Source organism: Lygodium microphyllum, chromosome 14 (genome assembly GCF_053477565.2).
Source record: "Lygodium microphyllum isolate KBCC chromosome 14, Lygodium_microphyllum_v1.1.10, whole genome shotgun sequence".
In the NCBI taxonomy this organism is placed as follows: domain Eukaryota; kingdom Viridiplantae; phylum Streptophyta; class Polypodiopsida; order Schizaeales; family Lygodiaceae; genus Lygodium; species Lygodium microphyllum.
This window is the reverse complement of record NC_141148.1, coordinates 107898742-108042920: the sequence shown is the minus strand read 5'-3', so window position 1 is coordinate 108042920 and position 144179 is coordinate 107898742.

The following is a 144179-nucleotide window of genomic DNA, read 5'->3' as shown; positions in this document are numbered from 1 at the left end:
ACGTATTCAACTTATGTTTAAGTGTGAATCTATTGCGAGACTCATGTCATGGCATGCTAGTCACCATTCAAGTGATGGAAAGTGGAGAATTCCTTCAGACACACCAGCTTGGCAACACGTAGACAATTTGTGGCCTACTTTCAAAGAATAGCCCAGAAATTTGAGATTTGTTCTAGGATTAGATGGAATAAATCCATTTGGCATCAAAAGCACCTCATATAGTGTATGGCTAGTGGTATTGGTAAACTATAATATCCCTTCGTCCATGGCAATAAAAAAAAGGACATGTAATGTTGTCCCTTTTGATTCCTGAAAAACACAAAGTAAAAAACATAGATGTTTACTTAGAGCCTTTGATCGAGAAGCTAGAAATGCTAGGGAGAGGTATTGACGTACAAGATGTGAGTGCATCATTGTCCTCTAGAGATTTCACTTTAAAGGGCATGTTGTTGTGGACCATGCATGACCTTCCAGGCTATGGAGAGTGTTCACGTAGTTGCATACTCTATTTTATTCATTCTTACCCTTAATCAAATATATGTCATCATTAACCCACTTATTTTTGCAGGTTTAACTACATCAGGATATCATGCATATCCAATTTGCGGTCCCTCTCTGGTTTCTTCTAGACCAATACACTTAAAGAAAGTTATCTATGACAATCATCATCATTTTCTTCCTATTGACCACCCCAAATATGCACCCCCCACTAATGGAAGAACTCACAATCTCTGACCATTCAAGATTGGAAGGACACTTGGACACACGCCAATGATCATCCTCCACTCACCACTCGACATGATTTGGTAACTAGTTTACTTCTTTTGTTTGTCTTTAAGGTACACTCCATTATGAGAACAAGAAATAATATATTGTTTGTGCCTTAGATTCTCTATATTTTTTCGTCTCCCATATTGGACTGAACTCAAGATCAATCATCTATTGGACCCCATGCATATATTCAAGAATGCTGCCTCTACATTATGGGATCACTTAATCAGGGCTCGTGATTCTGTCAATGTAAGGGAGGATTTACATAGCATTGGACGTATGAGAAGAGCTTGGCCACACATCCGACCCAAAGGAATGATCGAGTTACCGCGTGCACCTTGGATGTTGTTGAAGACCGAAGAAAAGATCGTGAAGCAGCAGATATGTAGCTTTCGAACTCCCATAGGATATATGAGATGCCTCAAGGCTGCCTTCATAAAGAAAAAGAAAAGAAGTGTGGAGCAACTATCTGGTTTAAAGTCTCACGATTGGCACAAAATGATTTAGGTAAGGATTTTCATAGCCATAAATATATTAATTAGTGAAGTAACTATGTAGACTAATTAACAATGTATAAATATTTACATACAGTTCATCCTTCCTACTAGCATATCCCATTGTGTTTCAAAATATGTGCGTGATATCATTTACAAGATGGGTGAGCTCACGAGGTATGTATACTTTATACTTATTTTTTAGTTTACATATTACGTACATCACATAGTAAACTCGCTTGAATTTATGGACAAAACTAATCATCGTTCTCAATTGCATGTTGGTAGATTTGTGAGTTTGAAGGAAATCGATCCAAATATGTTGCAAGAGGCTCAAGTATTGTCCATTGAGGTGGTTTGTTTGGTGGAGGAAACTTTTCCTCGCTCCATTTTGACTACTCAAGTACACTTACTCGTACATCTGATTGATGAGATCGCAATTTGTGGGGTAGTTCATGCAAGGTGGATGTTTTTTCTAGAGCGCTTTATGAAAACCCTAAAAATTTTTGTAAGGCAAAATGCACGGCACGAGGGAAGCATGGCTGAGGGTTGGCTAGTACAATCATCCCTTGTACAAATCTCTGAATATCTTACTAAAGTGGACCCCTCTTTACCACGACTATGGAAAGATGATGAAGATTTGAGGATGACCTCTATAATACCTCAAGGAAAAGGAAGGAGCAAAGTGTTAATGAAAGAGGAACTTCATAAGTTAAATGTATTTTCTGTGATTAACATCGAAGTAATGAGCAAATGGGTGACACTATCTAAAGAAGCAAGGGTAAGAAGAGTAAGCGAAAGGCAAGCATTTCATACTAGACATGGACGTAACATCCCATATCCAGAATATTTAACTGCGTTTCCACGTCATATTGATATAGATTGGCTACATGAAGAAATGGAGAAGATGGAAAAGGAGGAGGCGATGGATATATCGCAAGAGGAGTGGGAATACACACGAGGTTACTTATCAAAGGTGAGACATACTTATAATTAAATTATCTTTAGTTATATATGATATAATAATTTCACATGTTTCATCTTTAACTAAATCATTAATACGATCTCAACAATGTACTACTAGTGCACATTATTCAATGCTATTTGGTGTGAAGGCAAACATTTTCGAACTCAACATATAGATGATAAGAGAAATACCTAGGATTGTGATTCTTGCAAACTTCCAAGATACCAATGGCACCATGGAAGGTTATTGTGGCTTGATCCAAGATATTTTGAAGCTTGACTTTAGGCAATTTTTATATGTGTAGTAGATGTGAAGTGGTTTAAAGAAGTAGTAACAACGGGTGAGCATTGCACAATTAGACGTCATCCAAGTGGTTTTGTAGTGATTGACTCTACAAAATTTCACCAAGGAAAGAATGACACATTCGTACTACCTCAATAATGAGAGCATGTATATTAGAAGCTATTTATTTATGTATATATTACTTCTTGATACATTCTCAAAATACAATAAATATCTAAGTTGCTTACTTTTTGTTTTTCAAATGTAGGTTGTATATCACCCAATGGTAAATAATAACCAATGGTGGCACGTCATCCCCATATCTAATCATTCAAAACCAATATATGGCAATGCTACCAACATAGAGATAGTTGATGACAATCCAACAATCAATGACGATACAATCAATGATGATGCACATGATGATGCCATGATCGATGATATACATGATGCAGTGCAAGATGATCCCCACGAGGATGTTCAAGGAAGCGCAGAAGAGGATAACAATATGGTTGCAGATGATGATGAAGAAATTGAGCATAGCAATACATCTGACAGTGGGATAGACTTATTTGTTTCATTGCCTATTGGTAACATAGACCTAGAGGTAGATAGTCTAGCAAGGGCCGATCTCATTGAAGATGAGATTGATCATTCATTGTAGCATATATAATTAACTTAGAATGATTAGATTGATCAATCTCATTGAAGATGAGATTGATCATTCATTGTAGCATATATAATTAGCTTTGAATGATTGGATGTATATTTGTAATACTAAGAAAGAAGTAAAGTTGGTAATGTATTTAAAAAAATACTAGCTGTTAAGATGTTTGGTCATATTTAGGGACTTTATAAGAAATGAAAAATATATGCGTTTATTTTTGCATCTATAGGCGTGTTTAAAAACGCAGGTATATAGACGCATTCTATATACTAGCGTGAATAGACACGCTGATACACGCGCCCGCTATTTCGCGTGTATAGTGCGCGTCTATAGCGCCTTTCTTTTGTAGTGAGAGCTCTACGTACTAAGAGAACAAATGTTGTGTGTACTTTTCTCTTACAAGATATCTTTTTATTAGTATGGTTGTATGAGAAAAATTACAGCAGATAGGGGTGAACTGGATGTAGATGACACTCATTATTTCTTTGCACAATTGGGGATAAAGCTTTCTTTAACTTCAGCCTACAACCCTGAAGGAAATGGAAAAAGTAAAAGAGGTCATCCACCTATTGTGAAGGCACTGGCAAAATCATGTGGAGAGAAGGTAAAAGAGTGGCCACGATTGCTCCCTTATGCTTTGTGGGCTAAGAGAACAACTCATAGTGCTCTTACAAGATATATGCCTGTAGAATTTATGTATGGTCAAAAACCTATCATGCCAATAGAAGACATGAAACTCACATGGAGTTTGCTACCTTGGGAAGAGGAGTTGAATCAAGAGGACTTATTGGCCTTACGCATTAGATAGTTGGAAAGAAAGTCAGAAGACATAGAGGCCACAGTTGCAAATTTAATGGCAACAAGAATACAAAACAAGAAACGGTTTGACAAAAGACATATATTGAGGCCAAGAAACATACAAGATGAGGATTGGGTATTGGTTTATGATAGCAATTTAGACAATCAGCATAGTGCCATGCGTAAAGTTTCCAAAAGATGGTTTGGACCCTATGTGGTAATATAGGTGTTTCATAATGCTACTTATGCATTAAATGAGCTAGATGGGACAACCATAAAACTTTTGGTAGCAGAGAAAAGAATCAAATTATTCAAGAGGTGAAAATTTGATACCTATGAGTTGCTAGAATTAAAAGCACATAGTGGTCATGATACAAGGAATAGTTAGGAAGATATAGAAGATGAAGAAGCACAGGATATGGTTGCAAAGGATGAGGAGGACTCAAATAATTAGGATTTTGGCACATATTAGAGGATGTGAAGGTTTGAAGGGGGTGGATGTCGTGCCACTACGCGGATACAGTGTGAAAAACTCTGGAATGCATCGTCATCCAACATCTTTATTGATGTAGAGAGTCAATGTGATCTGAGTCATTAGTGTGTATCCATGGCATAGATGGTCCAAAATTACTAGATTTTTGGAAAATTTTAGCCTATTATTATTGTAAATATTTAAAAAAACTAGAAAAGCTTCGAGATTAGGATGGTATGAAAAAAGCAAGTTGCTTTTTCAGCCAGTTATGGGATTTTTATAAAAAAGGCAGATTGACAAAATCGTGCACGTTGTGATCGCTATTAACAAGCTTAAAACTGCAGTTTGAACTGAAAGAGAAAGAAGGAGTGATCTGGGAGATCTGTGAGTAGGTGTCCTGGAGTTTTACCCCCCTTTCGGAGCTAAGGGCACTACAACATATAGATCCAATAGCGACGTTTAAAGCAACGAAATTATTCATGGAAAAAATTACCCCCGTCATCGCTATTCACGTCGCTATTAGCGACGCGATCGATTTGTCGCTATTAGCGTTGCTATATGCGTCGCTATTAGCGTCGCTATTCGCATCGCTAACCCAATTAGCGAAGCTAATAGCGATGCAAATAGCGACACTAATAGCAATGGTTTTGCAGAGTAAATTTGCGATGCAAATAGTGACGATTACAGAGGGGAAAAAAATAGGTGGCAGGGCATGCAGCCCTGCCACCCTTCTAGCTATATGCACTAAATATTCTTGCATAATTCATTTGCCAATGTCAGCTACATCTAATGTCTAAAAATTGTGTATCAGATTATTTTAAAAAAACTGAATCCTTTGATTGCAAAAGCAAGATATAATTAATTCGAAAAGGTATTTCGCAAGGAGCTTTTTCATCACTTACTTAGGCCCGAGAAGAAAAAGAGATTGTGATTACAAAAGCTAGATATAATCAATTCAAAAAAGTATTACTCAAGGAGCTTTTTTATCACTTGTTAGGCCCAAGAAGAAGAGCTTCACTTCAAGCTTTCATTATAGTTAGGACCCTGAGGTATGAATAAGTCCCATTGATCTTCTGCTCACTCCAGCTTATTCCAAAATTGTTGAAGTCTTTTTGGGGGAGCATTTGGACATCTGTAAGAGTTATACCATGGTGTTGGATCCAGAAACCCTTATATAGGGAGTGGTAGTGTCTCTAAGCTCTACTTCTTTCTTTTTGTTTTTACCTACGTCTAATTCATCTTCTATGTCTTCTTTCTTGTCTTCACCCTCAATCTTAATGGATGGAGGTGTTTTAAGATCAAAAGAATCAAGCTCATCCTCCACCTTCTCAATCTTAATGGAAGAGGTATATATAGAGTTACTGTACTCCAAGTAGATCCATGAAACAAACAAATTTCTCTTTACCAAAAGATTTGGTAAAGATATCGGCTACCTAGTCTTGTGTCTTCACATGAAGTAGATCAATCTGTCCTGCAAGTACCATTTCTCTAATGAAATTGTAATGAATCTCTATGTGTTTGGATCTAGCATGATAGACGGGGTTGCTAGCTAGCATCCATATACACCTCAGGTTGTATACATAACCCTCACGCTACTCCATATATACCTCTTCAAGAAAGTCACCATTCATGAATGCATTTTTGACATCCACTTTTCATAATTTTCAGCCCTTAGAAGCCACTAATGCAATGACTATTCTCACCATTTCCATCTTGGCAACTGAGCTGAAAGTCTCCTCATAATCTAGGCCGTATTGCTGTGCACATCCCTTTGCAAAGAGCCGGGCTTTATACCTTTCCAAAGAACCATCTGACTTGCATTTCTCTTTATAAACCCATTTTCTTAAAGACATCGAGTACCTCATCCTTGTACTTTCGAATGTACAGCCATGTGTATAAGTTGAAATCATCTATCCAACTGACACTAGATTCTTGCAAATTTCGTTCTGCCATCTGTCCAATCGACAATAGATTCTTGGTAATAGAAGGTACATGTAGTACATCATGTAGGCTCTTTTTTCTATCGTCATAGCTGCAGTAGTCTACCTTCCTACTGGTGGGTTGTCTTGCACTCATGCCCAAAATCTTTCCATCCCTTTTAGCTCCAAGTCTTGCATGACTTCCCGAACAACATCCTTATTAAAAGATCTTTTCGGGATGAGAAGCTCGTATCTGCACTGCATTCTCCTTATCTCCCCAAGGGCGATAGTGCCCGGTTTCCATCTCCTCTTCTTTTCTAGTGGTCATTGTGCTCTATGAGGAGCACCTATTGCTGCACTAGAGGAGGCTTCACCTTGTACTCTAGGTGGCGGGCTTTGGCATGAGGCCTCTCCATGGCCAAGAAACAGGGACATGCTTGCTTGGTGCCTGCCATGCAAGCTCGAGGAGGGCAAGATGGAGAAGAGACAGAGGTTGGGGGTTCCCTCCTTCTCCTTTGTAGTTGTTCCCTCTCTTTTAGTGGATGTGGTGGCAATGGTAGTGGCAATGACAGCTTCTCTCTCTCTCTCTCCCTCTCTCTCAATCTCCCTTGTGTTGATTTGTCTCCCTTCTCTCTATACATCTCTTCATCAACAAAAAGATAAAGAGAAGTAAATAAAAGAGAAAAACAAAGAGAGAAGATATAATATATTTACCTCAAAGCTTGAAGAAGAATCCTTTCGCGCTTCTCTCCTTCTTCTTCTTCTCCTTCACGGGTTCCCTCATTCTTCTTTGCAGTTGTCCCCTCTATTTTTGTGGTGGATTGGCGGTGGTAGTGACCTCTCTCTCGCTCTCTCTCTCTCTCTCTCTCTCTCTCTCTCAATCTCCCTTGCGCACGTTGATCTCTCTCACTTATTCTCTCTATACACTCTTCATCAACAAAAAGTAAGAGAGAAGTAAAGAAAAGAGAAAAACAAAGAGAGAAGAGATAATGCACTTACCTCAAAGCTTGAAGAAGAATCCCTTCGCACTTCTCTCTTTCTTCTTCTTCTCCTTCACGGGTTCCCTCCTTCTTCTTTATAGTTGTCCCCTCTCTTTTTGTGGTGGATTGGCGGTGGCAGCAACCTCTCTCCTCTCTCTCTCTCAATCTCCCTTGCACACGTTGATCTCTCTCACTTCTTCTCTCTATACACTCTTCATCAACAAAAAGAAAGAGAGAAGTAAAGAAAAGAGAAAAACAAAGAAAGAAGAGATAATGCACTTACCTCAAAGCTTGAAGAAGAATCCCTTCGCGCTTCTCTCCTTCTTCTTCTCTCCTTCACGGGTTCCCTCCTTCTTCTTTGCAGTTGTCCCCTCTCTTTTTGTGGTAGATTGGCAGTGGCACCTCTCTCTCTCTCTCTCTCTCTCTCTCTCTCTCTCTCTCTCCCTTGCACATGTTGATCTCTCTCACTTCTTCTCTCAATACACTCTTCATCAACAAAAAGAAAGACAGAAGTAAAGAAAAGAGAAAAACAAAGAGAGAAGAGACAATGCACTTACCTCAAAGCTTGAAGAAGAATCCCTTCGTACTTCTCTCTTTTTTTTCTCCTTTGGGAGTTCCTTCCTTCTCCTTTACACTTGTCTCCTCCCTCTTCATGGATGGCGGTAGTGGTGACGGCCTCTCTCTCTCTTGCTTGTTTACAAACCTATAAAATGCCATGCTCGGGTTTTGACAAATTTTTATGAAGCCCCTCTCTCTCTTGTTTTTTATTTCTCTCAATCTCTCTCTTCCTTCCCCTCCCTTATTCTCTCTATTTCTCTCCCTCCTTCCCTTCCCACTCTCACTCAACTCATCTCATTGCAAAGAGAATCAAAGATAGAAAATGAAAAGCTTAAGAAACAAAGATATTGAAAGAAATGTCACCCCATCTCTCTTTATCTCTCTCTCCCCCCTCTCCCTTTACTTTTCTTTATTAACCTTCTCTCTCATTCTCTCATTGTTTTCCTATTTCTCTCTCCCTCTCTCTTGCTCTCTATTTTTTCTCTCTATCTCTCTTTCTCCCTCTCTCTCTCTCTCTCTCTCTCTCTCTCTCTCTCTCTCTCTTCTTTTCACTCTCCTTCCTCTCTTTACCTCACCCTTCTTTTCTACGTCCTCCCCCTCTCTTCCTTCCCTCTCCCTCTCTTTATTTCTCTCCCCCTCCCCTCTCCCTCCCTCTATTTCTCTCCCCCTCTCTTTATCTCTCTATTTCCCTTTCTTTGTTTCCTCTCTCTTTGTTTTTCCCCCCTCTCTCTCTCTCTCTCGTTGTTTCTCTCACTCATCCTCTCTCCCTCCCTTCATCTCTCATTTCTCTCTTCCTCTTTCTCTCTATTTCCTTTCTCTCCCTTTTTCTCTCTTTCTCTCCCTTCATTCTTCTCCCTTCTTTACTCCCTCCCTCTCTTTCCATGTATCTCTTTGCAAAGAAAAACAAAAAAAGAAAACAAGAGAACATAAAAATAAAGCAAGAAGAGGCAATGTGCCTACCTCAAACGCCTAGAGATGAAACCCTTTGTACCTTCTCTTTGCACCTTCCCTCCCTTCTCCGTTACACACTTCTCTTTCTTCTTCATGTATAGCGGCGGCGGTGATGACAGTGGTGATGAGCTCCCTCTTTCTCTCTCTCTCTCTCTCTCTCTCTCTCTCTCTCTCTCTCTCTCTCTCTCTCTCTCTCTCTCTCTCTCTCTCTCTCTCTCTCTCTCTCTCTCTCTCTCTCTCAAAGCTTTAAGCTCTCTCGCTCTCTCTTTCATTCTTTCTCGCAAATGTTTTCTCGGCAAATGTTACGCTCGGGTTTTCAAAACGTTTTCCCCAGACCGGCGTCGCTATATGCATTGCTATTTGTGTCGCTAATTTTTTATTAGCGACGCATATAGCGATGCTTTTAGCGACACTGCTTTTTTGCATCGCAAATGGCCGTCGCTATTGCCCCATTCCCTTGTAGTGGGGAGCCATCAAATCTGGGTTCCTGAGCAGCAGAGAAGGAGCTATTATTTCTGATCCACGTTTTTGTTCTACAAGGAAGCTCTAGGAGATCTAATGCCTGGAGAGTGCTTCTAAGTAGTGCCAAAAAAAGGATTTTAGGTTCTATCAATACATATTGATTTGATTCATTGTGCTTTGTCATTATTGTGTTTACCTCGTGTATTCTTTATCTTCTCTTCCATCTCCTATCTCTAGTTTCTTCTACCTCTGATCCCCGGTGGATTCGACCTTTTGAAAAAAACCCCTCCGACAACGCAACATCATAATTTAAAGCCAAAACAATTGACATAGTAATAGACAGTAAACATTCAATAAATACAAAGATTTTCTAGCTCACCAATTAGTTATACGTTATTATTGGATGATGATCACATGTGCAACTCCCTTTCAATGGAATTATTAGAGCCTTACATAGAGAACCAATGACCTTGTTGCCAATTTTGTTGATGTTTATGAGTATGATCTAGTTTGTTTGATGAAGGCCATAGGAAACTCGATCATGAAGATAGTGATGCAACATTAGATGTGTTACCCAAAACAAGTTAAGTAAACCAACTAACAATTTATTCGGTCCTTGCAATTCGTTTAGTCTCACCTCTCATACGTCTAATGATGAAATGAGAAACAAAGTTTAAGTTCACATAGTCTCACTAAATCTTGCTAGTATAATCCCCTTTTGACTCAACTAAGTGTTAATGAGTATGGTTTTTGTTTGATAGAGCTCAAGAAAAACTTGATCGTCATGATATTAATTCAACATTAAACATGGCATTTGAAAAGAGTTGAGGAAAACAATCAACCAGTTTGGGATGCCTTGTAATTCGTTTATAATCATGCATTTTCTATAAATAACAGTGAAATGGGAAAACACTAAAAACTTCTAATGACACATGCTCTAAGTATATCTTGATAGCCTAATCCTCTTTTTGTTCAATAGGACAACCTTGGGTGGTGACCTTGAGAGTCTCAATGCTCCTAAAAAGTAGGTGCTAGGATTAGAATGGTCTCATTTTGAGAACATAGGGTGTTGTGTGGCATGGTGTCATCTTGAGTGAGGCCATCCCAGGGTGCACTTCATGTAATGATTTGATTGCTTCTAAAAGTCTTACTAGACTAATGAAAGGAGGTAGCTAAAACTAAATATTAGAAGCCCACAACTAATATTTATCACACCTTGATGGATATACCTTGATTTGTCGTGAAGGCTATTTCTTTGCATGGCCACATTATGGATTCCTAAAGATTATCCTCTTTTGAATCCTCAATGGTCACCTTGCACACCAACCTGTAGCTAGGTCAACTACAAATGCACCCATAATGAACCATCATTGCGCACAACATGCAAGATGACGATCCAAATCTGCAAAAAGGTTTGTATGTGATCAAATAAGAGAATCGATGTCTACATAATTTGCGATAAGAAACTTTGACTTTGAAGATGCTATAATTCTTGTCCATCAAAATGTGTGATTATTTTTTACATTGAGATTTCATCTAGTGATCCAAATCTATCCTTAGAATATGGTCAAGATGTACATGGTTTTTTAGCAACTTATGGGCAACCAACATATTAACATGAGAAACAAAATACCTTATCTATGACTAGGACTCGTTAAATGTGCCAAAATTGGTCCTCTATTCCTCGTCTCGTTTTCTATATGGCAATGCTACCAACCCTAATTTGAAGTTAAACTCTATCCTTATCTTGGGAGGCCTTTGTGATTACGTGGCATTGTTCTTGTTATTTGTCTTTCAGCTGACCGGCCAACTAAAAAATCAGCTAATAGGTGAGAAGTAAGTCACAAGAAAGTATTGAAATAGCCTATCATGCAACTTTATGGAAAGAGTACGTGCAAAGACAAGTGTGAACTAGAGACCTACAAGTTACCACTTGTGCATCACATGCAGAAGGAAGTAAATCGTCCATCCGAGTGAAGGGCAGGAATTTATACATGAGGCTTGGTCTCTAGTTATCGTCAACTCATCCACCCCAGTGAAATTAGAGATCAGTGAAGGGGGTATGCATGGGCATGATGTAAACAATTATGATCATCAACGCATCCCGCCGAGTGAGAGAAGGATAGCATGAGTCGGGACTGACGTGCAGAAAGAGAGAGAGGTGTATCCGGCATGATTTATGGTTATCAACTAAGTACCTGGCGAGAGAGAGAGAGAGAGAGAGAGAGAGAGAAGAAGGCATGATTGATGGTTCTCAATAAATCTTGCCAAGTCAGAGTAGGCATATATATAAACTAGAATTAGGCAAGTTCTCATATCGAACGACGGAAAACACAGACGAAAGGTTCACTCACTCAGCTAATTCGATGGTAACATACTGATCACTCAGCAAATTCGATGCTAACATGCTGATCAGATAAACTGGGTGCCCCCTACCCCCAACCGTATCTAGCAGCTAGATGTGGGGTCCCTCCTTCGGAGAAACTTAGAATGTTGTCATAAATAAATTCATAATGTGGGAATTATAGCGGCATTTCTATGAAAGAAATTCATAATAGTAATAGTTGTACTATAAATTGAAATTGCCTTGCATGATCCAACACATGTGGCAATGGGAAATCTCAACCTTAGGTAAGAGAACTTCAAGAGACGAGTTTATTTTTTTAAAACATAGACAATCAAAGGAAGGTAGCACTCACTTGATGATGAAAAGGAATTTACACTCACCTCAATCCTCTTACAAACTCTGACACACATAAAGATTGTTTGATTGGAACCCCTTGTTCTAGTGCCACCATTCAACATACCTAAATTATGACCCTTGTGCAATATCTGCATAATACAAGATATATTTTGCTTGATGTAAAACATGCTTTTGAATATGGATGCATCAATGTCAATGCTTGTAGCACAATATGCATAGGTGGTATGCCTTGCTTTGACTAGCAATGAAAGTGCTCAATGCACATGCAAATATATGTGATCATAAATTAGGTTAGGTCCCATTATCCACACCTCATCTCTCTTGATGAAAGGAGCTTCTCTCTAACCATCCCACTTACATATACTGGGTTGTTTGGGGAAACTCTTGGCTTGTGCAATTACTGGAGGCCTTAACACAATCCTCATATCATGAATGACCTCTCACACTCTTCCCCTTAGTTCCTAGTTTTGTAGCAAAATTCCTTATTGAGTGATCAAATATATTTTCTCATGAAGGGCACTCTCTCTTTCTTTGCACACATGCTTTTATATATGTAGCCACTTGGGTCTCATGTTGTGTAGTGCATTTCAATGGCTCATTAGTGCATGAAGCCTCTCGTCACATGGATGTGATGATAAGGTAGGGGATAAGGCCCTAGTATAGTGTAAGAACAAGACTACAAGTGTGTGTGTGCATAGTGCAATCAAATCCTTATTTATCCAAGGCATAAAGATAAGGAAAACTATCATTTCAATCCCCTCCAACTTGATTTGTTCATGATTAAAAAGGATCCTTAGCTACTCTAAGAGAACTAGCAAGAAAATTTATTCTACATAACCTCTTGACTCTCTCCTAATATCTAGTGTTAGGACACATTGAGTCTGATTGCATACATTCAGGTGCATTGAATAGTTTGGCAAAAAATCCCATCACAGTGAATCAAAGTTCATAATTTGACAAGATCTTTTCCCTCTTTAATCAAATTAGGAGCCCCGTTGTCGTCACTTTCCCAACTTGATAATTAATTGAGTAAGATAGCTTTTAACCTCCCAACTGATGGCATTGTGACATGAGCCTTTCATATGCTACTCTTTTATACAACATTTGTATCTAGGATTATGTTGTAGCCTTATATCATTTTTTATTTGTTTATGGGCTTTATGGTCATTTGCATAGAAGTTCTAAAACTAAAACTATGAGGTAAGTGAACTTAGTTGTCACAAGAAATATTGGATAAGGTTCAAAATTATAAGGTTGGATTACTCTAAACCTAGGTTTTTCTCAACACTAAGGTCCCTCGTACATGGGGTATTAGAAGAGAGTGTAAGCCTAATATGCTTATTGTATATTAAATTTTTATTTGTGGAAACACTAATATGATGTCTTTAAAAAAATAAAGAAGTATTTACAATATAGCATTCCAAAGAATCGAAGGGAACTATTATGAGGGGGAAGCTTTGGAGTAATGAGAAATTATTTAACAATGGCAATGGATGCCTTATTATATGTTAGAAACATCCTACACATAAGTAGTGTATATTTAATGTGACCACTAAGTTTTTTGAAATACATTTGATTTATCTAGATTAAGCCTCAAACTATCTAGAAAACTACATATGGTATAAATAATATCAACTCGGGAAAATGATAAAAAATGCTTCCAACAATATGTCATTGTCCTTGAGAACTTTCAAAAGAGTTACTTGTTTTGATGTGCCAAATCACCAAAAAATAAAAGCATGACAAATATTCTTTCACGTTTAGGCTTTGTTTGGGAAGAAAGTATTTCTTAAGCTAGTCTTGCTCTAATGCAAATTCAGTGTTTCCTCGTAGCTCTAGGCATATAACAATAAAACTCTCTTAAGACTTTGACTTTTCTTTCATGCACATTTATGGCATTTTTCTCTTTGCCATTCATTTGTTTTAATAAGAAATACAAAAAATCTTAAACCTAAAATTTTGGAATGATTCTTGAATCAATTTCGTATATTTGTTATCTTTATAAACAAGTTCATCTTGTAATTAATATGGTCATATAGTTGTATTCATCAAGTTATACAAGTTTTAATTAAGTACATACATTAGATTGTACATGTTATAACACCATTGCATAATTCAATTTTTAGAACTATAAATTTTGGATAGTTGTAACCATTCATAATGGTTAAATATTAAGTTGGTGAATATTCAATATATTACAAAATTACAAAAAATTAAAACTAGCTTATGTTTATTCTACTCATGTAGCATTATTGAAAAACATGAACTTTCTTTATATTGGTTAATAATTATTTTCAAATTCTATTAAAATATATATTGTCAAGAAGATCCATTTCTTTGCATGCTGGCATGGGGTGACCGCTAAAATTGCCTCCATATGTAGTAGTTTTGTAACTAGCTAATATTATAGAAAGTCACCAAACATATCAATCATGAGATCATCACCCTTGCTAGTGTCATAAGTGTTATATTATCAACTTGATGGGTCATTAATATTAATTGAATGCACTTTCAATAATGAGCACATGTTTTTGTAGTTCATATCATTTTATACAGTTTTAATTGCTAAAGCACAATTATATGAGTACATCAAGAAGTTAAAAGTGTGCCTTTAAAAATGTCTAGCTATATTTCGGATAAAATTATATATGAATAATATGTGTAGTCACATACTCAACTTCCTTTGAACTAGTAAATTTATTAGGTGAATATGGTTGGAGACTCACAATAGCCACTCTAAAACTTGAAAAGGAAAGAAAAAGAAACTACAAAGTTGATCACTATTAGAGGGGGAAAAGCAAGGGAGAGAAGGAAGGAAATGGCAGAGAAAGAAAGAAAATGGGTTATAAACATTCACAAATCAATTCAAAAACTGCCTTTTTAGATTTTCAACTTCAATTTTGATTGACTTTTGTTCCCAAATTTTTGAGCAGTGCATTTGGAAACTTTGGTCCTTCTCTAGAGAACAAACATTGAGCTTGACTTTTTGTTCACAAAATTTGATCAATGCACCTGAAAACTTTGGCCCTTCTCTAGAGGATCGATAAAATATTTATAAACTTCAAAGTTTTAAACTGTATTCTTTAAATAATGAAGTGTTTTGGAAAATATTACAATTAATCTATATTATTAGTTAAGGAGAGGTGGGGGGCGGGTGCCATGTGGCAGCCCCCCACCTCCCCCACAAAAAAAAAGAGAACGCGGGGGCGAGTGCTACGCGTCCAACACGTGCCCTCCCCCCCAAAACATCGCACCCGCCCCGCCGGGGCGAGCGTAGGCGCAGAGCGCCTAGTTTTAGGTTAAGACCAAGTTTTCCATGAACACTGCCCTTTTGATAGAGTGTTTGACGCTGTCAACTCAGCATACCATGGTCCATTAAGACCAAGTACCTTTTCCATGAACACTGCCCTTTGATAGAATCATTGACCCTGTCAACTCAACATACGATTGATTTTGATGATTGGCCCGTGACATTAATACCCATGACAATGCATTATCACGTGAGACGTGCCATGAGTTTACAGAGACGGGGGGGGGCGGCGGGGCGGCACCCAGAGGGACACAGCGCGCGCGAAAGAGAGAGAGAGAGAGAGAGCGCGCGCTCTGACTAGTAGGTATATTGCAGTGCCCCTCAAGCATAAGCTCACATAAAAACAAAAGAAAAGAGCCCCTTTTGCCAGCATAGGTAGGATAATTAGGATTACCGAGTGCAGCAGCCTTTATGTGAAGGTAGCTAGGGAGCCATTGCTAGATCTGAGTATCGAGAGAGAAAGGGGTGAAGCTAGTGATGACGTTGTATTGGCACCGGAGGTGGGAGACGTTCACAGCAGTGCAGCCAGCCACTGTAAAGTTAACAAATTTGCTTGATGACGGATGAGGATAAAAACCTTGCGCTCCAATTGGTCTTATTGACACGGTTTCGATTTGGAACCGGCGAGAGCCCGTGGAGGGACATCTACGTGAATTTATTTCTTTAAATAAGCTATTTTTGTTTGTCTTGTCGTATCATATTTGTATGCTATTTGATGTATATATAACAGGTCGAGGGTTCAAAATCAAGGATCAGGAAGGAGATCACACATTCTATTTTTGGTTTTAGTTTGTTTTTGCTCACCCCAAAATTTTAGAAGGGGTACCGATGATATTCACCGACACTAGCCAGTCACCTTCCGAAAGCGACAAACGTGAGCCCAAGAAATTTATCCTGATCCTACTTCCACCACCCCACCGGCCGATTCTCTGATGGCCGCCTCGTCATTGACCTCTTAGGTCAGTCTTACATCGAGCTTACATCCTTCTCTATCATATTCATCATCAATTCTATGGTAGCGATACTAACATTGCGATAACTGTAATCACTAGCTGCACCATCGCGCGCAGCTCTATACGGTAAGTTTGAATGGCTGTCTCTATCTCATCATTATTATGATTGCGATTACCGCAATTGCATCTGCATCAGTAGCTGCATCATCGAAGCTTTTATTAATAAGATTGTTATTGCTTACATGTTGAATGGCGTTAAATGCAGCTCAACGCTTGGCGTTGCCATTGACGGTGCCGTTTCTATCGATAGCGAACACAAGCGGGGCTCCTCGAATCAACTCATCATACTGGAAATCATCAAGCAAATTTGTTAACTTTGTGAGTGGAAGTATGTCTCGCCATAGGGCAAGTTCCCTGAGAGGAAGTTCGTGCCGTTGCAGGTGATGAGGGCGTTGCTCGCGTCTCTGAGAGAATCCCCGAAAGCAAGAATCTCACGGAAAGCCGTAGCTGCGACCGGCGATGATACATATTGATCCGGGTTTTTTACAACCTGGATTATTACCACGAAATTTGGCCAAAACTCCTATCAAGAGTTTACCGTATCACTTTGGGTTTACTCTTTAAGCACTAGGTATGCTACATTGCTTCTCGGTTATGATAACTCTAGCAAATGGGGGGAACAAGTTCTTAGGAGACATGTCAATGTAAAGGGTAAAAGGGATGGTTATCTTAGTGAAGATGAAAATAGATTACACCTAGGAGTTGAGTAAATGCATAGATTTTTCAAAGGACTAGCCTCCAACTACACATGGGCTGCGCTTGCATCACTAAGATTTGGAATCTATCACCATCATTAGAAAACACATCACCCTAGCACACAAGTCAATATCCACATCATGGTGTCATTTGGATCTTACACAAAAGCTTACAAGCATGGACCCCTTCTGTCATATGCTTATATGTATTTATATATATATGGGGGGATTAAAGTCAAAGCAGCTTTTGGAAGTCGTTTTTTATCATCTCAATAACTCCTAAGAAAAAGTGAATTTCAAGAAAATTCCAGCTTTGCCCAATCAGTTTCGACCTGATCTACAAAGTTGCAGAAGAAACTTTTTTTCAAATTCCTCACGGATTTGAAGTTACGAAGGCGCAAGCTGCTGGCTATATACAATTTGCTTCTCTCTTTCACCACACCAACTTTCTATTCTATCCTTCTTGTAAATATATTATAATAATATGATTTGGGCACCCACCTCTTGTAATCTAGCTCCATTTCTCTATTTTATCTACCACCACCCTTGGCTTCTTGCATAATGACCAAGGTGGGAACTTGTCCCATCCACTATTCTCCATATTTTCAAAGATGCCATACATCATCTAAGATTATGTTAATCAAGAAGATTAGCTTAATCTAATCCCTCATGGAGGCTATATAAAGAGCCCATGGAGAATGAAGAGGGGGAGAGAGAGACAATGACAAGCCCATGAGAGCACTCTAGAATATCCTCATCTCTTTGAGGTAAGCTATGAGTAAGTTCTCTTATTATGTAGTATAATGACAAGCTTCCTCTACCTCTTCTCCTCTTATCTCCCTCTCTTCTCATCTTCTCATTCCATGAATACATAATGGAAAGCTTCCTCTACCTCTTCTCCTATTATCTCCCTCTCTTCTCATCTTCTCATTCCATATAGCATAATGACAAGCTTCCTCTACCTCTTCTCCTCTTGTCTTCCTCTCCTCTCATCTCTCTCACTCATATTTTAATATGGTGTCTAGTACATATATTCTCTCTTGTAAATTTGTGTCTTGGTTCTCTTGATTCTCTTTGAGAAAAGGGATGTCCTAGCCCATCCTCCCTTTGGCTAGGTGGTGCCCCTCTTTAGTTCTCTTAGTGAGGATTGGAGGTTAGATGGGTAAGAGGCAACCCATTCATTATTTCAGCCCTCATTTTTTGTGCCCCCACTGAGAACATTCTCAACCACAATTCTCTACCTCCTTATGTGGGACGATACAACACATAGTGGTACATCCTCTACAACCAGTGCTCCAAGTGGCTCTTCTCCAACGCCTTTACCAACTCTTTTTGAAGCTAGTTGAAGTCCACGACTCCCACAATGGTCTCCTAAGGAAGCCCAAGAAAGAAAGTATGCCTATCGGATGACGGTATGTATGCGGGTAAAAGGTGTTCACTTTAGAAATTCCATTCTCTCACAACGGAAAAAATCATGTTGCCATCAATTGCTAGGTTCTCATAATTGTGGTGAGTGTTTTGAAAACAAAGTGAAGGCCCGTTCAAGAGGTCATTGTCTCCAAATCATCAAATTTCTCTCTCTCTCTGGCCTAATTCACATCAAAGGAGGACAACTATGCATGAACGGTGTGGAGTTTTGTAGAAGTGCAAAGTATGGAGACTACCTTCAACTGTTGTTAGCTCGAAGGTTGGGTGTGGTTGAAAAGGTGGCCATCACACCTTATGAAATATATGTCGCCGAGGATGGACACACTAAGGTAAGAACAATCACTGGTGAGAAAATTCTCCGTATAGCAAAGTTGGTGGGTTCTAAAAAGAAACACTCTGGGAAAAATCCTTCATAATTCAAGAAAGTGCATTCCCTCTACTCCCTTAAGTAGTCTCCACTCATGAATAATAATAATGGCCCGAATTTCTACACCTTCCACTCTGTACAAAACATCCGAGTTAATGTATACATCAGTAGGAAGATTTTCTTCCAGCAGCGTCTTGTCATGTACTTTGGGGCTGAAAGATTAAGGGAGATTCTTGTATCACCAGAATCTATAATCTTCCCAATGCTAGACTATAATGCATCCTTCAATGTACACGTCTTTATCTTATTATAATAGTTTTTCATGAATCACCACGAGTTGTATGGACCTATCCATCCACTTGCTATGCAAACTGTGCATATTGTAGCTAGCACGAAGCTTAGATTCCAAGGCATTATTAGAAGCATAATGGGGCCTAGACGTCTTGCTGAAATCAATGCATCTGTGGATCCATTCATCCTTCCCCTCATAAAATACAACTTAAGTCTAGATATGTTCATCTTTGTACTCTACTAAGACAACATGGTATTTCCAAGTTTTTTTGGGCACAAAGGGGAGAAAGCTCTAGACTTTTTGGATGACTTAGAAATGGCCTTCCTAGTCACAGGCCGAGATGATGAAGCAACCAAAGTACGGGCCTTCTCTTTAGTTCTAAAGGGTGATGCTCGAGTGTGGTATCAAGCTCTGTCAGAGGCTGCAAGGGGTAATTGGGAGGATCTCAAGACCGCATTCATGCACAAGTACCAAGATATAGAGCCACCTCAAGATATTTGGAGATAACTCTTAGATCTTCGCCAAACCGTACCAGGGGAGTACCAAGCCTAGGAAGGCATGTTTATAAAATTGTGGGATAAATGGACAACCTCCTTAGTCGAGGGAGAAAGAGTACCTGATTGCCTTAAGAAAGATTGTTTTCTAGCCGGACTTCATCCTCTACTAAGGAAGAAGGTCAAAGAAAGTTTTCCACATCCTATGAAGAATCTGTCACTTATGCCAGGGAGAAAGATAGAAAATTGAAGTATCAAGCCCAATTGAAGGGGGGAGTTGAGCCCATGCAGGTTTTACCAACCATGCCAAGGCCTAGAGAAATGCAGAGGTCCCACCTAAACCAGAGATGCCACAACAAGAGCTCCTACAACACATTACTAATCAACTTGAAAGCCTTTCGTTAAATTTAGTGCAAGGAGTACGGCCCCCTCCCCTCATAAATGAAGGCAATCGAGGTCCAAGAAGACAAAAAAGAGAGTATGTTTGCTATAATTGTGGGGAGACTGGCCATGGTATGTACTTTTGCCCTCATCCTATGCGTTTTCCAAGAAATGGATTCCAACCAAGAAGGAGGGGACAACAAGTGAAACCACCTAGGGAAATGTTTATTCCACCGAATCCAAGGCCTCCACCACTGGTTCAAGTTCTCCAGCATCCTCAACCACTTGTAGAGGTGCCGCCCTTGCCTGTCCAGCCCTGCCAGAGAATCATGATGTCAGGATAATTAGTTTAGATGAGAGTGATGTCAAAGGGAAGACCAAAGTAGTAGAGGTTGAAGCAATGCTGGTGAAGAAAGCTCGTAGAATTGAGACAATGGAGCCTACACCACCAAAGGAGGTTGAAAATATGGAAGAGGAGGCAGAGTCATCAATGGCTGCAAAGACACGCAATAGTAAAAAGGAGAGGGGTCGCTCATGCCGACACATACTAGAGCTTACGATTTACTTGCTGATGTGAGGGATCAAGGGCCAAAAATTTCATGGCCACAATTACTACATCTATCTCCAACAGTGTGACGACAATGGTCAAAGATGGTAAGTATTAGATCCATGAAGAATAGACATGTGAATGCAATCTAGACTAGAAAGATAAAAGATATTGTGCCTCTAGTGGAAGCCGAAATCAATGGGCTGAGAGTGTCAAAGACATATGTGGATGGAGGTGGAGAGATTTGTGTCATGACGGAAAAGTTGATGCATCGTTTGGGATTATAGGTAAATGAAACTACTAAATTTGGGGTCAAAATGGCTAACAATGTAGTAATAAATTGTTTGGGAGTTATAAAAAAAGTCAAGGTAAAGGTGTATGGAGTGCAATTGGAGCTTGACATGTATGTTATGCCAGTGAAGAGGGACAGCTATCCGCTCATTCTTGGGCGACCATGGCTAATAGGAATGAAAGCCAGACAAGATTGGGAGACAGGGGCTTTAGAGCTAAGGCCACAAAAGGGGTTGCAGAAAAAATGGAAGAGCACTATCTACAACATGAAGGAAGGCCAACAGGAGGATCTTGTGTTAGAGACCACCGCTGATGAATGGAGTTCCAACGAGGGTTGGTTATCTATGACAGAGGGAGAGTCTTCTAATGAGGAGAAAGAAAGCTCTCTAGAAGTGATAGGGATTACATTAAAAGGGCCTTCTAGTAGTGAAATTCTGTAGCAACTTCCAAAGATTGAGAAGGAGGGGTTATAAAAAATGTTGGCTAAGGATCTATCAGCTGAGAAGAAGGCAGCCTACATGGAAGTGGTGATAAAATACTCTGCACTTTTTATTTCTAATTATGAACACATCATAGGTGTAATAATAGTACAACATCACATTAATCTAAAAGAGATAGCACAACCCCATTGGTGTAGCGACTACGACGATTGAGAGTAGTTCAAAAAAACGCTCTACTCACTGAGGTGCAATGACTTTTGAAAGCAGGCTTTATCTATCCAATAGGGAACTCAGAGTGGGTTTCACATGTGGTGGTGATACCCAAGAAGAATGGAAAATGGAGGATTTGTATGGATTACAAGCCGCTAAATGCTGGAACAAAGAGAGATCCCTTTCCTCTTTCCTTTCAAGATAAAATACTCAACGAGGTGGCCGGGCATGAGAGATACATTGTTTGTGATGGGTATTCAGGTTATTTCCAGATCCGAATAGCTGAGGAGGATCAACAGAAGACCACCTTCATTATACCTTGGGGTTGTTTTGCTTACAAAATAATGCCATTTGGATTAACAAATGCCCCAGCTACCTTCCAGCGATTCATGAATTATATCTTCCAGCCATATTTTGGGAAATCCATTAGGGTCTTTATTGATGATTTTTGTATTTATAGTTCTAAGGCTCTACATCTAGGGAAGGTGGATGAAGCTTTCAACTGCCTCGCACAAATGGGGGGGCAGTTAAACCATGAGAAGTGTCGCATTGGCGAAAGCAGTGTAGCTTTGTTAGGGAATGTCGTAAGTGAGAGGGGCATTGAAGTAGATCCAAACAAAGTTAAGGCCCTATTGGCAGTGCCATCACCATCTTCTGTGAAGCAACTAACCTCTTTCATTCAGAAGGTGCGATATATGGGGCGGTTCATTCATCTCCTCTCCCAATTAATATTTCCACTGCAACAGTTAACCCACTCTGAGGAGCTCCTGTGGAGTGACGAAAGTGAAAGGTGCTTTCACAAGGTGAAGAAGGCTCTTTGCACCCTTCCTATAATTTTACAACCTTGTTGGGATCAAGAGTTTTTTGTAAACCCGAGTTTTGGGGACGATGCTCTAGGGGCAGCACTAATACAAAAGGATGCTAAAACTGGCCTAATGAGACCAGTTTACTTATCTAGCAAAGTAATGACATCATCTGAACGAGGGTACAAAATGGTCGAGGTGATGGTTGTCTCTAATGTTTGCTGTAAGAAAGTTTCGTCCTTATCTTCTCCCTAGGCCGTTCACAGTGATCACGACAGAAGAGCATTTTCCCTATGCCTTACAACACTTGGATGTTTAAGCCAGAATCGCTAAGTGGGTGATACAACTCCAAGAGTTTGACTGCACCTTCAAGATGGAGGTTCTACTCGAGCTTGCATAGCTGATTTGTTGACCTATAGATGCCATCAAAAGAAGGAAAAGGAGAAGGGAAAGGTAAAAGAGGAGACATCTCCTCTTGAGGAGCCGCTACGGGTGGAGAATGCCCATGCCCTCTACTTTGATGGGACCTACAAGCGTATTAAAGACAGAGCGGCAGCAGGAATAGTGGTGTTCAGTCCTGAAGGTGACAAACTTTATGGAGAAGGTATTAGCTTGGAGGATGTCCATTCTAATAATGAGGCAGAATATCAAGCCTTGCTTTTAGATTTGAGGTGGTGTCTTTCACATGGTGTCACTCAACTTAATGTTTTTGGGGATTCTATGCTAATTGTTAAGCAAATGAAAGGAATCTGGGCTTCTAAAAATGATAACTTAGCAGTGAAAATGAGAGAAGCTAGTACTCTCATGAGAAAGCTACAGAAAGTCCAAATCTATTTTGTGCCAAGGCACACAAATGGCAACGCAGATGCTCTAGCAGCTGAAAATTTGAAAGAGGTAATGGTGGGCATCATTGCAATAAAGCTTCCCTTGCTTCAGGGTAAGTTTCAACTACAAGATGTGCTTTATTTTCTTGAGCATGGTGAGGCACCTACACATATGAGTAAGAGTGAGAAAAGGTGGCTGGCTACTAAGGCCACTAAATACCGCTTGATAAATGATGTGTTGTATTGCAAAGGAAAGGATGCAGTGCTTAGAAGGGTGCCAACAGCAAAGGAGATTATGGATGTGATTAAGAGCTACCATGAGGGGGTTTGTAGTGGATATTTTGCTCAAGAAATAACCAGCAGGAAGATTCTCCAAGCCAGTTTTGTGTGGCCTAGTCTACATCGAGATGTGCAATATTGGTGCCGCACTTGTGATGATTGCCAAAAGGCCAGACCAAGGAAGCTAGTGCATGAGAAACAAAATCCCATAACTACATATGGCCCATTTGAGAAATGGGGGATTGATGCAATAGGGCCACTCCCATGAACTCAATTTGGCAAGGAATACATCATAATGGGTGTGGACTACATGACGAGGTGGGTAGAGGCTTCAGCAACTAGTAGGATCACAGCCCAAGAAGTGGGAAATTTTGTGTTTGAAAATATTTGTTGCAGGTTTGGAACACCTTTGGAAATTATCTCTAACCGAGGTCCTGGTTTTAGGGCAAATCTAGTGGGGGAGCTAATGGAAAGGCTAAAAATCAAGCAGAGGCACTCTACTCCCTACTACCCACAGTGTAATGGTTTAGTTGAAAAAGTGAATGGGCTGATTTGTAATATAATTACCAAGCAAGTGCACATGCACCCCAAGCACTGGGATAAAAATTGTGTGCAGCTCTTTGGGCCTACAGGACTTCATTCAGAACCTCACTTGGCTATACTCCATTTCAACTCATCTATGGCCAAGAGGCTTTGCTTCCTATAGAGGTGGAACTGGCCAGTTTGCCTGTTTTAGTAGCCAGTCAAGAGAAGAATCAAGATAAGAAGTTAGAGAAAAGGATCTTGGATCTAGAGAGGCTGGAGTTAGATGGAGAAGCAGCAGTCCAACACTATTCCATGCAGGCTAAAGAGAGGAGGAAGACATTTAATAAGAAGTTGGTTAGCAAAGACATAAGGGAAGGATCACTTGTGCTACACTATCATAACCGCTTTGACAACAGAAAGGATGCTAAACTTTTGTTCAAGTGGGAAGGGCCATTCATGGTCATAAGGAGATATCCAAATGGCAGCTATAAGCTAGGTGACATAGATGGGAAGGTTCACAAGACAAGGGTAAATGGATGGCACGACTGAAGCCTTATTTTCAAAGAAATATGAACACTTCAGAGCAATCATTCAATGAAGAGCCACAAATGAGGGGGTGCAGTCCACCTTGCTCTATTGGACCATCATTAGTAAGCTAGAGGCATGGATGCCTCTAGCCTAAGGGGAGGGCTAATGATCAGGGTTTTTTACAACCCGGATTACTACCACAAAATTTGGCCAAAACCCCTATCAAGAGCTTACCATATCACTTTGGGTTTACTCTTCAAGCACTAGGTATGCTACATTGCTTCTCGATTATGATAACTCTAGCAAATGGGGGGAACAAGTTCTTAGGATGCATGTCAATGCAAAGGGTTAAAGGGATGGTTATCTTAGTGAAGATGAAAATGGATTACACCTAGGAGTTGAGTGAGTGCATAGATTTTTCAAAGGACTAGCCTCCAACTACACATGGGCTCCGCTTGCATCACTAAGATTTGGAATCTATCACCATCATTAGAGGACACCTCACCCTAGCACACAAGTCAATATCCACATCATGGTGTCATTTGGATCTTACACAAAAGCTTACAAGCATGGACCCCTTCTGTCACATGCTTATATATATTTATATATATATGGGAGACTAAAGTCAAAGCAGCTTTTGGAAGTCATTTTTTATCATCTCAATAACTCCCAAGAAAAAGCAAATTTCAAGAAAATTACCGCATTGCCCGATCGGTTTCGATCTGGTCTACAAAGTTGCAGAAGAAACTTTTTTCAAATTCCTCATGGATTTGAAGTTACAAAGGCGCAGACTGATGGCTACATGCAATTTGCTTCTCTCTTTCACCACACCAACTTTCCATTCTATCCTTCTTGTAAATATATTATAATATTGTGCTTTGGGCACCCACCTCTTGTAATCTAGCTCCATTTCTCTATTTTGTCTACCACCACCCTTGGCTTCTTGCATGATGACCAAGGTGGAGACTTGTCCCATTCACTATTCTTCATATTTTCAAAGATGCCATACATCATCTAGGATTATGTTAATCAAGAAGATTAGCTTAATCTAATCCCTCATGGAGGCTATATAAAGAGCCCATGGAGAATGAAGAGGGGGAGAGAGGGACAATGGCAAACCCATGAGAGCACTCTAGAATATCCTCATCTCTTTGAGGTAAGCTATGAGTAAGTTCTCTTATTATGTAGTATAATGGCAAGCTTCCTCTATCTCTTCTCCTCTTGTCTCCCTCTCTTCTCATCTTCTCATTCCATGAATACATAATGGAAAGCTTCCTCTATCTCTTCTCCTATTATCTCCCTCTCTTCTCATCTTCTCATTCCATATATCATAATGGCAAGCTTCCTCTACCTCTTCTCCTCTTGTCTTCCTCTCCTCTCATCTCTCTCTCTCATATTTTAATATGGTGTCTAGTACATATATTCTCTCTTGTAAATTTGTGTCTTGGTTCTCTTGATTTTCTTTGAGAAAAGGGATGTCCTAGCCCATACTCCCTTTGGCTAGGTGGTGCCCCTCTTTAGTTCTCTTAGTGAGGATTGGAGGTTGGATGGGTAAGAGGCAACCCATTCATCATTTCAGCCCTGAATATCATTATCGGCATGAGCAATTAGAATCATTGTCAGAAGCTGCATGGTCGCCCGCTGGTGCGTGCATGACCGACCACGCCATCAAACCTGGTCTCAATGATATCACGCCTACTGTCCGAGACGGCAGTCTCTGATCTCTTCAGCACGGGCAATAATATATTTGTGTAACTATTAATAAAACATGAAAAGAAACCATCCAAAACACGAATCTTTCTATCGAAGACAAAACAATTTTAGGCCAAGAGGGCCGTTTGTCTCTTTGGTGCGGGTACTTTTAATAGTTTTTTGTTTTAGTGTTGTACCAAATAGGTTTGATGAAGTGCCTGGAGGGAGCCTTTGTTGTGGTTGAGCTTCTTATGGCCATTCCAGGTGGTTTCACCCCCTTTTCTAAGTCTTTTTCCTTAAGCAAATAATGATATATGTGTATATACAGGGTTACTTTCTTTTTGTTTACCGACAATCAAGGTATGAAGTCCCTGATTTAGGTTAGGTATGTCTATGGGAGGTCTGAGCAGTTGTTTCCTCTTGCAAAGGCATTGTCAGGCACACTAAAAGACCTATTTTAGTAGGAAGTTCTAGTGACCCTATTCTACTAACCTACTAGGTGATCGTTCTGGGAGTTCTTGTTAGTCTAAGGGAGTTAGAGAAGCCTGCTCTTAAATATCAAGAGAAGAAAAAGTTCTGAAGCTATCTAAAAATACATATATAGAGGTATGTAAAAAGAGGTTCTAACCCCTATAAAAATAGAAAGAAAGAGAAAGAAAAATCCTTGAGCAGTTGTTTATCGCCTTGCGGAGGCCTGGTAGGTTCTTGGGGATGAGTCAAACCCGGGGCCGATGCCTTGTCTTTCTAGGAGTGCAAAATAGCTAAAAAGCCAATAAAACTAAGAGAATGTTGGAGCAAAAATAAAAGTGAACATCAGAAAAGGATTAAGTGTCGCCTCATGAGGGCTTGGTAGGTTCTTGGGTACCAAGACAGGACCTAAGGCCGATGCCTTGTTCTCCTTGGGTCACTACGCTCAGCTCCCTCCTTTTTACATGCCCGAGTATGGAAAATAAAAGCCTAAAAAAGAAAAAGTACTGAATGATAATCTTTCTTGCTTTGGCTATCTGAGTCCTCACCTAGTAGGAGCTCCTGGTTAAGTTGTCCTCAATTAGGTTGGTAGTTCATATCATTACTTAGGACAACCTCTTTGACAGTTCTTTTTATTTTGGATGTGTTGGAATAATCGGTTAGTGACTAGCTTTGAGCTATCTGTCAAATTATGCTAGGCCTACTCCTCGTGGATTTCATGCCTTGGTTTTGATAGGGGGTAGGGTGAGAGAGTTGTGATGTGTTTTATTGTATATCCATTTAGAATCAGCTTGATGCTCTTTGTGGTTGCATGCATATACAAATCTGTTTATGGAATTGGAGGGGATAATTTGACCTATCCCATGGTCACCAATGAGAGCTGATTTTTGTGCCTGATGTCGAGAATCACGTGATAGGGGGATGTGCTTGAGCTGCTGCGCCAAACACACACTGTATACACAATAGGAAGCTTACTCAAGAACACAATAAAAAATATGGAGGCTAAAACATTTTCTTGTTGGTTTTTTCTTCTTCTTCCACACACTATACAATGTACACAAATTATAGATAAGATATAACATAAAGGAAAGTCGGCTTCTAAGTGAAACAGTGCATAACCGACTACACTAATCTACTGGCGTTATATCTTTTCCAGTTGTAGGTAGGTGTAACAAACTAAATATAATAAGTGATAAGTTAGTGGCCATTTGAGTATCATAATGACCACTAACATGCTAAGTGTAGACGTGTGGACTCATCTAGCCAGGAGGTCCATCATCAATGTCTGCACGTGTTGAGCTTGCCATCTCAACACTCCTCCTCAAGCTCAAGTCTATATCTGCAACTTCAAGTAAGCTTCGGAAATCTCGAAGCTTCTCCGCACCCAATGCCTTTGTGAAAATGTCAGCTATCTAATCCTATGTGCTGACATATACCAAGTCAATCTCTCCTGCAAGTACCTTCTCTCTCACAAAGTGGTAGTGCACCTCAATGTCTTTTGTCCTAGCATGGAACACTGGATTCCTAGCTAGCTGTATTCTGCTCATGTTGTCACAATGAATGACAATTGGACCATCTCCCTACACGTGCAAATCACCTAATAATTTTTGTGGCCATACCACCTCACATGCTGCCATAGCAGCACCTCTGTACTCAGCCTCTGTACTAGATAAAGCAACTGCAGGTTGCTTTTTGCTACTCCATGTAATTGTTGCACTACCAAGGGAAAACATGAATCCACTTGTAGATCTTATGTTTGACATGCTACCAGCCCAATCTGCATCTGTGTATCCAAAGACCTGTACGTCCTTACCTGCCTCATAAAAAAGTACATAATGTAAAGTGGACTTCACATACCTCAATATACATCTAACTGCATCCAAATGAGGCTTTCTAGGCATCTATATAAACTAACTGACAAGGCTAATAGCATAGCTCAAGTCTAGCCTTGTGATAGTCATGCAAATCAAACTCTCTACTATCATCCTGAACATAGTAGGGTCTTCTATCTCATCCCCAACGTCAGCACGCAACTTTACATTTTTCTCCAATGGTACTGAAAGAGGCTTACATGCTGTCATACCATACTTGGATAACATATCCAAGCCATAGTGCCTTTGGGACATCCATATATCATCATCACATCTGATCACCTCAATACCAAGAAAGTAGTTCAACTCACCCAAATCTTTCATCTCAAAATTTTTCTTCAAGAAGTCCTTAACTTCAGCAATCCCATTGTCACTGTCACCTATAATGATCAAGTCATCCACATAGATAACTATGATGACCAAACCTGCATCTCCCTTTCTCACATAAAGTGAGTGATTAGCATCAAAAATACAAAATCCAATATTGACAAGATAGTTTCCAATCTTGTCAGGCCATGCTCTAGGTGCTTGCTTCAGTCCATAGAGCGCCTTCTTTAACCTGCACATGTATGTGGGATGCTCTAAATCCTTATAACCTGCTGGCCGCTCCATATACACTTCTTCTTGCAATTCACCATGCAAGAAGGCATTCTTAACATCCATTTTCTGCAAACTCCAACCTTTGGCTGCTACCAAGGCAATCACACACCTAACAATTGCCATCCTAGAAACTAGACTAAATATCTCGTCATAGTCTATGCCATATGTTTGAGCATAGCCTTTTGCAACTAGCCTAGTCTTATGCCTGCTAACTAAACCGTGTGCATTATGCTTGACTTTGTAAACCCACTTACAGCCAATAGCTTTCTTACCCTTAGGTAAGGGTACCAAATCCCAAGTCTTATTGGCTTCTAATGTAGCCATCTCCTCATCCATTGCTATATCCCAATGAACATGACTAATAGCATCCTCAAAATAAATGGGCTCAACATCCTCAACTAGTTTCACCATATAAGCATAATGGTGAGCTTCATAACCTTCAAAACCAAATCTTTTAACAGGGTATCTGACCCTGCTAGATCTGCGTACCATCGGATCACTTAATGGAGCCTTTATATTACTATGAGCTCTCTGTACACTTGGTATACTGAAGGAATGCCAAGCTCATCATCCAAACTCTTTAAACCACTAGAATCTCCATCAAATTCCAAATTACTGGTAGATGCATCATTACCATCCAACAATTTCTTCTTTCCTTTGTCCTTCCCTGCAACACTTATAGATCCACGTGAAGATGTGGGGCTACTCCTTAGTCTCGCAGACCAAGGGCTCATTGTAGGTGTAGTACCAGATGATGTTTCTGGTCCACTAAGACTCTGTGATTCTTGCTTATCTTTCTAGACATAGCTGTCCTAATCATTATCATCATCCAAAACATCACTAGCAGGTGTATACCAACTTCCCATCTCATCAAAGATAACATCCCTACTCACTCTGAACTCACTTGTGACAGGGTTATAATAGTGATACCCTTTCTGCTCTAAAGAGTATCCAATAAAAACACATTTTTATGTCTTTGGATCAAGCTTCTTCTGTAGCTCGTTTGGCACATGAATGTATACAACACATCCAAATACCTTCAAGTGTGATACATCAGGCTTGTTGCTAGTAAAGCATTCTTCAGGAGTCATCCCATGAATTGCATCTGTGGGAGTTATGTTCATAATATAAACAACAGTATGGATAGCCTCAGACCAAAAATGTTTGGGCATATTCTTTTTAGCCATGAATGCCCATGCAACTTTTACAATATGCGTGTTTTTTCTTTCTGCAACACCATTTTGTTGTGGGATATATCTTCAAGTAAATTGCCTCTTTATCCCATGAGTCCTCAAGAATCCACTAATGTGGGAGCTTTCGCTCAACCGCCAAGACCCACGAACCGCTTATTGTTCAAGCGTTCCAAGCGAGCTCTAATGGCTATCTCTCACCTAGCCGACGCATCGTCGATCCTACGAATGCAGTGAGCTTACCTTGATGCTCGATCGAGTACCCTCCTCTCTCTTGCACTTCGGTAGCTCCACGATCTTAGATGCTAGCTCAAGCATCCTCAAGCCTCCTCCATCTCCAAGCTCCATCCTCCATAGCCGCGCACGCAAGAGAAGAGAAGAGAAGAGAAGAAGAGGAGAGGAGATGGTGAAGAGCTTCACCCTCTTGATTCCTCACTCTCACACACACCCACTCCCTCACACTCTTACACTCCTGCTCTCAAGAGCACACACAAGCAAGAAGGAGAGAAGAAGAGAAGAAGAAGAAGACTCCTTTTGCCACACACCAAAAGAATGAGCTCCTCATTCACTTTTCAACTTTATATACAAAACTCTAAATCCCTTTTGGGCGGTCATCCCCTTTTCTCCTTTTTACATGGTCGGCTATAGCCTAGGCCCTTTTTTCCATTGTCCTTCTATCTTCCTAGCTTCCTTTTCACCGCCCCTCTACATTTACAAATTGCATGGGTGAGAGCCCGGCGCTCTTTTACAAGATTTTAGGGTGCGCCTTTTTATTTAAAAATGCACATTTCCCCTTTTGTATTTGCCTTGGACTTTTAGGGTTGCCCTTGCGCTTTTGGCATTTTCTCATTTTCTTTCTTCAGTCGGGCTACCTTTTTTCCGCCTTTGCCCTCCATCTTTTCCACTTTTGCTTTCTTCGTGTTGGGGTTAACATTATCCCCCTCCTAGACGAGTGCCAGTCCCATGGCACTCATTGTCGTAGGTAACAGGTGGTAGCATGCACCGAAGACGTGGGTGACAAGAACGCATGTGGTTTTCGTGGGGTTTGCATTGGTGGCCGGCACACGTGTTGGTTTGTTGGGGATTCTGCACAGGACTATTCTTTCCGGGCTTGTCGGATGGTGAGGGGTGAGCAGTCAGAGTTGGGTGTTGATGAAAATGAATGACACGTCTGTTGTGGTCTTCAACACCTGCAATTGAAAACCTCTCAAGTAGTCTCTCCCTAAGGGTAGTGCTAGTCTTTCCTATTGTGCACAATACATATTTGATTAGTTTGGGAGACAGGTCAAACTCTAAGCAAGCTAAGAGTATTATCATGCACTTGAGGACCCAAACTGTGAATATACTTCAGTGTAGGCATTACGTGAGTGCTTGTGCATACTTAGATATTACTTAGTCAGAAGACTGTTGGCCTGATTTCTTGTATAGCAAGGGGCTAAGTTGATAGAAAAATGTGTCAATGAAGACGTGGAGTACACTTGAAGATTGTTGGAGACGTCATTATGGGCTTTCCATTGTCTTTCAAGCCTTGCTTACCTCGGTGGATTATAAGGGCGTTGAGATGAGTGCGAAGGAATATCGTGGGCGAGGCGATCTTCATAGGTATGTCCCGCCCTTAATGTGCCCTCAACAATTGTGGGGGATGTATGAAAGGGCTAGGGGATTAGGGACGGAGCCAGCTGACCAAGGTCGCTAGTCATACCTAGTTTGAGGACCCCTAGGTGCGGTGCTGTGATCTGTGTGCTTTTCTTTCTTTCTTTTTTGTTTTTTGAATATAATAGCATGAGGAGGCGCATACATGGAGGCAACGGTACAAGGGCATGATAGGAGTTTTACTCTTCGTCATCTGAATAGTGGGTAAGGATTGGTGGAGGGCGGGGGGCCTTGTTAAGGAATTTTCGACTCAACAAGTAGTCTTTGATGTGGAGGCGGATTTTGAGGGTGGTGGTAGAAAGAAAGGGGTGGTTGCACTGGGTGAATTTGCTGTCGTTCATGTCTTCAAGTAGTGCACCACAGAAAGATGGCAACAAGGAAGCACGCATCATGAGACGAGTCATGGTGTTGCTGTCTATGGCGTTGGGGTCAAAATAGAGGGGTGGGAGGTGGCATTCTTGGGGTGCGGGTTCTTGGTGGACTAGGATCCTAATTAACCTAAGATAATTACAAGTGGACTAGGATCCTAATTAACCTAAGATAATTACAAGTGGTGAATTCTCTAAGAAATTTATCTATAGAGCTATACAAGTCGGGGAGGGTGAAAAGGAGGGCGTTTCTATGGGAGGTGCTATTGGTATTATAGATGATGGGAAAATCGAACTTACCGTGGATGGATGGGTTGAAGTCCACTCCTACCCTTCGAGGATACGGCATAAAAGTGAGTTCGTTTCTCTCTGAAGGGAGGGTTTTTGCAAAATGCCATCCACACTTCCAGGTTGACGTAAAAAATGCATCTCCTCCAGGTGGATTGGCAATTATAGCCTTCCACTGATCAAGGCACCTGGAGGACTTTATCTTGCCAAAACTCGCGGTCCTCGGCTCCCCAAGCAGTTGGGTGAGCCTCACGCTCCGCTAACCATTTGGCTTTGAGCCTGGCCCCCATGGCAATGACATCCTCCACCAGCTGAATGGGCAGTATCCTATTCAAGGCAGTGGAAAACTCAAAGCGCAGGTCAAAGGAGTGACGGTTATACTCCTGCTGTTCCCAGATAATCATTTCGGCACGGAATTCAGCAGGGGAATCTTGGGTGCGCAGTAGGAGAGGGGCAGGCTGTCTCTGGACAGCTCTGGCATTCAGCTTTCTTCTTGCCTTCAAAACCATCTCTTTCCTACGGTTGGTTTGGGCCGCTCTTCACTCGGCAGATGTATCAGGGGACTATACTTCGGCTTGTTGTGATTGAGGGGGTGGTGGGACATATTCCTCCTCCTGAGGTCCCAGATCGAGCTCCAGTTCACCCCCTTCTGCTTGCTCATCTTCTTGTGTTTTCTCCTCTGTGAAACCAAGGTCATCTATCTCCTGTGCCGTCAGGCCTACCTGTGCAAGATATCTTCTCTGCTCTTCTAGGCTCTGCGGCGGGCCTCCTAGCTGCAGCGGCACGTGTAGGGCTACTGTGAGAGCTCTGCCGCAATCGTTAGTTTCCTTTGCAGCTGATCATTGGCTTCATCTCCTTCTAGTCTAGTGGCGTGGAGCAGTGTTTTGAGAAAGGTGTGCTGTTGAGCTATCATGGAGAGCTGGGCTGCTTCTGCCTGATTCTTAGCCAGCACCCTGTCTCCTTCGGCCTTGGCTAGCCAGCGTGCTAAGTCCCGTACTCTATGCTCGTTATGATCGGACCATTCTTTTTCCCTTCTCTCCATATCTTCCAGGCTCTCCCCCTGATGGAGGGTCATTGCCATGAGTTGTTGCTGCTGGGCCTCGAGCTCACGGTGCAGGCGAGACTGCTCCTGGTATTCCTCTGCGATTTGCGCATTGAGCTGGTCCAGCTTCACTTGCATCCTTCGCACCTGTTCTGCCCTTAATTGATCCAGCTCTGCAGCCTCCTGTCTGCAGATAAGACTGATCATTCTTGCGCCGAAGTGGGCATTCGTTTCCCTCTCCCCATTGAGATGCTCCATCAGGATTTTCCTTCTTCTCTCCGAGGCAGCGTCGTGTTCCTTCAGGGCTCTTAGTTCTTCTGCCTCCTTAGTACCGGCCTCCTCCCTGAGCACAGTGATTTTCCTTTGATATTCTATTATCTGCTTCACTCTGTCCAGCTGGAGGGCGGCTTATGATTCGCGTTCCGCTGCTAGCTCCTCCACGGCTATCCTTCTTTCCTGCCTGGCTCTTTGCAACTGTGCGAGCAGCTCCTTCACGTACTCATCGTAGTGGCCTGCTAGAGGTGGGGGGTGGGGCATGGTTGTAGTGGTGGCAACCTCTTCTAATTTTTATCTTTTCACTTCTGACCTTGGCTCCAGTTTGGCCGTGGCTGCCCTTTTGGCACCTAAAGCTGGGGTGGCCACGGCCGCTTCCCTTGCCAGCTCCCTCTCCACCAGAAACTGCAGCCAGGTGACCACTTTGCTCTGATCGATTTTTGGGGTGTGCCCCTGGGTGGCGGTGGCAGGGGGTGTCACCATGATAGGGGTGGCTTGCATAGGTGGCATGAGGAGAGGGGAGGCTGGCCTGATTGGGTTCTTTCCTTTTCCTTCTGCAAGAGGCAGGTGCACAATTTCCGACACACCAGTGCTGGGACCGGGTGCCTCAGGTTGGTACAGACCCCCTACTCCTTCCACGTCTCTTCTTCGCTGTTCCTCGATGGAGTGACGGGTCGCCAGCTCCAAATCTTATTCTTCCCTCCTTCTCAGCTCCTCCTCGGCCCTCTTTTTTCTTTCCTCCTCTTCCCTTATCGACTCCCTTTGAGCCCATTCGAGCTCTTCCTTCTCTTTCCTCCTTCGCTCTTCCTCTCTTTTTCCGTGTAGGGCCTTAGTCCATTGTTCCGCCTTTCTTTTTGGTGTAGCCTGGGGTTCTGCCTCCTCGTCGGTGTCTATTTCCATTTCATCAGACTGCTCTTCCGCATGAGGCTGGGACTGCGACGGCAATTCGCCACTTTTCTCGTCACCTCCCTGTTTGTCTTCTCTTGCTTGTCCCTACCCTATCGCTTCGTGGATGATTGCGGTAAGGGCACCTCCAAACCCGATGGTGGAGGCCTTGGAGGATGAGGCTTTGCAGTTCGATCAGAATGAAGGGGATTCTCCTGCCACGACCCTTCCTCCTGTCGCCAGGGCCTTTGCTGAAGCCTCAATTGTCTTCCTTACGAACCCATTGAGGTTCACCTCGTCCAGCGATTGCGCAACGATGCTTTCGAGCAAAGGTACATTGATTCTGGACATAATGCTATTGTACCGCTGGCTCGAGAACAGGGCATGCATCATCTTCGCCTGCAGCTGAATCTCTTGATTGGGAATGTCTGCCAGGCTAATTCTGTCGTTGGTGTGGACCTTCACTTTGTCCATCCCCAACATGGCATAGACGTCTCTTTTTGGTTTCCTCTCCACATTTTTTGGAAGTCCTAGTGCAATTTCTATTAGTTCGGGGGTCAGTTCCGACCTGCACTTGTCTAGTAGCTTCCCTGTCCCGCACCATGACGGTGCCCCTGTTTCTGTTGAAGGTGCGCAAGAACTCGGCGCACAGGGTGTAGTTTATCCTCTGGCCCACTGCGTCCAGGTACCTCTGTAGGTGGCATTGCTCTATAATTTGTCGTATCACCGGTTCCTCGATGACCACGTCTTCCAGGTTGAATATGTGGCAGAACTTCAGCTGGTTGAACACTCTTGTTTCCACCGTGAGGCCGTACTTCACTTGTTCTTCTTCCGAGAAGGGGAGCTTGCCTGCTTTGTCTTGGCTTGCCATGGTCGCCACCTGCACATTTAGCCAGTTCCCTTTTTAGTATTTTTTGGCAACCAATTTGCTGAACGACCACAAACATAGCAGATTTTATTGTCCATAGCCCTAACTTTTCCTTTCAGACTTCTATCACCCCCTTTTATATGGCATTTCAATTTTGAGCTTTTCACACGTGGTTTACTTTTTAGATTTAACTCCGTTTATCCCCTTACTGCCCCTTCCCCCTTTTGGAAAAGAAGAATTCGTCCCAGGATTGGAGGTTGTGGGGCCAAGGCGTTCATGTTTATTTGTGTAGGAGCCAAATGTAGAAGTTGGGGTTATATTCCAGGTGTGCAGCGTAGTCCAGGTCACAGGGTCGAATGCCTACATGTGTGATGTACGTGAGGACATTTGTGAGCAAATCACCGGAGTCGACCCGACTTGCGATGTGGAGCTCTTCCTCTATTAAGAGGCGGTCGAGATAGGGGTGCCCTGAGATATGATCGCGACCCGAAGAGTGGTTAACACTCTATACGAGGTAGGCGCGACGTAGGTGGAATCATACTCGGCCATTTTGATGGCTCGATGTTGTTTGGTGTTGGTCATTATGCAGCATCCGTCAACTTCCCATTTCAACCTAAGAGCGTACCACTACTTCAAGAAGGGTGATCCCGTATCCGCCAGGTGGGACAACCTTGCGCTCTCTTGGTCAGTGATGGCAGGCGTTGTCCGTGGGTCAAATGATGTGATGAGGCGTTGCTTAATGGCTTGCTCTTTGGAGACCTCGCTAGCGAGTAACTCGACGGCACAGCGAGAAGCCTGTGCAAAGGCGAATTCAAAAGTCTCCCAAGAGCAAGGCATATTACGCACGTCTGTTGCAAAGGGTTCTGCTAATAGTCCCAAGTCCAGGCGATCATAGCTGAGGGCCAGTGCAACAAAGGTGGAATCGAGCTGTTTCATATAGTCCACCACATCATCTCCAATGTCCTCTGCGAGGTCAGCGGCCAGCGTTAGAAATGACTTTCGTTCATAGGAGGGCTTAAGGCCGGTGGGTGGTTGGGGTTTGCTAGAGCTGGAGGTTCTGACAGTACAGAGTTGCGGGGCTGGGGGTCCGTTTGAGTCGGTAACCTGGGCGTTGGCCAGATGGATGGGTCGGGTTTGATCTTAGGGGCTATGTTGCTGCAGTCAGCTAGGCTGCTGAGCGGCGGGTTGGGTTGGTTGGATGATGCCACTTGTGGTGATGGCCATTGTTTGGGCGGATAGGCGTGTGCGACACTCTTGGGTTGACACATAGAGGAGTCGAATGAGTGGGGTGAGCCCTGCGATTCATGGTCTTGAGGCATCGGGGGACAAGGACTGATTAGACTTGAGATCCACGTAAAACTAGTACGTTTGACAATTGGGATTTTAGGGATCCACAGCGAGGCATTCCCCTCATAGTAGCCTTGTGCACGCAAGAGGACATTAGGGACCCATATTTGTTTAATCACACGGCACTTGCGATGATGGCGTCTTGGTTTCCTAGGTTTAGATTTGTAGGTCTTCTGTAGACATGCGCGTCTAGTTCTAGGCGGTTCTCGAGGCTGCTTAGGTACCCATTGCAAGTGAGTCTATTGGGGTTTTGCTTTGGGTGTTGTGGGCCGCGGTTTATGGGGATCTGGGTGATAGGGTTACGAGGCCCTTGCTGAAAGTCGTGACAATAGACGCGTTCCCGATCGTTAAGTGGATGTGTTGCGATTCATAATCAACATTGCAGCGGGTCTGCTTTTTAAAGGTTCGCCCGAGCAATGACTCTGAGCTTGCATCCATGGTACTTGGCAACACGTAAAACAGTACGGGGATAGTTTCAGACTCGATAAAAATGGCGATGAGGATCGGGTAGGATTAAGCCCCGTATGGACTTAATTTGGCTGTTGTGGAATGAAGTATTGGCGTGCCAAGCTGGGTCCAATGCTCATGCGTTAAAACGTTAAAATCCGCCCCCTCATCAATCAGGGCGTCGAAGGAGCACGTCTGCTTAGCAGTGACCGTGACCGTGACACGGAGGTAGGCGGGTTCTACAGGCTTCTTCTCATTCTCCAGATTTCCGTAATTGTGGCTACTCGTATTTTGACAGGTGGTTCTACCATTGGTGGCTCATGTAACAGATGAGTGGGTGGGTAGTACTTCTTGACTCGACTGCCATTGAAGAAGCCCATTCCTTCACCATCCAGTGTTTCCAACTCGACATTACCAGTTCGGCTGATTGCCCAGACCTTAAGGGTCCGAGACCTCTGAATTTCATCTTTTGCTTATGTCCTTTAACTGAGTAGAGGAGCACTAGGTTACCCTGCTCAAACTCCCGTTGCTTGACATGTTTGTCAAACTAGCTTTCGTGTCAGGCTTTCTCGTAGATAAGTGCGTGGATGGTAGGAGACGAACTTCTGACAAAGGCATTCCAGCTCAACTAGGCTTTGCGTCCATGCTTCCTTCCCTTCCCATCGTTCTTGGAGTGCTATCCTTAGGCTAGGGATGAAGAATTCTAATGGGAGAATGGCTTCAGTCCCATAGGTTAGCCTAAAAGGTGTTTGACCGACATCCATTTTATAAGCTGTTCGGTAGGCCCACAAGGCTGCCATCAACTTGTTATCCCAGTCACTTCGTGAGGCTGAGACTACTTTAGTCAGGACATTGATGTGAATTTTGTTGGTTGATTCAGCCTAGTCATTAGCCTGAGGGTAGTATGGTGAGGATTTGCGATGGATGATGAGAAAGGTGGATAGGAGATGGGCTATCACTTCGTTGATGAAGTGCATTCCCTGGTCGCTAACCAGTTCGATGGGGCAACCAAAACGCGAGATTACTTGCTCCCATAAGAACTTGGCAGTCGTCCTAGCATCGTTTCTCCGCGTGGCTCTCGCCTTCGCCCATTTGGTGAGGTAATCCGTGGACACCACGATGTACCTGGCTTGTGAGTATTGTGCCACAGGGCTGATGGGTCCTATGAAGTAATCCCCCATTTTTCAAAGGGTTGGCGAGCAATAACAAGGGTTAACTCCATCTGATCTTTACGAACCGGGACTTTTGTCCGTTGGCACTCGTCACAATGCTTGATGAATTGTGTAGCATCGCGGAAAAGTGTGGGCCACCATAGCTGGGACTACAGCACCTTCCGTGCTGTCGTGTCTCCGCTAAAGTGTCCTCTTGCAATATCGTTGTGCACCTCTGAGAGCACATCGTGCATCTCATGCTCACATACACACCTACGTATCAATCCATCTTGCCCCAGCCTATAGAGCTGGCCTGCAATCAACTGGTAGGGCTGGATCTTCAGGATTAAGCGCCTAAGCCGTGCCCGTTCTATTGGTCATTCGGGCAGCCCATGCTTGAGCACTTGGACTATGTCGTCTGCCTAGTATGGTGTCAGATCGGTTCTGAATAGGTCTCCCTCGCTGGACTGATGGAATAAGTGGTTGTCCGGTAACTCATCCATGATGCCTTGTCCAGCGGCTTCTCCTGTGGGTATACGGGACAAATGATCAGCCATATAATGTTGTTTTCCCTTCCGCACCACCACGGAGAAGTCGAACTCTAGGAGCAGGAGAAGCCATCAAGCTATACGTCCTGTAGCACAAGGTTTGTTCACTAAATAGAGCAGGGCTTGATGGTCTACGAAGAAGGTGAAGGGGGTGGCCAGTAGGTAATGCCAGAACTTCTTCACGGTGAATACCATGGCTAATCCCTCCCTTTCCATTGTCGAATAATTCATCTCTGTCTTAGTGAGTTGCTTGCTAGCAAAACTCGCTGGGTAATCTAGGTTATGCTCACCAGGTTGGCACAACACTGCCCCTACGACAAACTTAGAGGCGTCAATGTGCACGTGGAAAGTAATGGTCCAGTCTGGGGCTCGTAGAATAGGTGCCGTTGTTAGGGCCTTTTTCAATTCTTCGTATGCCCATTGGCATGCTTTAGTCCACTCGAAGACAATTAGTAGTTTGTACAATGGCCTAGCGATCAGCGCGTAGTTCAGTACAAACTGCCGATAGTATCCTGTGTGACCTAAGAAGCATTGCACTCCCCTATAATTACCTGGGGATGGAAAGTCCACGATAACTTTGACCTTCAAGAAGTCCGTGGAAATGCCATTCTTGGACACCACGTGTCCTAAGATACATCTGTGCTTCACCCAAAACTGACATTTCAGGGGGTTCAGGGAGAGACGGTATAAGCGACACCGTTCAAAGACCGCGTGGAGTTTTTCTAGATGTTTGATCCAGGTCGAATGGACACACAGGTCATCGACAAAGACCTCTAACTCCTTGCGAAGCATGTCCTTGAATATGGTGTACATGAGGCGTTGAAAGGTGGCGGGGGCATTGGTTAGCCCGAAGGGCATGACTACGTACGCAAAGATGCCCCACTCAGTGGCGAAGGCAGTCTTGTGGCTATTTGCAGGATGCACTTGCACCTGATTGTACCCCGAGAAGCCATCCATGAAAATGTAGGCTTCCTTACCTGCCACTCTCTCAAGCATGTGCTCAGTGTACGGTAATGGGTAGTTGTTTCTCTTTGTAGCGGCGTTCACCTTCTTGTAATTGACGCACACTCGAATCTTGTCGTTTTTCTTCATCACAATGACTATGGGTGACACCCAGTCTGTGTGCTCAATTTTGTAAATGAATCTAGCTCTCATCAGCTTGTCGATTTCCTCTTTGACATCATGAGCGTGCTTTGGATTCATGGGGTATGGTCGCTGCTTGACCGGCGTTGCATCCGTTGTCATGGGTATGTTGTGAGTCACAACACTCGGATCTACCCCTCGTAGCTCATCTAAGGGCCAAGCAAATACGTCCAGGTACTCCCGCAAAAGAGTGACAAGAGTGGACTCTTCTTCCATGGTCAAGTCCTCGGCAATGAACACTGGTCGGGGTACTTCCCCTTCCAGGGCTAGGTTTACTTCCTTGACCTTGGCTGTTTCGATTGGTTCACTGGTTTGCCCTTGGCGCTTGGCACTTAGCACAACCACTACCCTGTCCCCTCTTTTGAATTTAGAGAAACGTTTAGGGAGGTCTTGCGGCTTCCTTTGTTCCTCTGATCGCGCATCCTTGGGACGCTCTGCTTCATCCTGCCGTAATCTTCTGTGCCTCAGGTGGACAGGTAAGTCCCCCTTGGTGCGTCTGGTCATGGGTGGCCTAGGGATTTCTGGGTCACTATTCGAAGTAACTTTCGATTTAGAGTTAAACCCCCCATTTTCACTAGAGGAGGTGGTCTCCCCCGGTGGCCACAGTTCAAATGGCGATTCGGTTGTAAGCAGTGCTGCCGTTCCTGGTTGGGTTAGGCCGGCTTGCTCAAGGTCCACTGCTCCCATCCGTTCCAACCAAGCACGATCACATTTCGTACACATAACTCCTTGGTCCACTCTAAGGGCCTGTCTCTTCTGCGGCTTAGCATCTGCCCGAATTTGCTCAATTTCTCGCCCTTCGGTGTTATATTCTATGGTATCTACCTCACCCTCACTTTCATCATCGAAGGATTGGCAATCTTCGTATTCATCACACGAATCTTTATCGCTCGATTGTTCATCATCTCCCAAGGCTTGTTTTGCCTCATCTTGTTGGTCGGGAACCAAAGCCCAGTTATACCTGAGGTTCAGTTCATGTACGCTAGTCCACTTCCACTCGGACTCTTCCAAGAGGTCTTGGAGAGGCTTGAGATTGGTGGTTGCGTTGCCTGCCAGTTGGTCCGTTAAGTGCTCCAGTATTCCCTGGAGTTCCCTCTTGTTGGTAGGCACTTGGAAGATGATAGGCTTAGGCCCTTCATGGATGCTTGCTGCCATCATGTAGACAGGTGTAGGGGGTGTTTCTTTTGGCTTGCCAATTGTTTTGACAGCCTCCTCGTACGCCTCATGGTTTGAGAACGGCAGGTCAAGTGTAGCGAGAACGTGCATCCAATCCCGCTCGTCCTCTAGGCATGGGATATACTTAGTTAAGGACCCATAGGGTTCCTTGTCCTGAGTGTTTCCCTTGAGCATAGTAGAGATGGCGTCTAGGTCGACTGGCAAGGTCTTCCAAGTGTCCATCTCTATTCTCACGGCGTCAGTTTTGTTGCCAAGGAAGATCAGGTTGCTACCCCAGTCTTTGATAACTCTAGCATTGCGCATCCAGGGTCGACCCAATAAGATATCATAGTCCACTCCCTTCATGACTATAAAGTCGACAGAGAACTGGACTCTTGCAATCTTCACTAGCCAATTCTTCAAGACCCCGAATGGCTTCACTCGCATACCGTTTGCTAGCGTGACATTAAACCGAGCAGCCTTGACAAGCGGGTTTCCCCACGTCTGTAGCACTGCATGGCTAAGCACACTAACCCCAGCTCCTGTGTCTACAATCCCCTTCCTCATTGCGTCTCCCAGAGCTAGGACCAGACCGGTAGGACTGCGTGCATCTCCGAGCCTCCCAAAAAGCATTGACGTGCAAGGATTTAGGCCCGGAGTGTAGCGTCAAACTTGGCAATTGTGTTTTCGCCTCCTGGTCTTGAGGATCTGCCGGGGCCTGATCTTGCGGTCTCTCGACCCACTTCTTGAGGTCCTGCCATAAGGCAGGGTGCTACTTAAGCAGATCTCCTAGGCCAAACGTTACAGGGGTGGTTACTAGTGTGGACAGGAGATTGCTAAACACTCGTCCTTTCTTTAGCCTAGACTGTCCGGGCCAATGGCCGCGACTGATCTGCGGCTCTGTTGTGTCTAGGCTCGGCCTTGATGGCACTGCTTGTGGCATAGTAGCCTCGGTAGACTTAGGTTGGGGCGGTGATATTGGCATGCTTATGCTGGAGAGATCATCGATCTCGTCCTCTGTAATGGGTTCAACATCCTTGAGGTGCTATTGAGCCTCCCTCACCCATTCCTTCACCTTTTCTATGGCTTCTAATTGCCGCTTGGGGTGTGGGTATTCCCCTACCTTAGCACTTCCCTTTTGGGCTGTTTTAGGGGCTGAAGTCTCTGCCTCCGCGTCTGAGACTTTCTTCCCTTGAGGTAAGGTCGTAACACTGTCGGTTTTTAGTGCGACCTTAGCCTCCGATCTCTTCTTTTTCCGCCTACGGCTTTTCTTTCCTACTGAGGTTGCGTCAAGATTGCTAGGTCCTGGCAGAGAGATGCTGGCCTGCCTCGTTTGCGCTCGGGTCATAACTCGCAAGGGAATAGGTGTGGCCTCCCCATCGGGGTTTTCAACACCAAACAGCCCCAGCAGGACGGACGGAAAATTAGCTGAACCGGAAGGCGACTTCTCTTTTGGGCAGTCTATGAAAAGATGGGTGATTCCACACTCTACACACCTTTGGTCAGTTTTGTCCCTGTTTTGTTGCTCTCTTTCGGGGCAGTGCGATGAGACGTGACCGGGATGTCCACAAGTCCAACAAGTGACCAGATCCTGTGACTGCCCTCCTAGGCCTCTACCCCATCCTCGTCCTAATGCCATCACCGGCACAGGTCGGTAATCCACGAGGACCGCATTCCCCTTGTCGTCATGCGAGACGTAAGGGTATATGTAGGTCTCTTCGTCACTGGGCTCCTCTACATAGTGTACGGGAGCATCGCTCGGTGGGTGGGTCACATAGGGACTAGGCGGTCTAGGAATGCCAATAGGATTTATGTCTAGCCTAGGGACCGCTGGTTTCATATCATTAGGCATAGGTAGGGCTAGCGGGGCTCCCCTTCCGAAGAATGGCTGTGGCCTGTTAGCCGGATAAAGTTGGCCGTAGGGTTGCGCGTATGGTAATCTTCATGGTAGTCTACAATGTGCGGCATCGTGGCCGAACCTATCGCAGTTAGCGCAGGGTCTTGACCTAGGGTCTTGACACTCTGCTGGCAGGTGGTTTCCTCCACAGTACACGCACTGGACGTGCAGACGCGTCGGTCGTCTCAACATGTCTTGTATTTTGGCCAATTCCGTCTTAACCTCGGCCAAGCCATGGTCAAGACGGAATTGACCTCGGCCAATTCCGTCTTGACCTCGGCCAAACCGTCTCAGTGGTCTTTCCCTTATCTTGGGATGATGGGTTTGATCGCTCGCTAGAGGTTGATGTTTGCTTTAAACTCCGTGGGTTGGTTTCTTCTAGGTTTGAGCTCCTGGAGCTCCGCTCTTTCAACTGGTCATCGACCCTGATGGCTTCCTCAAAAACCTTAGCCACCATGTCTCGTTGCAAGTTTGAGTTGCCTGCAAGTGCCTTATACAATTCCTCACCTCGAATTCCGCTGATGAATACAGTCGATACTTCCCTGTCAGTCAGTCTCTTGCCTAAGAGGATTCTTTTAAGGAGGCTTCTCATGTGGGTCACATAGTCGTGGATGCCCTCCTTCTCCTTCTGCTTGACGTTCATCAGGCGTACTAGTAGGTTGTCAGAGTATCCGGGTTCGGCAAACCTCTTGACAAAAAGGTCCTTGAGATTATTGAAGTTGGCTCATTCTATGGCGTCCAGGCTTGTATACCATGTCCTATCCTTATCGCTTAAGCAAAGTCCGAATGCTTGTGAACGTTGAGCCTGGTCGTTGAGGCCATTGGCCTCGCAGACTTGCTCAAACTGCTCAACAAAGCTGTAAGGGTCATCAGGTGGCTGGTACTTATCGAGTTGCTTGGCGACAATAGGTATTTTGGCTTGGCTCTTTGAGCCTTGGTTTGCCCCAGCCCTGCAAGTAGCGATGTTGCTAGTGCAGTGGCACTCTGTTCTACCACGGTGTTATCGAGCAGCCGTTTCATGAGAAGCTCGCCCAGCGTCACGTCTTCCTCTAGTGCTCTTTCCTGGTGTGTCTGGTTCCGGCCAGCCAAGTTCAGCACTCGCTGCACCTCATGCAGCTCCATGCTTTGCCTTAGGCTCCTAGCTTATTGGTCCCTATTATACTCAGCTATGCCCTGCAATGCCTTGCGGGCTAGCCTTCTCTCTTCCTCTAGGTCCGCAATGATTGCATCTGCCGTCCTGCCACGGTGCTCGTACCGGGCATGCGCATCGTAACTACTCACCATTTGCTATATAGCGTCTGGGAATGCGCTCACATCGAGCTCCCCTGTAAACCGATGGTCTGAGCCTCCCTCTGTCATGGTTGAATTCTTGCGCCCGGTCGTAAGTCAGATCCTTGTCGTTGACGCTCCTTGCTTGATCCTACCCTACGCTTCTCGTGTTTGCCTATACCTTGGGTCTTCTCCTAGTGGTGGGTTTTTTTGGGTGATTTATCTGAGTGAGTTCCTTTAATTTTTGAATGCAGTGCTCAACTTAAGGTCACTCGTGAGTGCATGTTGTTCCTCGTGCACTTGTGCTCAATCAGGCTTTCAGCTTTCCTAAGTGTACTTCAAGTGCGGAAATTCAACATGAGTGCTGCGAGTGATTCCCCGATGTCTCACTCACTCTCGCTCGTTTCGGGCTTGATAGGCTTGCTACTCCAGTCCTGGCCGTTCTAACGGGTTCTAGGGTCTTGTACTGCTTCCTGTTCTTCACGCGGGGGTGGGTTGCTGGGGAGTGTCCCAGTGTGTCCGTGGATGGGTCGGGTTTTGTTTTGGTTTGACCCTGGGAATTGAACGTCCAATTTACCAGTGGTTCGATTTTGGGAATCGGACCAGGTGTATCAGGGCTGAGTGGCAGTCTTGAGGTTCGAGTGTCCGATTCTCAAAAATCGAAATGAATCGGACAAGGGGGGGTCCGATTGGGTCCGATTTTGGGTGGTCCGATTCGTCCGAATGGTCCGATCGGACAAGGTGGTCTGATTTCTAGAATCGGGCAGACTGGTTCGAGTGTCCGATCCTAGTGGTCCGGTTGTGGGCGGGTCCGATTCTGGGAATCGGACCAGACAGGTGGTCCGATTGGTGACGTGTATTAATTCGTCTGATCGGATAGGGTGGGTCCGAGTCAAAGCATCCGAGTCGAACGGGTTGGTACAAGTCTGAGTGTCCGAGTGGTCCGAGTGGTCTGAGCGTCCGATTCTCAAAATCGAACGGGTTGGTCCGATCCTAGTAGTCGGACAGGTTGTTCTGATCGGAGGGTTGTCCGAGTGTCCGATTCTTGGAATCGGACACTGGGTCGGACGTCCGAGTCTGCTAGTCTGATGAGCTTGCGCACGCGGATTTGCCTAACTATCTCAAGATGTCTATTACCATTGACCACGAGATTCACCAGCGATGGAGTTGGAGTGGTGAGGGGGAGATCGGTTACCTGGGGATCGTCGAACGCAATGTCCTCCATGCCTTGGTCAATCGGACGGTTGCCAAGCTCACTCTCTCTCTCTCTCTCTCCGTTGGTTGGAAATGGGGGTTCTCTTGCCCTCCCAGAGTTTATACCCTGTTGGTTCTTCCCTGAACACTACAGATCCCTTTCCTCATGTTTCCTATGCAGTTACCTTCACATTTACTCCATTTTTCCCCCTGTTTTTTGCGATTTTCCCCCTGTTTCACAGCAACAACCCTCTGCCTTTTTGTGTGTGATTTCCTACTGTTAATCTATCCTAAACACAACATAAATCGAAAGCAAAACACTGAACTGGTTTCTCCATGTTTTCCAATCATCAACAACCAAAATATCCCAAATCTTCAAGGACTATAATATTCAAAACCTTGGCTTTTACATTTTCGTATATGCACTTTGTTGCATGATCAGTTGTATAATTTTCTCCACATTTGAAGCATAAGCCTTTTTCCTTGTTTTCTTTGTAGAGGTCCATAGGATTAGACTTTGGATTCATATTGGCTGAAGTATATTTAAACTTGATGTTCCTTGTTCAAGATCAACTCTTGGAGTATTTTCTGTCTTGAAATTGCTTTGAGGTTTTGAGGCATTGAACAATAGAAAAGGTGGCACTCTTAGGCTCCTACTTGCTACATGATTGCTGCCATAAACATTGCCATTACCTGTTCTAAAGATCGAAAACACCCAACTTCCTACCTATCTCAAGCTCCGTTTCGGGGATGAATACCCTACTTCGATGCTCGATATGAGGTGCGCAAGTGCTCAAGCTTGAATTCGTTGGTCCCGGCAACGGAACCAAAATGTGGGAGCTTTCGCTCAACCGCCAAGACCCACGGACCGCTTATTGTTCAAGCGTTCCAAGCAAGCTCTAATGGCTATCTCTCACCTAGCCGACACGCCATCGATCCTACGAATGCAATGAGCTTACCTTGATGCTCGATCGAGTACCCTCCTCTCTCTTGCACTCCGGTAGCTCCACAATCCTAGATGCTAGCTCAAGCCTCCTCCATCTCCAAGCTCCATCCTCCATAGCCGCGCGCGCAAGAGAAGAGAAGAGAAGAGAAGAAGAGGAGAGGAGATGGTGAAGAGCTTCACCCTCTTGATCCCTCACTCTCACACACACCCACTCCCTCACACTCTCACACTCCCTCTCTCAAGAGCACACACAAGCAAGAAGGAGAGAAGAAGAGAGGAAGAAGAAGACTCCTTTTGCCACACACCAAAAGAATGAGCTCCTCATTCACTTTTCAACTTTATATACAAAACCCTAAATCCCTTTTGGACGGTCATCCCCTTTTTACATGGCCGGCCATAGCCTAGGCCCTTTTTTCCATTGTCCTTCTATCTTCCTAGCTTCCTTTTCACCGTCCCTCTACATTTACAAATTGCACGAGTGAGAGTCCGCTAGCGCTCTTTTACAAGATTTAAGGGTGCGCCTTTTTATTTAAAAATGCGCCTTTCCCCTTTTGTATTTGCCTTGGACTTTTAGGGTTGCCCTTGCGCTTTTGGCCTTTTCTCCTTTTCTTTCTTCAGTTGGGCTACCTTTTTTCCGCCTTTGCCCTACGTCTTTTCCACTTTCTTTTGCTTTCTTCGTGTTGGGGTTAACAACTGAACTCATTACAGAGGTACTCTCCCCCTCCATCTAATCTCAAGCACTTCACTTTTAAGCCTGTTTTTGTTTCAATAGTTGCCTTAAAAGATTTGAAGTGCTCAAATACATTACTCTTTTTCTTCATGAAGTATACCTATAGCTTCCTTGAATAGTCATCAATAAATGTGACAAAGTATTTGCTGCCATCAAGAGATACATTCTGTGTAGACCCCCAAACATCTGTATGCACTACATTAAGTATTTTTCTACTCACTTGTCTATCATGCGAGAAGGATTGTCTTGCCTGCTTACCAAACTGGCATGCTTCACAGACTTTATGCAATTATGAAACTCTAAATGAAGGCAACCCTGTAACCAATCCTCTGGACTGCATTAATTTCAGCCTTTGCACATTTGCATATCCAATACGTTTATGCCATATTTCAATATTTGCAACTACTCCTTTTCCTTTAGCATACATAGCACCATCCATTGCAGGAATTCTAGCATCTAAAGTGAATATTCGACCAACTCTACTTCCTTTTGTGACCAACCTGCACTTATCATTAAAGTCTTCTACAAAACAACCTTTTGCATTGAATCGGACATGCAACCCTTGCTCTACCATTTGGCCAATAGACACTACATTCTTTGTAATTGATGGCACATGTAATACATCTGTCAGACTCTTTGTTTGGCCATCATAAAAAGACAAGGGAACCTTTTCAATGTGTGAAATTGGGTGGCATGAATCATCACCCGTCTGCACATAAGCTGAGTTTTGTAAGTCCTGCATCTCTCCAAACCATTCAACATGACTGGTCATATGATTAGATGCACCTGAATCGACATACTATACATCATCATGTGTCCCCTTTCCTGTAACTTCATTCATCATATGTTGCATAACAAACAAACACTCATTTTTGTCTTCATTCTGTTGTGAAGACGATGCATAGTTTCCTTGCTACAATTTACCACTGCGAAAATCATCCTTCTTTGCATAGTAATGGGCTGCAATATGGCCTATTTTACCACAATAATGGCAAACAATAGCAATATTTCCAGAACCTCTATTCTGTCATCCACCTCTTCCTCTAGAGCTCCCCCTGGCTCTAAAGTTTCCTCTGCCTCCAGAAACCTGCATTTGCAAATATGAAGTGAGGAGGTATTGTTCTTGAGGTCGCTTGTGCCGAATTTCATGCCGTATCTTAGATCTACAAATACGAAGTGATGAGGCATTGTTCATGAGGTCCGATGCACACTTTTGCACCGTATTGTGCTTTCACTCATGTCTAAATCTAAGGATGTTGTAGGCTTCCAAGAGCACGTAACCCCTAATAAGAAAAAAAGAAAATTGTCATTAGGGTCAACAAGGGCTTTTGGTTGTGCTTCATTCTCTCCTGAAATTCCCATAGCTTCTTCCCCTTATTCAATAGCAAGTTTGGGAATGCCTAGGAAGTCTTCAGTCAAAGGCAAGTCACCATTGAGGGTTTTGGGATTGTCTCAGATCATAGAGGTTTCTCCATCAGAAAGGCTCCTAGACTTTCTTCTAGAGAATGGCATGGAGTTATCTTATTACAGAAGATGCAAAGGATATTTTCAACCCTGACTGGGATTTAGACCATGTATTGAACTCATGCAAGAATTTTTTCCTGGAGGAGTTTGCTGAGTTTGAAAGTATTGCATTTCCAGTAGTTGAAAAGGATGCAAAGGAATATGTTCACATACCTATTGGGAGCTCACCTTCAAAGAAGGCTTTATTTTTAAGAAAGTGTACATCTCATTTGGTTTTTTACCTCAAATTTGTTTTGTTCTGCTCATTCTAAGAAATGCAAGCTAATGTTCAAAATAGCTTCATTCATTGTGTATACTCTTGTTAAATATCATCTTAAATTTTATGAACAAAAATTAGAGGGTCCAAAATGTTCTATCTTTTGCCTTTTGGACAAGGTAGCAAATGGCAAGGATGCAAAGGAATGTTTGGACCCTGAGCAAGAAGCATATATTGTTGGCAAACTAGATGTTGCCCAACTCAAAGCTGAGACCATTATTGAAGAAAACCATGCAAATGCAAATCTTCTATGTGACTCTTCTTTTTATATAGTTGCTTCACTTCCAACTTTCCCTATTAAGGACAAGAAATACATACTACTAACATACATAAAAAGGCTCTTTAATCTTAGGAAGGATTATTGTCTAGCCATCATTGCAGAGGCTTCTGATGCTACAAATGGCATTTTTGACATCGAAAATGAATCAAAAGAAGAGTTACTTAAACCTGACAACAAAATTACGGACGACAAGTTTATTGAAGCGGGGGATGCCCTTTCTCTTTGTTTTTGTAAGGCAAAGAATGATGATAAAGAGTATGGAATTACTGAAGAGGAGTTCCACGGCCTTCAAGACCGACTTGGAATTTCCCATTTTGGAAGAGAAGAGTCCTAGTATGTTAAAGAATTGGAAGATACCAATGAGGCACAATCATCAATTAACATATGGAATCCAACTAAACTAGAGAATGATGAGAATCAATTGGTACTATTATCTTGATTTTTGTAAGATATACATTAATATGTTTGATTTCAACATTCATTTGACATTTATCTTTTTTTACAGTTGGAGATTGAAGATTTCGATAACTTCTTGGGACGGGGTAAAGGGACAAGAGTTGGTATTAGTTCACTGAAAGATGTTTCTCTTGGCCATTGCTTAGTGGCAACATGGCCTATACTATCTATCAAGGCACTTACAAGGATACTTGGTTTTTATGGGTTACAGTACAATCCACATAAGGTGATGTTTTTGGAGAAGACAGCAACAATTAGGATTTTTGGTTATGGCCCTGGTTTCTCTACTTCTAGAGCAAGCTACTTTCTGGCCCTCTCATCTTATGCTTTGGTAGGAAATCGAACAGATATAAAATCGATATTTGGCTACAAGAGAAGAAAATTTTTGCATTATAGAGGAAATATGTCAGAGGGGGAGGATGATGTAAAGGCTCCTTAGAGCTAGCTTTGTACTTTTATTTCTTGAAAAATACTATGAATTCTCAAGTTAAAGTATTCATTCTTTGAAGCTGTCATCGAAAAAACCAATTGAATAGATCCAACACTTTCCATGCAATAAATACAATGATATTTTGCATTTGCCCCATTACATATTTCAAGCATACATTTGATTGTTTTCAAGTCGGCGCTCATGTGCTATTCCACATTAAAATTACCAACCCCATCAGCAACCAACATTTCTCCTTCACTTTGAGGCTTAATAATGTTTGGAATACCTGTATGAGTAAACAATCATTTTAGTGTTTGATGACTCTCAATTGGTACCTGAGTTGCACCAACCCACCAAATCTCCATATCAGACTAGAACTTATGCACTAGTGCTTGAACCCCACTATTGATGTATTCCAATACTCTGTTCATGATGCAAATGCTGAATCTTTCCATCTTTTGTCCTTTTTGAATCTGTGCTTTATCTAACTTCAAGGAAAACTTCAAAACATCGTGACATTCCTCTAACGTGAGTTTATACATTTGAACCATTGTAATCTACACTCTTCTTAGATCAACCCATATATTTTTAAATACATTGTATTTAAAAATAGATTTTATTTTTGACTTTTCATATGGCATAGATGCTTCAATATGAATGTATTCCTCGAAACCTTGTGGAATCTTACAATTCATGGCAGTCCTTGCAACCGATACTCTTAGGGCTCTAGGTAACCCAAATGTAGTAATTCTATTATATTTTAGATTTTTAAACCATAATCTTGAGATAGCCCGATAGCTTTTTCAACTAATGCCCACAATATCACATGTCTCTACAATTTTGTTTGGTTTTACTATGTCCTTTAAGTCCTTGACCAATTCTTTGAGAGTTGGGCTCTCAAATCCATATTTTGAGGTGACCTAAGAATCCTCAAAATATCATTATTATTCATGGTCTCTTTTAAAAATTTGATTCTCTCCTCACTCTCTCGAATATTAATACCTGACATGTTAGAGACATATTTCTTTGCAAGATTCAATCTTCTTTTTTTTGCTCTCTCACATAAGCTAGTGACATTTTTTAATGGTACATTCTCTCTTTGAAACCTATAGGAGTTATATTTTTTAATGGTCTTTTCTCTCTCTAAATCCTATAGGAGTTTTTTCCAAGTGTGCTAGCTTTTCTTGTAATGACTTATTAGCATTTTCCAAAACGCCAATCTTATTTGTTAGCTTGAAAATGATTGTGTGTGCAATAAATAATGCTTTTCTCATTTCATTCATCTAAGACATGTATGTGAAAGATGTAGAGTATAACCTTTTACAATAGCCAATCATCCCATTATAACCTTCCCTAAGATATCTCATGTAGTCATGAATATTAAAAATTTAGGAGGTTTACCCTGCTGAAGGATCCATCTAATAAATATTTCCATCCACCCACAAATCTATATGTTTCTTTCCTTGAGTTCACAATCTCTTGGCCTCCATCTCATCTGTTAGTACTCCACGACGTATACCTTTGCAAGATGAATAAATTGGATCTAGTTGAATGGTAATTTTGTACTTGCATGTGCTCGCATCTATATTACTTGCAAAGGTATTGCGAGACATTCTAGCAGATCAACGATCACAGTGATAAGAAAGTGAGCACAAAGAAGAGAATGTTGAAAGAGCATGGAGAAAAAGCATGTGAAAAGAAGAAGCAGGAGTAGACAAATTGCGATATAGGTGGACATTTCTCAAAAATACAAACTATCCCAAGTTCCAAGACAAAAAATGATCGAAAAGGTGACCCTGACATAAATTAAAGATGAGGGACAATTAATGGTTGAGCTTCTTAATAAATTCAATATTCTCTCATTAATTACATCTGAGCAACCAAATTTGGCATTTTCATTCTTCCAAAATCTCAACTAATTAGCAACTTAATCATTTTCTTACACGTGCCTTTTTTGAAGTGTTTTTGGCCCTAATGATCTACTTAGAAGATGCATTATATTTTATGTATAGCATGTTGTACTACATGAAGCTCATGTGGAACTATCAAAGGGACACTTCTTTATTGAAATTACAGGTAAATAGATCCTCTAGGTAGGTTTATGATTTGGCCTACAATTCTTAAAGATGACCATAAATATGCAAAGGAACATATTGGTTGTATGCAAGAAAGTTAACTATAGCCTAGAATGAAGGTGCAAGATCATCTGATTCTATTCCTAGAGCCCTTTAAAAAATGGGTCATATAGCCAACATATTGAGGTACATTACTAGTTTGTGAGAGAGAAGGTATTTATAGATGAGCTTGACTTGGTGTATGTCAATACACATGATCATATAGCTAAAATTTTCACAAAGGCACTCGATGTGCCAAGACACTTCAAATATTTTAAAGCTTACTTGGAGTTGCAAAGAAATAGTTGAGCTTGAGGGGAAGTATTGAGATGGAAATGTTAACACATACATACATTAATGATAGACTACCTTGTTAAATGGGCCCACATGTCTATACTTAGCATGTTAGTGGTCATTATGATCCTCACATGGCCACTAAGTTATTACTTATTATATTTAGTTTGTTATACTGACCTACAATCAGCAAGGTTTTAGAGCTAATTGATTAGCATAGTTGTTATACATTGTTTGACTTGGTGAGCCACTTTCATTTGTGTTGTATCTTATCTATACTTTATGTGCATTGTATTGTGTGAAAAGAAGAAGAAGAAACCAGCAAAAAAATATATTGGCCCTCCATGTCTCTTCTTGTGTTCTTGACTGAGCTTTCTCTTGTGTGTATGGTGTTTGTTTGGTGCAATAACTCAAGCAAGTCCCCCCACCACATGATTTGTGACAAAAGAGCCACTTCAACATTACCTACTATAATTGGAATCTCTAGATAAAACATGATGAATGATGTTATAGTATATGGAAGCCACATAGGCTTGACAAAAATCTTACCATAATGGCTTCATCATGTATAAAAAGCTTAAGAAGGTGATTTAGTTTTGGTATATGATTTTCACTTTGAAAAGTTTTCTAGTAAGCTCTAACAATGTTATATGGGTCAATGCACTTTTAGTGAATCCTAACAGTTCTATCCAAGTCCAAGTTGTATGGATGTCTGTTACAATCCTTTCCTAATTAATGGATAATGACTAAAGAATATATTTCCTCCTCGGGCATCCTAACAATCAAAGAGATCTATAACTTTGCTCTCTTGTCACCCGTCACTAATTCTTTAAATATTTCTACTAATGACAGTTCTTCTCACTGTGATAAAGAGATATAGTTATTCTTTCCCCTCATCTCCAATACTCACTACACTGTTCCACTATCTTGTCCTTTAGTCTGATCCATGTGCCATGGTTGGATTTGATAAATGGTTCTTTTATCTTTTTTAAAAATAAAGATTATGGAAGAAAACGACTTTGATCTCGTTCATACCAACCTATTCTTTGAGAAAAAGTGAAAATACCCTCATAAATAAATATAATAATTAATTAATATTACTTTAAAATTATTGTTAAAAAAAACTCTTATGGGACAAAAGGAATAATTGTTTTATCATAATAGGCCTTTCTATAAGAAAAGATGGCAACACCCTTGGGATGGGAAGCTAGTTAAGGGAAAGGTAGTGACACCTCTCAATCTAGATCCTCTAATTCCTCAACTAATAATCCATATTTACTATCCACCCCCTTGGGTGGAGTGATTCTTTATCAAGAACCTTGGAAGAAATTTCTATGGCACCTACCTTCATGTGCTATATCTTACTCTCCATTATATATGTTGGATTCTACTATGCCTCCATGTGTACACTGATAGATTGAATCCTATTGTACTTTTGAACACTACAGTGTATAGAACTTCTAGTAATAACATGATTTCTTCATATGTCAAGTACCTCCCTAGATATGCCCCTTAATCAAAATGAGTTTCTGAAATCATTGACGACAATTAGATCTTCATTGAAACAACTCAATTTTTAGCCATGGCTTGATACATGACATTTACACTTATATATGGTCTATACCTTAGTTTGAGTTGTCTCTTCATATGAATAGACTTGATATGTAACATAAAATGTAATTATCATGGTTTTTATAGGTATTCCATGAAGAGATGCATCCTCTGCATGGTTCTAATCATTACGAGACTAATTGTGTGATGGGATTTTTCATAAAATAGAGATGCTCTAACAGTTGGCACTATTGTTATGAAGTCTATTTGTACCATATTTCACTCGTATTCTCTATTCTTATTATGATCAAAAGCTAAATGTTTTTTTTGATGGGGTAATGCTAGTAGCCTTGTCTAGAGACCTATGGAGAAGGTTGGCATTATAGAGTAGACATGTTCATGTGATAATGGGACTATTGTATAGGTGGGGAACTGATAATCTACTTAGAAGATGTATTATAGTTGATGCATAGCATGTTGTACTACATGAAGTTCATGTGGAATTATCAAGGGGACACTTCTTTAGTGAAATTACAGGTAAATAGATCCTCTAGGTAGGTTTATGCTTTGGCCTACAGTTCTTAAAGATGACCATCAATATGCAAAGGAACATGTTGGTTGTATGCAAGAAAGTTAACCATAGCCTAGGATCAAGATGCAAGATCATGTGATTCTATCCCTAGAGCCCTTTTAAAAATGGGGCATATACTTTGTGGGACCCATCAAACTAGTAGCCTATTAGAGGAAGAATCAATGTATCTTGGTGTGATAGATTATTTCACTAAATGGGTTGAAGAAAAGGCATTATGTGATAACAAGTAGAAACCATGGCTCAGATTCTTTGTTCTAATAAGGGATGTTATGTTGTTGGATATGTTGGAAATGAGGGAGTTGCATGACAGTGAATTTGAGGGATTGAAGAGGTGTTAAAAGTGGCAACAATTAGTGCGCTTTAAAGCTAGGGACTGCCAATGGTGCATTAACAAGTTTATACATGCAGGAGTAGTGAAGACCATCTGGGATGGCACATGGGTGGAGATAATGTCACAGTAAGAAATAGGCTATATAAAAAAGGGAGCAAGAAGATCAAGGGTTGCATAGTCTAGGAAATTTAGGGATCAAATAGCCAAGGGAAGTTATGATTCAAAGGCAAAGGGCTCCCATTCTCAACAGTTAGATCTTTTATGTGTCCCTTTGACCAATCCTTTGACTAGCATCGTGAGTGCTATCTAGTAGCACAACTATCACTTGTATTGTCTTTAGTGACAACATCTGGCAATAGTACAACCCTTGTCTTGTATTCACCTGTTGTCTTGAGTTTATGAAGGTTCTATGCTCCCTCACTAATTGTCCCATCTCTACTAAGGCAGTTATATTGTTTTCATATAGCAATATATATTTAGGATTGTTCTATTCATTACATTTTACTATCTAATTTCATTGGTAGAGTATGTCGAACTCCGTACACTAGATGCTGACTATAGAGTAGGATATTGGAGTCCACCTATGTTGGCTCTACGTCATTAGGGCCAAAAATGCTTCAAAAAAGGCACTTGTAAGAAAATGATTAAGTTGCTAATTAGTTGAGATTTGGAAGAATGAAACTACCAAATTTGGTTACTTAGATGTGATTAATGAGAGAATATTGAGTTCATTGAAGAGGTCAGCCATTAATTGTCCCTTATCTTTAATTTATGTCAGGGTCACCTTTTTGGCCATTTTTGTCTTGGAAGTTGGGAGAATTTGTATTTTCGAGAAATGTCCACCTATATCGCATTTGCCTACTCCCATGTCTTCTTTTCACACGCTCTTTCTCTATTCTCTTTTGCCATTTTCTTCTTTGTTCTCACTTTCTTATCACTATGAGATTCATTTGTTGTTGATCTGCTAAAATGTTTAGCAATGCCTCTACAAGTAATACAGATGCAAGCACATGCAAGTACAAACTTACCATCCAACTAGATTCAATTTATTCATCTTGGAGAAGTATACATCATTGAGTACTAACAGATGAGATAGAGACCAACAGATTGCGAACTCAAGGAAAGAAACATATAGATTTGTGGGTGGATGGAAATATTTATCCCAAGGATCCTTCAATAGGTAAGCATACTAATTCTTTTAATATTCATAACTACGTGAGATATGTTGGGGAAGGTCATAATGGGATGCTTGGCTATTGTAGAAGGTTATACTCTACATCTTACACATACATGCCTCAAATGAATGAAATGAAAAAAGCATTATTTATTGCACATACAAGCATTTATGAGCTTACAAATAGGATTAATGTTCTAGAAAATGCTAATAAGTCATTGCAAGACAAGCTAGCACAGTTAAAGAAAACTCCAATAGGATTCAAAGAGAGAAAGAAACCATTAAAAAATATAACTAGCTTGTGTGAGAGAGTAAAGAAAAGAAGATTCACTACAAGGGACTGGGGCAATAGCGACGCCGATTAGCGACGGCGTTTATCGGCGTCGCTATTGGCGTCGCTATATGCGTCGCTATTTGCGTCGCTATTTGCGTCGCATTTGCGACGCAAATAGCGACGCATATAGCGACGCCGCAGGGAAAAAAAGCGCGGCCGAAACCAGAGCGCCGTTTTCATTTTGTTTTCTTCGCCTTTTGAGAGCGAGAGCGAGGGAGAGAGCCAAGGCTTTGTGAAAGAAGAGGAGGAAGAGACTTGTTGCCGCCGCCGCCGCCACCGCCACCGTCGTTGTTCGCGAAGGAGAGGAGGAGCCCTCATTGCAAAGAGAAGCCGCCCACGCTCGCCATATCTCATTGGTGAGTCTCCCTCTCTCTTTATTTTACTTGTTGAAGGTTTAAATCGTTCTCTTTTGTTTATTTAGGATAGGAAAAGAAAGAGAAGGAGAGGGAGAGGGAGAGAGAGGGAGAGAAAGAGAGGGAGAGGGAGAGAAAGAGAGTGAGAGTGCATTCTCTCTCTCTCTCTCTCCCTTTTGCTTGTTTAATGTTTAAATTACTTTCTTCTTTGCTTGTTTAGGAGAGGAAACGAGAGAGTAAGAGAGAAAGAGAGGGAGAGGGAGAGGGAAAGGGAAAGAAAGAGAAAGAGAAATAGAGGGAGAGGGAGAGGGAGGGGGAGGAAATAGGAGAGGGAGAGAAAGAAAAAGAGAGGGAGAAGGAGGGAGAGTGCATTCTCTCTCTCCCTCCCTCTCCCTTTTGCTTGTTTAATGTTTGAATCACTTTATTTTTTTCTTGTTTAGGAGAGGAAATGAGAGAGAAAGAGAGTGAGAGGGATAGGAAGGGGAAGGAAATGAGAGAGGGATAGAAAGAGAAAGAGAGGGAGAGTGCATTGTATCTCTCCCTCTCCCTTTTGCTTGGAGGATGTTTAAATCACTTTATTTTTTGCTTGTTTAGGAAATGAGAGAGAAAGAGAGATAGAGAGGGAGAGGGAGAAAAAGAGAGGGAGAGGGAGAGGGAGAGGGAGGGGGAGGGGAAGGAAATGAGAGAGGGAGAGAAAGAGGGAGGGGGAGGGAGAGGGAGAGGGAGAAAGAGGGAGAAAGAGGGAGAGGGAGGAGGAGGGAGGAAATGAGAGAGGGAGAGAAAGAGAACGAGAGGGTGAGGGAGAGGGTGAGAGAAAGAGAGGGAGAGGGTGAGGGAGAGGGAGAGGGAGAGGGAAGGGAATGAAATTTAAGATAATATACGTATCGATAATGGTATGCAATGTGCTTTGCATACGGCCACGTACTTCATCAAAATTAACCCAAAATTATTGTTATAGAAGTGGAGATCCCTTAAATTGAGTATAGGATAATTTCTCTCAGGTCTTATGACTATGAGTAGAATTGATTGAAATAAATTTTATTACTATAGTTGTAAAATTTCATAGATGGCGCGCATTAATTTTAAAATGGATTACTTATACTCAAAGCCGAGATATAACAAAAAATTATCTACCGGGACAAACAAATCTTTGAGCATGATACAAGGCCGAGATATAACATCGGAAAATCTCTCGACTACTATATACAATGCAAGGTTTATGGTCAACTTGCAAGTTGACGTACATCTCCAAAAAGCTATCCATTTAAGCCTCGTTTGCTGTAATGTAGATAAGATGGCAAACGAAGAAGGTCCTATTGTTCAAGACCGCGAGTCGTATCTTAATCAGCGTGTCCCATGTCCTTGCTCTCAATGCAAGTTGGCAATTAGACGAAAACGCCGATTGTCTATAGAACACGTACGACGATTTGGCGAGTTTCAACCTGAGATTATTGATCAGGCGATTGCAGATTTTCAGCAAACGGTATTTTCAAGTTAGCATTTTTCATGCATTGTACTCTCAAGCTAATTGAAAACCATACACAATAAGATTGGGTCTTGTTGGCAAATTTTGTGTCCAGGGGGGTGATGTCTCGACCCAAGGGGGAGTGCACCCTTTGCGGCCAATTAGAAGAGTTCGTGGACGTGAGATGGATGGATGGCAGGAGCCAATAGACCACTCGCAAGGCCCATCTATATCGTCAATGCCAGAGGAGACAGACAACCTTCCCGACTTGCCTACAATCTTGGAGCCTGAGATGGAGGCAATGATCGATGCATTGATTCCCATGGATGTTGAGACATCTGACCCGCTTAGAGAGGAAGCATCCATACCATTATATGATGGGTGCCGAGTATCTCGGTTGAAGACATTGCTTGCACTCTTAAGTGTGCAAGCGAAATACGATTGGAGCGATACGAGTGTGACTGAGTTATTCAGGTACCTTGCATACAGACTTCATTGTTTTTTTTTTTAACAGTATTATTGTAAATATGGATGGATTTTTCAAGGTGTTTTATGATGTTTTCAGGTTATTGAAATATCATATATTGCCACCTGCAAACACCATGCCTGAGTCTCGTGATGATGCACGACATGTTTTACGGAAGCTTGGCATGGACTACAATAACATCCATGCATGTATCAACGACTGCATATTGTTTCGAGATGAATACGAGACTATGGAGACATGTCCAAAGTGTGGTGCTCACAGGTATCGACAGGACTTGCAAGGGCAGACCATCCCTCAAAAAGTCCTCAGACACTTTCCGCTCATCCCCCGCATAAACCACATGTTTCGCACGTCTGCCATGGCAAGCTTGACAACGTGGCATGTGCAGAATAGGTCTACGGATGGAGTGCAACGAATATCAACAGATTCGCGCGCATGGAGCCACATTGACTCTACCTTCCCAGGCTTTGCGCGAGAGCCAAGGAATCTTCGGCTCGGTCTCGCCATGGATGGTGTGAACCCATTCGGTCTGCGCTCGACTTCTTACAATGTGTGGCCTATAGTGCTTGTCAACTACAACATTCCTCCATGGCTTTCTACGAAGAAAGGACATCTCATCCTTAGCTTGCTCGTCCCGGGCCGCTACAAAGTAAAAAATATGGACGTGTATCTTCGTCCATTAGTCGATGAGCTTAAGATTTTGTGGGAGGAGGGGGTCACGGTGCAAGATAGGAGCAGGCGCGATGGTCGGCGGTCAGCCAACATTCGAGCCATTCTCATGTGGACGATGCATGACTTTCCGGGATTGGGAGAGTGCTCAGGTGAGCAGACCTTTGTTCACGCCGGTAATATCTATATTTTATTTCATTCAATCAAGTATTCACTAGGTCGTGGATCGCCTTGCAGGTCTCGTTACCTCAGGTTATCATGCATGTCCATTGTGTGGGCCACAGTTAGACTCCCGAAGGTCACGAACCATGAAGAAGATGGTATATCAAGGACACGCCACTTTCTTGTCGGAGGATCATGAACTCAGGGAAGGTTTTCTTGGACGACCTCCAGCACGTATGAACGCTGCAAGCTGGTACGAGCTGAAAATGGTAAACCCGGAATCACATCCAAATGGAATGCGACGGTTCTCAGTTTTCTACGAGTTGCCATATTGGACCCACTTACAGGTCAACCACTTGTTGGATCCCATGCATATTTTCAAAAATGTGGGCAGCTTGCTATGGGACCACATCACAGGAAAGAGAGACACTATAGGGTCACGAATGGATTTAAAGGAGGTAGGTAAGATGGAGGCGCTTTGGCCGCAGTCGAGTGCTGAAGGGGGAGTGCAGCTTCCTCGCGCTCCCTGGGTTTTGTCTACCAAAGAAGAGCGCATTGTGAAGCAAGTAATCAAGTCTATCCGCACTCCGACGGGTATGATGCGTTCTCTCAGGTCCGCATTTTCTAAAGATGACCAAATGTCTGGGCTAAAATCCCATGATTGGCATAAGATATGTCAGGTTTGTGAACAGAATGGATTTTAATAAGCGTGGACATTTTGAAATTTGAAAAGTGACCATTATTCTTAATGCTTTCTCATTTGTGGCAGTTTGTCCTACCGATCGCGATCGCGGGATGCCTAACTCCAGAAATTCGCGGGGCCATTTACAAGCTGTCGACTTTGGTGCAATGGATCTCACAGAAAGAGATTAAGACGTCCTCTATTGAATCCGCAAGGCGGGGAGCAGTTGAGACGGTCTGTCTCTTTGAGAAATACCTGCCCACTAGCATGCTCACGATACAAGTTCACCTTCTTGTGCATCTTGTGGACGAAGTGGAGATTGCCGGACCTGTCCATACGCGATGGATGTTCTTCCTGGAGCGCTTCTTGGAGAATTGTATTACTCAATTCGTTGTTTAGATCTTCCATAAAGGTAGATAAGATATGCATTTTAAGATGGATTTTTCAAAAATGATTTATATTAATGCGCTTTGTATAGTTTCAATTGATTATTCTAACATTATTTTTTATCTCTGCAGGTATCTTTATTTTCAGGATGAGTCGAGGGATGAGCGATGAGGAGTTTCAGGAGATGATGGCACGTATGTCTCCAGATCAGCTCGCGAGATTCAGAGAGATAGCAGATCAGGAGCTGTCTCGTTCTTCGTCAGGGCGCTCTGCTAGATCAGCTTCAGTGCGATCAGATGCTTGAGCTTCGAGCAGACGATCTCGACGCTCGCGACTTGGGCCAGAGGGAGGGACTGCGATTGCAGGAGGATCAGGGGGTGCTGCTGTGGAGACACGGACGCGGTGTCTCCGTCTCGTCGTTCAGCTAGAGCTCGGTCACCTCCAGGATTTGTCACACCTGTGGGGACGTCCACTCCAGTTACTCCGGCTTTTGCGCAGCCGTCGGCAGATGTCACGCCTTTTGGTGGCACTCCTTTTGGTGGCACCCCCTCTGGTGGCACTCCTTTTGGTGGCACCCCCTCTGGTGGCACTCCTTTTGGTGGCACCCCCTCTGGTGGCACCCCTTTCAGTGGCACTCCGGGAGAGGGTACCCCCGTCGGTACACCGGATGTTCAGGGGTCTCCTGGATATGCCCAGGAGCGTGGACGGAGATGGGAGAGGGCCCATACGAGGCACACTCCTAGGGATTATGGATACCTAGTGGATGGCAGGTCAGGAGCTATCATCATGAATGATGAGGGGAGGAGGGTGATAGCTCGCATGAGGGAGTTGTGCCAACAAGTTTTTCGGCACAACGTCCTGGATCATTGGAGGAACATACCGGAGGGGAGCAAGGAGTACATAGTAGCATCCTTGCATGAGGAGTTCCCGGTGCCAGCCGCAGTGGATAGATTCTCTACGGGCTGGATGATGGATTGCATGCGTGCATACATGTCACATAGACGATCCGACGCACGCAAGGCAATCAAGAGTGGGGCTCCAAAGCCCGAGTGGTTAGATGCAGAGGACTGGCGCCGACTGAGGGAGGAGGCTACAAATTCGCCAGGACGTTGGAGTCAGCAGCGGGAGGCGGCGAGGGCACGAATCGAGGTCGGATCGGTACATCATCTTGGGAGTGGCGGCCACAGGACATATTTGGAGGACTTTGTAAGTTTCTCTTTTGTTTTGCTTATTTGTTTTTTTGAGATATTATTTGTACTGACAATCATATTTCTAACAGTTAGCATTTTGTTTTCTTTGCAGCACTCCATTACAAATCGTGATCCGCAAGGCCTTGAGACTCAATATGCAGAGAGGCACGGTCTCAGATCATTGATCGACCGATTGTACAGACGCGGCGGCCCAGTAAGTCTCTCATCTTTCATGTCCGTAGTTACCATGAGATATTTGAATGCATTATTGTATGGTGGATTGATATGTTGTTTCTTTTTCTGCAGAATCCGTTTGATGCTCCTTTGCAGAGGGACGAGCTTTCGGGGGACGACGATTTGTAGCTCGCCCTCGGATCCTTAGCGCTCACATACCTTTAGTTTTTAGTCGCCCGATCTATGTAGACATTTTCTATGTATTAGTGATATTGTTTTATGATTGTACCAATCGCATTTTATGCGATATCATGTATTTATTTCATCTATCAGTTTTATGATTTCAGTATAGATTCTTTTTGTTTGCAAACGCTTTGTATGCAGCAGTGCAGAAACTATTTTGTATGGCTCTCATACAGCACACAGTGCTATATGTGGCAGGGCAGCTTGCTGCCCTGCCACAAAATTTTTTTTTCCTCTGTTACCGTCGCTATTTGCGTCGCAAATTTACTGCAGGCGTCGCTATTGTCGTCGCTATCAGCGTCGCAAATTCTCTGTAACCGTCGCTATATGCGTCGCTATTTGCGTCGCTATATGCGTCGCAAATGCGACGCATATAGCGACGCAAATAGCGACGCATATAGCGACGCAAATAGCGACGATTCTATATGCGTCGCATTTGCGACGCATATAGCGACGCAAATAGCGACGATTCCATGGCGTCGTCAATAACGACGCTTTTTGCGACGACGGGGGCAAATTTTGTTGTTTGTATTTTCGTCGCTTTAAACGTCGCTATAAGGTCTATATCTTGTAGTGATTGAATCTTGCAAAGAAATATGTCTCTAACATGTCAGGCATCAATATTTGAGAGAGTGAGGAGAGAATTAGTCTTTTAAAAGAGACCATGAACAAGAATGATATTTTGAGGATTCTTAAGTCACCTCAGAATATGGATTTGAGAGGCCCAACTCTCAAAGAATTGGTTAAGGGCTTAAAGGACACAATAAAACCAAACAAAATTGTAGAGACATGTGATAATGTGGACATTAGTCGAAAAGGTTATCGTTCTATCTCAAGATTGTTGAGATGACAAGCTCAACATATGCGGACATTGATGATGGACCGCCTGGTTAGATGGGTCCACACATCTACACTTAGCACGTCGGTGGTCATTATGACTCTCACATGGCCACTAACTCATTACTTATTATATTCAGGTTGCTACACCTATTTACAACTGGCATAGTTATAGCACCAATCGACTAGTGTAGTCGATTATGCATTGTTTGACTTAATAGGCCACTTTTCTTTATGTTGTATATTATCTATACTTTGTGTACATTGTAAAGTGTGTGGAAGAAGAAGAAGAAACTAGCAAGAAAACGTTTTGGCCTCCATCTCTCTTCTTGTCTCTTGAGTGAGCTTCTCCTCGTGCATTCTGTGTGTGTTCGGCGCAGCATCTTGAGCAAGTCCCCCCACCACGCGATTCTTGACATGGTATCAGATCCGCACCACTGAGAGAGGCTGATTTTGAAAGCTGAAGTGAAGGAGAAGAAGCAAGGTTCGAGCAAGAAAGCCACGGGTGAGAAGCTCTCCTATCCTTCCACTCTCTCTCTTGGATAGTGCTTGTGGAGGCACCGGAAGCAGGGCAGAGCAAAAATTTCAGATTGCAGTGAGATTTGGTGTGCACGAAGAGCGCTGTGTACTGCATACAAGCCCTTGCCCACAGTTATTTTGGGCATCTGAGGCCGTTTCACGCCCCGTTTTAGAGCCGCAAGGTTACGGACAGCAGTTCAAGATACCCTGCAATTTTAGCTATGTCTGCTGTATACAAGTGCACAGGTTACATATTTTAAATCTGTAAGTTCAAAGGTGTTTACAGTGAATAAACACAAGGTTTATTTTCAAATTGGTTGTAGATTGCATGTATTGTTGAGCAAACATTGAAAAAGGTTGTCTGGTGTATTATTGTGCACTACAAGTTTAGGGTTACAGAAGATTTGCTTGCTGTTTGGTATTAGTTTTGTGATAATGGCAGAGAACAATGGAAACCCCATCATTGAGAAGCTCAACAAAAACAACTACTCTTCATGGAAGTTCCATGTCACGAACTTACTTATTGGGAAAGGCCTCTATGAGTTTGTGTCAGGTGAAGAAAAGGAGCCGGAGGTGAGTGATCCTCCAACTGTAGAAGAGACAAAGGCACAGAAGGAATGGAATGCAAAAGACAAAAAAGGTCATGTATTGGCTGTCTGTAGTAATTGACAATAATATGCTGGGACATATAAGAAATGCAGAGAATTCATATGCAGCTTGGACCATACTTGAAAGTATCTTTTTCATAAATACAAAGGCACAAAAGATTCAACTCAAGCAAGAGTTGAATACATTGAAGAAAGGGAAGATGTCTATCAATGAGTATGCACTGAAGGTAAGGAGCATTGTAGATGCCTTGGCAGCGATTGATGCAATGCCTTGATGATGATGATTTGGTGTCATCTACCTTGGGTGGACTTAACAATGAAAAGGCTTGGAAGTCTTTTGTAACTTTCGTATATGGCAGAAAGCCATTTCCAGATTTCGATGAGTTGGTCTTCCTTATGATCACTGAAGAGATCAACATGCAGAGTGAGACATCTGAAAGAAGTGGTGAACAGGTCCAAGCTTTCTACTCCACTTTAGGAAGGGGACATGGCAGGTTCTCTTCAAGAGGCCATGGTACAGGATGTGGTAGTGACAACCAGCAAAACAGATTGAATCAGCAATTTGGTGATATGCAGGTTTCAAGAGGTCGTGGTAATTTTAGAGGCAGGAGGAGCTTTAGAGGAAGAGGTGGATTGCAGAACAGAGGTTCTAACAACTATGGTATTGTGTGTCACTATTGTGGCAAAATAGGTCATATTGCAGCCCAATGTTATGCTAAGAAAGATGATATTCACAGTGGTAAGTTGCAGCAAGGAAACTATGCATCATCTTCATGATAGAATGAAGACAAAAATGAATGTATGTTTGTTATGCAGCATATGTTGAATGTTGTTATAGGAAAGGGAACACATGATGATGTTTGGTATGTTGATTCAGGTGCATCCAATCATATGACCAACCATGCATAATGGTTCGGAGAGATACATGATTTGGAAAATGTAGGTTATGTGCAGATGGGTGATGATTCATGCCACCCAATTGTACACATTGGAAAAGTTCCCTTATCCTTGCATGATGGTAAGACAAAGAGTCTTTCAAATGTATTACATGTGCCATCTATTACAAAGAACTTGGTGTCATGGTAGAGCAAGGGCTGCAAGTCAGATTTAATGCAAAGGACTGCTTTGTAGAAGACTTCAATGACAAGTGCAGGTTGGTAGCAAAGGAAAGTAGAGTTGGACGTATGTTTACTCTAGATGCTGGAATTCCTACTATGAATGCTGCTATGTATGCTAAAGGAAAAGATGTTGTTGCAGATATTGAAATTTGGCACAAATGCATTGGACATGCAAATGTACAAAGGCTGAAATTAATGCAGTCCAAAGGGTTGGTTATAGGTTTGCCTACATTTAGAGTTGCAGAATTTCATAAGGTATGCAAAGCATGTCAGTTTGGTAAGCAGGCAAGACAACCCTTTTCACATGACAGAGATGTAAGCAGAAATATCCTTGATGTTGTGCATACAGACATTTGGGGGCCTACACAAAATGTATCTCTTGGAGGCAGTTCATACTTTGTCACATTCATTGATGATTATTCTAGAAAGCTGTGGGTATATTTTATGAAGGAAAAGAGTGAAGCGTTTGAGTACTTTAGAACTTTCAAGGCTGCAGTTGAAAGAGAAACATGCTTGAAAGTAAAGTGCTTGAGGTCAGATGGAGGGGGAGAGTACCTCTCGAATGAGTTCAGTGATTTTCTGAGGTCTCATGGGATAAAGAGATAGTTCACATGCAGGTATACCCCACAGCAAAATGGTATTGCAGAAAGGAAAAACATGCATATTGCAGAAGTTGCACACGCCTTGATGGGCTGAAAAGAATATGCCTAAGCATTTTTGGTCTGAGGATGTTCATACTGCTGTTTATATTATGAACAGAACTCCCACAACTGCAGTTCATGGGATGACTCCTGAAGAATGCTTTACTGGTAAGAAGCCTGATTTATCGCACTTGAAGGTATTTGGCTGTGTTGCATACGTTCATGTGCCAGATGAGCTATGGAAGAAGCTTGATCCAAAGGCAGAAAAATGTGTTTTTATTGGATACTCTTTAGAGCAGAAAGAGTATCGTTGTTATAACCCTATCACATGTAAGTTCAGAGTGAGCAGGGATGTCATCTTTGATGAAATGAGCAGTTGGTATGCATCTAGTGGTGATGCATTAGATGATCATGACACTCAATCACAAACTCTTAGTGGACCAGAGACATCATCTGGTAGTCCTTGGTCTGGGAGACGAAGGAGTAGCTCTACATCTTCAGGTGCATCTAGTAGCACTATAGGTAAAGACAAAGGAAAGAATAAAGTGTCAGATGGCATTGATGTAGTTCTTGATGGAGACTCCAGTGGCTCAGAGAGCTTAGATAATGAGCTTGGTATTCCTTCTGTCAGGACACCAAGTGTACAGAGAGCTCATAATAATATAAAGGCTCCATTGAGTGATCCCGTGGTACGTAGATCTAGTAGGGTCAGATACCCTATTAAAAGATTTGGTTTTGAAGGTTATGCAGCTCACCATTATGCTTATATGGTGAAAGTGATTGAGGATGTTGAGCCCACATGTTTTAAGGAGGCTGTTGTGGTCATGCTCGTTGGGATGCAGCAATAGATGAGGAGATGGCTGCATTAGAGGCCAATAAGACTTGGGATCTAGTATCATTGCCGAAGGGCAAGAAAGCTATTGAATGTAAGTGGGTTTATAAGATTAAGCACAATGCAGATGGTTCTATTAGTATGTACAAAGCTAGGCTGGTTGCAAAAGGCTATGCCCAGACATATGGCATAGATTATGAAGAAAACTTCACTCCAATTGCTAGGATGGCAACTGTTAGATGTGTGATTGCTTTGGCAGTAGCCAAAGGTTGGAGGTTGCAGCAAATGGATGTGAAGAATGCCTTCTTGCATGGTGATTTGTAGGAAGAAGTGTATATTGATTAGCCAGTAGGTTATGAAGATTTAGAGCATCCCACGTATGTATGCAGGTTGAAGAAGGCACTCTATGGGCTCAAGCAAGCACCTAGAGCATGGCCTGACAAGATCAGAGAGTATCTTGTCAATATTGGCTTTTATGTTTCTGATGATGATCACTCACTTTATGTGAGAAAGGGAGATGCAGGTTTGGTCATCATAGTCATCTATGTGGATGACTTGATTATTAGAGGTGATAGTGATAGTGGGATTGCTGAAGTCAAGGACTTTTTGAAGAAGAAGTTTGAGATGAAGGATTTAGGTGAGCTAAGGTACTTCCTTGGCATTGAGGTGATCAGATGTGATGATGGTATATGGCTGTCCCAAAGATAGTATGGCTTGGATATGTTGTCCAAGTATGGTATGACAGCATGCAAACCACTTTCAGTCCTGTTGGAGCAGAATGTAAAGTTGAGTGCTGATGTTGGGGATGAGATAGAAGACCCTACTATGTTCAGGAGGATAGTGGGGAGTTTGATCTACATGACCATTACAAGGCCAGACTTGAGCTACGGTATTGGTCTTGTGAGTCAATTTATGCAAGTACCTAGAAAGCCACATTTGGATGCAGTGAGATGCATATTGAGATATGTGAAGTCCACATTACATTATGGACTTTTCTATGAGGCAGGTACAGATGTATAGGTTTTTGGATACACAGATGCAGATTGGGCTAGTAGTATGTCTGATAGAAGATCTACCAACGGATACATGTTCTCTCTTGGTAGTGCAGCAGTTACTTAGAGTAGAAAAAAGCAATCTACAGTTGCTTTGTCGAGTACAGAGGCTGAGTATAGAGGTGCTGCTGTAGTAGCATGTGAGATAGTATGGCTGCAAAAGTTATTGGTTGATTTAGATGTGCAGGTGGAAGGTCCAATTGTCATTTATTGTGACAACATGAGCAATATACAGTTGGCTAGGAACCCTATGTTCCATGCCAGGACAAAACATATTGAGGTACACTACCACTTTGTGAGAGAGAAGGTACTAGTAGGTGAGATTGACTTGGTGTATGTTAGCACACAGGATCAGATAGCTAACATCTTCATGAAGGCATTGGGTACAGAGAAGCTTCAAAAGTTTCGAAGCTTACTTAGAGTTGCAGAGATGCAGTTGAGCTTGAGGGGGAGTGTTGAGATGACAGGCTCAACATATGCAGACATTGATGATGGACCGCCTGGTTAGATGGGTACACACGTCTACACTTAGCACATCAGTGGTCATTATGACTCTCACATGGCCACTGACTCATTACTTATTATATTCAAGTTATTACACCTATTTAAAACTAGCATAGTTATAGCGCCAATCGACTAGTGTAGTCAGTTATGTATTGTTTGACTTAGTAGGCCACTTTCCTTTATGTTGTATCTTATCTATACTTTGTGTACATTGTAAAGTGTGTGGAAGAAGAAAAAGAAACTAGCAAGAAAACGTTTTGGCCTCCATCTCTCTTCTTGTCTCTTGAATGAGCTTCTCCTTGTGCATTCTATGTGTGTTCGCGCAGCATCTTGAGCAAGTTCCCCCCACCACGCGATTCTTGACAAAGATTATGGTTTAAAAATCTAAAATATAATAAAATAATTGTATTTGGGTTTCCTTGATCCCTTAAAGTATTGATTGCAAGGACTGCCATGAATCATAAGATTCCACAAGTTTTTGGGGAGTAGATTCATATTGAAGTGTATATGCCACGAAAATAAAAAAGGAAAATCTAGTTTTGAATACAATGCATTTAACAATATATGGGTTGATCTAAGAAGAGTGTAGATTGCAATGGTTCACATGTATAGGCTCACGTTAGAGGAATGTCAAGATGTCTTGAAGTTTTTCTTGAAGTTAGATGAAGCACAGATTCAAAAAGGACAAAAGATGAAAAGAGTTAGCATTTGCATCATGAACAAGGTATTGGAATACAACAATGGTGCAGCTCAGGTACCAATTGAGAATCATTAAACACTGAAATGGTTGTTTTCTCATACAGGTATTCCAAAAATTATTAAGTTTCAAAGTGAAGGAGAAATGTTGGTTGTTGATGAGGTTGGCAATTTTAGTGTGGAATGGCACATGAGCACTAACTTGAATACTATCAAATGTGTTGGATCCAAATATTGGAGCAACTTGCACCCTGCAAGAAGATCCCCAACTAGAGACTCTATAGACCTGAGTAAAAATAAAAACAAGGAAGATATATGGAATCCCATTCTTTCAATTCCTCTTACAAATGTTCATATATGTACTTTGCATGCAAAGATTAGAATTATTGATAAACTTCTCAGGTTGCATCTCGACTATGTATACTCAATTAAGCCTTTGTCTTTATTGAATGAGTGTATTAACAAATGTGATGCATTACTCTCCAAAATGGGTTTTCATGGAGATCAAGTTCACTTAAGAAAAGATCCAAAACATTCAAGGAAAACAAGAGATGTCTTGGCTAATGTCTGAATGGGAGGCTCAATGGGAAACCATACAAAAAAACAGATGAGTATTACTTGGAAGCATTGGAAAGAGACCTTTGGGATAATGGTAAACATTGCAAGCACACTACGACTTGCATTTCTAAGGATGGAGGTTTGGAGACACCTAGATGTCTTCCTAAAGCTCCTCAAGCAACAAACGAAAGCCTAAACTTTGGTGGGTGAAAATGAGCGATCAGGGACATGATTCGACGTGGGGTCAAGTGAGGTAACACATGAAAATATCATTTTTTTATCTTTCTAACACCTATATGTAATGGGAGTCGCATTGATAGATGGAAATCCCAAGTGGTACCATGCATGTTTGACACGTGATTGTGATATTTCAGTTTTGAGACACACGCCTCATGCAAGAAGAGATATCCTCGTACATGGAACGTGTTCTCGCTTCCAATTTTTGAGTCCCCAAGTGGAATTTTACGTAGTAGTAGGGGGGGCATGTTTTCCATCTAGCAACTAAGGGGAAGCAAGGGGAAACTTGGTAAAATAGGGAAAAAAGTAAAAACATGAAGAGTTTTTTTCTTAAGAAAAGAAAGGGAGAGGGGTTCTACACAAGACAATTAGCTTATCTCTCATAGAGAGAGAGAGAGAGAGAGAGAGAGAGAGAGAAAGAGAGAGAGAGAGGAATCTTACAGTTTGAAGAGAAGGGAGAAATTTGATGCTCAGAAGAATAAGAATAAGTTTTTAGAAGAAAGAGGCCATGCAATTGAAGTTATTGAGTCGTGGAGCATGATGGCAGTATATTAAAGATGGGGCTCTTGAAGCCAATTGGCTTATGCGAGTTCTTAGTTTTTAGATGATGGCAATAAGAGTCTTCCTTTTGTCTTGTTTTCTTCTAATGTTGTGTGGGGCAGAGAGTATGTAAATCTGTTCTGATGTATGGATATGGGTGAGAGACAACAAAGGGCTGTTCTTCATCGTGTGGAGAGTGATGTATGTTAGTTGTTTGCATGAGGCTTCCTGTTAGAAGAGAAGAATGAAAGTAAAGGATCTCTACATCTAAAAGTGAATATGTAGCAAAGAATATGTATTATGGGTGGGTGTTGAATGCAAGGATTTGAATTAGTAAAAATTCGAAAGGATTTGCAGCCAGGAAAATAATGAATTAGAGCTCATAACGTTCAAAGCTCTGTAACTCTTCATCAATACAAGATATGCTAAAATGTATCTGATGTTATGATGAAATGATAATATGGTGCGCAGATCGGATATTGTACGCTCGCGTAGTGAATGCCAGAAGGTCCCCAAGAACAAAAGAACTCTACTTTTTGCACAAAACTCAAGGTAAAAAGCATGCATGACATGAAAAAAAGACCAATTGGGTGCAATCTCCCCCCATGCCTTGTGTGAGCGCTCCACAAAGCATGTATTTTATGTATTAATCATCTTCAAGCTCAAATAATAGCCCAAATTACAAAATAGCAAGCTTTTAGCTTTTGAGTTTGCTTTAGCACAAAATAGAAATAAAGCTAATGGGCAGTGCCCAAAGAGTCTTGCATACCCAATACAATGTCCAAGTACAAATAACATAATCCTGCACCCATGCGCATACAAAATAATAAATAAATATCCAACGCCTCAATAAATAGGTGCGACAAAATATAGGTGCCATGCCTAAGGTATGCGCCCATCAAAATATAAATGATAAATCGAATACCCGCTATCCTCCAATGCTTTCCTCCGCCATTGCTGCTATCTCTACACATCAACTGAGGCATTCACAATCGTTAGTAAAATAATACAATTAAACCAACAAAAGTGAATACCTAGCAGTCTTCAGCTACATAAATAAATCAACTGGCTAGAAATCAATCCTAATCTTAATTTATTACGAGTGCGCACTCTAAACTCATAAACGTTTATTAATTTAATATGCATTTTGCAGAATCACCCATGTACACACTAAATTAATGAAACGCCCGAAAAGGATAGGCGTCCCCATCAACTTCTCACACAAAGAATCCACTTTGTATATGAGCCCCGTGTTGAGATATCGAGCTCCACTCGTGATACGCCAGGGTGACCGTTGTGTATTTATGTCACCGACTTGTCAGTTGCAGACGCGGTTGGTACACCGCCCATGAATAATAGCTACATGATAGCTATCCTTGTCTACTCTAGTTCGTGGCTCGGTTAGTATGCCACCTTAGTTAGTTGAGTTTGGTTTGAGACCCATATATAGGGTTCTTCTATTTCTTTGTAAGAGAGTTCTTTTGGCTTACACAACTAAGAAGAGGAAAATTGTTTTCAGCCTCCACCTCTATGTGTATTCCCCCATTGTGCAAGCAAGAAAGCTACAAGTGAGACTCCTTCCTTCTCTCCCACAATCGTGACACCCCGGTCATCAAAGTTTACGGAATCCACCGTAAAACCTCACGAAATCCACCGTGGCATGAAATCCACCGTGGCATGAAATCCACCGTGAAATATGCCTCCTGGCATCATACCCTTGGGGTGGGATAGCAATTGACCACAATTGCTATTAGCTCAATGTGGAGCTAACAGAGTGGGGAAAGCATTTAAGTCTGTAGTGTGCATCCATTGGGCTTCCTCTATAGGATGGTTCTTAAATTTGACTAGATATCTAGAATATCTTCGGCCAGTTCTAGTGATTATAAAATCAGTATCTATGATAGCTTCAGGTTCAAGTATTTCAGTCTCTTCCTCTAACAAAGGTGGGTTTTCATAAACAGGGTGTAGAGGTAATTGGCCTCTAAAGGGTCTTAATAAACTAATGTGAAATGTGTTGTGAATTTTCCAGTGAGGTGGTAATTCTAACTTGAATGCATTGTCATTAATTTTGTGAATGATCCTAAATGGTCCATAGAATCTAGGGGCTAATCTCACAATTGGGTGTCTATCTACACTTTGTAATCTACGTTTTTCTATTCTCAACCAAACATAGTCATCAACTTTGAAATTCATTGCTTGTCTTTTCTTATTTGCTTGTTTGGTATATGATTGCTGGGCTTTGGCAATCATGTCTTTAACCTCATCAAAAAAAGTATTGTGCATACTAGCAATATCATCAGCACTCTGAATTCTATTTGATAAAGATGCAACAGGTGTAGACAATCTATAACCATAAATCACTTCAAACGGTGCTTTCTTTGTAGATGTGTGTGGTGTATTGTTATATGCAAACTGTAATAAATGCAAATGTGTATCCCATGTCTGTGGTTTAGAAATAGTATAAGCACGTAAAAGATCTAGTATAGTACTGTTAGTGGCTTCTATTTTTCCATTAGTTTCAGGATGAAATACAAATGAGAAATCAATTTTTGTGCCTAGGTTAGCAAACAAAGTAATCCAAAAGTTGTTACAAAATCTAGAATCACGATCAGAAATAATAACTTTTGGTAATCCATGGTTAGTGAAAACAGTTTTAAAAAACAACTGTGCTGCCTGTGATACAGTTAAAGTTTTCTTACATGGAATGAAATATGCTTGCTTACTAAACATGTCTACTACTGTCCAGATCATATCATGGTTAGATTTAGTATTAGGTAAACCAGTAATAAAATCCATAGAAATTTGTTCCCATGGTTTTGATGGAATAGATAAAGGCATAAGTAATCCATACTGTTTACCATGATGTCTCTTAACTCTTTGACAAATCAAACATTCAGAAACAAAGTTAGATACATCAATGTCCATATGTAGCCAATAAAAATCTTCAGTTAATGTACGTAAAGTAGATATGATACCTCTATGACCTTGATATGGAGGACAATGAATCTCATTCAAAACAAAAGATCTGAATGGAACTGTAACACATAATCTCTTTTCATAAAACATGAATCCATCATTATAAGACAGTGAATCAATAGGAATCCAGTTATTTTGAACTAATTTATTCCAATCAGCATGAAAAGTAATGTCCTGATGAGTAGTATCTTTCATAGAATTTAAAGAATCAAATGATATAACAGAAATATTATGAATGGTAGTTCTTCTACTTAATGCATCAGCCACTACATTTTCTTTACCAGGTTGATATTGAATGATAGGATGAAAACTCTAAATAAAGGCTGCCCAGGAGGTTGGCTAAGTAAATGTCTAATACTTTATTGATCGGTCTTAATCATAAATTCAGAGCCCATTAAGTAGTGTTTCCATTGTCTTAAGGCTTGTACCACAGCTAATAATTCTTTATCATATGTGGAATATTTCAATTCAGAGGGTTTCAGCTTACAACTAGAATAGGCTATAGGATGATTGTCCTGCATAAGTACGGCTCCTATTCCTGATCCGCTAGCATCGGTCACTACTAAAAAGAATGGTCTATTAAAATCAGGCAACTGTAGTACAGGAGCATGGGTTAATACATGTTTCAATAAGTCAAAGGATTTTTGTTAATTATCGGACCAATAATAAACAATACCTTTCTTCAAAAGTTTAGTCAATGGTAAAGCAAGTAATGAAAAATTATGCACAAACTTCCTGTAGAAACTAGCAAGACCTAGGAATGATCGTAACTCATGTACATTTTTAGGTATAGGCCAGTTCAATATTGCTTCTATTTTCTTAGGGTCAACTTTAATTCCATCAGATGATACTATATGACCTAAATACTCAATTTCTGTTTTAAAGAACTCACTCTTTTCCAGATTTGCATATAGTTGATTATCTTTTAATAACTGGAAAACCAATGACAAATGCTCATAATGTTCTTTCTCATTTTGACTAAACACCAAAATATCATCAAAGAAGACAATAACACAATGCTGATATTTCAAAAATATACGGTTTATCATTCTACTAAATGTAGCAGGTGCATTAGTCTATCCGAAAGGCATCACTAAAAATTCATAATGACCAAATTGTGTCCTAAATGCAGTCTTGAAGACTTATCTAGTCTCACCTGATGATAACCAGATTTAAGGTCTATTTTACTAAATATGGCAGAACCTTGCAGTTTATCCATAAGGTCATCGACTCTAGGAATTTGATATATATTCTTTACATTGATCTTATTTAAAGCTCGATAGTCAATGCACATACGATAGGTATTATTTTTCTTCTTTACTAACAGAACAGGTGCACCAAATGGAGAACTACTAGGTCTAATCAATCCTCTATTTAGTAATTCCTCAACTTGACATTGAATTTCTTTTTGCTCTATCTGGTTATGCCTATATGGTGCTTTACAAGGTGATTGTGTATCAGGAATTAAATCTATTTTATGGTCTTCTGGACGTGAAGGAGGTAAAGCAGGTGGTAGATCTTCTACAAAACAGTCTTTAAAGTATGAAATAAATTCTTTATGCCTAGGGTGCATATGATTTTCTTTAACTTGCAGTTCATTCACCCAAATGAGATAAGATTTACTACTTTTGCGTAATGCACGTTTAGCTTGAGTATGCGAAAGCAGTGGAAAAGCATTAGATGCATGCATACCATACAATGTAATATGTTTTCCTTGAAATTTAATATTAATTGAATGTGTGGAATAATCTATATTAGGGTTATGCTGATGATGCCAAGGCATACCTAAAATAATATCATTGGACTGTAGTGGTACAACTAGAAAATTTCTTCTTTCAGTGTATTCACCAATTTGAATTTCTAAGTCATGTACTTCCTGTGTACCATTATACCTAGTACCTAAGAATGCTGCTTTAATGCGATAATGCGTAGGAACAGTCTGTAACTTCAATTCTTTCACTAGCTTTGCAGACATAAAATCATGAGTACTACCATCATCATGCAAAATAATATTTTCCTTTCCATGCACTAAACATGTCATTGTCAATAAAGAATGTGGAGTTGGCATACCTGGTAAAGTATCCGAAGGAGTAGTAATGTCGTCCTCATCTTCCGTGAAATCAAGCATTTCTTCATGTTCATCATCTTCCATTGCTCCAAGGTAGTTGATATGGACAGGTGGCTTCTTTGAATGGAAATTTGCTGCTAGATGTCCAGGTTGGTGGCATTTATAACATACTATAGGTTTGGCTTTGGTTACATTGTTTGCAATGGCAGGAAGTCTAGGGATATTAGGATTTGGCTGTGGAATGGGCTTAGGGTTCTGATTGGTATTGGATGGTAAAGCAAGTGGTTTTTCCCAAGTCTTACGGAAAGATGATGAAGGAAAAAAACCTTGATTAAATCTTCTAAATTTTGAGTTGAATGGCTTAGATCCATAGTTACTATTGGTTTGAAATTGCTGTGGATGCTTGTCTTTTCCTCGCAGCTTGTCTTCAGTGTCATGAAGCTAATGAAATTGCATCTTCAAGAGTTGTAGGCTTGAACATATTAACTTCAGCGTAGTAATGCCCAAGTAGTCCAAACATATACTTGCGCTTGTGTGTCGCTTCAAGTACGTCTTCAAGCATGCGTAACTGGAGTAATGCATTTCAAAAACATTCGGTATACTGAGGAATAGGCTCACGATCTCGTTGCTGAAGAAGGTCCCATTGCTTTATGGCTTTTTCATGAAATTAAGGAGGAAAGAAATTCTGCATAAACTTCTTCATGAAATTCTCCCAAGTAGTGGGACAATCTATACTCTTACGAACCACGGTCCACCAAAGAGATGCTCTATCCACTAAATGATTAGTGGCACACTTGATTTTATCTTTTTCTGCATATGTTTCCTCATGAAAGTAGTCATTAAACTGACTAATGAATACAAGAACAATTTTTCCCTCTCGAGTGCCATTGAAAGTACGGAATTTGAAATTTATTTTACTTATCTTTGTTTCCTTGCGGATGGATTGAGCTTCGAGAGTCGCGTTGATGGTACGTTGGATAAGGTCTTCAGATTGAGGTTCGTCTTTGTCGGTAGTCGATCTTTGTAAATTAGCCAATTGAACTTGTAATGCTTGCCTAGCTCATCGTTCTTCATCCAACTGCATCATAATTAAGTCCAGCTTTTGCTCCATCGTAGGTTCAGGTAGGTCGCCTTCAGCCCATTAAATCATCCATATGTAGTTCCGTCATCCTGCAAAACTCAAAAGACCTCACACTCTCAAAATCCAATTAGCGGGATGAGCGTAGCTCAAGATCGAGTGTACAAGGCTTATATATTTTTGGGTGTGGCTTTCACAATCTTCGTCTTTGACTATTGCGGGATTTGTAATGTTTGAAAAATCTGTGTTTTATCCTTTTGTGTGTGGTGAAATGGTTCAACAAACTTGCGTATACGAAGAGTACCTTCCAATGAACAACTTTGCAGTTTGGAGTTTCTGCACAGGAACAGCCCTTCTATGAGTTTTGAACAGAAGTCAGTTTTGACTTCAGTTGACTTGTTTGACTTGCAGAGTTGCAAACTTATGTGACTTGCAGAGTTCCAAGACTTGCAGAACTTGGTTGCTTTATCAGACTTGCAGAACTTGAATTTGGAAGACTTGCAGTACTTGTTGAGTTTGTGAGGCTTGTGTGATTTGGAGCTTTAGTAACTAAGCTTTTAAGATTAGTAAGTAAAAATGTGAAATCGTGGGGGGGCGTTTTTCAGCCCGACGGAAATTTTGCGACCATCTTCTTATACCAGGCATTGACGATTTGTTTAGTTTAAGCTTTTTAAGCTTAAACCAAGCTTATGAAGCTTATGAAGCTTGATTAAGCTTTAAAACTTTTGAGATTATGAGAGCTTATCTCTGTTTCTTGACGACTTGATGTAGGAGATATCCACGTGGTCATCCGCCTCTACAAGTTGGTCCTTCGCGATCTGATGATGGAAACAGAGGTTCTTGATTGCCAGGAATCCACCTGTATCGACCGTTTGCGACGAGATTGACCATAGAGCTCCATCGTTCCAGGAGCTCCGCCTTCGCACAAGATGGGTAGCGATTGGAAGCTCTTGATCTCAGCTTCGCTTTGATACCACTGGTGCGTAGATCGGATGCTGTACGCTCGCGTAGTGAATGCCGGAAGGTCCCCAAGAACAAAAAAACTCTACTTTTTGCACAAAACTCAAGGTAAAAAGCATGCACGACATGAACAAAAGACCAATTGGGTGCAATCTCCCCCCATGCCTTGTGTGAGTGCTCCACAAAGCATGTATTTTATGTATTAATCATCTTCAAACTCAAATAATAGCCCAAATTACAAAATAGCAAGCTTTTAGTTTTTGAGTTTGCTTTAGCACAAAATAGAAATAAAGCTAATGTGCCGTACCCAAAGAGTCTGGCATACCCAATACAATGTCCAAGTACAAATAACATAATCATGCGCCCATGCGCATACAAAATAATAAATAAATATCCAATGCCTCAATAAATAGGTGCAACAAAATATAGGTGCCATGCCTAAGGTATGCGCCCATCAAAATATAAATGATAAATCGGATACTTGCTATCCTCCAATGCTTTCCTCCACCCACTGCTGCTATCTCTACATATCAACTGAAGCATTCACAATCGTTAGTAAAATAATACAATTAAACCGACAAAAGTGAATACCTAGCAGTCTTCAACTACATAAATAAATCAACTAGTTAGAAATCAATCCTAACCTTAATTTATTACGAGTGCACACTCTAAACTCATAAACGTTTATTAATTTAATATGCATTTTGCGGAATCACCCGCAATGGAATCACCCATGTACACACTAAATTAATGAAACGCCCGAAAAGGATAGGCGTCCCCATCAACTTCTCGCACAAAGAATCCACTTTGTGTATGAGCCCCGATCATCAAAGTTTACGGAATCCACCGTAAAACCTCACGGAATCCACCGTGAAATATGCCTCCTGGGATCATAATATAAAATCAAAGAAAGTATCCTCCCCTTTGCAAGTTTGTGCTTCTTGGAGCAGAGAAATTATGTGTTTGCTGTATAGAGCAGTAGTGTATTTTGGCAATGCTCTATGAGGCAAGTTTTATGTTGCATGTGGCAATAGGTGAATTCAACAACATCTACACCACCAACTTGGTTTCCCTTGAAAGTCATCATGATTATCCATTGCTATATCAATGTAAAGTTTGTTTTGTTGCAGTAATGGAATGTCTACAATAGTCAAATGCTTGTAGCAGTTGAATTGGCATGAAAATTTACCGTATAAAGCTTTGGTTACCTCCATTTTTTATTTGTATTTATGTGTGCTCTGAGAAAATGACAAAAAGGATGTATAAGTGATTTTGCACTACTTGAGGCAACCACGCTTTGTGGGGTAGTTTTTGCATGGGGCTACCATCCCTAAAAAATAGGATTGGTGTGAATCTTAAAGCTTGTGTTGTCAAAGTCTCAACCATGGTTGTTTTCGCAATTCTCTCCAAAAATGGTAAATTCTCAGCTTGAAGGTTTAAACTTCTTAAGTGTTGAGTTGAAGTTTCAGTGAGGAGTGAGTGATCATGAATATTTGATCATGTGTTCAATGGTGTTGTCTCGTGGGTTTTGTTGAGGGGTGATCCTCGGTCTTTATCCTGTGGTGTTTTCTTGGGGTTTGTTAGAGGCCAACTACCCAATTCACCTACCAACGTATCCAGAAGAGTTTAAATGTTCTATTACAAATCTTGTTCAAGTAATAAAGGAGGCATGGGGAGAAAAATATATCACATTTTATTTGGTAAGAGAGAATATTTAATCCAATATTTCTTCGATAAAATTTGCAATGCATAAAATGCTGTTACTCTTTTGAATTTATAGCGTATTCTTCATATCCATGGGCCTTACTTTATGGAGGAGCAAGGCCCCCTAGCAACTTATAGTGGCCAAGGCATGGAAAAATCACACTGTCAAGCACATACAAGTTTCTTTCGAAGCACAAGACATGGAGGAGAAGTTACAAAAAGCAATGCTCTTGAGGAGCTATTCAATTGGTTTTCTCAATGACAGCTTCAAAGAATGAATACTAAAGATGAAAATAAAACTTGAGAATTCATAGTATTTTTCAAGAAAGAAAATTACAAAGCTAGCTCTTAGAAGCCTTTACATCATCCTCCCCCTATGGGATATTTCCTTTATAATGTAGAAATTTTCTTCTCTTGTAACCAACTATTAATTTTATATCAGTTCGATTTGTTGCCAAAGCATAAGTTGAGAGGGCCACAAAGCATCATGCTCTAGAAGCAGAGAAACCATGACTATAACCAAAAATCTTGATTGCTGCAATCTTCTCCAAAAACATCACCTTGTGTGCATTGTACTGTAACCCAAAGAAACCAAGTAGCCTTGTAAGTACCTTGATACATAGTATAGACCATTGAGAGCTGAAAAAATGAGTGGGTTGCCTCTTACCCACCCAGGCTCCAATCCTCACTAAGAGAGCTAAAGAAGGGCACCACCTAGCCAAAGGAGGATGGGCTAAGACACCCCTTTCCTAAGTGAATGGAAAGAACCAAAACACAACTTCATAAGAGAGAATTTGTAGCCCATCTTAAGGAAAATGAAGTTGATGGAAGGTTAAGAGAGGTGATGGCTCCTAATTTTTCCCATGAACATATATATAATATGACAAAATAAAGATTCCCCACCAATAGAGCATATGGCAAGTCTTACTTAATAAATTTAAGTATGAATGTAGAGGAATAACTAGAAGAGAGTACATATGATCTAGGCACCATATAATCTAGACGTCATATTAGAATATGAGAGAGAGGGAGAGAGATGAGAAAAGACAAAGACAAGAGGAGAAGAGGTAGAGGAAGCTTGCCATTATGTATTCATGGAATGCTATATAAAAAAAGAGACTCACTCATAGCTTACCTCAAAGAGATTGACTAACATAAGGGTGTTGCATAATGTGCTCTTAGTGGCTCGCCTTTGGGATTGGTGATCTAGAGTGCTCTCATGTGCTTGTGATTGTGTATCTTTACATCTCCATGGGCACCTTATATAGCCTCCATGAGGGATTAGATTAAGCTAATCTTCCTGATTAACATAATCCTAAATGATGTATAGCATGGGACAAGTCCCCACCTTGGTCATCATGTAAGAAGCCAAGAGTGGTGGTAGACAAGCTAGAGAAAGGGAACTAGATTACAAGAAATTGGTGAAGCATATTATTATAATACATTTATAAGAAGGATAAAATGCGAAGTTAATGTGATAAGAGTGAAAGAGAGAAGAAAATTGCTTGGAGCCAACAGTTTGCACCTTTGTAACTTCAAATCAGTGAAAAGCTTCTTTGACTTTAGTTCCTTATATATATATATAAATGCATATAAGCATGTGTCAGAGGGGTTTCATGCTTGTAAGCTTTTGTGTAAGATCCAAATGACACCATGATATGGACATTGACTTGTGTATAAGAGTGAGGTGTCCTCTAATGATGGTGATAGATCCCAAATCTTGCTGATGCAGGTGGAACCCAAGTATAGTTGGAGACTAGTCCTTTGAAAAAATCTATGCAATCACTCAACCCCTAGGTGTAATCCATTTCCATCTTTACTAAGATAACCCATCCCGTTTACCCTTTACATTGACATCCCTCCTAAGAACTTGTTTCCCCACTAGCTAGAGTTATCATAACTAGCTAGAGTTATCATAACCGACAAGTAATGTAGCATATCTAGTGCTTGAAGAGTAAACCCAAAGTGATAAGATGTAGGGTTTAAGATATGGGTAAGGCTCTTGATAGGGGTTTTGGCCAAATTTTGTGGTAGAAATCCGATTTGTAAAAAAACCAAATCATTAGCCCTCCCCTTAGGCTAGAGGTATTCATGCCTATAGCTTGCTAATGATAGTCCAATAGAGTAGGGAGGACTATACCTCCTCATTGGTGGCTCTTTGTCAAATGACTACTCTAAAGTGTCCCTAATTCTTTGAAAATAAGGCTTGATTCACCATCCATTAACCCTTATCTTGTGAACCCTCCCATCCATGTCACCTAGCTTATAGCTATCATTTGGATATCTCCTTATGACCATGAATGGACCTTCCCACTTGAACACAAGTTTAACATCCTTTCTATTCTCAAAGAGGTTATCATAGCGTAGCACAAGTGATCCTTCCCTTATGTCTTTGCTAGCTAGCTTCTTATTAAATGTATTCCTCCTCTCTTCAGCCTGCATGGAATAGTGTTGGATTGTTGCTTCTCTGTCTAACTCCAGCCTCTCTAGATCCAAGATCCTTTCCTCTAACTTCTTATCTTGATTCTTCTCTCAATTGGCTACTAAAACACATAAGTTGGCTAGTTCTACTTCTATAGGAAGCAAAGCCTCTTGGCCATAAATGAGGTGAAATGGAGTATAGCCAAGTGAGGTTCTGAATGAAGTCCTATAGGCCCAAAGAGTTGCACTCGATTTTTTGTCCCAATGCTTGGGGTGCATGTGTACTTACTTGGTAATGATCTTACAAATCATCCCATTCACCTTTTCAACCAAACCATTACATAATGGATAGTAGGAAGTAGAATTCCTACACTTGATTTTTAGCTTTTCCATTAGCCCCCCCACTAGATTAGCCTAAAACAAAGACCTTGATCAGAGATAATTTCTAAAGATGTTCCAAACCTGCAAAAAACGTTTTCAAACACAAATTTCCCCACTTCTTGGGTTGTGATCCTACTAGTTGCTGAAACCTCAACCCACCTCATCATATAGTTCACACCCATTATGATGTATTCCTTGCCAGACTGAGTTCGTGGGAGTGGCCCTATTACATCAATCCCCCATTTCTCAAATGGGCCATGTGTAGTTATGGATTTTGTTCCTCATGCACTAGCTTCCTTGGTCGAGCCTTTTGGCAAGCATCACAAGTGTGGCACCAATGTTGCACATCTCAATGCAGGCTAGGCCACACAAAATTGGCTTGGAGAATCTTTCTACTGGTTATTTCTTGAGCAAAATGTCTACCACAAATCCCCTCATTGCAGCTCTTAATCACATCCATAATCTCCTTTGTTGTTGGCACCCTTCTAAGCACTGCATCATTTCCTTTGCAATACAACACATCATTTATCAAGCGGTATTTAGTGGCCTTGGTAGCCAACCACCTTTTCTCACTCTTATTCATATGTGTAGGTGCCTCACCATGCTCAAGAACATAAAGAACATCTTGTAGTTGAAACTTACCCTAAAACAAGGGGAGCTCTACTGCAATGATTCCCACCATTATCTCTTTCAAATTTTCAGCAGAGCATTTGCGTCGCCGTTTGTGCGCCTTGGCACAAAATAGATTTGGGCTTTTTGTAGCTTCCTCATGAGAGTTTTAGCTTCTCTCATTTTCACGGCTAAGTTATCATTTTTACAAGGCCAAATCCTTTCATTTTTCTAAACAATTAGCATAGAATCCCCAAAAACATTAAGTCGAGTGACACCATGTGAGAGACACCACCTCAAACCTAAAAGCAAGGCTTGATGTTCTGCCTTATTGTTAGAATCCTCTAGGCCAATACCTTCTCCATAAAGTTTGTCACCTTTGAGACTGAACACCACTACTCCTATTGCCGCTCTGTCTTAAATACGCTTGTAGGTCCCATCAAAGTAGAGGGCATGGGAATTCTCGACCCATGGCGGGTTCTCAAGAGGAGATGTCTCCTCTTTTACCTTTCCCTTCTCTTTTTCCTTCTTTTGATGGCATCTATGAGTCAACAAATCGTCTAGCCAGGCCCAAGTAGAGTCCTCCACCTTGAATGTGTAGTAAAAATCTTGGAGTTGTATCACCCACTTAGCAATTCTAGTGGCTGAAACATCCATGTGCTATAAGGCATAGGGAAAATGCTCTTCTGTCGTGATCACTGTGAACGGTCTAGGGAGAAGATAAGGACAAAATTTACTTATAGCAAACATTAGAGACAAAACCATCACCTCCACCATCTTGTACCCTTGTTCTAATGTTGTCATTACTTTGCTAGAAAAGTAAACCGGCCTCATCAAGCCAATTTTAGCATCCTTTTGTATTAGTGCTACCCCTAGAGCATCTTCCCCAAAACTCAAGTTGACCCAGCAAGGCTGTAAAATTATGGGAAGGGTGCTAAGAGCCTTCTTCACCTCATGAAAGAACATTTCGCTTTCATCACTCCACAGAAGCTCCTTAGAGTGGGTCAACTATTGCAATGGAAACACTAATTGGGAGAGGAGATGAATTTATGAATGAAAGAGGTTAGTTGCTTCACAGAAGATGGTGATGGCACCGCCAATAGGGCCTTAATTTTGTTTGGATCCGCTTCAATGCCCCTCTCACTTACGATATGCCCTAACAAAGTTACACTACTTTCGTCAATATGACACTTCTCATGGTTTTGCTGCCCCCCCATTTGTGCAAGGTAGTTGAAGCCTTCATCCATCTTCCCTAGATATAGAGCCTTAGAATTAAAAATACAAAAATCATTAATAAATACCTTGATGGACTTACCAAAATATGACTTGAAGACATCATTCATGAATCGATGTAGTGTATCTAGGGCATTTGTTAATCGAAATGGCATTACTTTGTAAGCAAAACACCCCCAAGGCATGATGAAGGTGCTCTTTTGTTGATCCTCCTTAGATATTTGGATCTGGAAATAACTTGAATACCCGTCACAAAAAGTGTATCTCTCATGCTCAGCCATCTCATTGAGTATTTCATCCTGAAAGGGAAGAGGGAAGTAATCTCTCTTTATTGCAGCATTTAGCGGCTTGTAGTCTACACAAATTCTCCATTTGCTGTATTGGAAGAGAGGGAGAGAGACAGAGTGGAGCGGAAGATGAGTCTCAGCTCATTGTTGTTATTCTTTCATCATACTAACTGAAAGAGACTTACACACATAGATATGACTAACCAAGACTAACTGTGGTTAAGTCACTGACTACAACCAACTTATTGAATGTCACACACGTGTACAACTATATCTAGCTAATGTCGATCACATGCATAAAGATAGACTGGCTGAAGAGTAATAATAGCTTGATATTCTAACACTCCCCTCCTCAAGCTCAAACCATTTGATAAACTCCAAGTAGTTATCTGAGTATATGAACTTTTCTTTACCAAGAGACTTGGTAAATATGTCTACTACCTGGTCTTCAGTCTTCACATGAATCAAGTCAATCAGCCTTGTAAGAACCATTTCTCTGATGAAATGGTAGTGAATCTCAATATGTTTGGACCTAGCATGGTAGACAAGATTGCTAGCCAACATAACGCTACTAAGATTATCACAATGCAATCTCACTCTGCTTTCAAACTGTATTCCCAAGTCTTTTAGTAGTTTCATCAACCAAACTGCTTCGCAAGCCGCTAAGGCAGCTCCTCTGTACTCAGCTTCTATACTAAACAATGCAACAGTAGGCTGTTTCTTACTCTGCTAACTAATCATACTGTTGCCCAATCTAAATGCATAACCACTGATTGACCTCTTGTCATAGGCACAACCAGCCCAATCAGCATCAGTAAACTTTGTCAAGTCAAGAGATTTTCCATATGCGTAAACCAGCCCATAATCTATAGTACCCTTTACATATTTCATGATCCTCCTGATTGTATCTAAATGTGGTTTGTGAGGCTTCTACATGAACTGACTAATCAGCCCCACTGCGTAACATAAGTTAGGACGGGTAATAGTCAAGTATATCAAGCTCCCCACCATCTCTCAATGCATGGTCGCATTCTCTATGTCATTTCCAACATCAATCTGCAGCTTGATATTCTGATCAAGAGGTGTCTCCACAGGCCTGCATTCAACTATACCATACTTTTGTAACATATCATGAGCATACTGCTTCTGTATAGCAACCATATACCTTGAGGCGTTGAGACTACCTCAATCCCAAGAAAATACTTTAGTTCACCAAGGTCTTTGACTCTGAATTCAGCCTGTAAACATGATTTAATTTCAGCAATTCCCTCTTTATCATCTCCAGTGATGATAATATCATCTACATAAACCACTAGAAACACATATCCATGATCTATCTTCTTCATGAACAGAAAATTGATTTGCATCACCCAATCAAAATCCATGTTGTTGTAAATAACTGCTGATCTCAGCATTCCATGCTCTAGATGCCTGTTTCAATCCATATAAAGCCTTTTTCAGGTTAGATACATGTGTAGGAAAGTCCGGGTGAATATAGCCTTCAGGCTACTCCATATATACTTCCTCAACCAAATCACCATTCAAGAAAGCATTCTTGACGTCCATTTGCCATAATTTCCTGCCTTTGCATGTTGCCAAAGCAATGATAGTTCTGACTATTGCCATTTTAGCCACTTGATTGAAAGTCTCCTCATAGTCAAGGCTATATTGCTGCACATAACCTTTTGCAACCAACCTATCCTTATAGCATTCTAACAAACCATGTGACTTGCACTTAACCTTTTACACCCATTTGCAGCCAATGGGGACTTTGCCTTTAGGCAACTCAACCAATTTCCATGTCTCATTTTCAGCCAAGGCAGCATACTCCTCATCCATGGCAGCACACCAGTTATCATCTCATCAAACTTTGTAGGTTCTTTGTAACCTTTCATAATAGGCATATATGCATAATGGTGGGCTAAATAACCAGTGTATGTAAACCAATCAACTGGTTTTCTAACTCTCTCAAATCTCTGATTGTGGCTCACTCTGAGCTTGCCTCTTATGAGTTGGTACATAATGACTCTGCCTTGCTCCAAGTGTCATAACAAATGGAATGCCCAACTCACTATCCAAACTATCACTATTTGATGATTCATAACCTGCTGTAAGTGGACATGTCAAGCATCTTTTCTTTTTCCTTATCCAATCTCCCCATCATTAACATATCCGTGTCAGTGGACGTAGGAGTACGACTCCGCAAGCGTCCTGACCAAGGACTTACTGTAGGTGACCCATCACCTGTAGGACCACTCATGTGTATTTTTAGCATTACTAGTGTTGGATGATCCATTAGTAGCCACTGCAACAAGGTTACCATACCACGATGCTAGCTCATCAAAAACAACATCTCTGCTAATCAAAGTCTCATGTGTAGATAGTACATAACACTTGTAAGCTTTCCGGTCTTGTGCATAACCAAGGAACACACTCTTGACAGCTTTAGGATCCAATTTCTTCCTCTTTTCATTAGGAACATGCACACATGCAATGTTTTCAAATACCTTCAAGTGTGAAATGTCAGGCAACCCCTCATATGGAGTTACATCATGAATCCCTATTGTAGGAGTTCTATTCGGCACATAGACAACCGTCAATACTACTTCAGTCCAATAACCATTTGGCAAAATCTTCTCATTCATCATAGCTCTTGATGATTCCATCAGTACCCTATTTTTCCTTTTTGCTATACCATTTTATTGTGGTGTATAGCTACAAGTTAACTGTCTTCTCATCCCATGTTTAGCAAGGTACCGGTAAAGTAATTAGAGACATATTCTTCACCTCCATCTAATCTAAGACATGAAATTTTATAGCTCAACTCATTTTTTGCATACTTCTTGAAGTCCTTGAATGCATCAAACACATCATCCTCATGTTTCAGTATGTAAAGCCAAGTATACCTACCTGAAATCATAAATGAAGGATACATAGTAACAAGCACCACCAAAGGAAGCATTATGAGATGGACCCCATACATCTGAATGTACCAACTGCAAGGGTCGTGAGCTATTCCATACATGTCTCATAAATGGAAATCGTGCTTTCTTTCCAAACTAACATGCATCACATACATGTCAAAATTATGATACTTGAACTTAGGTAGTCCAAGCACAATCTCCTTCTACTGCATAGATTTCATGTTTTGTACATTCACATGGCCAATCCACTTATGCCATATCTCAACATCCCGTATAGCACCATCATCATGTGTAAACATGGCTACTTTCAATTCTAGAATTGGCACATTAAGAGTAAACATTCTGCCATCTCTTCGACCTCTAGCAATTAATTTGCATCCATTACCATATTCTTCAACAAAGCATCCATCTCTATTAAATCTCACCTGCAGATTCTGTTCTGCCATCTATCCAACTGACAAAATGTTCTTGGTTATGGTAGGTACATGTAGTACATCATGCAGGATCTTTTTCTTACCATCAGGCATCAACAACATAATAATTCATGTGTGTTGAATGTCATGTTGGGTGTCATCCCCAGTATACACATAACCATGTGAACCTGCAACCATCTCATCAAACCATTCTCCATGGGGTGTCATATGATTTGAAGCCTGCGAATCAATGTACCATCTCTCATCTTTGTTCTGCCTAAATGCATTCTTAGACACATGTTGCATGGCAAACAATCTGTGAACCTGCTCATCATGAGCAGCGTAAGAAGATGCATGGTGCCCATGTTGTTTACCCTTTGCCTTCATATCTCCCTGCTTCTTGTAACAATCCTTTGCAATGTGTCCATATCTGTCGCAGTAATGATATTCCTTATCTCTGTTTGACTAATCATTTGACTACCATGAGCCAAATCCACCACCTTTACCATGGGATGATCTCCCCCTGCCTCTAAAGCCACTAGATCCACACTGGCTTTGTGTATTTGTGCCATGCCAGGCATTGTGCTGATGCTATCCATAAGTGTTTTGAGTACCTCCTCGACCTCAAAAAGAGCCACCGTCTCTGTCGCCTCTACCACATTGGCTAGAGTAAAGAACAATGTACCATCAGAAAAGGGCTAAGAAGAACATCACTTAGACTTGGGTCAGCCTCATCACCTGTACACAAGTCCCAATAACCTCTACCAACCAAACAATTCTTCATATAGAACTTCCATAAAGAAAAAATTTTGTTGTCCAACTTTCCTCTTGTGGCCAAGTCCAAGTGATTTTCTTCCTTTATGAGTATTTTCTTATTATGCTATATGTGTTTATGTACTTGGAAGGATTGTTCTTTTGTTAAGGACCGCGGAAATCAAGGCATGAAGTCCCAAGGTTAGGTTAGGTATATCTAGAGAGGTTCAAGTAGTTGTCTACCTCCTGTAAAGGCATTATCAAGCATTGAAAGACTTGTTTGTATAAGGAAATCTTAGTGACCTTGTTCTATAGCTTGCTAGGCAACTATTCTAGTAGTCCCTGCTAATGTGAGGTGGTTAGAGAACCCTGCCAAAATAAAAAGAAGAGACAAGCATGAATATATCTGAAATATCAAAATATAGAGGGGTATAAAAAGGGATTCTAACCCCTAAAATAGAAAAGAAAAGAAAGAAAAATCTTAAGGACAGTTGATCATCACCTTGCGAAGGCTTGGTAGGTTCCTAGAAATGAATCAAACCTAAGGCCGATGCTATGTCTTCCTAGGGATGGCCTCTAGTTGGAAAAAGGCATACTAAGGAAGGTTGGAGCAAAAACAAAAGTGAGCAGAAGAGAAAAATATTGAAGTGTCGCCTTGCAAGAGCTTGGTAGATTCTTGGATTCCCAGTTAGGACCTAAGGCCAATCCCATGTTCTCCTTGGGTTACTACATCATCTCCCTCCTTTTTATATGCTTGAGTATGAAAACCTTAAAAGAAAAAATGTGTTAAAAGAAATTTATGATGACTAGGCTATAGGAGCCCTCTCCCCAATCTTGTCTAGCTTTCATTTCCATTAGCCATGGCCACCCAAGAATGAGTGGATAGCCGTCCCCCTTCACTGCCATCACATACAGGTCAAGCTCCAATTGCACTCCACGCACCTTTACCTTGAATTTCTTTATAACTCCCAAACAATTTACTACTATATTGTTATCCATTTTGGCACTAAATTTAGTAGTTTCACTTACCTCTAATCCCAAATGATGCATCAACTTTTCCATCATGACAAAATCTATGCACCTCCGTCTACACATGTCTTTGATACTCTCTACCCATTGATTTTGACTTCCACTAGAGGCACAATATCTTTTGTTTTTCTAGCCTTGATTGCATTCACGTGTCTATTCTTCATGGGTCTAATGCTTACCATCTTTGACCATTGTTGCCGCACTGTTGGAGATAGATACAGTAATTGTGGCCATGAAATTTTTGGCCCTTGATCCCTCACATCAGTAAGAAAATCAAAAGCTCTAGTACCTTTACCCTTGGAAAAATCCTCTAACTCAATGCGTCGGCGTGAGCGAACCCTCCTCTTTTTACTGTAGCATGTCTTTGAAGCCTTAGAAGACTCTGTCTCTTCTTCCATATTTTCAATCTCCTCTGGTGGTGTAGGCTCAATCTTCTCAATTCTACGGGCTTTCTTCACTGCATTGCTTTAACCTCTACTACTTTGGCATTCCCTTTGACATCACTCTCATCCAAGTTGATCATCCTAACGTCCCGATTCTATGACGATTGGACCGCAGGCAAGGGCGACACCTCTGCAAGTAGTCGAGGATACTAGAGAACTTGAACCGATGGTGGAGGCCCTGGATTCGGTGGAACAAGCCTCTCCCTAGGTGGTGTCACTTGTTGTCTCCTCCTTCTTGGTTGGAACCCATTTCTTGGTAGATGCCTAGGATGAGGAAAAAGTACATGCCATGGCCAGTCTCCCCACAATTATAGCAAACATACTCTCTTTCTTGTCTCCTTGGGCCCCGATTGCCTTCATTTGCAAGGGGAGGGGGCCGTACTCCTTGCACTAAATTCAACTAAAGTCTTTCAAGTTGATTAGTAATGTGTTGTAGAAGCTCTTGTTGTGGCATTTCTAGTTCAGGTGGGACCTCTGCTATTTCTCTAGGCCTTGGCATGGTTGGTAAAACCTGCATGGGCTCAACTCCCCCCTTCAACTGGTCTTGATACTTCAATTTCCTATCTTTATCCCTAGCATAAGTGACTGATTCTTCATAGGATGTGGGGAACTTTCCTTTGACCTTCTCCCTTAGTAGAGGGTAAAGTCTGACTGGAAAACAATCTTTCTTAAGGCAATCAAGTATGCTCTCTTCCTATGCTAAGGAGGCTATCTGTTTATCCCACAATTTTATAAACATGCCTTCATATGCTTGGTACTCCCCTGCTAAGGTTTGGCAAAGATCTAGGAGTTGTCTCCAAAGATCTTCAGGAGGCTCTGTATCTTAGTACTCCTGCAAGAATGAGGTCTTGAGATCCTCCTAGTTATCCCTTATAGCCTCCAGGAGAGCTTGATATCATACGAGTATGATACTCGGGCATCACCCTTGAGAACTAAAGAGAAGGCATGTACTTTGGTTGCTTTATCATCCTTACCTGTGACTAGGAAGGCCATTTCTAAGTCATCTAGAAAGTCTAGAGCTTTCTTCCCTTTCTGCCCAAAAAAGCTTGGAAAAGCCATGATAAGAAGATGTTGATCTAGCTCAATAAAAAAAAAAGATGAATAGGTCTAGGCCCAAGTCATATCTTATTAAGGGTAGAATAAATTAATTCACAGATACAAAACAAAGATGGATAGGTCTAGGCCCAAGTCATATCTTATTAAGGGTAGAATAAATGGATTCACAAATACATTAATCTCAGTAAGACGACGAGGGCCCAATAAGCCCCTTATGATATTTTGGAACCTAAGCTTTGTGCTAACTATTATGTGCACGGTTTGCCTAGCAAGAGGACGGATAGGTCTGTACAAATCCTATGGTTCATGGGATGCACTTAGAGTAGAATGAATATGTTCACATTAAAGGAGATGTTATAATCCAAAATAGGGAATATTGTGGGGTCAGGGGACAACAAGATCTCTCTCAACCTCTCAACTCCAAAATAGAAGACCAACCTTTGCTGAAAATGTATGTTTTTACTAATGCACACATCCACCCTAATGTTTTGAACCGATTGAAAGTTGTAGAAAATAGCATTATTCATTTATGTATTAACTAAAAGTTTTCACTACAAACTTTCATGAAGCATGTTACTAAAGCTCTGGCCTCTTAGATCCCACCACTCAAGAGATGCGAAGGATTTACTCACCAGTGATTAGCTAGCTTTGGTGTGACCATCATCAGCCTTGTAAAGTGCATAGACTTCGATAGCTACCTTCTTAATTACTTTGAGTATTCTTGATATGTAACCTCTCGCCAATACCACACACCATTGATTTGTAACTCCCCTCCAAAAACTTGTTAATCCTAGAATTTGAAAGTGCCTTCACCACTTGAAGACGAGGATCCTTAAGGAGTGTCTTTACGCTAGACACAAAGCACTCAACACAATGCCTTTATCTAGAGACTTGATGAGAGCAATATTTCTCTTAGAGTAAAAAAGGTTATGTATAATTAACTTGCTTTACCCACATACGTGCTGTTTGTCGATAAAGATTCTTCTTCTCTTGAGCTTCTTTTGAAGATCATAGTGGTACACTTAAGCAATGAATCCCTTAAATAGGGTTTGATGAAGATTCCTCCTTAGTGATCCCTTGACAAACACTCCTTGAAAAAGAGGACAACTCCTTAGATGTTTCTTCCTTCATAGAAATTGTAGAGCGTAGCTTGAGAAGTTCCTCAGGGGGCACCCAAATGAGAGCTAAAAAGATGAGTGTGTTGAGATATCGAGCTCCACTCGTGATACGCCAGGGTGACCGTTGTGTATTTATGTCACCGACTTGTCAGCTGCAGACGCGGTTGGTACACCGCCCATGAATAATAGCTACATGATAGCTATCCTTATCCACTCTAGTTCGTGGCTCAGTTAGTATGCCACCTTAGTTAGTTGAGTTTGGTTTGAGACCCATATATAGGGTTCTTCTATTTCTTTGTACTTGAGTTCTTTTGGCTTACACAACTAAGAAGAGAAAAACTGTTTTCAGCCTCCACCCTTGTGTGTCTTCCCCCATTGTGCAAGTAAGAAAGCTTCAAGCGAAACTCCTTCCTTCTCTCCCACAATCTTGACATGGTATCAGAGCCTTGTTCGTGGTAAGGAGCTCAAGAAAGCAAGCCAAGCTCGCGGTGTTCTGGTAAGAGGAGCAGTGTTGCTTTCATTTTCTGTTTTGGGAGCAGATCTCTACAGGTAGCACAGCCGAAAATTGCAACAGTGCATTGTCTCAGGTTGAGACGCCCTTTGCGGTGAAGCAAGACGACCTTGTTTTTTTTATTTGAGGCCATTTCGGGGCCTGTTTTGGAGGCGAAAGTTTTCTGCACGCACTCAAGAAAAGGCCCAGTTTTATGCTATGCAGCCACTGTTCTACAGGTCGGTGAAAAGTTACTGTAGAAATTGCATCGTATGCTTGTGCGCAGAGATATTGGGAGTTACAGAATCATCCCTGTTGCCTGTTGATGCATAATCGTCACTAGGAAGTGACTGTGTGGTAAAATACCACTTTCGCCAGTTTTGCAGATTTTCCCTTGTGAGGGTGAAGCTTTGTTTTTTGCAGTGACAGAATTTTTTGCAGTGTTCTGTAATGGCATCTGATTCTCTTTCACAGATTGTCATTGAAAAGCTTGACAAGAACAACTTCCAAGCATGGAAGTTTAGAATGACGAATTTCCTTATGGGAAAAGGATATTGGGAATTTGTTGCAGGAAATGAAGAAGAACCAGTTCTTCCTGATGTTCCCAATCAACAGCAAATGCAGGCATTTAAAGCATGGCATGAGAGAGCCAGAAAAGTTATGTACTGGCTGTCTATCAGCATTTCAAACTCTATGATTGTGCATATTTAGGATGCAAGTACACCAAAGGAGGCATGGGATACTTTGTAAAAAATGTATAGCACAAATACGCAAGCCAGGAAAATGCAGCTCAAGCAAGAGTTGCATAATGTGCAAAGAGAAAATATGAGCATCAATGACTACCACATGAAGGTGAAGAAGATTGCAGATGCACTTGCTTCCATTGGGTCGCCAGTGGAAGATGATGATTTAGTTTCTGTGACCTTGAATGGTCTAGGAAAGGATTATGCACAGTTTCGGACATCCATTTCAGTTCGTGAAAGATTTCCTGATTTTGAGGAGCTGATTGCTCTTCTAATTTGTGAGGAGCAAAGAAATGGCGGTACATCTTCTTCAGGAGGAACTTCAAAAGAAGTTGTCTTCTACTCAAATGCTGGAAGAGGTAGAGGCAGAGGTAGAGGAGGCCGATTTGGAGGCCGTGGTAGAAATCAGAATATGCAGCAAACTCAGGAAAACCAGTCCTATGGAGGAGGACGTGGTAACTCTAGAGGCAGGGGGAGCCAAAGAGGTCGTGGTGGATGGCAAAGAGGCCAAAATGCAAACAGTAATGTTGAATGCTACTACTGTGGTAAAATGGGTCATATGGCTAAAGACTGCTATAAAAAGCAGAATGACATCATGAATGGAAAACTGCAACAAGGGAATTATGCATCTTCTAGTAGACAGGGTGATGACAGAAATGAGCACTTGTTTATGGTGCAGCACATGAACAATTCTGTGACAAGTGCAGAAGAAAGCAATGATGTATGGTATGTTGACTCAGGTGCATCAAACCACATGACAGGTCATGCAGAATGGATGGAGGATGCAAGAAAAATGGAAAAACCAGGATTTGTGGAGACTGGTGATGATACTGCACATCCTATTGTGCAGATTGAAAAATTTCCTTTGTCTATGCAGGATGGGAAAAAGAAATACCTCTCTGATGTATTTCATGTCCCGAATATCACCAAGAATCTGGTTTCTGTTGGTCAAATGGTTGAGCAGGGCTTGCAGGTCAGATTTAATCCTCATGGATGCTTTGTTGAGGATATGAAAAATAAAGGTCACTTGATAGCAAAAGGAAAGAAGAAGGGCAGAATGTTTACATTGGATGCAGACATGTCTGAATTGAGTGCAGGAATGTTTGCACATGGGACTGGTGTAGTTGCAGATATTGATATCTGGCATAAATGCATTGGTCATGTTAATGTACAGCGACTTAAATCAATGCAGGCCCAAAATATTGTTGCAGGTTTGCCGAAATTCAAGGTTACAGAAATGCATAAGTTATGTGAAGCCTGTCAGTTTGGAAAATAGGCAAGGAAACCATTTCCTAGACATGTTCAAGAGAGTAAGAAGCCATTGGAATTAATCCACTCTGATGTGTGGACAACTAAAGCTGCATCTCTTGGAGGCTGTCATTATTTTGTCAGTTTTATTCATGACTATAGCAAAAAAGTTTGGGTGTATTTTATGAAAAAGAAAAGTGAAGTTTTTGGGCATTTCAAAATCTTTAAAGCGATGGTTGAAAAAGAAACAGGCCTGCAGATAAAATGCCTAAGGTCAGATGGAGGGGGAGAGTACCTCTCAAATGAGTTTGCAAGGTTCCTACAGGAGCATGGCATAAAGCAGCAATATTCATGCAGTCATACCCCACAACAAATGGAATTGCAGAAAGGAAAAACAGGCATATTGGAGAGGTATCTCGTGCCATGCTCAATGAAAAATACTTGCCAGATTTTTATTGGGCTGAAGCAGTTGCTACAGCAGTCTACATAATGAACAGGACTCCCACTGCAGCAATACATGGAATGACTCCAGAGGAGAGGTATACTGGTAGGAAACCAGATATTTCTCATTTAAAATTTTTTTGTTGCATTGCCTATGTACATGTGCCAGATAAGTTGAGATCCAAGTTGGATCCAAAAGCTGAGAAGTGTATCTTTATTGGTTACTCTCTGCAGCAGAAAGGGTATAGATGCTATAACTCTTCTACTCATAAGTTTACAGTGAGCAGAGATGTTGTTTTTTATGAGATGAGTAGCTGGTATAAACCAGTAAATGTGATTGATGATGTAGATGCACAAAATGGTAATGCTACACAAAATTCACAGCAGCAATCACAAAATATTAGTGGACCTGGAGCATCCTCTAGCAGTGGTTCACATTCTTCGCCATGGACAGGCAGATTGAGATCAGGAGAATCTTCTCAAAGTAATGCAGATAGTGGTATGCAGGTATCACGAAAAGGAAAAAAGAAGGTTGATCAGCCCATGTTTGATGTGAATGCAGGTCACTCTTATGTGGATGGTGAATCCAGTGGCTCAGAACAGAGCATTGATGATGAGTTGGGTATTCCTTCTATTGTTACACCTGGAGTAAGGAAGACCAGGGATGTTTTGAGAGCACCTGGGAGTGAATCTACTTTGCGCAGGTCTACGAGAGCTAGGTATCCTGTGGATAGGCTGAAATATGATGGATTTACAGCCATTCACTATGCATATATGGTTAAAGTGATACGGGAACCAGAACCCACTTCTTTTGAGGAAGCCATGGGAAAAGAAAAATGGAAGAAAGCCATGGATGAAGAAATGGATGCCTTGGAAGCAAATGCTACATGGGAATTGGTACCTTTGCCTAAAGGTAAAAATACAATTGGCTGTAAGTGGGTTTATAAGGTGAAGCACAATGCAGATGGTTCTGTGAACGGATACAAGGCAAGATTAGTAGTCAAGGGGTATGCACAAACATATGGCATTGACTATGAAGAAACATTTAGTCTGGTTGCAAGGATGGCAACCATAAGAGCAGTCATTGCTATGGCTGCATCAAAGGGATGGTCTTTACATCAGATGGATGTAAAGAATGCCTTCTTGTATGGTGATTTGCAAGAAGAGGTCTATATGGAGCAACCACCAGGTTATGTGCATGCTGTTCATCCTGAGTTTGTTTGCAGGTTGAAGAAAGCCTTGTATGGCTTGAAGCAAGCACCTAGAGCATGGTCTGACAAGATAGGACAGTATCTTGTCACTATTGGCTTTCAGATTTCCAAGGCAGATTTTTCACTTTATGTGAGAAAAACAGAGAAATGTATTATGCTACTTGTCATTTATGTTGATGATTTGATTATGACAGGTGACAGTGATGAAGATATCCTTCATGTGAAAATGCTATTGAAGCAGAAGTTTGAGATGAAGGATTTGGGAGAGCTGCGTTATTTCTTGGGCATTGAGGTGATTAAATCACCAAGTGGGATACAGCTCTTGCAGAGGCAGTATGGATTGGACATGCTGTACAAATATGGGATGACAGGCTGTAAGCCTATTTCAGTTCCTTTGGAGCAGAATGTGAAGCTAAGCACAGATGCAGGTGAGCTTCTAGAAGACCTTACTATGTATAGACGCATAGTAGGAAGTTTGATTTATATGACTATTATCAGGCCAGATTTGAGCTATGCTGTTGGATTGGTAAGTCAGTTTATGCAGGCTTCAAGGAAACCACATTTGGATACAGGTAGACGCATACTCAGGTATGTGAAGTCCACATTGCAGTATGGACTATTTTATGAGACTGGGGTTCAGATACAGTTGCATGGATACACTGATGTTGATTGGGCTGGTAGTATTTTTGATAGACGATCTACCAGTGGATATGTGTTCTCTTTTGGGAGTGCTGCAGTCACTTGGAGCAGCAAGAAACAGCCTACAGTTGCCTTGTCGAGCACAGAGGCTGAGTACAGGGGTGTAGCAATGGCTGCATGTGAGGTAGCTTGGTTGCATAAGCTACTTTATGATATGCATCAGTCTACAGATGGACTAGTTGTCATTTATTGTGACAATATGAGTAGTATACACTTGGCAAATAACCCAGTCTATCATGCTAGAACAAAGCACATTGAGGTGCATTATCACTATGTGCGAGAGAGGGTTTTACTAGGTCTTATTGATCTAGTTTATGTCAGCACAGAGGATCAGGTAGCTGACATATTCACGAAGGCATTGGGCGTAGAGAAGCTGCGCAAGTTCAGAGACCTACTTGGTGTGCAGGAATTGGGATTGAGCTCGAGGGGGAGTGTTGAGATATCGAGCTCCACTCGTGATACGCCAGGGTGACCGTTGTGTATTTATGTCACCGACTTGTCAGCTGCAGACGCGGTTGGTACACCGCCCATGAATAATAGCTACATGATAGCTATCCTTATCCACTCTAGTTCGTGGCTCAGTTAGTATGCCACCTTAGTTAGTTGAGTTTGGTTTGAGACCCATATATAGGGTTCTTCTATTTCTTTGTACTTGAGTTCTTTTGGCTTACACAACTAAGAAGAGAAAAATTATTTTCAGCCTCCACCCTTGTATGTCTTCCCCCATTGTGCAAGCAAGAAAGCTTCAAGCGAGACTCCTCCCTTTTCTCCCACAATCTTGACAGAGTGGGTTGCCTTACCCACCCAGCCTCCAATCCTCACTAAGAGAGCTAAATAAGGGCACTACCTAGCCAAAGGAAGGATGGGCTAGGACATTCCTTTCTTAAGTGAATGAAAAGAACCAAAATACAACTTCACAAGAGAGAATTTGTAGCCCATCTTAAGGAAAATAAAGCTGATGGAAGGTTAAGAGAGGTGATGGCTCCTAATTTTTTCCATGAACATATATATAACATGAGAAAATAAGGATTCCCCACCAATAGAGCATATGGCAAGTCTTACTTAATAAGTTTAAGTATGAATATAGAGGGAGAATTAGAAGAGAGTATATATGATCTGGATACCATATGATCTAGACATCATATTAGAATATGAGAGAGCGAGAGAGATGAGAAAAAAGAGAGATAAGAGAAGAAGAGATAGAGGAAACTTGCTAGTATGTATTCGTGGAATGCTATATAAAAAAAGAGACTCACTTATAGCTTACCTCAGAGAGATGGACTAACATGAGGGTGTTGCATAATGTGCTCTTAATGGCTCCCCTTTGAGCTTGGTGATCTAGAGTGCTCTCATGTGCTTGTGATTGTGTGTCTTTATATCTCCATGGGCACCTTATATAGCCTCCATGAGATATTATATTAAGCTAATCTTCCTAATTAACATAATCCTAGACTATGTATGACATCTTTGATAATATGGAGAATAGTGGATGGGACAAATCCCCACCTTGGTCATTATGCAATAAGCCAAGGGTGGTGGTAGACAAGCTAGAGAAAGGAAACTAAATTGCAAGAGGTGAGTGCCTGAAGCACATTATTATAATATATTTACAAGAAGGATAAAATAGAAAGTTGATGTGATAAGGGTGAAAGAGAGAATAAAATTGTGTGGAGCCAGCAGTCTGCGCCTTTGTAACTTCAAATCGATGAAGAATTTGAAAAAAGTTTCTTCTACAACTTTGTAGACTAGGTCAAAATCGGTTGGGTAACGTGGGAATTTTCTTGAAATTAGATTTTCCTTTGGATTTATTAAAATTATTAAAAACAGCTTCCAAAAGTTGCTTTGACTTTAATTCTTTACATATATATAAATACATATAAGCATGAGACAAAGGGGGTCCATGTTTGTAAGCTTTTGTGCAAGATATAAATGACACCATGATGTGGACATTGACTTGTGTACAATGGTGAGGTGTCCTCTAATGATGGTGATAGATCCCAAATCTTGGTAATGTATGTGGAACCCGTGTAGTTGGAGGCTAGTCCTTTGAAAAAATCTATGCACTCACTCAACCCCTAGGTGTAATCCATTTCCATCTTCACTAAGATAACCCATCCCTTTTACCATTTACATTGACATCCCTCCTAAGAACCTGTTTTCCCACTTGCTAGAGTTATCATAACTGAGAAGAAATGTAGCATACCTAGTGCTTGAAGAGTAAACCCAAAGTGATAAGATGTAGAGTTTAAGCTATGGGTAAGGCTCTTGATAGGGGTTTTGGTCAAATTTTGTGGTAGAAATACATTTTGTAAAAACCCGGATCACCATGTTACTTTCTCTAAGAAGATGTTATGAAATACTAGGAAAACATGCTGATCAATCCTTACTAAGTAATGGCCAAGTGCAACATCTTTCAGTGAACTAATACCAGCTCTATCCCTTTACCCCGTCCCAAGAAGTTATCAAAATCTTCAATCTCCAACTGTAAGAAATGATAAATGTCAAATGAATGTTGAAATCAAACATACTACTGCATATCTTATAGAATTTGAGATAATAGTACCAATTGATTTTCATCATTCTCCAGCTTACTTGGATTACATATGTTAATTGATGATTGTGCCTCATTGGTATCTTCCGATTCTTTAACATACTCTGACTCTTCTCTTCCAAAATTGAAAATTCCAAGTCGGTCTTGAAGGCCATGGAACTCCTTTTCAGTAATCTCATACTCTTTCTCGGCATTCTTTGCCTTATTAAGACAAAGAGAAAGGGCATCCCCTACTTCAATAAACTTATTGTCCTAATTTCAATATCAAGTTTAAGTAACTCTTCTTTTGATTCATTTTTTATATCAATAATGCTATTTGCAGCATCAAAAGCCTCTATAATGATCACTAAACAATAATTCTCCCTAAGATTGAAGAGCCTTTGGATGTTTGATAGCAATATGTATTCCTTGTCCTTGATAGGGAAAGTTGGAAGTGAAGCAACTGTATAGAAAGAAGAGTCACATAAAATATTTGCATTTGCATGGTTTTCTTCAGTAATGATCTCAACTTTGAATTGGACAACATCTAGTTTGCTAGCAATATATGCTTCTTGCTCAGGGTCCAAAAAATTCCTTTGCATCCTTGTCATTTGCTACCTCGTCCAAAAGGTAGAAGCTTGAACATTTTGGACCCTCTAATTTTTGTTCATCAGATTTAATAGGTTATTTAACAAGAGTATACACAATGAAGACAACTCATTTTGACATTAGCTTGCATTTCCTAGAATGAGCTGAACAAAAAAAATCTGAGGTACAAAACATGTCAAGAGAATGAGATGTACACTTTCTTGAAAACAAAGCCTTCTCTGAAGATGAGCTCCCAATAGGTATGTGAACATATTCATTTGCATCCTTTTCAACCACTGAAAATGCAAGACCTACCAACTCAGCAAAATCCGCTAGAAAAACCTTCTTGCATGAGTTCAAGACATGGTCAATATCCCAGTCAAGGTTGAAAATATCCTTTGCAGTTCCATAGTAAGATATTGCCATACCATTCTGAAGAAGAAAATCTAGGAGCCTTTCTGATGGAGAAACCTCTGTGATCTGAGACAATCTAGGAACCCTCAATGGTGACTTGCCTTTGACTGGAGACTTCCTAGGCATTTCCACACTGGCTGCTAAAGAAGGGGAGGAACCAGTAGGAATTTTAGGGGAGAAGGCAGGACAACTAGAAGCCCTTGACCTTGATGACAACCTTCTTCTTTTCTTATTAGGGGTGACCTACTCTTGGGAGCCTGCAACATTCTTTGGTTCAGACATTAGTGAAAGCACGATACAATGGAAAAGTGTATACTCGACCCCATGAACAATGCCTCCTTGCTTTGTATGCGGTGATCTATGATACGATGCAAAAGGGTGCACTTGACCTCACAAAAAATTCCTCCTTGCTTCATAACAAAGAGTGCATGTAACGTTACCATAGGAGAGCAAATGTAAAGTAGTAGAAGTAGCTCTCAAATCTAGCTAGGCTTGATAATTTTCCAAAAAAACCATAAATACCTAATTACGTATATATATAGACAAGGACAGGGATTTTCCATGTGGACAGCCACGTGGATGGTCCTCGCAAACCCTAGCCAATAATACACTGCCACATGTTGCCTACCCAACAAGTATAAAGACCATTGCTAGCTTATGTGGCTCACTTTTTACATCCACAATCGCAAAAGATGATATAGAGTGAGTGATCACTTGCACTGCCAGCATTGTTCAACCATCACACCGTATCGATTAATCCTATTTCAAGCTATTCAACCATCGCGCTTTCCAGGACCTAGAACAGAGATACGCCATGAATACCTTGGTGCATTATCTTGGTATGCCTGGCGATTCATGTTCTATCTATAGATATGGCACGATAACACAAAAATATTGAGCCCAACAAGTGCTTCTTCGCGTCGTATCTGTCGTTTACTTAAGCATCAAGCCGAATGAGTGCTTCTTCGCGTGCACATCAATTTCTAGCTGCATATACGATGTCAAAAGGACAATTTCAATGCATCACTCTCGAGTGCATTTGTGTTGTATCGGTAATGCAAAAATGGCCATGCAATCTTCTCTCTGCAGATACGATGCAAGTAGTCGAAACCTTGTTTATACCATTCCACTGTATTCGCGCCATATCTATTGTCCACAAATACAGTGCGGATGTATCCCCTGTGTGATCTGATGCTTGTTTGTCTTCATGTCGTATATGTCATCCACAAATACAGTGCATATGAATCAGCTACCACCTTGGGCTTTCCTCGCATTGCGTTATATCCAATGTTTTAAGTTTTTAATAAGGGTTTAAGGTTTTTTATTTGTATTTAAGGTTTTTGATTTATGTTTTAAGTTTCTAATTTATGTTTTAAGTTTCTAATTTGTGTTTATGGTTTTTTATTTGAGCTTAAAGTTTCTGATTTGTGTCATTTTCTAGTAGGTGATGGTTAGGACAAAGCAGACTGCAAGGAAGGTGTATGTAGATAGTAAGGATAGTGAGGAAGAGACAAGACCATCAATGGTTCCTCAATCTTTCCCTCCTAAGATCCCTCCTACCCCTGGTTTCCCTGAGTCTCCTGCCATGCAATCAAAGCAATCTAGTGTAGAGACAGTGTGTTCTCCTCATGCCCATAGTAAGGTTCATTATGTTGACATCCAACGTTGTGACCTTGCTAGAAAGTCCTCTCCTACAACTGCAAAGTTTCCAACCTCCCCTAGAGCCCCTATTCAGCAAATAGAGCAACCTGGACCCTCTTATACCCATGGAGAAGAGCCTTCCAAGTCTAAGAGAAAGAAATTCTAGATTTAATTATGTTCATAAAGGTTTTAGTGAGATAAGGAAGACACAAAGAGCTATACAGCATGTCATTCCAAAGACATCATTTATCAGAGTTGTCAAAGACATTTCTTATACATTATCAAGGGTATCCACAAAAGTTGGCATGCAAAAGAAATGGCAGCTTGTAGCCATTCTTTGTCTTAAGGCAACTGAAGACTTTGTTATTGATTTTATGAATGATGCTTACATTGCTACTGCTCATGCTCATAGAGTGACTTTTGAACAAATATTTTAGTATGGTCAGTAGAATCATGTATAGGTTCGACAAAGTATTGAGGCCCTTGCCCACTACTGATAAAAAAGCCTTTGAGATCCTTAATATTCCTCCAAAATTCTCTAGGAGAGCAAAAGGGCCAGTGATCGAGGAGGTGACACATTTATACCCAACAAAGACCGCGTCCCAATAAGTGTCTCCCCAACAAAAATGATTACAAGAGGTTATAGAGTTTGCAAGAGGAAAATCGTCGTCCTTGGCCCTGTCAATCTGAAGAGAATGGGGGAGGGGGTATACGGAAAAATGATTGTGAATGTCTCTTGCACTTCTTCATAAGAGGGCTATCTAAGTATATCCCCTAAGGACAAATCCATGCTTGTTAAGAAAGATATTCAATTGTAAGATTCTGTAGTCTTTTGTTGCATAAGGTAAGGCATTTTGGCACAAAATTTTTACTATATGGAATGATGGTGTTGTTCAGTGCAAATGACATTCGTTTGTTTTTTCTATTGGTTTTAGGGCATTGATTGCTTCTCTCAAGTAAGAAATCTCTAAAACTATATTTATTGTTGATCCACTATTATCAGTGGAATTATTTTCAAGATCTCATTCAAACATAGAAATGTTTTTCAAAACATTTGATCCAATCACAAACTACCCTTTTTTTTTCCTTACTTCAAACAGTATGCAATTTTGCAAAGGGCTTAAGATAAACTTCTTTATTGTATGTATTTCTTACTAACATTTCACTTTGTAGAGACATTGGAGTCTAATATATATTGATATTTTCACTAGAGAAATTATCCTTATGAACTCTCTTAGTGGTGTCCTAACAGCCAAGAAAAAATGTGCGTTTAATAGAATAATTCTTACTTTTTGGTTAATTGTTTATTTTATTTGATTGTCTTTTTAAGTAACATGTTTCCATTTACAGTGTTGGTAGGCTCGTGGTTACCTTTTTGGACACCACATATGAGGATATTGCTAATCCTCAAAAACCATATAGCTTTTTCCAACAAGAAGTGCCTTTGCAAAATGATACATATTCTTGTGGATGGAGAGTGATTTCAAATGTTTATAGGACAATAGATTCAAAGATTCTCAAGATAGATGGGATTAATGTAAGTATTTTTCACATTGTTTTTTGAGTAACATGTCTTTGAGTTTTCCAACTTATTACAAATTTTCCTCACATTGCCAAGATTACATCGATTCATACACATGGTGGATAAGGGAGAGATGTATTGAGAGTTGATTTTGGATAGGGCAATCACGCCAGTCAACCCCCGACTCCCCTCCACTAAAATCCTCAACTAAGAAGGGTAAGGCGAAGAAGGGCAAGTCATCTGGAAAGACAAGGTAAACTCTAAAAATAAAGAAATGACAACACTTTCTCATCCATCTCCTCATCAGCGTGAAGAGAAGAGGCCCCCTATCCAAGTCAAATTCTTCGAGCAACCAAAGAAAAATCCCATTCTAAGGAGATGAGATATCTTTACAGAAAGTGATGAAGAAGTTACAAAGCTAAAAGAAGACAAATAGATGCAAACAAAGCAAGATCCTTGTATATTTACACTTCAATTTTGTAACTCTCGATTCAATGAAAAGCTTTTTGTCTTTTCATATTTACGGCTCGAAGCTTACAATTGTGGGAGGCAAGCAACTCATACAACAGAAAGAGCATTCCAACTATTTTACCATTTATGTTGAACTTATATTCAGGGGATGTACAGTCTAGCATCTCCAAGGTATCCCTTACATCTTTAAGACTCCAATTGAAAGTGATATTTACCACTTTTTCTATAACTTACACCTTAAGTTTGAAGGGAGTGCAATCTATATCAGAATCCAAAGGGAATGCAGATGCCTACTTTAAGTTTGTATCTCCTATAATCAAATCCCAAAGCAAGAGTTTGTCGTGTGATATTATAACACAGAGACAAGGACTTAGGGAATACAATATACCTCATGAAGTCCCCCTTATGGTCAACCTCTCTAGATATCCAAAGCCTTCCTATAATATTATCTAGTTTTGCTTCTGCAAAATTTCTCAAGCTGATTTTAACGAGAACAACTATGAAGAAGCTGTGCTCACATAGGATTCTAATGATGCTCGTGCATATTCTGCTCTTCTTCACTACATCTCCAAAGAGGTTCTCCCAAAAATCACCGCCTGCAAGACTTCTCCCGCGATTTGGGTGAAGCTTCAGCTTCAAATGTTGTACAAGGCTCCTTCGCCTATGTGTGTCAGACTCTTTATGGACATCTCTAGCAAATAAAGTTTGAGCTAAAGGATACTATTCAATATTTCTTTCTTTGTGTCACTGACAAGTGTATTCTTCTTGAGATCCTTCTAGTTATCATGGACTTCTGAATATCTTGACATATTTTGAATTTAAAGCTATGAATCATTACCTTATCATAGGAACCTCCCAAATTAGAGATGAGAGACTTGGCAATGGAAAATCCTCGATATGTCTATATGTACCCTCTCTAGGCAAAACCACATATTGTGCATAACATATAGAAATTCTTATCTCTAAAAGAACTGACTATCTCATTAGCATAGATAATGTCTACAAGCACCTTATGAATCACATTGAAAGTTCCACTCAAACTCTCCAGAGGTTGCCATTTAGTACTTGTTGACAAAAATATATCTACAACTAAGAATTCGATATTAATACTTACTTAAATGAAAAAAATATCACATAGTTTATCAACTTAAGACTTACAATGTGTCTACTGGTAAACATGTTTGTTAGGAGACAAGTGTATATCCTTGGTCATATAAACATATTGCACATTGACTAACCACCCTTCGTGCGTAATTTTGAAAGCAATGATACATCCCTTCCAGTGATGTTTTATATCCTCTCTTTTTCTTCTTTTCACCTTGTGAGAGCCCTTGCAAGAAGGCAACATGGTAACCCAATCGTTTACGCAAAAGATTTTGGGCTCCCAATTTTCGTCTACTCCTTGGTTATAGACAATGCGAAAGTTTATTAAATGAGAAGGGTGCCTTTTGGATGCCATACTTAGATTTAATTTGCAGAGAAAAGTGCTCACTAAGAAAGGCGAATGAGCAAAGAAAGAAACTCACTGAGAAAGGTGAATGAACTTAAAAGGAATATTAAGACGACTAATGAAAATATATTGGGGGTGCCAAAAGCTTGCGACTTTCAAAAGAGTCATTATTAACTTCACAACATCTTTATCATGTCCTTTGTCAGATTTTATAAAGTAAATAAGAACTTCAGGACTAAACACAATATTAGTGAGTTTGGGAATCAACCAATTCCCATTTTTTGAATACTAAAAAGGTGGCACCTGGATAACATGCCCATAAGTTTCTCAAAACTATATGATGTACCTATCGTTGGAAAGCACTTGAAAAATGAAATCTATTGAGCTATAGAACGCTCGATTTGAAGTTATAGTGTTCAAGTTATGACAAATCCAAAGATTTGACAACATGTCCCAAACTTATGGGAAATTCCCATATTTCCCAATATAGTGTTACTACTGGAACATGTCAAACTTTGGAGATTTTGGATAAAAGAGAGGAAAGAATCACAAAGTGGACTCTGCTATCTCCAAAAAGGAGGAGACAAGAATATCATATCCCTACACACGTGGCAAACTCTCTTTGGCCCTTTCCTCAATCTCGTGATTAACAAAAGTGCATTTTTTGAAGCATTTTTGGCCCTAACGAGTTTGACTATACTCCAGTTTATTGTGATAGTTCTTAGACCCGATTACACATGGCAACCATGATCATCATTCCTCCATGTTCTAAAGGAATGCATATACATTTGTATGGTTTCGTCCCTAGCTCTAGGACAAGCACAACAATCCAGGTCTACAAAGAGCCAAACAATACCATTTCTTGATGTGTCTGATGATGTATTCTGAGAGCAATAATCTTCTTTCCAGTTTTGAAGGCACTATTTATATTCCACTCCCATGATTGGTAGTGAATCTACCCTCCCTCTCATTGCTCCCACTAATCCACTAAATCTAACAAGTCATTTGTTGGCTTCTGTTAACTCGATCGTTGTCCTCTCAATATCCCCAACTCCACTCTCCCTTTTGATTCCAATGGCTCACCCACCCAGTATCTCATTTTCAAAGTTTTTTGGATCTTCCAATGAGGATTCAAATGCCTTTATTTGTTAGTTTGATGTGGTATATACGGTCAACTTTCCTAGTCAAGTCAATGAGCCTCATAAGGTTGCCGCATTCGAATCTTTGATGTAGAGAAGCGGTAGAGCATGGATGGCCAACACAGAATGATTCACTCACCACATTCTGTATTCGATTCTAACCTGATAGAATGGATGCGTAGAAGCTTGAAAGACCCCACCACCGTAAGCCAGGAGATTGATCTGTAAGAAGTTGGGAAGAAGAGATGTTTAGTGTGGAAATAATAATAAGACCATGTCACTATGACATAGGTTTAAAAGAGAGAGACATGTAATTTTTCACATCTTTTGGGAAACATTGATACATTATTGTCTCTTTTCTCATCACCTTGCTCATAGCTTCTATGGCTTCTCTTTTCTTTCAATATTTCTCTCTCCTTTTCTAGTATTTCTCTCCCCTCACCACTCTCTTTCTCTCTTTTGCACTCCTTTTTCTCTTTCTTATGCAATCTTCTCTCTCCAATCCTCTTCTTGACAAGTGGTATCAGAGCATTGGTCTTTGATCCATTTTTATCCTCTTTTTCTTCATATTCAGTCCAATTTTTCATCATAAAAACCAATTTCAAACAAGTACTACAGGTACAAGACATGGACAGTGACCTAGCAGTGGTTTGCAGGACATGTACAGTTAAAAGACGACTAAATCTAGAGATCTTTGGGACAAATATGGCGATGGAAGGAGAAAATAGCGGGTTGTTATCAAATTTTCATGCAATTTGGAAGATAATATGGTCAAATAAGAGTTAACTAGATTTGAAAGAGAAACAAACTATGACTACTTTTTAGGAAAAAGCTTCTTCTTCTTCATGTCCAAGATCACCATGGAACCTTTAGCCCTTTGACCTCATTTTTCTCTATGAATCCTACTTCCTTTCAAGAATGGATGGTATGGGAAGTTTTCAGGGATCAAACTCTACAGATTGAATACCATTATGATCAATACAAAGGATGCTATGTAGTATAATATGCAACGTGAAATTTGTGTTGATTTTTAGAGCTCTTGAATACCTCACACTTGCATCTCTCTTGGATGGGAATTATTCATGTTGATCATTGCTAGTCATTAGAGCTTGTATACTTTAGATTGGAGCCTTCTTTCACACTAATTTAACATTCTTCTTCTTCTCCAAACTCTAACAGTGCAATCCATGGATAGCCATGAAAGCTTCAGTTCAAGCTTCAATTTCTCTTTAATTTCTCAAAGATTCTTCATCATTTCATCCCTAGGATTCATTTCAATATTACCAGATTCTTGAAGAAATTGCAAGGATTGAGCAAGAATGGCCAAGGATTGAAGCTTAAATGCTTCTATGGAGTCGAAATTTGGGGGAAACGGGTTTAATGGTTCAATCTTAAGCTTTCAAATCTTGAAGGCTACTTCCAAGCATGAAATGCACAAGGATTAAATATTATTTCAACAACATTGGGAAACTGAAGACTCCATCAAGCATTTGGGGATCATTCAAGCCTTCATCAAACATACAAAAGATAATCCTCTTCAATTATTAATCTCTCTCATTCATCCAATTACTAAGATTCATCCTATTGATTGAGAGATTAAAGAACTATACAATTTCCATCAAATTTCAACCAATCATTACTTGAATCAATTCACTCATAGAATACATTGTTTATTTTATGCATATTGGATCCAATCAATGAATTAGAAGCGTTTGACTGAAGTCCTAGCATTGCATTCAATCAAATTGATTAAGCCTCATTGATTGATAATATTACTTACTCTAATCCATTGATTTATTAATGATTGTTCATTCATGGTAAAATATATCACAATCCATTGTAAATAGGTAAGTCAACAATGAGTCATTGTATGGTAAGACCCTCTTTCCATTCATTTTTGCCAAATTTCAATTCTCTTGCATTTCATGGAAAGAGCTGAATGAAAATTTTCAATAATACATATCATGCTGATTGATTAGAGTAGCATGTCACTACCATGTTGATATTCCCATCGAGAAAAAAGGTGGATGCTAGGGGAGATAGTGGGACAGTAGAGAGGTGACTCTCCCCCACTATTAAATATCCTGTAGCCAACCGACTCGAGGGAAACTTTGCCCACCTCCTAATAATTTGGAGCCCATGTAAGAAGCATGTCTTGCCATTTTATTCCTCACACATGTATATAGCGAGTGGAGAATTGAAGATTGAGGCAATTTCAAAGACTAAAGTACCTTGAAGATCAAAACAAGGTGAAATAGGGGATTTATAGGACACTATAAGAAGGTGTATATAGGTTATTACAGGTACCATATTCATCATTTAAGTATAGGTGCAAGTACTACAAGGTGCCCAAAGGACCAATCTAGCTTCCTACATGATTTTCTAGCCACCATTAGGCACTAACATTTTTCTCTCACAGATGGAAATAGGGTACTTATAGGTTAAAATAGGATACAAGCCTGAACAGTTAAGCCTCAGAGATTGAATTGTAGAAATTTTTATCCTAATTTTTTTATAATATATTAAAGCTCATCTTGAAGAGGGCACTGTTGGCTCTAATTTGAATTAAAAATTTTGGGAATCTGAGCTTCCTAGTTCAACCTCTATAGATATTTTGCTAACAAGGGGTACTACAAGACTACACTACTATGGTAAGTTATAAGGGAAAGAGTAAGGCACCCACAAGATGATTACGCTTAGCAAATCAGAGATTCCATGCTAGAAAATACACCTTAAGAGGGACTTAAAGAGCCTCAAATGCAAGGAGAAATCAATGCACTCAATAATACCATGTGTGAACATGAGAATAGACATGCTCAAAGGCATATGGAGTTGTTATCTAGAGTGGAGCATATGGTATCATCTACTAATCAAATGAAATCTTCCATTGAGAATTTGGTAGATTCCACTATCCAACAGAAGGCTTCAATTAGCAAATTAGTAGAATCCAATGCTCAAATAATGGCTCAATTCTCCCACTGGATGCCAATACAAATGGGAACCAAGGAAGATAAGGAGAAAGCTCGTTCAAACAATGATCCTTCAGTTCCATTTCAACCACCTAACCAAAATGGTCATGGTCATGGTATCATTAGATGAAGGGGTATTCCCAATAGTCAATATAAAGTAGTTGAGACTTTATAAAGGCATGATGACTATTTGGGTAGTTTAAATGGTGCTAATTCCCATGCTTATGGGTAGAATTCTCAACCTTCTAGAGGTCCTCTATTTGGGTAGTTTAAATGGTGCTAAATCCCATGCTTATGGGTAGAATTCTCAACCTCCTAGAGGTCCTCTAACATCGAAAAGGTTTTACACTTGTTCTCAACCACCTATTTGAATAGTACAATCTTATGTTGGAGGTTCAATGCCTACTACCCTTGAACCGTCTATTTTGGGAAATCAACTCTTTCATGAAAGGAAGTTGAAGGATAAGTTCATTTTGGAAAAATATAATGGCCAATCATCTTCACCATCCAATCTAGAGGAATGCATTAAACAAGATCACAATGAAGAAGAGGTACTAAAATACCCAAAATTAAGGATTTTCTTGATGAGCTCAAGGGCTAGATTCTTTACAAAGATTGACTTGAGCTCAGGGTATCATCAAATCCGTATACAAGAGGGTGACGAAATCAATACTGCTTTTGGGACTAATCGAGGGCTATGCCATTTTCTAGTGATTCTATTGGGCTTACTAATACTCCAACTACCTTTGAGAGTGTGATGAACAAGATTTTGCAGCCTTTCCTCTTTCAGTTTGTTCTAGTCTTCTTTGATGACATTTTGATTTACAGCAAGACTCTTCACGATCATTTATCACACATGAGGAAGGTTTTTGATGTATTGAGGCATCATAGACTCTTTGATAAGGAGAAGAAATGCTCTTTCATGCAGACTAAGGTGGAGTACTTGGCACATATTGTCAATGAAAAAGGAATCCAGGCTAACCCCAAGAAGGCGTAGTATGTTAAAGATTGGCTAACACCTACTACCACTACTTCACTTAGAAGGTTTCTTGTTCTATCCTCATTTTATTGTTGATTCATTAAGCACTATGTGGCTATTGCAGCTCCTTTGACTGATAAGTTGAAGAAGGAAGCTTTCTTTTGGAATGCACTTGCAAATAGTAGCTTCAACCAATTAAAGGAACACCTTACTTCTACTCCTATTCTAGTATGTCCAGATCTTTTGAAGGAGTTTACCATATAATTTGATGCTAGTGGCCAAGGCATAGCGGCTATTTGGTTACAAGAACATGGAGTGATTTCCTTTGAAAGTTGCAAGCTTACAAATAAGAAAATGGCTATGAATATCTATGACCAAGATATGTTGGCTATCTTACATGCAATAAAGAAATGGCGCCATTATTTGTATGGTAGCGGGTTTAGAGTTCAAAGTGATCAGAGGGTCCTAAAGTACTTTCTCACTCAGTCCAATCTTACTTCTAAGTAGCATAGGTAGGTAGCTACACTACAAAATTATGATTTTGGTATCACTCATATGAGGGGAAAGACAATATAGTGGCTAATTCACTTTCTCGTATGTGGGTATGTAAAGTTTTAGCTATGACTAAGCTACATAGTAACTAGATTGAAGAATTACAAGAAGCCTATCTTTTGGATGAAGAGCTCAGTCATGTTTTTTTGAAATTATAGCAAGGTCTCATGGAGGATAACTCCCATTATGAGCTTAAAAATAGTCTAATCTAGTTAAATAGCAAGATTGGTATTCTCTTTACTTCTCTTTTATAGGAAAATTTATGGAGAAGATGCATTCTTTGCCTTTAGCTAGACACCTTGGAGTTTTTAAAACCTATGATAAGAACAATAAAAGCTTTTATTGGAAAGGGCTATGGAAATATGTCGAAGATTTTATCATGAAGTACATGCATTGTCAATAGAATAAGTATAGCACCCATAAGCTAGGTGGTTTGTTGTAGCCATTACCTATTCCTATAGGAAAATGAATGCACATTACCATGGACTTCATTGTTGGCTTGCCTACTACCAAATAGGGATGAAATAGTATATATATGGTGGTGGATAGCCTCAGCAAGGCAACCCATTTCATTTCAGTTTACTACTTCACAAGTAGCTAGTCAGTTTATAAATAAGTTTTTTAGATTACATGGATTACTGCAGGTGATTGTTCATGACAAAGATTCAAAGTTCATGAGTAACTTTTGGCAAGTGGTATTCACATCCATGGATACTAAATTGCTTCCTACATTCTATCATCCATAAACGAATAGATAGACAAAAAGGGTAAACAAGTGGTTGGAGACTTATCTTTGCCATTTTTTTCATGATGTATAAAATTCATGGGATTCTTGGTTACACTTGGCTAAGTTTGCCTACAATAACTCCACTCATGCTAGCATTGGAGTTTTACCCTTTGAGGCTATGTATGGTTATAAGGTTTCCTTACCCATAGTCATTTTCAATTAGAAAATAAATCCTCATGGGAAAGAAGAATTGGAAAGAATGTAGAACCTTCTTCAATAGTGTAAGATGAATCTTAGGAAGGCCCAAGATGAGATGAAGATGTATGTAGATGAGAAGAGGCAACCCTTAGAGTTCCAAGAAGGAGAATTAGTTTTGTTGAAGGTGCCTGTAAAGGGAGCTCGCGCTCAATCACCAAGACCCACGGACCTCTTATTCCTTCAAGCATTTCAAGCGAGCACTAATGGCTACCTCTCACATAGCCGATGCGCTATCCCTCTCTACGAGTGTAGTGAGCTACCTTGATGCTCCATTGAGTTGCTTCCTCTCTTAAGCACTCAAATAGCTCTACGATTCATGATGCAAGCTCAAGCATCCTCAAGACTCTTCCTTGGAGCTCCATCCTCCATAGCCATGCGCGAGACAAGAGAAGAGAAGAAGAAGACGGGAGATGGTGGAGAGTTTCATCTCCAAGATCCCTCATCCTCACACACTCACTCCCTCATTCACTCACACTCCCTCCCTCAAGCACTCTTAAGCAAGCAAGCAAGAGAAGAGAAGGAGAGAACAAGAAGAGTCCACTTTGCCACACATGAAAGAATGAGCTCTCATTCACTTTTGGAACTTTACATACATGCCCTAAAATCCCATGGGCGGTCATCCCCTTTTTTACATAACTGACCATTGTGGCAAGGCCCTTTTTTCCATTCCCTACTACTTTGCCTATTTCTTTAGCCTACACCTATCTACTCTTTTACAATTTGCACAGGAGGGAGCCTTGCGCTCTTTTACAAAACTTTTGTGGTGCCTTTCACTCAAAAATGCACTTCTATCTTTAACTTGATTTTAGAGCCCATCCTCGCCCCTTTGCTTGTTCTCTGTCTTGCTTCTTCCATTGCATCCATATTTTACTTCTTTTTCTTCCATCTTGAGTTGGGGTTAACATTACCCCCTCTTAGGTTAGTGCCAGTCCCATAGCACTAATGTGTAGTGGTTGGAGGGAGGGATGGGTTTAGCCGGGTGGCTTTTTTGAGTTTGTATACAAGCCCTTATAGAGGTTGATGTTGGGCAACTATCCCTTAAAATTGAAGATATAGTTGGGGTGGGTCCCTCTTTCCTACCATTTTTAGGGAAATTATCTTTTGAAATTGAATATCATGTTGGATGGATCCTTGCTTGGTGCAAGGGTGATGGGTGGATCCATCTTTAAAATTGAATATGGTGTTGGACGGATCCCTGTTTGGTGCGAGACTAATAGGCGAATCCATCTTTAAAATTGAATATGGTGTTGGATGATGGATCTATGTTCTTGTTCTTTGCAGCTGCTACAATGTGATCAGAACGTGGATTTCCTTACTCCCTTCAAGTTGCCTTATCCCTTTATCTTTGTTCTTGTAGAGTTCACCACTTGTACCAAAGGAAACATGCATGGTTTATAAAATGAATTACATTGCGCCTCGCGTTTTTCTTCCAAGAGCCTTCAGAGGGTGTCTCTCATCCTTGAGAGAGCTTTGCTAGAATATTTCATGCTTATCTCCTTCTTGGAGGGAGAATCCTTTCTCATTGACCCTCATCCTTGAGAGGACCTTGCCGATGTAGTTGGAGCTAGCTGGCTTTCTCCTACACTATTCCAAATGAGTTTCTTCATTCACTTTTGATTGAGGCTACCTCGGTCTACCTTTACCTTGTTTTTCCTACATGGAGACATTGTCACATAATATGACCTCCATCTTAAGTGGATGCTAGTGCCACAATACTCACGGTTTTGAGCTGATAAAGGTTTGATGAGAAAGGGTGGACGTGTGAGTCGATGTTGATGGGATCTCGAGGAAATTGGGCTTGGGAAGAAATTGATCACCTAGTTAAGGTGGTGGAGGTCGAGAGCGCATTGCATGGATGATGGGGACTCCAAAGCTTGTGGATGGTGGGGCCTTTGTTCGTACCTGAAAAGAAAGGAAGGTACACTAATTGAGGGTGTGATTGGTTTTCCATGTGGTGCATTGTGCTCGTGCTAGTGAGACTAGGAGTTGTGGGCATTGTCCCTCACTTGAGGACCCAATTTGTGCATAAGAGAGGTGTAGTGCGTGTAGCTTAAGGTGATAGGTCTAACCATAGGCGAGTGTTACCTCCCTAGGTATATCCCCTTAATGTGCCCCAAGCGTAAAGTGGGGAATCAAATAAGGCTAGGGGGTTAGGAACTGAGCCAGTCAACCAGAGCCACCAGACACACCCAATGTGAGAACCCCTAGGTGCAGTGACTGTGGCCTATGTGCAGCTCACAGTGTCTTGGGAGATATCTCTTTCCATTTCCATTTTCTTTGTTCCTCTTTTTGTTTTATAATTTTTTTTAAAAGTTACATAGTTGTGACAAAAGCTAGTATTCATCATCAGAGTGAGGTGAAGAAGGAGATTTAATAGATTTGTTAAGGAATTGGCGGCTTTGGAGATATCCCTTGAGATCTAGGAATACTTGAAGGGTGGTGGTGGAGAGGAATGGATGATTTTAGTGGTGAAGTAGCTATCATTCATATCCTCTAGGAGAGATAAGCAAAACAAATGTAGTAGGACAACTTGCATCATTAGTCAAGCCATCGTACAACTATCTATAGCATTAGGATCAAAATGGAGGATTAAGAGGCTGCACTCCTAGGGAGTGGGGTCTTGCCTAAGGAGTATCCTAAGAAATCTAAGGTAATTACAGGTGGTAATAAAGGCGGGGCCATGGCATGAAGAGAATTCAATGATGAAGTGGATCATGGTATCATATAAAGTTTCTGATGTGAAAATAATGACATCTTCATATGTAGTACAATGCGGATTATAGATTATTGGGAAATCATAGTGATCATGGACACTAGAGTAAAAATCCACTCCCACCCTTTGAGGATAGAGTGTGAAACTTGGGTCGTTTCACTCGAAGGGTTGAGTGTTGAAAAAGGCCATCCAACTGCCCATGTTGATGTCACAAATCCTCCTTCTCCATGTAGGTTGGCATTCGTAACCAGACATAGACCTTGGCACGTCAAAAACTTTGTTTTGCCAAAATTCTGCATCTTCAATGCCCCATAGTGTGGGGTTCTTCTTTCTCTCCTTCAGCCACTTCTCCCTAAGCATGCCTTCGATATTAATCACCTCCTCCACCACCTTGATGGGAAAAACTCTACACAGGGTGGTGGAAAATTGGAAATTAAAGTTGAAGGGGCTATTTCTTGCCTCTCCCAGATTATAAGGTTGGCATGGAAGCTTGTTGGGGTTTTGTCTTTACATGGTGGGATAGGTGTCGGGGGTGCCATTACTCCTCTGGCCTTCCATCTTCTTCTTGTTTCCTCCACCATTTTTTTTCTCCTCTCTCTCAACATTTCCTTTCTTTCTGCCGGGGTATCTGCATGTCGCTGCTCGTCAGGTCATGGAGAAGGAGGCGGTGGGACAAGCTCTTCCTTGTGCGGCCCAATTTCAAATTTCATGTCCACCTCCTCCTCCTACCTTGGCTCTTGATGTGCCCCTTTTGTGAATCCAAGTACGTCCACTTCTTGTGGGGTTAGGCCCACCAATAGGAGATAGTGGCGCAACTTTTCCAGGCTAAGGCCAACTCCCACAAATTTTGGCAGCATATGCATGCCTCTGCTCTCAGGGCCCTGTGTGCCATTCCCAACTTTTTTTTTCTTGATGGCTTCTACGGATTCTATAGCTTTCAATGAGTACTTTTTTTTTCTCCACTTGAGCTAGACTGCATGCTAGGGTTTTCACTCTCCTTTCATTGCAAGTTGCCCACTCTTCTACTCTCTTCATCATCTCCTCTAAGCTCTTCCCATGCCTTTGTGTTAAGGCTATTATTGTCGACTTTTGTTCTTTGCATTTGTGAGCAATCACCCCCTTCTCCTTTTCCAAGTGCTCGATTTCCCTCTCTAGCCTCTCCTACTCATCTATCTCTAGGAACACCCTGACTACCAAGTCTTCGACCTCTCAATGATTCTCCTCTTGTTCGTGCTCTCTTTCTGCTTCTCTCGCAATAAGCTCCTCCATGCCTAGTTGGACTCTTTTTAACTGAGCGTCTAGGTCTTGATGCTGCATTATTAAGAGTTTGTAGTCACGTTGTAGCGCAACCAACTCCTGCTTCTCGTCCTCGAGCTACTATCTCCAGTTTTTCTCCTTTTCTGTCTCGACACTGAGCTTTTCCTTTAGCTCGCTAACTTTTTTTTGGTATATGGCCACCTGCCAAGTTTTTTCCAACTAGAAGGGTGCCACCCAACTCGGCTTCCAACTCAACCATTGCTATTCTCTTTTCCTCCTTGGCTTTCTCTAGTTAAGAGAGTAGCTTCGTGACATACTCATCATAGCTATCAGGTGGCATCACAATTGTGGGGATGGGAATTGTGGAAGTTCCCACCTTTTGCCGCTTAGGGTCCTGCCTTGACTCAACATCTATTGTTGCTAGTCTTTTTTTTCCCTATGGTGGTTGGAGTTTCTATGCTCTTGCTTGAGCTAGTTCCTTGTTAAAAAAATATTACACCCAAGCCATAAGATTAGTGGCATCGACCATGGTCAGGGTGCTTTGGGTGGCCATTGCAGTTGTGAAGTTAGGTACCATGAGGGGCGGAATGGGGTGGACAAGGGCTTTGCCCTTGCCCTCCTGCATTGCGGTTAGCATGCCTTCAGGTACCTAACTGCTTGAACCCATGCCCTCCTCTCTTTTCAGGCTCAAGGTGTCCATCTCTCCTTGTTCGCCTTGTTGCCCCATTGACCTACGTTTGGACAACTCGATGTCTCCCTCTTCCTTCTTCCTTTACTCCTCCTCCTGTTTAGCAGCCTTTCTCCTCCTCTCTTCCTTGACTCTTTCTTGGCTTTCTGCAAGTCCACTTCCTCCTTTTTCTTCCTTTTTTCCTCCTACCTTTTCTGCATTGTCTTCTTCTTAGGGGTCTTTTCTTTCCTTCTACTGCATTGAGCTTATTGCTCTCCCTCCTCTTCACTAACCATCCTCCTTTTTCTTCCTTTCTTCCTCCCACCTTTTCTGCATTCTCTTCTTCTTAGGCGTCTTTGCTTTCCTTCTACTACATTGAGCTTATTGCTCTCCCTCCTCTTCACTAACCATCCTTTCACTCAGTTGTTCTTTGTCATGGTGAGGAGGTGACCTGTCAGGTGTTTCATCTGCTCCCTCTTCTCCATCATGTGCCTCTTTTATCGCTTCTTGGTTAAGGCAATCAAGATTCCTCCATACACAATAAATGAGGCTTTAGTTGAAGGCTTCTTCCTCTTGGTTCCTTTCGACGTTGCGGACTCTCCACCTGCCACTCTACTTCCAAGGGCTAGTGCTTTAGTGGATTGCTCTATGGTCTTCCACACATAGCCATTTCCAATCCACCTCATCCAACGATTGAGTTGCCACACTCTTCAACATGAGCACGCTGATCCTGTGCATGAGCAAGTTGTACCTTTGGCTAGAGAAGAGGGAGTGGATCACCTTGGCCTACAATCTGACTTCCGAGTTGGGGATGTCTTGGATGCTTATGCCATTGTTCTGTTGAGATATCGAGCTCCACTCGTGATACGCCAGGGTGACCGTTGTGTATTCATGTCACCGACTTGTCAGTTGCAGACGCGGTTGGTACACCGCCCCTGAATAATAGCTACATGATAGCTATCCCTATCTACTCTAGTTCGTGGCTCAGTTAGTATGCCACCTTAGTTAGTTGAGTTTGGTTTTGAGACCCATATATAGGGTTCTTCTATTTCTTTGTAAGAGAGTTCTTTTGGCTTACACAACTAAGAAGAGGAAAACTGTTTTCAGCCTCCACCCTTGTGTGTATTCCCCCATTGTGCAAGCAAGAAAGCTTCAAGCGAGACTCCTTCCTTCTCTCCCACAATCTTGACATGGTATCAGAGCCTTGTTCGTGGTAAGGAGCTCAAGGAAGCAAGCCAAGCTCGCGGTGGTCTGGTAAGAGGAGCAGTGTTGCTTTCATTTTCTGTTTTGGGAGCAGATCTCTGCAGGTAGCACAGCCGAAAATTGCAGGAGTGCATTGTCTCAGGTTGAGACGCCCTTCGCGGTGAAGCAAGAGGGCAGTATATGCTGCGGGGAAGGGCTTTAGCCCTTGGCGACCTTGTTTTTTTTATTTGAGGCCATTTCGGGGCCTGTTTTGCAGACGGAAGTTTTCTGCACGCACTCAGGAAAAGGCTCAGTTTTATGCTGTGCAGCCACTGTTCTACAGGTCGGTGAAAAGTTACTGTAGAAATTGCATCGTATGCTTGTGCGCAGAGACATTGGAAGTTTCAGAATCATCCTTGGTTCCTGTTTATGCAAAATCGTCACTAGGAAGTGACTGTGTGGTCAAATACCACTTTCGCCAGTTTTGCAGATTTTCCCTTGTGAGGGTGAAGCTGTGTTTTTTGCAGTAACAGAATTTCTTGCAGTATTCTGTAATGGCGTCTGATTCTCTTTCACAGATTGTCACTGAAAAGCTTGACAAGAACAACTTCCAGGCATGGAAGTTTAGAATGACGAATTTCCTTATGGGAAAAGGATATTGGGAATTTGTTGCAGGAAATGAAGAAGAACCAGTTCTTCCTGATGTTCCCAATCAACAGCAAATGCAGGCATTCAAAGCATGGCATGAGAGAGCCAGGAAAGTTATGTAATGGCTGTCTATCAGCATTTCAGACTCTATGATTGTGCATATTCAGGATGCAAGTACGCCAAAGGAGGCATGGGATACTCTGTCAAAAATGTATAGCACAAATACACAAGCCAGGAAAATGCAGCTCAAGCAAGAGTTGCATAATGTGCAAAGAGAAAATATGAGCATCAATGACTACCACATGAAGGTGAAGAAGATTGCAGATGCACTTGCTTCCATTGGGTCGCCAGTGGAAGATGATGATTTAGTTTCCGTAACCTTGAATGGTCTAGGAAAGGATTATGCACAGTTTCAAACATCCATTTCCGTTCGTGAAAGATTTCCTGACTTTGAGGAGTTGATTGCTCTTCTAATTTCTGAGGAGCAGAGAAATGGTGGTGCATCTTCTTCAGGAGGAACTTCAAAAGAAGCTGTCTTCTACTCAAATGCTGGAAGAGGTAGAGGCAGAGGTAGAGGAGGCCGATTTGGAGGCCGTGGTAGAAATCAGAATATGCAGCAAACTCAAGAAAACCAGTCCTATGGAGGAGGACGTGGTAACTCTAGAGGCAGGGGGAGCCAAAGAGGTCGTGGTGGATGGCAAAGAGGCCAAAATGCAAACAGTAATGTTGAATGCTACTATTGTGGTAAAATGGGTCATATGGCTAAAGACTGCTACAAAAAGCAGAATGACATCATGAATGGAAAACTGCAACAAGGAAATTATGCATCTTCTAGTAGACAGGGTGATGACAGAAATGAGCATCTGTTTATGGTGCAGCACATGAACAATTCTGTGACAAGTGCAGAAGAAAGCAACGATGTATGGTATGTTGACTCAGGTGCGTCAAACCACATGACAGGTCATGCAGAATGGATGGAGGATGCAAGGAAAATGGAAAAACCAGGATTTGTGGAGACTGGTGATGATACTGCACATCCTATTGTGCAGATTGGAAAAATACCTTTGTCTATGCAGGATGGGAAAAAGAAATACCTCTCCGATGTATTTCATGTTCCGAATATCACCAAGAATCTGGTTTCTGTTGGTCAAATGGTTGAGCAGGGCTTGCAGGTCAGATTTAATCCTCATGGATGCTTTGTTGAGGATATGAAAAATAAAGGTCGCTTGATAGCAAAAGGAAAGAACAAGGGCAGAATGTTTACATTGGATGCAGACATGTCTGAATTGAGTGCAGCAATGTTTGCACATGGGACCGGTGTAGTTGCAGATATTGATATCTGGCATAAACGCATTGGTCATGTTAATGTACAGCGACTTAAATCAATGCAGGCCCAAAATATTGTTGCAGGATTGCCCAAATTCAAGGTTGCAGAAATGCATAAGGTATGTGAAGCCTGTCAGTTTGGAAAACAGGCAAGGAAACCATTTCCTAGACATGTTCAAGAGAGTGAGAAGCCATTGGAATTAATCCACTCTGATGTGTGGACTACTAAAGCTGCATCTCTTAGAGGCTGTCATTATTTTGTCACTTTTATTGATGACTATAGCAGAAAAGTTTGGGTGTATTTTATGAAAAAGAAAAGTGAAGTTTTTGGGCATTTCAAAACCCTTAAAGCTATGGCTGAAAAAGAAACAGGTCTGCAAATAAAATGCCTGAGGTCAGATGGAGGGGGAGAGTACCTCTCAAATGAGTTTGCAAAGTTCTTGCAGGAGCATGGCATAAAGCAGCAATATTCATGCAGTTATACCCCACAACAAAATGGAATTGCAGAAAGGAAAAACAGGCATATTGGAGAGGTATCTCGTGCCATGCTCAATGAAAAAGACTTGCCAGATTTTTATTGGGCTGAAGCAGTTGCTACAGCAGTCTACATAATGAACAGGACTCCCACTGCAGCAATACATGGAATGACTCCAGAGGAGAGGTATACTGGTAGGAAACCAGATATTTCTCATTTGAAAATTTTTGGTTGCATTGCCTATGTACATGTGCCAGATGAGCTGAGATCCAAGTTGGATCCAAAAGCTGAGAAGTGCATCTTTATTGGTTACTCTCTGCAGCAAAAAGGGTATAGATGCTATAACCCTTCTACTCGTAAGTTTACAGTGAGCAGAGATGTTGTTTTTGATGAGATGAGTAGCTGGTATAAACCAGTAAATGTGATTGATGATGTAGATGCACAAAATGGTAATGCTGCACAGAATTCACAGCAGCAGTCACAAAATATTAGTGGACCTGGAGCGTCCTCTAGCAATGGTTCACATTCTTCGCCATGGACAGGCAGATTGAGATCAGGAGAATCTTCTCAAAGCAATGCAGATAGTGGTATGCAGGTATCACGAAAAGGAAAAGAGAAGGTTGATCAGCCCATGTTTGATGTGAATGCAGGTCACTCTTATGTGGATGGTGAATCCAGTGGCTCAGAACAGAGCATTGATGATGAGTTGGGTATTCCTTCTATTGTTACACCTGGAGTAAGGAAGACCAGGGATGTTTTGAGAGCACCTGGGAGTGAACCTACTTTGCGCAGGTCTACGAGAGCTAGGTATCCTGTGGATAGGCTGAAATATGATGGATTTACAGCCATTCACTATGCATATATGGTTAAAGTGATACAGGAACCAGAACCCACTTCTTTTGAGGAAGCCATGGGAAAAGAAAAATGGGAGAAAGCCATGGATGAAGAAATGGATGCCTTGGAAGCAAATGCTACATGGGAATTGGTACCTTTGCCTAAAGGTAAAAATGCAATTGGCTGTAAGTGGGTTTATAAGGTGAAGCACAATGCTGATGGTTCTGTGAACAGATACAAGGCAAGATTAGTAGTCAAGGGGTATGCACAAACATATGGCATTGACTATGAAGAAACATTCAGTCCGGTTGCAAGGATGGCAACCGTAAGAGCAGTCATTGCTATGGCTGCATCAAAGGGATGGTCTTTACATCAGATGGATGTAAAGAATGCCTTCTTGCATGGTGATTTGCAAGAAGAGGTCTATATGGAGCAGCCACCAGGTTATGTGCATGCTGTTCATCCTGAGTTTGTTTGCAGTTTGAAGAAAGCTTTGTATGGCTTGAAGCAAGCACCTAGAGCATGGTCTGACAAGATAGGACAGTATCTTGTCACCATTGGCTTTCAGATTTCCAAGGCAGATTTCTCACTTTATGTGAGAAAAACAGAGAAAGGTATTATGCTACTTGTCATTTATGTTGATGATTTGATTATGACAGGTGACAGTGATGAAGATATCCTTCATGTGAAAATGCTATTGAAGCAGAAGTTTGAGATGAAGGATTTGGGAGAGCTGCGTTATTTCTTGGGCATTGAGGTGATTAGATCACCAAGTGGGATACAGCTCTTGCAGAGGCAGTATGGATTGGACATGCTGTCCAAATATGGGATGACAGGCTGTAAGCCTATTTCAGTTCCTTTGGAGCAAAATGTGAAGCTGAGCACAGATGCAGGTGAGCTTCTAGAAGACCCTACTATGTACAGACGCATAGTAGGAAGTTTGATTTATATGACTATTACCAGGCCAGATTTGAGCTACGCTGTTGGATTGGTAAGTCAGTTTATGCAGGCTCCAAGGAAACCACATTTGGATGTGGCTAGACGCATACTCAGGTATGTGAAGTCCACATTGCAGTATGGACTATTTTATGAGACTGGGGTTCAGATACAGTTGCATGGATACACTGATGCTGATTGGGCTGGTAGTATTTCTGACAGACGATCTACCAGTGGATATGTGTTCTCTTTTGGGAGTGCTGCAGTCACTTGGAGCAGCAAGAAACAGCCTACAGTTGCCTTGTCGAGCACAGAGGCTAAGTACAGGGGTGTAGCAATGGCTGCATGTGAGGTAGCTTGGTTGCATAAGCTACTTTATGATATGCATCAGTCTACAGATGGGCCAGTTGTCATTTATTGTGACAACATGAGTAGTATACACTTGGCAAATAACCCAGTCTATCATGCTAGAACAAAGCTCATTGAGGTGCATTATCACTATGTGCGAGAGAGGGTTTTACTAGGTCTTATTGATCTAGTTTATGTCAGCACAGAGGATCAGGTAGCTGACATATTCACGAAGGCATTGGGCGCAGAGAAGCTGCGCAAGTTCAGAGACCTGCTTGGTGTGCAGGAATTGGGATTGAGCTCGAGGGGGAGTGTTGAGATATCGAGCTCCACTCGTGATACGCCAGGGTGACCGTTGTGTATTCATGTCACCGACTTGTCAGTTGCAGACGCGGTTGGTACACCGCCCCTGAATAATAGCTACATGATAGCTATCCCTATCTACTCTAGTTCGTGGCTCAGTTAGTATGCCACCTTAGTTAGTTGAGTTTGGTTTTGAGACCCATATATAGGGTTCTTCTATTTCTTTGTAAGAGAGTTATTTTGGCTTACACAACTAAGAAGAGGAAAACTGTTTTCAGCCTCCACCCTTGTGTGTATTCCCCCATTGTGCAAGCAAGAAAGCTTCAAGCGAGACTCCTTCCTTCTCTCCCACAATCTTGACATGTTCGTCAAGACATTCTCCTTTTTTATCTTTAGCATGGCATAAATGTCTCTTTTCTGCCTCTTTTCAACTTTCGGTTCCAATCCCAGCCCCTTCTCTACCAAGGCCTTACTGAGTGGGACATGTCCCTGCTTGATTCCTGCTGTGCTCCCCATAGTTACTATCCCATACTCATTTTTGGGGTCATATGTCCTTGAGATATCCACACACTTAGTGTGGTTAGAAGCTTTTCGATATACTTAGCAAGGTTGCACTGGTCTATAATCCTCCTGACAACCTCCTCACTGGTCATCACCTCTTCAATGTTGAATGCTCCTGAATTTGAGCTAACCGTATGCCTAAAGGGAGAAGCTGTACTTTTCTCATTCATTTTCCATGAAGGAACGGAAATGAGCTCGGTCTTGCTACGGCATCTTCAGCTTTTGTCATAAGCCTTGGCTTGTCAGTAGTGCTTTTTCAAAATAGTTACTGCTGGAAGAAAAACTTCATGATTGTTGAATTGAAACGTTGGTGGCTTGGGTGTAAGTAGTAGGTTGTGGTTTGGGTTGATATACTTGCTTAGTTTCCACTGGTTTGGGTGTTGGTGATTCTAAAGGTTTTGAGTCCAGAGGCTCTTGTGGCCTTGGCCTTGGATGTGTTATGTAGGCTTGTGTGGTCAAGCTTGAGGGTGACATTTGAGTAGTGCCTTTGGCCGTTTTGGCCTTAAGAATCCATATCTAGGCATTACCCTTGTAATAGCCTTGCACTTGCAAGAGGGTCTTGGGGACCCACCACAGCAACTATGCATCAATGTTTGTAATTGTGTCTTAGCCTCCTAGGGCACGAGGCAAGGTTCTTAGCCTTGTGGGGTTGTGGGTATCTGCTCCTAGGTAGCGGTCCTTACAGTTTTGGCATCCATTGAAAATTTGGCTCATGGATCTTAGCTTTGACTTCAGTGATTTGCTAGTCTTGAGGCTTGGTGGGTTGTGATGAAGTACTACCCCCTCCTTAAACTTGACAGTAGGTTTCTCTACCGATGGCTTTGTAGATTTGAAAGGAGTCGTGTAGCCCTTGCTGAAGGCTGTAACTATGCAAACATTGCCTATGACTAGGTGGATATGTTGCGACTCATAATCGACATTGCAACGAGATTTCTTCTTAAAGGTTCAACTCTATGCCTACATCTTTAGTGTTGGGCAACATATAGAAGATCATCAGCATGCTTTCAAACTCGATAGAAACTGTAGCCTTACACTTTCCCAGGAGTACATATGATTGACCCCCATACGGGTTGAGTTTAGCGGTGGTGAGCTATAATTGTGGTTTGCCAATTTGGATCCAATGTTCGTGAGTTAAGACATTAAAGTCGGCTCTCTCATCAATCAGTGCATTGAAGGTGCATGTGTGCTTGGCAGTGACCATTATGCTTACGTAAGCTAATTCTACAGCTTTCTCAACTTCATCGTTGATCTTAGTGATAGTGGCTACTCGTACACTGATAAGAGACTCTAGCGTTGGGGGCTCATGCAGTGGGTGCGTGGGAGGGTAGTACTTCTTTATGTAGCTGCTGTTGTAGAAGCCTATGCTCTCACCTTCTAGGGTTTTGAGTTCTACATTGCCAGTTTGGCTTATGGTCTGAACTCTGAAAGGTCCTAACCCCTTAAACTTCATTTTCTATTTATGGTCCTTGATTGAGTACAGTAGTACTAAGTCACCTTGTTCAATGTCTCACTGCTTGACATGGTTGTCAAACCAATTTTTGCTTCTTGCCTTCTTGCATATTAGTGCATGGGTGGCTAGAAGCTGAATTTTTTATAAGCATTCAAGCTTAACCAAGCATTCCGTCCATGCTTCCTTCCCATTCCATCTCTCTTGAAGGGCTATCCTTAAGCTAGGAATTAATAACTCTAAAGAAAGAATTGCCTCACTTCCATAGGTCAACCTAAAGGGTGTCTGACCCATAGTCACTATGTGGTAGGCCCACAAGGCGGCCATCAACTTGCTATCCCAATCACTGTGTGAAGCAAAGACTACCTTGGTTAAGATGCTCACCAAGATTTTATTTGTGGATTCAGCTTGGCCGTTTGCCTGAGGGTAATAAGGTGAAGATTTTTTATGGATGATTAGGAAGGTGGATAGGAGATGAGTTATCACTTCATTGGACAAAGTGTGTGCCTTGGTCACTAACAAGTTCAATGCGGTCAATCGAATCGTGAGATCACTTGCTCCCATAAGAACTTGGCAGTGGTCCTAGCATTGTTTCTTCTCCTAGTGTGTGCTTCTGCCCATTTTGTTAGATAATTTGTGGGCGAAAATGATGTATTTATCTTGTGAATATTGTGTCACAGGACTAATGGGTCCAATGAAGTCAATTTCCCATTTCTCAAAGGGTTGTTGTGCAATGATTGGGGTTAGCTCCATGTGTCCTTACGAATAGGGACCTTAATCCATTAGCACTCATCACAATACTTTATGAATCATATTGCATATCAAAAGAGAGTGGGCCACTATAGCTAGGATTGCAATACCTTGCAGGCTCTTGTATCTCCACTAAAGTGTCCTCATGTGATTCCACTGTGTGCCTCTGTGAGTATGTCATGGATTTCTTACTCACACACACATATGCACAACAATCCATCTTGCCCCAACTTATAGAGTTGTCCTACTATCAACCGATAGGGTTGGATCTTCAGGATGAGCCACCTAAGTCAGGCCTTTTCTATTAGTTGTTCAGGTAGTCCATGCTCAAGCTCTTAAACTATGTCATCTGCCCAATACGACATCACATCGGCTCTAAAAAAATCCCTTTTGCTGGATAAGCTAATAGATGTGCCTCTGGCAGTTCTCTACAATGCCTTGTTCAACGACTTCTCTTGTGGGGATCTGAGACATATGTCCAGTCATGTAGTGCTACTTCCCTTTACGTACCACCATGGAGAAGTCAAATTCTAAAAGTAGAAGTAGCCATCGCACGATGCATCCTATAGCACAAGGTTTATTAACAAGCCATAACAAGGCTCGATGATCAACAAAGAAGGTAAAAGGCATAGCCAAAAGATAATGCCAAAATTTCTTTACAGCAAATGCCATGGCCAAGCCCTCTCTCTCCATTGTTGAGTATTTATTTCGGTCTCAGTGAGTTGTCTGCTAGCAAAGCTCATTGGGTAATGTAGGTTGTATTCACCAGGCCACAACATTGCTCCTACGGCAAAATTCAAAGCGTTAATGTGCACATGGAACGTGGGTGTTCAATTTGGGGCTCATAGGATTAATGCCATGATCAGAGCCTTTTTCAGTTCCTTATATGTGTGTTGGCATTCCTCAATCCATTCAAATATGATCAACAACTTGTATAGAGGTTTACCAATCAATGCATAGTTCTCAACACAAATCGTCCATAATACCATGTATGGCTTAAGAAGCACTGAACGCCTTTGTAATCAGTTGGGGGGGAAGATCGACAATGACCCTGACCTTTAAGAAGTCTGTGCCAATGCCATTTTTTGACACTACGTGCCCTAAGATACATCCATGCTTTACCCAAAACTGGGACTTCAAGGGGTCCAATGAGACACGATATAGTCGACACCGTTCAAAGACCGCTCGAAGTTTGTCTAAGTGTTCCCTCTTAAGTAGAGTGAACACACAAGTCATCCACAAAAACCTCTAACTCCTTCCTAATAATATCTTTGAATATAGTGTACATAAGTCGTTGAAAGGTGGTTGGCCTGTTAGTCAACCCAAAAGGCATGACTATGTAGGCAAAGACGTCCCACTTAATGGAAAATGCAGTCTTATGCCTATCCTTAGAATACACTTACACCAAATTGTATCCATAGAAGTCATCCAGGAAACTATAGGTCCTTTTGCAAGCCACTCTCTCGAGAATGTGCTCAGTGTACAGAAATGGATAGTTATCTCTCTTTGTAGCAGCATTTACCTTCTTGTAATTGACGAACACTCTAATATTTCCATTCTTCTTCAATACGGTGGCTATGGACGAAACCCAATCCGTGTGCTCAATTTCATAGACAAAACCTGCTCTCATTAGCTTGTCAATTTCCTCCTTGATGATGTGGGCATGCTTTGGATTCATAGGATACGATCGCTCCTTTGACTGACATTGTGTCAGGTGTCATGGATATGTTGTGAGTCACTACACTCAAGTCTACCCCTTTGAGCTCCTCTAGGGACCAAGAAAAGACATCTATATAATCTCATAAGAGAGTAGTGAGACTTGCTTCCTCTTCCTCAGTCAAGTCATCGGCAATAAAGACAGGTCCAGGTGTCTCCCCTTCTATGGTTAAATGGACCTACTTGACCTTGGCAAGTCCTTCCATTGGTTCACTTTCTTGCCCCTATCATTTGGCTCCCAGCAAGATCACTACCCTGTCTCCTTTTTCGAATTTTGTGAATCGCTTGTGTAGGTCTTGCAGTTTTCACTACTCTTCTGCCTGCATATCCTTAGGCAGCTTCAGTCATTCCTCCCTTAACCATCGGTGCCTTAAGTAGAGGGATAGGTCTCCCTTGGTGCATCTAGTCTTGGGAGGTTGAGGCATCTCAGGATCACTCTCTGAGCTGACTTTTGATTGAGAATCAAACTCTCCGTCTTCACTAGAAGAGGGAGTCTCTTTTGGTGGTCGTAGCTTGGAAGGTGAGTCCTTTCTTAGCAGTGGCGTGTCACTTGGTTGGGCTAGGCATGCCTGCTCATAGTCAATTGCACCTATGTGCTCCAACCAAATTCGATCACAATCCATGTGCATGACTCCTTTCTCTATCCTAAAGGCGTTCTACTTGCGTGGTCTGGAGTCATTTAGTATTTGTTTGATTACACATCCCCCAACGTCGTATTCTATAGTGTAATCAAACATCCATTACCATAGATACACATGTTTGTTTGATTGCACTTTTTGTCACATCCATTACCATAGATTCTATAGTATTCTATAGTATTTATTTGATTGCACATACTATAGAATACACTTTTTGATTGCACATGTGTATCTATGGTAATGGATGTTTGTTTGATTGCACTTTTTGTCACATCCATTACAAATACTATAGAATACAAAAAGTGCAATCAAACAAAAAGTCACATGATTTCCACTTGCTTAGAAATGTAGTTGCACTTTTTGTCACATCCATTACCATAGATACACATGTAGTTACACCAAGGTTAAGCTACATTAGACACACTAAAGATAAATCCCTCAAGTCTCATCTAGGTTTATTTTGATAGACCTTTGTGCTACATACATATGTAGTTACAGCCAAGGTAAGCTATGTTAGGAATGCTTTAGAGAAATCCCTCAAGGCTCGTCTAGGTTTATTCTAATAGACCTTTGTGCTACAATTAAGCATAACTCACAAAGAGAGCCATTAGGATTTTTTCTTACATTATATTCATGTACAACACCATGGTTTAGGTCACCTAGAATTATGTTTCACACAACCCAAAATAATTATGCTATTAAGCTAGGCACAAAGGGAGTATTGGTGTAGACACTAGGATGCATTACTACACACATACTATCCTAAGTGTTACGAACTATAAATCTAGAGCTACATTGGATATGGTGGATACAAGTCATAAACATGATACATTATTGGAATGAGAGATTGTAACTCAAGTGAATTGGGTTCCAAGATTGATTAGCTTGGACTCATAAACATAGTCTTGAGTTAGCACAAAAGAGAAGTACTATATATTGCATTGAAATGAAAGCCAAGTACATGTTGTTATAGCCTTTGGGTAGTTCCACTTTCCTCACTATGCTTATGGGGTTCTAAGACTTTCTCTTAGAGCATACATCATTTTTCCTATCTTCCAACAGCCCCCCTCTCAAATGATGAGTTCCTACACTTTTTCTTGCTTTTGCCCCCCCCCCCCCACATGAATACATGGCCCGGGAGACTAGCTCATAGGTAGCTTAGTCAAGTTAAAGCTTGAAACTTTACATATTTGGCGAGGGTTTCTACAAAACAACATCCACTATGGGAAACAAAGTTCCACTATGGGATATACAATGGAAAATTCTTCAAAAGAATCTGTCTGAGTTGTTGTCAATAGGAGCGGAAGAATCTCATTCATTCATGAATTGATTTTGATGGTTGCTATTTTGCACCTATTGTGCTCTTTTACGGTGAAAACATTCACTAGCTATGTGGCCAATCTTACCACAATAATGACATGTCAATTGATCTTTGTTTTCGGTGTTAAATCCTTGGCCTTTGCTGTTTTCTCCATGAGCTCCTTTAGTGTATAAGAGATTGCCTCTAAGTGTTGAGACAACTCCCTTTGCATCCTCATTTTTATATTTTTTTTCTTCATCCAATAGAGAGTACTCAATGTCCTTAAGTGAGAGATTTGGAACATTATGTAAGATAGATCCAAGGTTCTCATATGGCTCTTGATTTACACTTGCTAGTAATAATGTTATGCCTTCTTCTTTATCAATGTTTCTCTTTAGAGTGGCAAGTTGAGTTTTTTTGCTCTTAAAATTAATAATGTGCATGGTCATAGAAGAACTATCTTTTACATCTAGTTTATAGAATTGCATGAGTAGTTTTTCCTTGGAGTTTTTAGCCTATGTCCCAAAGATTTTATCAAGTTCATCCCACACAGCTTTGGCATCCTTGATGCCAGAGATATGATGCAAAACATCATCGGTCAATCCCTAGGAAATGATGCCTAGAGCCTTGTTGTTCATTCTCTTCTATTCTTTTGACTTTGTCAAAGGTCTTGCCTCTTACATCTTCTTTCCTACCATCTCCATCTCTTGCATCATCTTCAAATAGATCATATAGGTCTTTGCGCATGAGATGATACATGGTCTTCTCTTTCCATGCATGGAAACCTTCACCATTAAATTGAGCTATTTGCTCAAGATTCATCATTTTTAGATAAGGAGCTCTTACCACGATTTTATGGTACACTTGGGTAGTGTCTATCCTTTTATAACAAAATTTTTAGATAAGGAGCTCTTACCACGATTTTATGGTACACTTGGGCACACAATTTTATGGTACACTTGGGTAGTGTCTATCCTTTTATAACAAAATTGAGGATTTACAAAGGTTTAATCAATGAAGCATTCCACACACAGTAGCTTTCCATAAGAATTTGAATCACTTTTGGGATCAAGATAAGTTACATCGAATTTGCGAGGAGGAAGAGAATTTAATTGGCAATGTGAACAAGGTTTTGAGTGCGAGGGAGAGGGTGTGAATGGGGTTTAATGTGAACTGGATTGAGAAGTGAGTAAGTGTGAAAAAGGCTTGAATGAAAGGTCAATTAGACAAGGCTTTACCTTAACTTAGGTAAGGAAACGCTTTTAAATATTTCCGTGAGTTGAGGCATGAACCTGCAGCACAAATTTTTGCATCTCTTAGTTTGAACTCACTGTATTCAATCAGTGTGGAGACATCCTCTTGTTGTAGCAAGAAATGGATTTCTGGAGGCTGCACAAGCTACTCAAACTCTCTTTCTTTCTCTCTATCTTTGTGTGACAGAAACAAAACCACACCACTTGCTTAGCATCTCCAATACGAGCTTTGAACCAAGCTTCTTGACCAAACTAGAAATCACCACATGTAGCTTGGGAGATTGAGTTGGGGAGTAGATGGTTTGATGAGTTGAATAGAGAATAGAATAAGAGATAGAATGGTTGAGACAATATGCCCACTATCTACCTAGCTTAGCCAACTCTGATACCATGTTAAGAAACATGAATCTAGAGTTAGATTGGCTATGGTGTACGCAAGTCATAAACACGATACATGATTGGAATTAGAGATTGTAACTCAAGTGAATTAGGTTCCACGATTGATTAGCTTAGACTCATAAACAAATTCTTGAGTTGACACAAAAGAGAAATACTATATATTTGTTGGGACCTAAAACGGGCCTGACACTAGCTCTATGGCACTAGCTTGGCCCCTACTACATATCTAGATTGCCCCACACGGTAGTTAGGGGCATCTAAGCGATATACTATCCTAACCTCTAATACAAAACTTTGTGTTTGTGTGAATTGTAATCCAACAGATAACCCTTCCCACACTCCTCAGAGGGAGTCCCTACACATATCGGTGTAATACCCCACGTAAGCATAGACAAAGGGAGCCCCCCTTGGCTGATTGTCCCGATCCCACTACGGCTCTCCTACACCTTGGGGATTGGTTCCAAGATACACCATGAACACATAAAGCACATACAATACATACTCCACTCTTTCAATCAATCAATCCTCCAGGAGATAATAGATAGTCCTCACTGAAGATTCCCCAAAGGAACAAACCACTAACCCTACAGCTTAGGGTATCTCACCTCCTCAACATAGGTCATCATTTATGAAAACAATTGTTGTGCATCCACGATGACACCATGTTTTGCATACAATTTAATTGTGTATGATTTATAATGCTCAAACAATTTCCTTATTAACATCATATTGGGGAACATGGGAATTTCCCATAAGTTTGGGACACGTGGTCAAATCTTTGGATTTGTCATAACTTGAATACTAGAACTCCAATTCGAGCACTCTATAACTCAATAGATTCTATTTTTCAAGCGGTTTCCAATGATAGGTCATATAATATGGTTTTGAGAAACTTATGGGCATGTTATCCAGGTGCCACCTTTTTAGTATTCAAAAAATGAAATTTGGGAGATTCCCAAACTCACTAATATTGTCTTTATTGGCAAATAACATTGTGAAGGTGCAAAAATAGTTCTTTTCGTACATTTCTTCTAACCGAGATTGTTGCATTACTTAGGACCAACATCGAGTATGCTCGTGCTATTGGACTATCTTAATGTTTAACCACACGTGTCCTATATGCCATGCATTAAAAAAATATCAGAATTCAATGTATTATAAGTACCTAATATCCCCCTTCTCCCTACGGCTTAAGATTGTGCATTTGGTGGTAGGTTTAGAGCAAATTTTTTATATATTTTTCTTTCATAAAAGTAATAAAGACCCACTTTAACATAGAGATAGGTTTGAGCTAAGACTAGACCTCATGCCTGAACATTAGCGTACATTCTCAAATAAAAATATTATTTTTTCTTATTTTCAGACTCAAAAAACCTACTTTCTCTATTTTCTCTCATTTTTTGCTATATATTTATTGATAAATACTAATTTTTTATTTACTAATTTAGATTGATTAATATTATTGAGAATTGTTTTTCTACCATATTCCATCCCATATGAACACCATACACACAATAAAACCCCAAAAACGCATGATTTTTCTTAAAATCACAATATTAGGGGTTTTACGTGTTTATAAGGAAATTATTAGATGATTGATTTTTCTTTATTTATTTATCATTTCTAATCGATCAAAGCATTGACAACCAAATGCAACCATTTCCAACCAAAATTTGTCATAAAACAATAAAATGTACCACTTACTCATAAAATCACGCCTTATGACATACATATCTTGTGATCGGAGGCTCGTTAACGCTTTCCAACATCCGTTAAAAATCCTTCCAACCTCGATCTATACTTCTTTACACTCCACCTTCATCCCACAATCAAAATCTCTCATCTCAACCCACTCCCTTCTCTCATAGAATCAACCATGGAAATACACAACAAGAGGAGAGAGGAGACAGAAAGACTAAAAATTAATCTTTCCATTTACTCAATCATTTTTCACATGGATTGAAACATTGGAGAGCATCAAAATCCATCTTACTACCCTCTTTCCTTAGTCGCCCTGATGCCAACAGGCATAAATTGCTATTTTTTTATTCAAGAAGAAGGGGTGCAAAAAAATTTTATGCTCCCTCCCTCACGATCACATTTTGTGGTTTTTGAGCCTAAAATCCAGCCATTAACGGCTTAATATTAAAACATCTAGCTCCAATTTTGGAGTTTTCACATTGCATCGACAAGTAGATTTTTACATTTTGGTTTCGTAAACAAACTTCAACTCACAAATGGACTGGACAGCTAACTTCAAGGCATCAAAATCTATAAAGCTATGGCCTTTGTCACACACTTTTCGGCTACTAGATCACATAGCTACTTTATAATGTGAAACCTTATAAGGATTAAAAGGGGGGTCAAATGGACTCCGATCGACAAACCGAGACTTGTGTTCCTAGCATCAAACTTTATCTAGGAAAACTCCAGCTGATCAATCTGCAACCATTTCATTTTGCATGAAAATTTTATCTTTTATGCCTCCTGAGTACTTTTTCACTTCAAAAACGGGTCTCAAAATCCAGCTCTCATTGGTGACCGCGAGATAGGGCAACTCACCTCATTGAATCCCACGAATTGATCTGTACAAACAACAACCATAAAAAGCATTGAGCTGCCACAAAGAATAATACTCAACAAATCATAAGAATAGCTCTTGCCCTACCCCCTGACAAAATCAAGGCATGAAAATCCTCAAGCGATAGGCCTAGCATAATCTACCAAAAATCCAGAGCAAGTTGCTAGCCAACTGCTCCAACTTAGAGCGGGAACTCCCACTAGGTGAGGACTCCTATAGCATGATCATCATATATTTTCTTTTGAATACATTTTTCTTTCAAGGTTTCCATATTTGAGTATGTAAAAAGGAGGGAGATGAGTGTAGTGACCCAAGGAGAACATGGGATTGGCCTCAGGTCCTGACTTGATACCCAAGAATCTACCAAGCTCTTGCAAGGTGACACTACAATATTTTTCTATTCCGCTCACTTTTTTTTTACTCCAACTTGCCTTATTTCATTATTTTGGCTAGCTACTACCCTAAGGAAGACAAGGCATTAGCCATAACTCATCCCTAGGAATCTACCAAAAGCCTTCACAAGGCAATAATCAACTGCTCTTGAGATTTTTTTTTGTTTCTTGTTTCTATTTTAGGGGATTAGAGAACCTCTATATATTTTTTATATTTCAAGTATATTCATGCTTATTTTTTCATTTTATTCGAGCAAGCTTCTCTAACTACCTCACACTAATAGGAACTCCTAGAACAGTTGCCTAGTAGTAGACTAGCAAAACATGGTTGCTAGGGCTTGATGCCAGGATGCATATTTCACAGTGGATTTTGTGCCACGGTGGATTCCGTGAGGTTTTACGGTGGATTCCATAAACTTTGCTCACATAAGGCATGGGGGGAGATTGCACCCAATTGGTCTCTTATTCATGTCGTGAATACTTTTTACCTTGAGTTTTGTGCAAAAAGCAGAGTTCTTTTGTTCTTGGGGACCTTCCGGCATTACTACGCTAAAGTTAGTATGTTCAAGCCTGCAACTCTTGAAGATGCAATTTCTTTAGCTCATGACATTGAAGACAAGGTTCGAGGAAGAGACAAGCGTCCACAACAATTTCAACCAAATGGTAACTCTGGTTCTAAGCAATTCAATTCAAATTTTAGAAGATTCAATCAAGGTCGATTTCCTTCATCATCTTTCCGTAAGTCTTGGGCAAAACCACCTACTTTGTCATCGAATACCAATCAAAACCCTAAGCCAACTTCATAGCCAAATCCTAATATTCCTAGACTTCCTTCCATTGCAAACAATGTATCTAAAGCCAAAACTATAGTGTATTACAAACGCCATCAACCTGGACATCTAGCAGCCAATTGCCAATTGAAGAAGCCACCTATCCATATCAACTATCTTGGAGCAATGGAAGATGAAGAACATGAAGAAATGCCTGACTTTACGGAAGATGAAGACGACATTACTACTCCTTCGAATACTTTACCAGGTATGCCAACTCCACATTCTTTATTGACAATGAAATGTTTAGTGCATGGAAAAGAAAATATCATTTTGCATGATGATGGTAGTACACATGATTTTATTTCTACAAAGTTAGTGAAAGAATTGAAATTACAAACTGTTCCTACGCATTATTGCATTAAAGCAGCATTCTTAGGCACAAGGTATAATGGAACACAAGAGGTGCATGATCTAGAAATTAAAATTGGTGAATACACTGAAAGAATGAATTTTCTAGTTGTACCATTACAGTCCAGTGATATCATTTTAGGTATGCCTTGGCGTCATCAGCATAATCCTGATATAGATTATTCCACGCATTCAATTAACATTCATTTCCAAGGAAAACATATTACATTGTATGGTATGCATGCATCTAATGCTTTTCCACTGCTTTCTCATACTCAAGATAAACGTGCATTACATAAAAGTAGTAAATCTTATCTAATTTGGGTGAATGAACTGCAAGCTAAAGAAAAACATATACACCCTAGGCATAAAGAATTTCTTGCACAATTTAAAGACTGTTTTGCTGAAGATCTACAACCTGGCTTACCTCCTTCATGTCATGAAGACCACAAAATAGATTTAATTTGTGGTACACAACCACCTTGTAAAGCAACATATAGGCATAACCAGATAGAGAAAAAAGAAATTCAAAATCAAGTTGAGGAATTACTAAATAGAGGGTTGATTAGACCTAGTAGTTCTCCATTTAGTGCACCTATTTTGTTGGTAAAGAAGAATAATAATACTTATCGTATGTGCATTGATTATCGTGCCCTAAATAAGATTACTGTAAAGAATAGATATCCAAGTCCTAGAGTCGATGATCTTATGGATAAACTACAAGGTTCTGCCATATTTAGTAAAATAGATCTTAAATCTGGTTATCATCAGGTGAGATTAGATAAGTCTACATATTCAAGACTTCATTTAGAACACAATTTGGTCATTATGAATTTTTAGTAATGCCTTTTGGATTGACTAATGCATCTGCTACATTTAGTAGAATGATGAATCATAGATTTTTGAAATATCAGCATTGTGTTATTGTATTCTTTGATGATATCTTGGTATTTAGTAAAAATGAGAAAGAACATTATGAACATCTGTCTTTGGTTTTCAAGTTGTTGAAAGATAATCAATTGTATGCTAATCCGAAACAGAGTGAGTTCTTTCAAACAGAAATTGAATATTTAGGTCATATTGTGTCATCAGATGGTATTAAAGTTGACCCTAAGAAGATAGAAGCAATATTGAACTGGCCTATACCTAAAAATGTGCATGAGTTACGTTCTTTTCTAGGTCTTGCTAGTTTTTACAGGAAATTTGTGCGAAATTTTTCATTACTTACTTTGCCTTTGACTAAACTTTTAAAGAAAGGCATTGTTTATCATTGGTCTGATGATCAACAGAAATCTTTTGATTTATTGAAACATGCATTAACCCATGCTCTTGTATTATAACTATCTGATTTTAATAGACCATTCTTTTTAGTATATTGATGCTAGCAGATCTGGAATAGGAGCCGTACTTATGCAAGATAATCATCCCATAGCCTATTCTAGTTGTAAACTAAAACCCTCCGAACTTAAATATTCCACATATGATAAAGAATTATTAGCTATGGTACAAGATTTAAGACAATGGAAACATTATTTAATGGGTTCTAAGTTTATGATTAAGACTGATCAACAAAGTATTAGACATTTACTTAGTCAACCTCAAATATCTGGCTGACATATCAAATGGGCAGCTTTTATTTAGAGTTTTCATCCCATCATTCAATATCAACCAGGTAAAGAAAATGTAGTGGCCGATGCATTAAGTAGAAGACTGACCATTCATAATATCTCTATTATATCATTTGATTCTCTAACTCCTATGAAAGATACTTATCATCAGGACATTAATTTTCATGCTGATTGGAATAAATTAATTGGAAATAACTGGATTCCTATTGATTCACTATCTTATAATGATGGATTCATGTTTTATGAAAAAAGATTATGTGTTACAGTTCCATTCAGATATTTTGTTTTGAATGAGATTCATTGTCCTCCATATCAAGGTCATAGAGGTATCATATCTACTTTGCGTACATTGACTGAAGATTTTTATTGGCCACATATGGACAATGATGTATCTAACTTTGTTTCTGAATGTTTGATTTGTCAAAGAGTTAAGAGACATCATGGTAAACAATATGGATTACTTATGCCTTTATCTATTCCATCAAGACTATGGGAACAGATTTCTATGGATTTTTTTACTAGTTTACCTAATACTAAAGCTAACCATGATATGATTTGGACTGTAGTAGACAGGTTTAGTAAACAAGCATATTTCATTCCATGTAAGAAATCTTTAACAGCATCTCAGGCAGCACAATTGTTTTTGAAAATTGTTTTCACTAATCATGGATTACCAAAAGTTATTATTTCTGACCGTGATTCTAGACTTTGTAACAACTTTTGGATTACTTTGTTTGCTAACCTAGGAACAAAGATTGACTTTTCATCTGCATTTCATCCTGAAACTAATGGACAAACAGAAGCCACTAACAGTACTATTTTAGATCTTTTACATGCTTACACTATTTCTAAACCACAGACATGGAACACACATTTGCATTTACTACAGTTTGCATATAACAATACACCACACACATCTACAAAGAAAACACCATTTGAAGTGATTTATGGTTATAGATTTTCTACACCTGTTGCATCTTTATCAAATAGAATTCAGAGTGATAATGATATTGCTAATATGAACGGTACTATTTTTGATGAGGTTAAAGACATGATTGCCAAAGCCCAGCAATCGTATACAAAACAAGCCAATAAGAAAAGACAAGCAATGAATTTTAAAGTTGATGACTATGTTTGGTTGAGAATAGAAAAACGTAGATTACAAAGTGTAGATAAACACCCAGTTGTGAAATTGGCACCTAGATTCTATGGACCATTTAAGATCATTCACAAAATCAATGACAATGCATTCAAGTTAGAATTACCACCTCACTAGAAAATTCACAACACATTTCACATTAGTTTATTACGACCCTTTAGAGGCCAATTACCTGTACACCCTGTTTATGAAAACCCACCTTTGTTAGATGAAGAGACTGAAATACTTGAACTTGAAGCTATCCTAGATACTGACTTTATGACCACTAGAACTAGCTGAAGATATTCTAGATATTTAGTCAAGTTTAAAAACCATCCTGTTGAAGAAGCCCAATGGATGCACGCTAGAGACATAAATGCTTTCCCCACTCTGTTAGCTCCACATTGAGCTAATAGCAATTGAGGACAATTGTTATCCCACCCCGGGGGTATGATGCCAGGAGGCATATTTCACAGTGGATTTCGTGAGGTTTTACGATGGATTCCATAAACTTTGCTCACACAAGGCATGGGGGGAGATTGCACCCAATTGGTCTCTTGTTCATATCGTGCATGCCTTTTACCTTGAGTTTTGTGCAAAAAGTAGAGTTCTTTTGTTCTTGGGGACCTTCCGACATTCACTACGCGAGCATACAGCATCCGATCTGCGCACCAAGGCTGCCTTCTAAAACAGGTCTTCAATGCCTAACAATGTCTTCACAAGAGAGATAGACAACTACTGGAACCTCCCCTAGATATACCTAACCTAACCCTGGGAATTCATGTATTGATTGCCAGTCCCCAACAAAAGAACAATTCTCTCCAAGTACATAAACACATATAGCATAAAAGAAAAGTACTCGTAAAGAAAGAACATCACCTAGACTTGGCCACAAGAAGCTTCCGCGCAGCAAGAGGCTCCCTCCAAGTTTGCTAAATCCGTCTATCACAACACTAAAACAAAACCCATTAATTGCACATGCACTAAACAGACACATGGCCCTCTTGGCCTAATGAAATGTGACATTTCACTATAGAATGACTGGCCCTCTTGGCCTAATGAAATAATACACAAAACAACCATTTAGCAGTGTACTGCTGCTAAAACAAACCCTTGGTCCTGACATAACTCTACTAAATCATAAGAGTGACCAAGGGCTCCTCACACCATACACTAAATGCATCAAGTTATTGGCTAACCACCCTACATAAATAGCAAGGGGTGTCCAATGAATATGATGATAAATGATTCTATGCATCCATGACAAAATACGAAGTTGGTCAAGTGCTACCTGACTCATAACCCAAAATAGCCATCGACGGCCAAAATAAGACATGTCAGCAAGAAGACCCCAATGTAGTCATGGGCTAATGTTAGAAGATAATTGTAAGAGCTCCCTCAAACCACAATTGAAAAATACATCTTCAACAAAAGCATAATAGATGAGGGAATCTGCAAAGCAATTGCACTATCGAGGCACTAGTTTAGCTCACAAGTCACCATCTCAAAAATGTGCAACTTATCCAAGGCTGCACAATGGTATATTTGTAGGATGGGATCCCGTACACAGGTCCCATTCAACTAGTTGATCACTAACTGTGAGTCACATTTCACCAATAACTAGCGGATACCACCACATCAGGATACATTCAAATCCATAATCAAGGCCTTGTATTTTTCCATATTATTAGTAAAAGAGTGTCCTAAATATACTCCCATTTTCATAACAACCCTATGTCGGGGATCTTTAATGACCACACCAACACTCGCATGTTTAGTGGGCCATCTAGAAGCTCTGTCAAAATACAAAGTATAGACCCAACCTTCAATGATAGGCCATGCCATATTGATTAGCTCACTCATACTTATGATAATCAAGTTGAGCCGAGAGAGAGGATGTATGACATATACAATCCCTCGCTAAACTCGATAGGAATACTCATCAAAATTCTTTGACAATGTGGTGGCAATAGACCTTAATATCCCACATGAAAGATATGACTTGCCACTCAATAACCTGATAACCTTTAATACACTAGATCACTCAACCTTGGTGGTAACACTGCTCCAATCATCTTGGTATCTACCGCAAGTTAAAGTTGAATCATGAAGAAGGACCTACACAAGCACCAAGTCTAATGTCAGCCATTACACGTGGTAAGGCTTCAAAATATTAAAGTTAACTTTATTTTTAAACTCTACCCCCTACAAGTCTAATAAAAGAGATGTAGAGCCATTCCTTTCTATGCGTACAATTGTATACTGCCCATCCCATTGGGTTCTAGTTTACCAAGAAATAGCTCACCATGAGCATCATAGTACAGCACCAACTAACCCTTCACAAATTTTTATTTATTAGCCCAAAGTTCGTGAAATGATTTCATTCTCTTCTTCCCTACCTCTTGATGTAGTAAAGCCTGCAATCAAAATTTTCATCAAGATGTACAAGAGAAATAAATATTTCCTACAATGCTTCTCCCTTACCCAATGAATTATTGAGAGCAAATCGCATAGTGCGCAACTCTATTTCCAATGTAAGACACACTCTTCCCCATATACCAATTTTTGAATGGGATGTGGCCTGTAACTCTCTTGAATGTCATATTGTAAGCCCAAACCGCCACATACAGTTTCTTATCCGGATCTCGCTAACTTTTAGACACTATCTTGGATAAGATCCCTACAAGCTATTTATTTGTACTCTCAACTTGACCATTTTCTTACGGATTATATAGGGTAATTTTATTGTGTTTAATCTTCAGAGCTTCTGTCAAGGTTACTATAACCTTATTTAGAAAGTATGTCTCTTGGTCATACACTATCTCCTTAGGTGGACCAAAATTGCAAACGATCTGCTCCATAGTGAAACTAGCCATCTCCTTAGCATTATCCTTCATCGTTGCTTGAGCTTCAGAGCACTTTGTAAAGTAGTCCATCGCTACAATAATGTAATGCTTTTGCATAGTCGATGAAGAGTATATTCATCCCACAAAATCAATATTCCATTTTTTTAAGGGTAACATAACTAAAATAGGGTTTAGTGGCCACTTACTATTCTCTTTGGCATCGTGTCTTTGGTAGATATCACAATGCTCAACATAACTAAAAGCATCGTGGAAAACCGATGGCCACCAATATCTAATAGCACGGAGAGCTTTCTAGGCCGGTAAGTTATCCAGCAAAATGTTCCCCACATGTTGAAACATGGAATTCCTCAAGAATGAATGGTACCTCATCAGGTACTATACAAATCAACGATAAATCTCGTCCACACCTTTTCAATATAAGACACCTACTATAGTCAAAGAGTTTATGCTTGCTACTTGATCTTTCTCTTCTCAGACTTTGATAGAGCAACCCCAAATCCCCTGTAGAAAGATAATGTGTTATGGCTACATACCAAGAAGGGATGGAAGCTATATCGATTTTGAATAGACCTTCAATTTTACTTCCTTTAGCCAAAATTTCCTTTGCCTCTCCCTGAAATTCACAAGACATTCCACAATACCTTCAATTTTGGTGGCTTACTCCTGAACTCGTAATCAAACTCCTACAAAGTGAGTAAGCACTTTGCTAAACAGTTAAGCAATTGTAACTTATTCATCAACAGTCTAAGTCCCTTCACCTTCGTAGAAAATACCACCTCCTCATAGAGAATATAATGTCTAAATTTCTTTGTTGTGAAGACCATTCCAAGGTACAATTTCTCCATATAAGTATAGTTGACTTCAGATATCTCCAATTTACGACTAGCAAAGGCAATTGGATGATACCATTTCTCTTTCCAAATTGGACTAAATAGGAGCTAATACTATGCATTGTTGCTACTAAAAATATATTAAAAACCTCACCTCTTTCCGATGCTTTTAGGATTGGCACTTTTGCAAGTTCTTACTTCACATCCTCAAAGGATACTTGACAAGCTTCACTCCAATTAAACAGACAGTTAAAAGATAACAATTTTATCAATGCCAACATTCTTTCTACCTTTCCATTGATAAAATTTTGATAATACCCCACTAATGACAAAAAGTTGTGTACCTCGTTTGGAGTGTGTAGCAGACTCATAGTGACAATAACCTTTATCTTTTCAGGGTCAATCTCACGATCCCTGCTTAGCTAACCACATGGCCCATTAACAACCTATAGGATAGCCCAAAGATGCACTTTCATGGATTAAGAGTAATGCAAAACTATCTGCAACGCTCAAAATATTTCCTTTAAATGATCTGTTGTCTTTCCCTTATGGTGACTGCCCCCCCAGATCATCAATGAAGACTTTTAGCTTCTCTAGGGAGATGTCACCAAAAGTCTTATTAGTTGTACATTGCCAAGAACCTGGCGCATTATATAACCCAAAGACCATCACATGATATGCAAAGATACCGAAGATAGTGATAAACGTCATTTTTAGCTTATCTTCCTTCGTAACAACCATTTGGTTGTATCTAGCAAAGCAATCCATAAGTAAATAGATTTTCCTACCCACTACTTGATCTAAAATTTTGATCAATAAATGGTAACGGATAGTAATATTTAACTGTCTTCTTATTACACTCTCCAAAATCTATGCAAAGACAAATCTAATTATTCTTCTTCTTTGTGATAACAACTAGTGAACACCACTCTGTCTGTTGAATTGGAAATATCATGCCACCTTTCTATAGTTTTGTCAACTCCTCGAATAGTCTGTCCCTTTGTTCAAAATGCTTACTTTTTGTCGCACAAGGCATCTACCTTCCTTTAGGGGAATGGTATGGATAGTCGGGCTGGGAGAAATAACTCTTAGTTCATCATAACTCTAAGCAAAGATGCTACAAAATTCTTGAATCAAGGACACTTAGTCCTCCCTTTCTTCCGAACTGAGCATGGACCCTAATTTAATTGGATGTGAATCATTCAGTGTACCAAGGTCCAACTTGATTGCGTCCGCATCTCTTATTTTCTCCTAGCCCTCTATTAGCTCATTCAAAGTTACTTGATAGATATCCTTTGTAGTGGACCCCTTGTTGGATCTGTCACTTGATGACATCTCACTAGTAGATGCAGCATCTAATATATCCAACTCTGATTAAGATAAAGGAACTCTCTCACTTTGAGGAGATTCAAGATAGGCATCTACTACTAGTGTGTCTAGCACCTCTGCCAAAGATCAACCGACCAAATGATATATCAACCTGACAATTGGCTTGTAAGATCCATGGCTTGCTTAGTACTTGATAGCTAGGCTACCCCATGAACCTAATAACCCTAAAGTCCAAAATGCATTCCACATTGACAACTATCACATGGACTTTAATAATGGACCCTTCAGGTTGTCTTAAACTATCATCAACCATTCAGAGAATCGTGGAGGCATATTTTTTTTTCACATCCCAGCTCTCCATCAATTCTCAATTCATAATGTTGATAGAGGATCCCATGTCCACAATAGCATGATCCACTAATATTCCATCAACATATGTTGCTACCCTTAAACAATGATTTTCAGCATGCTCAAACCAATCATCTCCTACCCCTACTATTCCCAAGGGCTCCATGATATATCTAGTGTAAAGAATCTTCTTGAACTCTTTGCGCACTCCTCAAGACAACTTGATCAACTGCAGGAGGTTTACATCTAGCTTAACTTTTCAAAGAGAAATTACTAAATCAAATTGGTGATAGTTAGCTATAGCTCTCTTTTCCCACCAAGACCATTCTCTCCTTTGGTCTTTGAATAGACTTTGGTGCCTCTTTCTTAGCTTTTTCCTTTGTCTTTGGCAATTCCTTATCCTTCTTGAGGCCAGTTTTACCCTAAACATCTTTTAGAGGTCCACCTTCCATATCGGGATTAAGGACTTTCTTCCCCTTATCATCTTGCTTAGGGTTTCCCTAGGCATGTTTTAACTTGTCTTTATCACCTTATCTATCCTTTTGACCCCTGGTAATGACCCGTAAATTAGAAGCTTCAATGCCATTGACACATATGCCTTCAATAAGGCTAACTCCACTGCCACTAGGCAACTCCTCTACAATAGCTTTTCCTCTTTGAGAAATTTGTTTTGATCCCTCATCTTGCTAGAGATTATTCCCTTGCACTCGATGGTTGATTGGACCTGGCTATTTACTTCTTGCCAGAGAGAGCTAATCTTGTTACAACAGGTACTAGCTAAATGGTTGGACTTCCCGCATATGTCACATTTAACATTTGGACAATTCCTAGGGAAATGTT